At 42.0% G+C, this 116,990-nt stretch overlaps 1 protein-coding gene across 23 annotated transcripts; it reads right to left on the reverse strand.

Moving 5' to 3' along the window:
• Window positions 1-918: 918 nt before the first annotated feature.
• On the reverse strand, window positions 919-105,575 carry JAKMIP3 (Janus kinase and microtubule interacting protein 3). 23 transcript variants are annotated; one of them, XM_083505954.1, is made up of 25 exons: window positions 104,815-105,575; window positions 69,281-69,573; window positions 66,475-66,707; window positions 60,871-61,368; window positions 44,931-45,146; window positions 43,108-43,218; window positions 40,544-40,690; window positions 39,842-39,973; window positions 39,378-39,413; window positions 38,629-38,688; window positions 37,597-37,725; window positions 36,896-37,024; window positions 34,064-34,147; window positions 32,951-33,013; window positions 32,621-32,719; window positions 31,895-31,993; window positions 31,732-31,791; window positions 30,303-30,368; window positions 28,343-28,411; window positions 28,172-28,249; window positions 25,764-25,967; window positions 24,459-24,524; window positions 22,329-22,370; window positions 19,525-20,719; window positions 919-1,765 (listed from the first exon to the last, which is right to left on the reverse strand). In XM_083505954.1, exons 3-24 carry the CDS (start codon window positions 66,607-66,609, stop codon window positions 20,675-20,677), a joined length of 2,568 nt encoding a protein of 855 aa, XP_083362080.1. In that variant the 5' UTR covers window positions 66,610-66,707; window positions 69,281-69,573; window positions 104,815-105,575; the 3' UTR covers window positions 919-1,765; window positions 19,525-20,674. The 23 variants fall into 23 exon arrangements, with proteins under 23 accessions (XP_083362080.1, XP_083362079.1, XP_083362076.1 ...); XM_083505953.1 differs by having other exon boundaries at window positions 43,108-43,221; XM_083505950.1 differs by having other exon boundaries at window positions 43,108-43,227; window positions 105,267-105,573.
• Between the last annotated feature and the right edge of the window lie 11,415 nt (window positions 105,576-116,990).

Here is a 116,990-nt window from a genome sequence, read left to right on the forward strand (position 1 = left end):
TTACATGCTTCTCTGTCCTGTACAGATAAACTTGTGTTCATGAGGAAGAAGAAAGAGAGACTGAAAGTGGAAATTGGCAATTCTAGGGCCATGAAATGGATATATAAACATATACATATAATGCAGAAACACGGCTGAAAAAGAAATGTATTCCAGCCAGTTTCCAAACACACTTGTCTTTACATTCTCAAATCTTATCAAGTGCATCCTGTATATCCGGGCCACTAGCAGCATCTTAATCCCTAAGTACAGCCAGGCATTTAATTTAAGGCATTTTGAAAGATGCCTGCATTGTACATTCTGTGACACTTCCATGTGATTTGATCAATGCCCACTCTTGCCTCTAACCGAGATGGTAAAGAAGATGCATATGGGGCTGCCCCAGAAGCAGGGATCTCCCATTCATTTAAAGATAAGGAGAACACTCAGTTAAGGTAACACACATGAAGTTCCTTTGCCTTTGAAGAAAACAAAAACCCAAATGTGCACATGGAGCTGTGTGCATGCATTTGAAGCTCTTCCTTGTTGCAAGAGGGCAAATGCTTGTAATCCAGTAGAATGAATACTGCATGCACAAAGCAGTGCACATGGACTGGTTTAAATCCCCATTATTATATTTTTTTAAAGCACCTTATCTGAAGGTAGAAGTGTGGGCCCTGCTGGAATTAGCAGAAAAGTAGTTAGTTGTTATGGAGAAAAAACTGAGTGTAGCTCAGGGATAGCAGCAACCATGGGCATAACCCATGCCAATGTATTTTGATGGGAGAGTTAGGCATGTGCTTACCATATTGGCCTGAATAGAAGCCTCACTTTTCCCCCAAATTCTGACCATGAAAAGTTAAAGCGTGGCTTAAATTCATGACCTTACAAAAATTGGCTTTTACGATATCGCTGCTGAAGTAAAATGGAATGGGGCGTGAGTGCCTGCAGAATTTTAAGGGAGCAGCTTATATTCGGGTATTGTCTTTTTCTCTCTCCTCCCCTCCCCAAATTTTAAAGATGTGGCTTATATTCGGGTATGGCTTATATTTGGGCCAATACGGTAAATATCTCACTCAATGAAAAGAAATGGTTGTTAAGGCTGCAGGCCTACGCACACTTCCTACTAGAGCATACGTCCTACTAAGTTAAGCACTTACATCACTAGGCAGAAGTGTTTAACTCAATGGGACTTCACACTCTCCTAGGTGTGCTTAGGAGGACTGTAGCATTAAGTGTCATCTCTGAGTAAACATGCTTTGGCTCATGCTGCATAGGTGCTTAACTTCAGAAGGATCATGTGGTGTTCCGGAGCAAAAAGGTATTATGAGTATGAAAACACTAACTTCCTTTATATTTGTTTTCAACAAAATTTCCTGTTTGGGCACTGCTTTTTTCATAAAGATCTAGAGTATCTTCTAATGACCAGATGGTGGTACCAATATGTCCATTGAATAGGCTATATATTTCCCCCCAAATGTTTATTCTGTTTTTCTTCTGCCATTAATGCAATCATTTTCAGTGTAGTCTCCGAGATCAGTAGTGGATCACATACTGGATAAATGTCAATTTCTGGAGCAGTTGTTTTGAACAAAAACTGAAGCTAAATTTGATAACAGTAGCACACATTTTGGAAGTGTTCAGGGGCTACCAAAACTGGCAGCTTGTGGCCAGAATTTACTTTAAAAGGGGGGATCTTTAATTGGTGTTTCTGGGGGTTTTGCATACTATATTTGATGAATCTCACTTGGGACCATGTTTGGCAGCATCACATCCTGGTCTGAATCTGAAAGAAAGTTCACACACACACACACACACACCAGAAAGGAAAAGGGAAAAAGAAGAAGACAGTAACTACAAAATGCTCATAGTATAATTTCTTCCTGCATGAATTGTGATGCACCAAGCCAAGCACAGTCAGTCTGCCATTTATGGAAGCCTATCAAGGGCTTGATAAATGCCTGCTTTTTGCTATCTTTTGGGACTCAAAAAAGAGGAGGCTTGGCAGTCATAATATATGTCTGGTGAACTATGTTGGACTTAGTGGACACTGATGCTTTGTTATGAAATTAACAAAGAAAATGATGGAAACAAAGAGGAAATGCAACCATTGGCTAACATCTCTAATCTTACTACATCATAAAAGAAGTTCTACGGATGGACAAGTCAAAGGGTGAGCCACTATCCTTCATTGTACTAGTGCAATGTGAGAAACCATAATTGCTGATTGTCCATATGGCCTGATTAAACACAAATCATAAGCCTTCCCCTCGGGTATCTATGTTATGATGTAACTGAGTTTATGGACAAGGAGAGTGCAGGGAATGATGCAGTTTTATATTAACAAGGCTGCACCACAACTGAGAAGCCAATCTTTTTTGTATCCATTAATCAAAAGATTTATAAATCTGAGAGGAAACCACAGTATGTGTCAATCAAATGGGGAAGGAAAGATGTAAGGCAACATCAAAATAGTGTTAGGTTCAGAAGTGACCAACCATAGGATGGAACCAAAGGGATGTTTAACAAGCCCAAGACATTTTGGTTTGCACATATGGTACCCAATTTCCACATATTTTCCCCTCCAGCTGCAACACCTCCACCTCCACCACTTCCCATTCTGTTCCTAAGGGTCCCCAACCATCAGGAGCTGCTTTTGAAAAGCACAGTTGAGTGCAATGGAAAAGAGGGGATGGGGGACCTCTGTTCCACAAGGGAAAATCCACTTGAGGTGACATCATCTCACTTATGATCAGCACCCAACAAACATATAAAAACATGAGAAAAATAAAAGAAAAGTATCAGTAAAAGAAAATCAGATGGGCCCACTGCCCACCTTCAGTTTAGTTATCAACCCAGAGGTCATCCTGCATGAACAGTAGAGTAGTGGCGAATTCAGAAGTGCAGGGTCCCTTCATGATAGTCATAGCCATGCCCCATCTCTGCCACACACACCTCACAACCATGCCTCCTCACAGACACACTGCCTTCTAAGGTTCTACAATAATCCTATAATTATACAACAATAATAATTAGGGATGCATTGCAACAATCAATTGTTGCAAGAGTTGCCTTTCAGCTAAAACTACTATTTTCTGTGTGCATACATGGGCCAATGATTTGGAGTGCGCCGATACCTTCTTCTGGAGAGATTTAATGGTCCATCAGACTTCTTTGATGGTCCATTGTATGTAGAAGAACTTGCCCACCACCCTCTTGAAACTGAAGCACCATGTGTTTTTAGTGTTCCTAAATGCTTAGCTTTAGAGCATACAGAACAATGCCTCCTCAATCATCTTCTTATGCACCTTTTCCAGAGTGATACTATGAGCCAATCCTCAGTGACTGACTCATCTCTTGTCTCCAACCAGTGCAAAGGGTGAGAAGACTTCTCAGTAGCTAAAAAGCTAAAAAAGTAGCTAAAAATCTACTAAGAGATGGGGAGCCTTCTGCAGAAATAATAATAGGTTCTTTGACCTCCTATGATCCCAGACCACTACACCTTTGTGCATGAGTCTCACTGACTGCCTTTAACTGTGTTCCGGGGAGCCTTGGAACCTTGGAAAAGAGCTCTATAAAAGACATCAGGATTCTCAACATTTTACAGTAACTAGGATCCTTTGGGGAATAGTAAAACTGATATTAAACCATTGAACTAGTGGTGATATACCCTGACATTTCTCCCATTTTTGCCTTATCCCACGGAGAGGGAAATTGATGAATATTCTGCAGCTGGCTTGGGGATCCCTAATGCATGCAACTACAGACATTCCTCTTTCTCTCTAGGGACAATGGTCAACCAACTGCCTCCTTCCATGCTATCCTTGTTGGAAATAGCACAGAGCACATGGAAAAGCATAAAGAAAAGGAATCAACCCTCTCTTGCACACATAATTTAGAAACAGATTACAACAGAACACATTCCTTTTCTTATCTTAGGAACGGCAACACCCAGTACAAGGTGCAGAAATCACTTGGCAAATGATGTACCCAGAATTTATACACGTAGGCTTCTATATGTGGATTTCTGGCTACATCAAAGCTTCTGTCAGTGACAATCAGTGTGGCTGTAAGGATGGAAGAAACTTGTCATCTGACTACAGCCAGGCAGCACTACTGATGATAATATATATGTCACATTTCAAGTTGCAAGCTTGAGCTACTGGGGCTCACTTCCAAGGTTCTCAGAGATGCTGGTTTGAAGCAGTATCACTGAGGACATGAAGTTCCTATATAATCTTCTCCTTTCATTTACATGAAATGAATGGAAAATCCAGGCTTACACATATATGCCTCAACTTGCATGAGGACATAAATACTTTAGTTCTATCAATCAGCAGAGACCTTTTTTTGTATTTTAAAATACCCGACATTTTTTGCCCTCAGCCTTCCATAGTTTAAAATAAAAACTCTCTTTTTCAGAGTCAAACAAGCAGGAAAGTTTAAACTAAGAGCTGATTTATTTATTTTTTAAAGTAAGCACTGAAGTTAAAACTCAAATGGGTATGGAAAATGTAAGCTGGTAAGTAATGTTTTAAAGAGTTGGTGTGATTATTGACAGACAAGTTAATATTATAAAGATGAATGCTAAAATAAGCAGTCAAATCAATCTAAGATAGATAGATGATGATGATAGATAGATAGATAGATAGATAGATAGATAGATAGATAGATAGATATAGATAGATAGATATGATGACAGTTTGTTTAAACTCATCACTCTGATCTGAAAATCACAGGTCCCATGATCTCGCCTTTAGTAGGAGGGTATGAGGATAATCATGAATGGATAAAACGATTTCCCATTTGACACTCAGCAGATGGTCCATCTGTCCTTGCAGTCAATTCTCAACTGGGCATTAGATATATAAGCCACCATATGGCTAGGAAACACAGACACTATGAGCATCAGAAATGGGTTACTTTTATAAATATGTTTTGGAGGGGGCAAAGGAAGAGGATAACATTTACCTGTAAATGTGGAATAATTAACAATTTGTAATAGTTTACAATGTAATAATTGTCCCAAGTAGCGGACAACACAATATATGTGCAATCTTTCTTTTTAAAAGTTTTTAAATTTAAATCATTTCCCTCCAGTGATAGGAAGAAATGCATTTCCCCGTCACCATATTTATTTTGTAAGGATTTTTTCTAAACCTAGACAATAAGCATTATTGGGATTTCCCCATAAAAAAACAATTAGTTATGTAAACATTGGAACTGAGCAAAAATAGCAGCTTATTGCCAGAACACACACACACACACACCCCTTATATTTTTCTAAATGAAAGCTATAGGAAGATGTGGGAGACAATGCTAACATTCCCAGAGTGAAAAAAATACTGAAGGAAATCAAAATTACGTTAGAATTATTATTTGAAACATCAAAATAAGCAGTATACTGTATAGGAATAATCTGTCCTCAAATCTGTATAAGACAAAAAGGATAATGCTGAGCATAATGCCTGGAGACCAGTTCTCAGTTCTGGGGGAAACCTACTATTTTAATGTGTGTTTGGTTCAGAAGAGATTGTAAGATTATTAACTTGAATTAATATAATCATTAACTATTATTTAGATCACAAAAAACAGGAGACACCATTACAGGCTTGTCAAATGATGTGGAAATGACTTGAAATTGCCTAAGAGACAACCCATCATTCAATGACAGAAGGGGGATCTGCTATGAACAAAAAGTAGCAAAGGCAGCAGACCTAGGCACAGACCACAAACTATACAGGGGATATTATTGCAAGACTCAAATGCTACCAGAGTTTCAAGATCCTTGCCAGGACTTCTGTGTGGATGGAAATGCTTAATAATCTTACCCCAGAGGCTGCTCCTAGAGTGAGTGACACAGCTGGCTTTTAAGCCTCATCCTATTTCATTTCAGCCTCACCAAACTGAAGCACCACACATTTCTAGATTGAGTGTGCAGGACTAATCCTCAGGATGGTGATCCTGTTGAGGATAGATGCCTCCCTTAATCCAGAATCGGTAGCTAGACTGGTGACTGGGAGTGGCCGCCGAAACCATTTAACACTGGTCCTGAAAGACCTACATTGGCTCCCAGTATGTTTCTGAGCACAATTCAAAGTGTTGGTGCTGACATTTAAAGCTCTAAATGGCATCGGCCCAGTATACCTGAAGGAGCATCTCCACCCCATCATTCAGCCTGGACACTGAGATCCAGCGCCGAGGGCCTTCTGGCGGTTCTCACACTGCAAGAAGTGAAGCTATAGGGAACCAGGCAGTGGGTCTTCTCGGTCGTGGTGCCCACCCTGCGGAACGCCCTCCCATCAGATGTCAAGGAAATAAACAACTATCTGACTTTTAGAAGACATCTGAAGGCAGCCCTGTTTAGGGAAGTTTTTAATGTTTGATGTTTTATTGTGTTTTTAATATTCTGTTGGGAGCTGCCCAGAGTGGCTGGGGAAACTCAGCCAGATGGGTGAGGCATAAATAAATTATTATTATTATTATTATTATTATTATTATTATTATTATTATTCCTACGATTGTATCCATGGCCATTTCTTCTGCAATGGACAGGGTGAGGGCCACTATTTCTGAGAGGACACGCATGCCAGCACCCTATCCCAGTTGCTAGAGCTGTAGGGTCCCAAGAGTCTGCTTTTCAGATGCCCTGGAGACTTTCCACAGTATTTCATCTCTCAAGGCACACTTTGTAGATAGATAGATAGATAGATAGATAGATGATAGATAGATGATAGATAGATGATAGATAGATGATAGATAGATGATAGATAGATGATAGATAGATGATAGATAGATATAGATGATAGATATAAAGTTGTCTGTGGTTCCTTCAGTTTTCAGTACACTACTTAGAGAAACTTATAACATATTAAATAGTATAGAAATTAAATTAATAATAATAATAATAATAATAATAATAATAATAATAATAATAATAATAATAATAAACAACCCACTGCACCACAAATTTTGACAAAAGTCATGCCTATGCGATAAAAGTAGCCATTTCTTATAGACATTGAGATGCTGAACCAAATATGACAATATCGGCTACTGTTTCTTAGAGATCCACAATAGTTTATTATGTCCTCCAGCCCAAAGTGGAGGCCAGCCAATCAGCTCCCACAGGAGGGTAGACGTTGCTCCTGGACTTGGTGCGAGTCCAGAATGGAGCATCCATTTTAGCCGTAGCAAGGAAACTCAGATCAGGGAGCCACATAGAGCTCTCCATGCCTCTCTGCCAGCTCTCAGGACTCCCCCTCGGGCCACAACCCATCCTAAGCTTTCTAATGCCCTCTGCTAGTGCTTTTGCATGGCTGGAATGCGTCCTTCAACCATGATCATGGGAATACTATGTTTTAAAAATAGTGCAAAAGCATGAGAAGCACAGGGCATACATCTCTCAAATGAAACAAACATATACTGATATATTCTCTACTTGTGCTGGAGCAGTTCAACCAGTCAATGTTTGCTATGCAGGGGATATTAAGATTTATCACATCAGCTTTTCAAAAGTAGGAAACACTAGAACCAATGTGAAGTGGATGTTCTTGAATAAGGAGTTGTTGCTATTTTTTATGAGGCCATGATGTTGTAGGGCAGTAGGATTTTTACTTCAGATAAGGGCTCTTAGCTATCTGAAGTCCAATAGATGTCCCATCCAAGTGGATAGGGGTGTTTGAGAGCTCACTTAGTGTAGATGCTGCTGTGCATTATAGCTTCCAATCAGACCACTTCAGGATGTGCATGTATTCAATTGCGGTGCTCTTTGAAAGAGATGACTGAAGTGAGTGACAAAGGGCCGACCACATTTTTTTGCCATTGCCACTGTCATCTTTATGGGCTTGCACAGGAAATTAAGCCAGAGATAGATAAAGGCAACACACATTTCGAAATACAACTCCTTTGAGATTCCTAAATGAACAACAGACTAGTAAAAGTTCAGATGCAAAATGACGTGAGGGTCTGTAGCATCATTAAGCCTTAAGAAAATCAGATGCAGACAAGCTATAAAAGTATGGCTCATAAAAGAGCTGATGTACTGATGTCAGGAAGTAGTGAGTAAGGCTGCTGATTAAGCCTGCAAATGTATGAACTTAATCTCCTCTCTTTCCCTGCAATTCTAACAGTGAATGTATTTGGGAAGGATATGTTGACCCAAATGGGATATGGAATTATCTACTTCCTGGAAGATCAATTCCACGAGCAAATCTGAATTACATATTTAATATCTTATTGTCCTTAATCAGTTCCAGTCTGAATTCACCATTCCTAACCACTGGCAGGTCTATATAACAGGAGATGCTACACTAGGTAACCGGGGGAAGATTTGCTTGAATGCAAGTAGAATGCCCTATGAAATTGGGGGTCTTGCTTTATTGACCAATCCCATTTCAAAAGCAGGCCTGAACACAGACTGGAACTGGTCCAGATAATGATATGGATATGAAGTATATGCCAGATATATTATATGTGATGCACATGCAGGATATATCATAAACACCTACTTTTTTGTGAAGAGGGTTGTTTTAGGCTTTGAAAATCAAATGAGACCATCATTGCACTTAACGAAATATTTAAATCACTTTCCCCATATCCGCCTGTCTAAACATGTCCAAGGATAACTGCATTGTTACAAGCTCATGCTATGAACCAATGCAGCTCATACTGCTGGAAACAAATTGGATCCCTACCCCAGAACAGTCACTGAAGTGGTTATCGCATGACTGTCCCCTGGACTTAATGCATAACAAAGTACTAATTACCACACAGGGCAGTCAGTTTGCATGATAAGGTGGTCCACACAGCCTTTTGGCATCCTCTTAACTATAAATGCTTGTAAGATGAAAGGACAAACAGCTATTAGAGGAAAAGTTCCATAGATGAACATGGAATTGGAGAAGTGGATAGATACCAGGTAGGAAAATTAAGGGTCTGACTTCAAGCTATTCAAGCTACACACTTCAAGGTTATAGCAGGAAATTCAGGTCGACAGACACTCTTCCCACAATTCACACTTTTGAATATGGGGTGGGGGGAGGAATACCCCAGTGGCATGAGTTAAGGGCAGGATGTCAGCTCAGATTTTCTGTTCTAATCCCTTTCCTCCTCTTGGGTGAATAAATACGTTTAATGTGATTGAAACCCTGTTCTCTCTGTGAGCACCCTTTGATAGCAACTTTCAGCTGAAAACTGTTCAGCTTTTTCAATTCCCCCTTTATGTGGATTCAGAAAACAGAGTTATAAATTCACCATAGTCTAAATTTATCGTGCTGTCTAAGGCTCATTTTTGAACAGCTGACACAAGACAGAGGACTCTGCTTCTCAGAGCAATCAGCCCCTTTTATCAGCGCAGCCCACGACTTTGATACAAACCCAAATTGTTGAGCTTTTTGGTAGAAACATATGCCCAAAATAGAGATTTTAAGCTTTTTGAGCTGTTTTCACCTGCGTTTTCCATCACGTCTTACATCTGGGTTCCCCCTGACATTTTGCCAATTTGGCAAAAATCCCCCCCTGGCGTCATTTTGGACATGTCAGGAAAATTCCTGATATATGGCAGGCCTAGGAGAATGTGATGTCAAGTGTGGGGCAGTTGGCCATTGTTTAGGGAAAACCGACCTCGGAAGCCAAATTAAGATCCCTCCCAGGTGAAATGAGACCCACTAGATGGAGATTCCCCACTGCTGGTATTGAGGGCTATCAAAAAAAGGGTATAAATTTGGAATTATGGCAAGTGATTACAACCATTCCACTTCCCAGCCCTGTGAATGCTTCCTAGGATGGCCATATGCCCTACTCTGACATCTCTTTGGAGGGCTGTCAGAGACTAATCCTATGTTTGAAAGGCTGTCTGTTCCAAGTCTGGTTTTTAAAGATGAAGCACCCTATGAAGGGAGTTGAAGGTGTCCATCAACAGTAAGCATCTCAACAGCTGACTGAAAAAGCACCTGACCACTGTTTTCCCCGCTATGGGGAAATATATTGCATTTCTATTCAACTAGGGTAATTACTGCTAGCCTTGCCGCTATACATGTAATTTAGCATATGCAAATTTTAAACAAATATGTGTCTTTCCTTGTTCTTTTTGGTGGTGGTTTTCCCCTGCTCTCTTTTTGGTGATGTATAAGTGGCCAATTAAATTCCATCCAGTGAACTTTCGTGGCAGAGCAGATAAATCTTCTGCAGACGTATCAAGAGTTCCACCCACAACATTGCACACATATGAATCGGGGAAGTAGGTCACTGCAGCAGTGCAGCCTGCAGCAGTTCAAAAGCTACTTTATCATACACTGCGTTTAAGCCAAGCAAAGTTTTAGAGCACTGCTGGCCATTGCATATCAGCTGTACCTTTCATGTACACATTTCTACAACGTGGACATAAAAGAAACAAAGCATTCAAACAGAAAGGAAACTGGGATAGCCCAGGAAACAGATGGCTATGCAGGGAGCAAACCATGACCTCAGAAAATGTGGGTATCATTTTCATCACTTATTCTCCTAGGCTTGTGGCTAAGTAATTGGATTAGATCATTATAATCTGGATTTGAATGTACAAGCAGCACAAACACAATTTAGACAATTATGACTTAAGATGGCCTGACGAGAATTTCTGATGGGCACCTCATCAAATAACACTGTTGTTTGAACTTCATCTAGGACAATTTACACACTGCCTGGTCTTCATTGTTTATAATAAGGGCTCGCAAATGTATATCAGATGGATAATTTTTTTTATAAAAAAAACAAACCCTAAATCACACTGTTTGCATACCAGAACTAATCTCTAACATTTTTTGATTCCATAAAAAATAGAATGTGCCCCTTGGAAATTTAGTCTGGTTTTTTTTAAATAACCTCATTTGCTATGCACACTGATTAAATATTCATTAATAATAAATAGAATTAAAGAGGCTTGCTGACAAATTATATTTCTCCCTGACTAGAATACGCACACACAAAAGAGACAGAACTGATTGGATTTTAAATGGCTTTCTATATTTCTTTCATGTTTAAACTTCAATGTTTATCAGGGGAAATGAACATTTTGACTAATCGTTCATCTCCCCACCCCTTGCCTGACCCAAAATGGGTCTAACAACTAAATGTAAATAGTTTGTATGTATATAAAATGTTTGCACTTACAGGCCACTAATTAACATTCTTGAAATGATTTTCTGCCGTAGAGAGATTCAAATCCCCATTGTCTTTTGCAGATCAGGGGTTTTTATTTGTAAACACACACACACACACACACACACACACACACACACACACACACACCACCACCACCACCACCACAACCACCACCACCACCTTACCAGGGTCTATATTTGTAAAGGACGAAACTACACTAACATTCACCTAGCTGTGTTTATAATGACACAAAACCTGAAAATAAAAAGGAAATAAAGGTAGGGTAAATCAGTCTACAGTACTAAAGGATACAGAGTATGTGCTCCTCCCTTGGTGGAGAGGAGCTCTACAGACAGGGTGGCACTTGTGCCTTAAGGGGAACTGGTGATGTGTTGCTGGCAACAGCTCTCGAAAGGAGGGTGTGCTCAGGATGATTGTGGGAGGCCTTGGATATAAAAAACAACTTGCCCTTGAAAATGGCAAAGCCATGCCAGCCTTGAAGCACAGTGATTTTCCATGCCACTGATGTCAATCAAAGGGAAAACAGGGGGGAGGAGAAACAAAACAGAAACAAAAAATAAATACAAACATTCTGCAAGAACCTTCTGCCCTGGCTGGAGTGAGCTACCAGGATATAGGAAGCAGTAGTTCCTCCATCACAGGAATAAGCCCTTCTACCTTAGGATTGCTCAACAAGTCTTGGGGAGGGCGAGAATGCAATGTTATACATTCAGTCTGAGTTCAGACCTGGCTTCAGAACTGAATCAGCCTAGCAACTCAGTGGGGATGGGTATCAGAGGCACTGTATTATGGTGGCTCCATTCATATTTTCAGGGCCATGTTCTAAGAGTAGCACTGGGTGAGTGCTCCTTGGCTTCCAGGTGCTTGAGCTATGGGAATTCATAGGGATATCTGTAGGATAACTAGCCTCATATCACGAACAAGCTTAAATCTAAATAATGCATGAAGGGGTTAAAACCATAGAGAAAGCTGTCCTGCCAGACATAGCTCACCTTGGGAAGGACTAGGCAATCAAGCCTTTGTTCCCTTCTATCTGGAGAAGTTCAATGTGTGAGGACGTCTGAGCTGGTTACTCCAAGCTCAGATTGCATGGTTCTAACAAGCCACTCTTGAATTCATATACTAATAATTTAGGAACTTCTGCTACTTTGGAACTAAGCCAATTTTTACAGCCTGTGCAACTTTTCTGATTGATGTATGGAAAAGCACATGAACCTCACATTTAAAGAGTTTGTAAGTACTGTAAACTATTTTAAACTTGCTATATGTGTGGCCTTTTCCCTATGCTGGGGGAAGAGGGGAACTTTTTAAGGGGACACTTTTTGGAGCACAGAAGGGCACATGTTTTAAAGGTCTAACACACTTTACTTTGCTGCATATTTTGTGATTTTTTAACTTTGCTGGGGTTCTCTCAGCAAAGAAAACTTGCCCTAATCCTGGATCTTGTCATCCAGGGAATTATTCTTTTATACCTATTTTTTCCTTGCTACCAACACTTTTTTCTTCCCAGTGTTATGTAAAATCTTTATGAAGTCATTGGGAATGGTCATTAGGAGCTTTGGAACAAGGTGTCATCAGTATGCTGATGACACACAGCTCTACTTTCAGGGAAGGCTGTAAAGGCTTTAAGTCACTGCTGGGATACAGTGGTGGACTGGATGAGGGGCAATAAACTGCACCTGAATCCTAAGGAGACAGAGGCTTTTGGGGTGGTTTGTTCCCATGTCTGAGAAATAGGTAAATTACCTGTTCTGGATGTGATTGCACTCCCCCTGAAGGAGCAGGAGAGAAGCTTGTGGGTCCTCCTTGATACATCTTTGTCACTAGAGCCAGCAAATTCCACAAGAATAGCCATGCTAGCCTACAGAACAGGGATGGGGAACCTGTGGCCCACCAGCTATTGCTGGACTAAACATCCTAATCATTGGCTCTGCTGGCTGGAGCCGACGGGAGTTGGAGCCTAATAATATATTGAAGGGAATTAGTTCCCCATCCCTAATGTACAACTTGCTTAGTGCTGCAGACGAGCACAGCTTGTCTTTTGGATGCTACTGGCATTGTGAATGTGAGGGGGCAGAGTATGGAAGGCGAGGGAGCCAATGAAGATCACACAAGGGCTTCTTGGAAATAAATAAAGGTAAAGGGACCCCTGACCGTTAGGTCCAGTCATGACCGACTCTGGGGTAGCGGCGCTCATCTCGCTTTATTGGCCGAGGGAGATGGTGTACAGCTTCTGGGTCATGTGACCAGCATGACTAAACTGCTTCTGGCGAACCAGAGCAGTGCACGGAAACGCTGTTTACCTTCCCGCCGGAGCGGTACCTATTTATCTACTTGCACTTTGACATGCTTTCGAACTGCTAGGTTGGCAGGATGGAAATAATCTCTCATTAATAATGAGATTTGCTATTAATATTCTCAATTATTATTCATAAAGCTGTGTTTGCCAAGAGCCCTCTAAAGAAAGTTTTATATCCAGTAAGAATTGATGCAAAACTTTGGCAAATTAGCGAATAGTTACTTCATTTGCCCCACTTTCAAAACTCCAATGCAAACGTCTGATGTTGAAATCCACAGTATCACCAGCCAATTAAATCTTGACCTCAGGCTTCTCTCGAGCTTTCTTTGTTATATCGCCTCTCCACTCATGAACCAACTGTGTTCAAGGCCCTTCTCTTATTCCAGAGAGGTGCAGAGAATGGTGACCCAATAACTAGTCCTCTCAGGGCTCGCTGCCCAGTTGTGGAATGCTCTCCTCAGGGAAGCATCCCTGGCACCTTTGCTGTTTGCTTTTAGGCGGTTAATTCTCTGCCTATTTTTAGTGGGGTGGGGTTGAAGTAGATTTGCTTTTTTATGCATATTATTGAGAACAAGATCTTCCTGTTGTAGATCTTGTCACAGACAACAACCTTTCCTCATACAGGAGTACATTCTTGCACTATTATGAAAGATGGACAGAATCCAGTTGGTGCTTTTGCACTCCTGGAGGAATTTGTGGTACCTCGGGTTACATACGCTTCAGGTTAAAGACTCCGCTAACCCAGAAAGTCATGCTGGCCACATGACCCGGAAGCTGTACGCCGGCTCCCTCGGCCAATAAAGCGAGATGAGCCAGAGTCGGTCACGACTGGACCTAATGGTCAGGGGTCCCTTTACCTTTACCTAACCCAGAAATAGTACCTTGGGTTAAGAACTTTGCTTCAGGATGAGAACAGAAATCGTGCTCCAGCAGCGGGAGGCCCCATCAGCTAAAGTGGTGCTTTAGGTTAAGAACAGTTTCAGGCTAAGAACGGATCTCCAGAACGAATTAACACAAGGTACCACTGTAGAGGCATCTGCTAATGTAAGAGGTGAAAGAGGCAATTTTTGCTGACTGCTCTTTCCCAGTTACCTTCCACCCTGTACTGGAGAGTCCCTCAACTCCCCAGAGGCATTTTTCTTTTGGGGTGCATGTGGGGAACAACACGACTAATAAGCAAAGTTTGCCTGCCCTTCTCTCCTGTTAGCAGATGCTTCCGTTGACTCAAAAGACTCCTGTTAGTGTAAGAGCACTTCCTATGTTCCACCCGATGACTACAAAGTTATTTGACTGATAAACAGTGAATATGTGAATTACAAATCACCTAGTGTGCTAAAACAGCCTGTATAAGATAAATAATGCAAACGCTGCTTGTAGTATTAATTCCCCAAAGAGAGTAAAGTTCAGTAACAATTCAGTAGGACTATGTGGACTCTAAATGAAAGAGAATGGATGCCACATGCTCCTATCTGAAAAATACATCCACCTGATCTTAATTACACATCGCCCATTAAAAACATTATTCATGGAGAAGCTTGAGTCACTACAATGCTGATCAGCACCCTTTTCCCTTTTATTGTTCCCAGAAGCAACCGTGCTCCATCATTCTCTTAGCCCCTGCCATGTGCTTCTGTTTGAAAAACTGAACTTCCATCAAAGCAGGGTTTGTCTAATCAATGAACCTTGTCAAGAGTCGGGCAGGTTTATGTAGCAATCACAGGCTGGTCTTTTGGTACTTCTTGAAATGATAGGCTCTCTTGCCTGCAGACATTTCCCAAAGCCTTCCCAGCCTACAAACGAAAATGTGACCAACCGCTCTAAAACAATGGCCTCTTGTTTGCTGGCCCCTCCCAGTGAATCGCTGGCAGATGGGAGCAATCAATTCTTTACCAATAAACGCTATCACTGCCTCAAACGCAACAGCTGTGAAGAAGCTTAACAGATGTAAGGGCTTTTTAAAATGGTAATTAAAGTGGTTAACCCTTATAGTCTAGGAAGATGCCACTGACTAGAAGCAAAGGGGTCTCAGAAGAACTTTACGGGCTCAAAAAGCTCAGTAATAGTCACTGCTGAAAAGAGATGCATGTCATAGAATCATAGAACTGTAGAGTTAGAAGGGACCAGAAGGATCATCTAGTCCAACCCCCCTGCAATGCAGGAATATGCAGCTGTCCCGTAAGGGGATCAAACCTGCAACCTTGATGTTCTAACCAACTGAGTACCAAAAATATGGGTACATGTTTGTCCCAGGCAAATTTTGTGAACCACTGCATGGTCCTTTAAGTATGTTTGTTGCATAGGTATTTCTTGACTTTTTGGACATATACCAGTGAATGCTAACTGTCTCATTTAAGTGAGTGTCAACGTTCACATCTGTGAATTTTAAAGCTTTATTTTAAAAATGCATGTATACTATCCATACAGGCATATTGTGGGGTGAATAAACTTTGATATATTTTAATACGCACGCTTTCCTATTATACAATTTTATTCCATTGTTTTATTGTATATCAGACAACACCTGGATTTCTTTTTTTGTGTGAATGTTAAGCAGTATACAAAAATTTCTAAATAAATAAATATTTCCATATAGAGAAAATCTGGAATATGTACTGGCTCTGAAACAGAGCGTTATAGTTTTAATACTAAGTAACAGTTTTGTAATGAGTGAAACATTTCAACTTTCTGTAAAATTTGGTTTTCAGATTTATCTGCCTAAGGCCATTTATTTTTCCTTAACACAACTGGATGAGGTGCTTGCTGTTGACAACTTAACTGACCATTTTAATAAAGCAGAGGTTTTTGTTTTTTAAAAAAATTGCTTAGTAAAGCCCAGCAGGGAAATTTATCAAATTGTTTGCCAGTGGGAATAAGTGAAACAGTAATGAGAAACTCAAGCTTCGCTATAACCAACCCATTTCCCCAACTGTGCTACAAAAGCTACATTGGGCTCAAGTGGCAACCATGATGTCATTATTCCTGCCTCAGGAACTTCGTCTAATCTCATCATAGAAGGTTGTAAATTCAGTCTGGCAGTGTCAACTCCAAGCATTTCAGCTTCTGTAAAATGGCTGGAACACTGAAGCAGAAGTACCAAACACACCTTGCTTGTAAATGTTCAGGCTTTTTGTTGTTGTTGTTTGCTCAGGGTTAATCTCCACTGCCATATCCATTTATGCATAAATCTTCAAACACATTTTTTAAATGAAGAAGTCATTTGAAAAAGGTTAGAATATATCAGCTTCACAATCTATCCTGAGTGCTCACTGGAAGGACAGATTGTGAAGCTGAGGCTCCAGTACTTTGGCCACCTCATGAGAAGAGAAGACTCCCTGGTAAAGACCCTGATGTTGGGAAAGATGGAGGGCACAAGGAGAAGGGGACGACAGAGGACGAGATGGTTGGACAGTGTTGAAGCTACAAACATGAGTTTGACCAAACTGCGGGAGGCAGTGGAAGACAGGAGTGCCTGGAGTGCTCTGGTCCATGGGGTCACGAAGAGTCGGACACGACTAAACAACAAGAATATATCTTGCATTTCAGTCTGAAAACATATCCACTTTCCTCTCAGCGATTAGCAACACAGCTAAGAGAAGCCCAAAGTGCTCTGTTAATCACAACGACCACCTTTGCACATCACAGTAAGCTGCAAACCATTGTTTACTGGACATGAGGAGATTGCAGCCCCTTAACTCCTCCCTTCTTGTATTAGGAAGAAGCAAACCATGAAACATGAGATAGCATTGTGTCACTCCAAATAAACAATGGTGGTAAGTCAGCATTTGTTCTTGATTTAACAATCACGGTTTATCTGGAATGAAACAAATCACAACTCCTGGTTTGGATGTAATGCTAAGCCAGGGGTTGTGGTTTGGTCACATACTAGGAGTGAGGAGCAAGGCAGCCCAGACAGGCATTTTCACAGTAAACCAGGTGTGGGGAGCATTTGGATCTTCAGATGTTGCTGAACTACAATTCCCATCAGCCCCAACAAACACAATCATGGATGATGGGAATTGCAGTTCAATAATATCTGAAGGGCCAAAGGTCCCCCTCACCCACACCTGATGGTTAACTAGGTTTACTGTGGCAAACAAATAGAGCCCATGTGATGGTCAATGTATCTTTTAAATATAGGTTTTTCACAATGGGATTTCAAGCTGAATTAAGTTTGGTAAAGTAACAGAGATAATACCCTGTAGTTCAGGTTCCCCAGTTATTAATCATATAATATTACAAAAGATAATCTTTACTTTCAAGAAGTGTCTTTTGTCTACTAAACTGTAAACCTTGCCACATTTTATAACATGAAATTTGAAAAAAAAAAAGTCAAATTGTATCTATATTCTAGATGAATAGCATGTACATTTATTCAAAGTGTTGGTGCTGACCTTTAAAGCCCTAAACGGCCTCGGTCCAGTATACCTGAAGGAGCGTCTCCATCCCCATCGTTCAGCCCAGACACTGAGATCCAGCGCCGAGGGCCTTCTGGCGGTTCCCTCATTGCGAGAAGTAAGGTTACAGGGAACCAGGCAGAGGGCCTTCTCGGTAGTGGCGCCTGCCCTGTGGAACGCCCTCCCAGCAGATGTCAAAGCAATAAACAACTATTTTACTTTTAAAAGTCATCTGAAGGCTACCTCTTTAGGGAAGTTTTTAATATTTGATGCTGTACTGTTTTTAATATTCAGTTGGAAGCCGCCCAGAGTGGCTGGGGAAACCCAGCCAGATGGGTGGGGTATAAATAAATTATTATTATTATTATTATTATTATTATTATTATTATTATTATTATTATTATTATTAAATTGAGGCTGAAATATTGCACACACTTACTCAGAAGTATCATGGAACTTAGTGGGACTTACTGCTAAGTAATATTTGTATGGCATTGTGTTGTAAATTAAATTTGATGATTGCTTGACCTAAACTCCAGTGTCTCATCTACCAAAGTATAACCAATCACATGGATTAGTACAGTCTGATAAGGACTGAGCATGCTCAATAGCTACATAATATTAAATGCAAATGAAAAATAAAAAGAAATGGGGGGAGGGAATAGAAAAGGACTATTATGGAGGAGGGAATACTGACTGGCTAGAACCCTGAACAGATGCAGTCCTGGGAATGTTGCTACAACTTGGTGTGTAGTATCTACCAAACCCTTTAAATACGAGATAATGATATTTAACACTACACAACACATATTATTGGTTGGAGCTCCCTCAAGTGGATGACTGTAGAATGGGAAATAAATACATGTAACTCTAAAATGAAGCTGTTGCTTTTGGCATTACTTTCTTACACAGTAATCAAAAATGCTTGGGATCATCTCCTAAGTGGGAAAAACAGTTGCTCTGCTGGCATTCAAGCAACTTCAAGAAATGCTACTGGATTTGTAATTTTTGGTGGGAACAACTTAAACCAACATATTTGCCTTTGAGCTAGTTTAGCCCAATGGAAATTTAGTGGGATCTGCCACACAAGCCAAGCTGCATTTAGGCTGTGGTCCTATGCAATCTTATGTCGGAGTGGGACTTACATCTGAATAAACATGACTAGAATTGGGCTGCAATCCCGCAGTGCTTACTTCCTGAAGCAAGGAAGTAATAAGTGGAAGTTACTTTTAAGTCAATATCATTAGGAAAGATTGTGCTTAAGTGCGCTATCTTCTTAATCCGCTTTGACTCATTGCAGTTTGGGCTATCTCATTTGTTTCAGAACAGTTTTTTTGGCTGGAATCCAATACTTCACATCTCCAAAGAATAGCCTTGGGGTAGGTGGAGTTTGGTGATGCGTGGGTAGCAGGCAGCATTGGAAAGCAACACAAGCAGGGCCACGGTACCTAGGACTTAATATTTACATATATGTATCTAATTTCCTAAAGATTCAGAATTCAACTGGAGAAAAAATAGCCTCCACATTTACTGGAAGACAGTTAATGCATAAAATAAACCAACCAAACACAAATAGTTATGGGTTTCAGATAACCACTGAGCATTTAGCAACATTGGTTTGCATAAGGAATAGGCCATTAGAATGCTTGCTTGTAAGGTAGTGAATGAGTACATAAAATATCAGCTTCTCACCTTTGGGCAATTCCTTGAGCTTCAAATTTATTTCCAGGAAATTTGGTGTTTTGACTCTGTCCTCTTCTCTTCTCTCCTCTTCTTTTCTTCGTCTTAGAATATATCTGCATAGGCCTTTTGTATATCCAGTATTGGTTGCTTTTTCTCTTGGCAATTTTATGTGCATTGTTTTGCATCCTTGCGGTTTCTTCGCTTCTCAGGTGACACTTCCACCAACATTCAAGCCAAGAGATCTTGTGCTTTCTCATGATAGTAAGTTAACCTTCTCAGAGATTTTTCCATGACAGACCTTACAGATCCAAGCAACTTTTAATTTCTTATTTCAGTCCCACTTCAGTTTCCCTGTATGCTGATGTTGCTGGCTTCATTTCATCCAGGAATTCAAGTGCATTACACCTTAATCATGGTGCTATTTTTCTACTAGCACTGTAGTCAAACTTCAATGAAATTTTAGAACGAATTTCTCTCCCGCCCCCCATTTTAATGCCTGGGAATAGTTTCATATAAATGATTTCATGTGTAATGGATATGAAACATGTATTTCTTAAATGATCACCACCAAATACAATTGCATGTAGTTCCCCATTTCTATTGGTTAAAAAACACTTTGAAATACAGTATCGTTTTTGTTGTCATTCAGCCATTCATATTTTCGCCAGCCTGGAGTTCTTTGAGAATCTTCCTTCAAGACGTGTATTTAAGCAACTATGAATAACAGTACAAAGGACTGAAGTACAAAACAGGACATGTTCACTTCTTTACAGAAGCAGTTTACTGCCTGCTTAGCAGGGAACCAAAATATATCCACTTCATCTGAATGAGTTTACTGCTTTTCATGTAAAGCTGAAGTTGTTTTTGAGCAGCAAAGTCAAGGCTTCCCTTAGAGAGAAGCCAGTAGTTGTTCATCAATTGGGGGTCTGCTTGTTTTTTGGCTTTCTTCTTTGACAATTCTAATACTAGTTTGTAAAAAGTTACACAGTTACACTTATCAGAAGATCAGACTTCACTCCAAAATAAAATCCACACAAGTTTTTCTTTATAAAAATGGTCAAAAAGAGCAGATCTCCAGTCTTTAATGTCCAAATACAGTACACAGCCTAGTTTCTTGAAAGGGCAATGTCTCTTTCCTTTCCAGCACTGGCTACCATTGTTATAGTGTTCCACATGAGACAAATTTCCTAGATTTCTCTCTGGGCTGAAAGAAAAAATATATATACAATAGAAGCTAAAGTTACTTATAAAGGTAGTATGAAACAAAACCTCTGTGTGTCTCAAACACATATCCCACTCCTTTGGGTCACATTTCAGTTTACCTTCCTCTGCCTCAGATAAACTTACTGGGGGGGGGGAGACCCAATGTGTCCAAGTGATGGGGAAGATGAAAGGAGAAGGCAGCAATTTCACAGCTGAGGAGGACCCTATAGGAACAGGATGAGCAGCCAACTGCTTCTGCCCCAGGCTCAGCTGTGATGCCCCACTGCTGCCATCTGGGCACAGGCTGTACCACAGGGGTGAGCTAACCACTGATGAATTGGGCTTTAAAAAATAATATTTTAACAAAGCACTCAGTGAAAAGCAAGCTGGAGCATATTGGATCATACATGCATTGGTCATTTGATTTCTGAGTATGAATGCATATTTTTGTTAAAGTTATTTAAGACACTGATGGCACAATCCCGTGCATATATACCTAGAAGAAAATCTAATGGCGTCCAGTAAGGCTTACTCCCAGGTTCATAGGGCTATGGGAGGAATTCAGCACAGCACTATTACAATTTTTCCATCGGTAAGCATTTCTGATGAAACCATTCCCCCTCTCCTTTCCCAGATACTATTTTTGGGTTCTACTTATATCCCAGAGTTGATTTAGGGGAGGTGCATGGACATATGGTGGTGGGTGGGCAGGGAGGGAAGGAAGCCCCATTGCAATACAATTATTTAGCTGAATCCATCCCTTTGTTCAATGGGACTTGCTCCCAGATAATTGTTCCTTGGACTACAGCATAAATGAGCACACAGTCATTCTTTGAGCAGATAAGGTATTTCGTCTTCTTCACTTTTTCTAGGGAAGTCTTGAATTCAGTATTTAAGTACAATTTTTCTGCTCTGGAATTTCTAGTCTGAAAGCAAAGTCCACCAGGTCCTCTAGAAAGCACAGCATCACCTTGCCTTTCAGATTCTTTGGCAAGCCAACCGGGGTGAGTCCAGGCTATACAAGATCACATACAGCTTTACATAGCTGGCTGTCAAGCGTCACAGGATCGAGCCCCCCACGGTAGGTTGCCAGGAATGGATAAGACAAGGAAAGTTCTTACCAATGCTGTTTATTCAATATACACAGAGAGAGGCTTAGAAATGCAGACACTTGGGGTGATGGCATTGCTCTGAGTGAGTCGCCACTCCCACTTTCTTATTATGTGACATCACTATGGGTCCTGAAAATGTGCTTTCTGCCTCTGAGCTTTCTGCTCTCCTACTTTTACTGCCCGCTGAGTTCTGAGAGAGGGGGGTCTGGAATGCTTTCTAAAGATATTATGTCTGTCAGCTGTCTCCCCTCTGGTGCTTCTTCTTCCTCTCCCATTATTTCCCAGCTTTCCCCCTTATCTGCCTCTGAGCTGTGATCTCCCTCAAACCCCTCTTGTAATTCTGAACTGTCTTCTTCTTCTCTGGAAGGGTCAGGCTAGGGAGGCGGTCTCTACCATTCCTCCTCTGCCCAGTCTCTGACATTGGCTTTGTGAGATGACAGAACCAGAGTGTAGCAGGAAGCAGAGGAGAAAGAGAGAACTGGAAAACAAAAGACTTACCTCTTGCCGTTGTGCGGGCATACTATGACCAAAGAATGAAAGCTAAAGAGAAAAATAAAAACAAAAATAAAAACTAAAAAAGGGGGGAAAACAAGGGAAAGGAAAGAGAGAGAAAGAAAAAGAAATTACAGTAAGCCTAGTGAAACGAGCAACAACTCAAGATAAGAGCAAAGCACAACAGTCTGTGGAAAAAGAGATGAAATAAGCAGCAATAGGGCGTAGTTCCAATTTGATCAGCATTTCCATACATTCCATGTCCATGAACAGTGTAGAGCAGACATCCTCAACTTGGTGCCTTCCAGAAGTTTTCAACCACAGTTCTGATCATTCCTGTCTGACCACTGGCCACAAAGACTGGGGCTAATGGGACTGGATACCAAAACATCTGGAGGGCGTCAGATTGGGAAAGGCTGAGAGAAAGAGGCTTGAAACTGGAACCCAAGAGGTTCAGAAAATGATGGGAAAACAAGTTAAATGAATCTTTAGTTCTCCTTCCACATAATTTCCCATAATTTCTCTGGATTACTGCCTTTAGCTGCTGGTGTGTAACTTTTAATGTAAATGAGTTATATGTGAGATTATGGATTTTGTGTATTGCTTCTGCCCCTTGGTGCTATTGTAGTTGTACATGTTACTATTGTTATTTCTGTTGTCTGGTTTCTGACCATAATAAAGATTGTTTGATACTGTAACATGAAAAGGGAAGTTTATGGCTGCATTTCATCTTTTCATCAAAGTATACAGATGATGATGATGATGATGATGATGATGATGATTATTTATACCCCACCCATCTTGCTGCGTTTCCCTCGGCCATCTTCCTCAATTCAATGTCAAGTTAAAATTTCATGCTCTCTGTGATGCTAATCCCTTTAGCAGCAGGGAAAGTCTAGTATCTGGGTAGCACAGTTATATTTTTAACGATGCAGTCCTATAAATGTCTGTTCAGAAGTAAGCCCCACTGAATTTACTGGGGCCCCTTCTCACATGGGCATATTCCTTGCCCTTTTCATTGGTTCTTATTTCCCTCCAAATAAAATTCACTAACTCATGAATGTTGCATCATGACCAGAACGTGAGCCCCTTGGTGCTACTGCAAGTTGAATACAGAACTCCTTTAACTTTTGTTAATCCTCCACAGCAGGGGAAATGCCTGGCAGGCCAGAACCTTATCTCTTTTACTCCCTGTGGGCCAGATTTGGCAGGTGGGATGGATAAGGGCTGCTCTTATGTCCTCTTGCGCAGCCATGTTCCTCTGGCACCAAACACTTTGCCAGCGGAACAATAATACCACTAAATGGCTTCAATGTAGTGCTACATTGGCTATAGCCCATTGTCTCCAGGCTGTTGCCTTCCTACCTGTTCTTTCCCCGAGGCTGCATCCGCCCTACATATTTAAAGGAATTCTGGGAATTTCCTGCCTTTCCTCCAAGGAACTCAGTGTGGCATACAGAGTTCTTTCCACCACAACTAGCACCACCCCATTTTAGCTTGACAATAGTCCTAATCAACAGAGGTTGATTAGGCTGAGAGAGATTGACTGCCCCAAGGTCACCCAGGGAGCTCCATGCCTGAGTGGGGATTTAAACCATAGGACACAAGGAGAAGGGGACGACAGAGGACGAGATGGTTGGACAGTGTTCTTGAAGCTACCAGCATGAGTTTGACCAAACTGTGGGAGGCAGTGGAAGACAGGAGTGCCTGGCGTGTTCTGGTCCATGGGGTCACGAAGAGTCGGACATGACTAAACGACTAAACAACAACAAGAACAATCCCCAAGTCCTAGGCCGATACCATAACTACTACACCATGCTGGCTATAACATACATAAACTAAAATGAAATAAATTATATGAAAACATATTTATGCTTGAAGGATCATGATTTGACTTCCAGAAGCCAAAATGCCAATTGAGGAAGAAACCACCCCTTTTCTACAACCCCGTATGAATGTTCTTCATAACACTTGTGACTGAGCAGGTAATGATCAAGGCAATTCCTCCGTCTAACCAGATCATTTGGAAAATGACTAGCATTAAATGAGGCTGTTGCAAATAGTTATATACAAATCCTACTGCAATAGGCACACCTTATCATTCACATATTTCAGGGTTGTCATTACTATACATACCTTTTCTTCTAATTCCTTTATTTGTCTTATTTGAGCTTCAATTCTTTCTTCTAACTCTTTAATTCTCTGTGAAGAGTAAAATTCTGCGTGAATACTACCATTCTGGGGAGTAACATTTTACAGTGGTGCCCCGCAAGACGAACGCCTCTCAAGACGGAAAACCCGCTAGACGAAAGGGTTTTCCGTTTTGGAGGCGCTTCGCAAAATGAATTTCCCTATGGGCTTCCTTCGCAAGGCGAAAGCCCATAGGGAAATCTCCGGGACAGCGGGGAAGCGCAGCGCGTCTTCCCCACTGTCCTCGGACCTCCTCCGAAGGCTGGCGGTGGGGCGGAAAGCCCTTCTCCCCGCGCCAGCCTTTGGAAGGCTCCTCCGAAGGCTGGCGGTGGGGCGGAAAGCCCTTCTCCCCGCGCCAGCCTTCGGAAGGCTGCTCCGAAGGCTGGCGGTGGGGCGGAAAGCCCTTCTCCCCGCGCCAGCCTTCGGATGGCTGTCCTGAAGACTTGCGGTGGGAAGAGGGTTTTCCTTCCCACCGCCAACATTCAGAATGCTGTTCTGAATGTTGGCGGTGGAGAGGAAAAACCCTCCTCCCACCGCAAGCCCCGGGAACAGAGGAGAAGCGCTGCGCCCCTTCCCCTCTGTTACCGTACCTGTCCTGAAGGCTTGCGGTGGGGAGAAAAGCCCTTCTCCGCACCGTCAGCCTGGCAAGCGGTTTCCATAGGAACGCATTAATTGATTTTCAATGCATTCCTATGGGAAACCGTGCTTCGCAAGACGAAAAACTCGCAAGAAGAAAAAACTTGCGGAACAAATTAATTTCGTCTTGCGCGGCACCACTGTAACCTGAACAACTTTTCAAACACTTCAGGAAGGGGCTTAGCTAGGGGCTGTGATGCAGACATCTCTGATTCCTTGGATATGTACAAAATTCTGATAAATTTCACAATACCTCCAGAGCCTTGGTTCACATGAATGAACTTACAGGTCTGTGGCTGCAGACAGTCCTTCAAGTAACTTGGTCCTGAGTTGTTGCTATATAACAGGGCGGAAGAAACTCAGGTGCTATGAAAAGCCAGTGCACCTCTTTCACAGGTTTTCCTCTGCTTGAGGGAGCTTCTTCAACATAGGAACATAAGAAAAGTCCTGCTGGATCTGGCCAATGGGCCCATCTAGTCCAGCAACTTGTGGCCACCCAGATGCATGTGGGAAACCTGCAAACTGGACACAAGCGCAATGGCACTCTCCTCTCCTATGGTTTCCAGCCATACCCATTCAGAAGCATTGGACCATTTCCTCTTGCCCAAAGCCTACCTGTTGCGCATGCTGAATGTGCTCCATTCGTTCACGGAGGATCTGGGCGTCCCTTTCGCGGAGCTCGCTCATCACCTGACGCTTCCATTGTTCCACAGCATTCTTCAGCTTCTCTCTTTCGTCTTCCGAGAGGATTTCGGACATTTTGGCTCCCGCTTCCTGCTGCAGGGCATCGTAAAGCATGGCTTCCAATTCTAAAATGTGCTAAATGAAAGGGGGAAATGATTTGTTCACTGTGAGGCTTGTTATTTGCATTATGCTCTTGCAGTACTTGCTCTGTGGTGTTTTCCCTTTTGTTCCTTTGCTGTGGATGCTTATTGTGCTCATGAAAGCCAGTTTTTATTCACCTCGTACAATACCATCGGCACCCAAATATCAGACCCTGTTCATAACTAATTTAATCTGGTTTTGCCCTTTCTGCGGAAAATCTGCTAAGTTTTTTTTAAAAGAAAACCAGCTGCCAAAACCCTTTTCCTAATAACTGAAAGTCCTTTGTGCAATATTAAGCCCCCATTTGGAAGTACCCTGAGTCTAGCAAGAGAGTGGGTCTGAAATATCCATTGGGTAAGGTGTGGTGAAGAGGGAGATTTCAATAGCTAGTGCAAAACATGGTCGACAGATTGCTTGTGAAAGCAAACCAGCAGCAGCATATCACACCTTGCTTGAAGGAATTGCACTGGCTGCCAGTCTGATACCATGTCAAGTTCAAGGTGTTGGTACTGACATGGAAGACACAAACATATGCAGCTCAGCTCCAAGTTACTTGAGAAACCCCCTTACCCCTTTATACCCAGTAGGTTACTGTGGTTTGTCAGAGAGCTTCTTTTCAAGGTTCCAAAGAGATCAGAAGTCCACTCCACAGAAACTTGGGGCAGAGTTTTCAGTGTGGCTGCCCCTGTTCTGTGGAACAGCATCCCCAGGCACACACTGTTTGTGTTTTGTGGAAACAACATAGGCCATTTTTGTTTCAACAAGCTTTTCCAGCAGGGTGAAAAGGTCTCTGCCTTAAATGTTCACTTTCTATTGTTTTAAAACCTGTTTTTGGGGGCAGTTCTGTACTGTTTAAAAACTACTTCCACTGATGATTTATTTTATTTTATCACTGCAGATCACCTTGAGACATATTATGAAAAAGGAGATTCATAAATGAAATGACAACAACAGCAATAAATTCAATGGAATTAGGGGGGGGGAGCTCTGGAGACAACATAGTGTCTGAGTGCAAGAAGGAGACCTGTTTTGCACATCAAAGTCTTACTTTGCTGCTGATATAGTTGTGCAAGAGTGGTGGGTAGTTGGGTGCTGCCATGTCTGCCTAAATTGAGTACTTCCAGTTAAACTCCTAATCATTCTATTTTTATTTAAATGGACATGCATTGTTGAACAAGCAGCACTAGGTCCTAGAAAACAACAAACGCCTCCATGACTGCTTGTCACCAGCCACCAGCCACTAGATAGTTTCACTGGAATACGCATAGATAGCAGGGAGAACCTTTTATTTGTGAGGAATAAAAGTCCTCGGTGTATTCTGGATAAGCCTCTTCCTCTCACTTTTAAAGGTGTGGGTGGAATGTGTTTGATACGAAATGATTTCCATATTTCTGCCACATCTCCGACAATAATATAGAGAATGCTCTGTGGTGTTGCCCTGTCTAAGATAATGCAGAAATCCCTTCTGTGCGTTAGGCAAAGTCTGCAGGGAGCTTTCATTTCACACATCAGTTCATAATCCCTGATATATTGTTATGTGTGCATAATAATGTGGAAGCATGATAACCTGAGTCTCTGTGCTAGAAAGAGGGAGCACAGAGGGTTAATCAGCTATGTTATGTCCCTCAGATATGTCTATCAATGGACACTTCTCAGGCTTGCAGCGATAAACTCGTTGCCAACATTCTTACTGATCCAGCTTTTGTACCTTTGAAAGCAGAGTGGAAGAAATTAAGCATGGAAAACTTTCCCTTTCATTTTGTCTTAATGCCAGGGGGAAAAACCCCTTCCTGCTTTTTGTACCAAACCACCACTCATGATCTCTTTCACCATGTACTCAGAATCACTGTCTTTTCTTAACACGAATTTGCAAACTGCCTTAGTTCAAACTCCGGTATTTTTCTTAAGACAAATTGTAGCAGCAATGCAGTTCCTAAAACAAAGAGTAGTTTGTTAAAGGAGTATCCTGTATTCCCTAGTGCTGACTAAGTCGATCATAATCTTTCTTTGAAGATTCATGGCACAATCAGAGAGTAACTAGGACTTATTTTGGATGAAATACTCCATTAAGTCATGAAACCAAGTCTATAACATCTCTTCTTCATCTCAGTTTTAACTAAAAGGCTTCTATCAGCCGATGGAATATGGAATGGTCACTCTCATTCAGATTGCTTGAATATTCCAAGAATTCAACTTACCTTATGTGCTTGGTCTAAGGACTGCTTCCTGTAATCAAGTTCATCATCCAAATATCCTTTTTGTTTACTAAATAGTTCCTAAAGATGGAAAGAGATTTCGGTTATACTGGCTATTTTTCTATGTGCTATGTGGGATTCATTTTTAATTTTTTGTATAAGTTCTTGTATTACCTTTTCATTTTCTAGATCTATCATCTTCTGCTGTAGAGCTGATTCTGTTACTTCTATCTGCTGTAGCCACTACATAGACATGATGAGAAAAAAATCCAAGTCAGATATGCAGATTTGACAAATGAGTAGTTGTCAGAAGTTCTCTTTTATTATTGCTCTCATATTACTGATCAATTAGACACAAAACAAAGATGTTCCAGTATATTGCTAGCTTATAAACCACAAACAAAAGACAACAAAATGATCAACTAGTTCCTTGAGTATGGTAATGATTACCAAGAATGCAATGAGGATATTCTGAGTATTGCATTTGCTGTTGAACAGAAGTGTGGAACCTCAGACTGTCCGGGTGAGCATGTGGCCATTGTTCTGAAAAAAGATCCCTACCCCTTGTCTTGACAGTGCTTAAGACTGCTGCCCATAGGGTATTATGAACAGCAAAATGAAGTGCTGAGTTATGACAGCTGTGTAGTCAAAATGGGGCTACCAAGGACAAAAGAGAGCTATCAGCATGCTTTGGAGAACATGAAATCAACTCACAAGAACTGAGCATGCTCATGGCCAAAGAATGCTGAATATCTGTATAAGGTAGGGGAACAGAAATTGGAGGGGTGTGTGTGAATGCAATGGAGTGCCCAGAAAGCTGGCGCAATGAACAGGAGTACTCCACACTGTGCCCGTTCGTTACAGGTCCCACTTGTATAAATTCAACTGTCATAGACATTTCTAAGGAATAGCATTCAAATGGAAATGACCCTTTACAACGTTAACCAATTCATAAGGTATTCTTTAGCTTAAAAGGTAAAGGTAAAGTGACCCCTGACCATTAGGTCCAGTCTCGGACGACTCTGGGGTTGCAGCACTCATCTTGCTTTATTGGCCAAGGGAGCCAGTGTACAGCTTCTGGGTCATGTGGCCAGCATGACAAAGCCACTTCTGGCGAACCAGAGCAGCACACGGAAACGCTGTTTACCTTCCCACAGGAGCGGTACCTATTTATCTACTTGCACTTTGACGTGCTTTTGAATTGCTAGGTTGGAAGGAGCAGGGACCGAGCAACGGGAGCTCACCTTGTCGCAGGGATTTGAACCACCAACCTTCTGATCAGCAAGCCCTAGGCTCTGTGGTTTAACCCACAGCACCACCTGCGTCCCTTATTCTTTAGCTTACTGTTGCCTTAATCATGCAGGTGCCAATTGCAATGCCCGCCCTAGGGGCATCATCTCAGCACCATCTGCGTCTGACTGTGAACCAGAAGGTTGGTAATTTGGGCCCACCCCAGGACAGCTGTGGGCAAGATTTCTGGATTGCCAGGGGTTGGACCCTCAAGATCCCTTCCAACTCTACATGTCTATGATTCTCTGTAGCTCTTCTTCGAGAACAAGAGTGTCCCAATATATGTGCTACACATTGTAGTGCTAGTATAAAAATGCTTCACCTTGAGGGAAGAAATTGCCTTCTGATGCACTATTCTACATGTTCTGGTGTTGGCATGGGGAAGAGAAATGCATGGGGGCCATTTCAATCAGCATCTGCTAAGTAATGTGTAGTCCAGGGGTGCTTCCTTAATTTTCAAATGAATTGTTGACATACTGCATATTGGGCATTGGTACCAGGGCTGCTGTTGTTTGTTTTTGTTTTTTTACTTATTTGATTTTCCCCAGAAAGGGTAAATCTGAATTAAATGGTGGGGGGCACGAACAAAGCTAGCATTTTTAGGCCAATAACATTGTGGGTGCTGCAAAAAACCTGCATGTGTGAAAAGTACCATTTTCACAATAAACACCTGTATGGAAGCATTCCTCATCTTAGAAAAAGCTTTGAATGCTGGGTGGATGAGGAGTGGGAAAATACCAGTCCTACCACTATACTCCCACTGATCATGACTGTGCTATACCAGAGAAAACACTCACTGAATATCTCTCAGAATGGAGGGAGGGGGAAAAACCATGCTCATTACCTTTTCGGCCAGTGTCAAAACAGTCCGCGCTTGTATAACAACTACTTGCTCGTCATTGGTTAGGTTCTGCAGCAAGAACAAAACAGAATTGTCATCAGAGCACAGGCCTTTTCATCTTTTTGCCATAGCCAAATTATGTCAGGAGAGCAGAGCAGCTCTCGGCATAGTGGCATCACATCGCACGCTATGTTTTCCTAGATCAGGAAGGAGGAACCTATTGTCAGACTCAATTCCTACCAGCCCCAGCCAGGAAGGACAAGGCTCAGGGATGAGATGGGAGTTGTGTCCCATGACACCTGGAGGGCCACAGGTTCCCCCTCTCTAACCTAGATATTATGGAGCAAAAGGAAAAAGACTTATTGAGATACAGCAGCTCCATGCCTCACATGACCTAGCCCTGCTTCCCAAAGAGCACCTCTTTTTTGCACACAGGGAGGTTTTACATATAGCCAAAGTCTTCTACACAGCTCCTTTAGAGAAATCGTAAGCATACAGAAGAAAACTGCAACTCAGATCTACAAGCATGATACAGAAGAAGCCAGCAGTAGTGGGTGGTGTTGTGCCACTGCTCCCACTTTCAGGGATGGCACGAGGGCAGGGCAGAGTAGCAGAAGAGTTGGCGGCATGCAGTTGGGCTGGTGGAGCCAGTCCAGCATTTGCACTGGTGTGCCCACACAGCCCCAAGCTTCCACTGCCTTGCCCCCGCCCCCAGTAAGTAGCAGCAATGCTGCTGTAGGTGGAGGGGCCTTCCCCATGGCGCCAGCAACTCCTGAAATAGACAGCAAAATGACAAAGATGCAAATGCCAGCACACTTAAATCCCACTGATTTCAATGGGAGTGATGAAATCAGCCAGGCTCCATCTTTGTGTGCATCATCAAATAAACCAACAAGCAGTCCAGCAGAATTCACTTGTAACTTACACGGGGTCAGTAGTAAACTAAAGAGTTTGACCCAGGAAATAAGAATTTATGTAGCAAAATTTTGTACCATTTTTTAAAGAAATGATTTTAATTTAGTTCACCTTAGGCTCTATCTTGAATCTATTCTATTTGACAGAGCGAAATTCTCAAAATTATTAAAATACTTGGCAAAAGAAGCAAAAAACAAAGACTGGGAAAGCATTAGGGGGAAATAGAAAGAGCGTGCCCACTCATGAATTGATTTTGCTTTTTTTAAGAAAAGTAAGCGTAAAATTAAATAGCCAACATTAAGGTGGTGTGGAAAAAACCATAAAGGACCTTACTGGCATATAATAGCAAAGGGCATGCAAATATTGGCCTGTATTGACTTGTCCCAAACAAAATGTAAGAAAAGCATTTTTTAAAAATGGATGCTAATTAAAAGATGCTTGAGGTTATTTAATGCTATCTGGACAAAAGGACAAAACATAGTAGTAGGAACATGCACAATTTATTAAATGAACATACACTTACGGCGTTATCCCCTAAAATGTCCAATTTTTTCATCAACTCTGCTACTAGTATGTCCTAACAAGAGAGAGGTACACAAGGCACAGAATATCAGGAAAATGCACAATGCTATGTTGAGATGAAGCAGTAACACAGAAAAAAGAAAATAAGAATGGCTTACTGTTACTCCTTCTGCCTCACAGTAGACCTGGAGGGGGCTTTTCCCTTCAGTAAAAGGAATGTGATGGAAATTGATAGCTGGAGATCTTCTCTCTCGCTCCTGTAATCAAACCAAAACTGTGTTGCTTTCTCATCAGCTTAATTAAGAATGAGCTTTCACGAACTCTCACAAAGCTACAATTCTCAGCACCCTTAGAAAACTGTTGTTCCTATAATTATTTGGGGTGGGTGGGAAATGCTACGTTAATGTATATTGTGCACACAGCCTGGGGTTTTGATTAAAAGGATCATTGCAGTAGCATCATGTCACAACCAGGGGGTGTTCAGCCTGCATGTTGAGCAATATCATTCATGGTGCTGCATTACAGCAAGTCACTACTATTACATCTGCAGGTGTAGTAAAGGGTGGTGCAGGACCGACCAAGGGAGAGCATGATGGAAGTGATGCTTGGCATGCATTAGTTCCTTGTACATTATCTCCAAAGCTCTTCTGACACTGCGATGCTATCTGACTCAGCACAAAGGCAGATGTTCTGTAATATTTGCCACCAAGTTGTTAAAAGTGTGATTGCCGCTGACATGCAGCATAGAGCTGTCACTCTTGCTTCATGAAAGAACTCACTGTAGTTACACCGCTGTTGGTTGCCGATTGCTCCGTTTACAGCTATGCATACCCACCTCTCATTACGACAAAGCAAACTGGAAAGCCTCTGTGGCCCATACTCACTTCCAGTTCTAATATCCTAAATTCCAAGAGTTCGTTTTGATCTTTAGCATCCTGAACATCATGCTTTAACCGAGCCTCTTCTACCTCCATCTGTTTTATCTGGAAAAGCAAAGGGATTACTCTTTATGATATTACATACATAAAGTATTACGTACTTCATGAGAAAATACCATCTTTTCTTGTTCTAATGAAAACTAATACACACCTAGTCCATTAAACTCCCTTTTAGTTCACATATGATGCAAATGTTCTTTATTATTAATCTTTGATTACACTTTTGCATGTAAGTATTGGATTTTTATTCTCTGAATAGAATGTCCAAAAATGTACCTTTTCTACAAGCTCTTGATTTCTTCGGTATAATGCTTGCTTTTCTTCAATCCACTTCATATCCTGGGGGGGGGTGGGACACATTAATATTACTGAAAAAACACTGGCAACATTCAATTCCTAACACTGGTTTGGTTCATCCAATGGTTACCAAGATAGGAGAGGAGTAGCTCACAGCTGCTTTGCTTCGTCCCTGGGCCACTTAGCTCAGCATGGTGCAACAACTGAGCCAAAGTTTAGTTTACCATGTCATCTTAACACAACTAAATTATTTCCTCCTTAACCAGGAACTGAAGCCAAAAACAAATCTTGGAGGTGAGAACCTTGGCTTAGCTGCTGCACTAAGCTGAAAGGGCTGAAGAGGAGCAAAGTGGCTTCAGTGCTCTCCCCAGGAGCCAGCACATTCATGTATACATGCTTACATGTGAACACAGCCACGGGCAGAAATCAATAGAAGGCATATGGTTTCCCAGGAGAGAAGTGTGAGCAGGACATTGGCTTCCTGACTGTGTTGAGTCAAGACACATTTTAAATAGCATGTAGGCTGCCTCTCTTGAGAAGTGCAGAAGTGAAACCAACTATTTCTGGAGTGCTTTATCATTCTTGTTTTTGGAGCCCTCCCTTAGATTAATTATGTGCTCAACACATAGGGAGAGGATCAGAAGTGCCAAAAAGCCAGAATGAAGGATAGGGAAAGCCCCTGCAATGTATACTAGCACAGTTAAGTAATAAACCTGCCAAAACCAGAGAATTGTGGAGAGTCTGGTAGATTAGGACCTCAAACCTAGGTGCAAGAGATTAAATATTGAGCTGCCCTCAAAATATATAACCCAATCGAAGCCAGACTTGTAGAAGTAAATCTTGGAGTTAAGCTTATTCCAGTAAATCAGCCCAAGAAAGGACCTAGAAGGTGCCTGGGCTGTGGCTTGGAGGCCTTGAGAAAATCTGTCAGGACTGATTACAAGAACAATTTTCTCAAACTCTTAAAAGGAAAACGTTGAATGAAGAAGGCTGCAGGCCAAGGAATACATGAGGGTGGATGTATTTGCACATAGCTAAATAGGTACTGAATACTGGACTGCTATGATGCATTTGATACGATGCATTTATTACCTGTCCTTGCTCCGCAAGTGCCTTTTCTAGGTCATCTATCTGAGCCTGGGATCTGTGGATTTCTGCTTGAAGCTGCTCACGAGTCTGTAGGATGGGATTGAAGAAACGTCAAACTTTCTCTGATAGCTATCATGCCAAGGACAATGCAGTTCTACCCATCTGAATAGCCCAGGATGACACAATAACACCCAAATGCTGATCCATGAATTCGGACAATTTGAACTGCAATTTGCAGGTAGCTGGTTCACACATTATGAAAGCCAGTAATTTCCATCTTGGAACTGAGACTACAAGCTGACCTCAGGGCTGCAATAGCCTAATCTGGGTACTTTAGGGGTGTATTTCTTTCTAATTTCCCTTGTCTCAGCATCTCGTGCTGTGTGTACCATCTTGCCTGAAAAAGTTCTGGTGAACTGGAAAACTTGCCACATTTTTTCAACTTTTTGGTTTGTTCTAAAGGTCTTGCCCGACAGTGGACTTTAAATAAAAACATACTTTTGAGGTGGGGATACTGATTTAAGAAGTGGTCTTGTGTTGAGCATGAAGTATTGGATATCCATGGTCAATTTCCCCCCAGACTAAATCATATTACAACTTTCAAGCTGATTTTCAAACAGTGTATTTCAATCTCCTGTCTATGTTGTGTTCTATGCCTCCCGGGATGCAACTGGTTCTCAATAAAAAGAAGTCTGGGCTAGGATAGAAGGGAGCAACCCCACCCCCCAATTTTATAGTAATAGGTGAGAATGTATATTGCTGTAGACATATGTATAAGACAGAGATGCAAAACCCTTTGACTTTCCAGGTGCTGTTGGACTCCAACTCCCATCAGTGTCAGCCAATGGTCTAGGATGATGGCAGCTGGAGTCTACCAACATCTGGAGGATCACAAGTTTCCCATCTGTGGTATAATGTATTGTTACTTGCAAGGTGCGCTCAAAGAAGGCAAAACACAATTTAAATATTCAGACTCTTGTAAGGAAAGGCATTCAACAGCAATGTTTTTTCATATATCATTTTTTTTAAGCTGACGAGAAGCATGGAAATAAAAATGCACTAGATGTGGTTTCTCAGCAATCTGTTCCTTCAGCACAAGAGTGGACAATGTGACTGATTTGAGAGACCATAAAGTTGAGTTTTGTATTTGAGATGGTTTTATAGGCACATTATGAATTCACAGCAGATGGGAGTCACATTAAACAACTTTCTGGCCAGGAAAACCTCCCCCAAAATAATTTATCACTGATAACTAAAAGAAGGGAGTGGGGTAAAGTGGAAGAATGAAAATGAAGAGCACACAAACTCATTTTAAGCTGTTACTCAACTTTCTGCACTTTAGCTTTCTACCTAGACATCATTTCACCTTGTCACTATATGGCTTCTACCTTTAGTTTGGATGGTTGTCCCCATTAATATGGACACTTCTCCCTTGTAGTTCCCACATGTTCCTACTATGCTAGTTAAGACCACAAACCTGAAAACAGGGTCTGCCTTAAGTTTTTTAAGGTGCCAATTTATCTCAAGTTAATCAGGACTCACTCTCATGGAAAGAAATGCAACTTAACAGCACAATGAATCAGGCAAGTCCAACTGCATTTGGTGTTCTACATCATGAGGGGAACCTACCCAACTGCAGCAGGGTCCACACTGTAGATTGTCACCATCCTGTTCATGGAGGGTGCAAGAGGGTGGACCTATTGAACTCAGCTCTGCTCTCCCTTCTCACATATAGGCTCAACTCAGAAGAGGAACACCTGTATAAGGTTTAAGTCCCACTGAAAGTAGTAGATCGTTGCATTTAGTGCAGCTTATTTCTACGCAGATATGCATAGGGGCAACACAAGCACATTCATCCCTTCTCTCCCTGCTCACATGTTGATTTAATCCAGAAAAAGAGCATCTGAACATGACTATAGTCATGGCTGGTCTTGATGGATTGTAATTCTAGATCAGGGTGGTTGGACTGTAACTCCCATCATCCCTGAACACTGGCTATACTGACTGGGACTCGTGGGAGTTGGGGTCCACTACAGGTTCCCCTGCCCTGTTCTGGACAGTTTATGGATACCTAGTGAATAATAATAACCTACCACAAATAATACTTTATGAAGCTAAGGCTCCTGTCTGTTGCTACATTAGTGATATGGTTGCTGCTGTAGGGTATTTCCTCCCTGTGCTGTTCCAGTAATAGTCTGAAGTCTTGTAGGGCGAGTTGGCAACTGAATTCCTTCCCATAACAGCATCACCTTCTCATAAATTATCATTATTATTCTTCAGAAATTGATGGAATGCTGATATGCAGAGAGGAACAGCACCATGGACACCTCCCATATGACTTTGGACATTACTGGAGTGAAAGGAACTGCTCTGCAGTGGTCTCCACAGTGGTAAGCTAACATTAAAATATACATGTCATCTATACTTTTTTCAGAGTCTTTGCTCAGGTAAGCGATCATAAATTGTCTTAACCTAAAGCAGGGATGGTAAACCTGTGGGGCTGATGGCAGTTCAAGTCCAACAACTGTGTGGAGCAGTGGCGTAGCGTGGGGGGTGCAGGGGGGCCCGGCTGCACCGGGCGCAACATCTGGGGGTTAGGGTTAGGGGGCGCAAATCCACGGGTTAGGGGGCGCAAATTACTTGCCTTGCCCCGGGTCCTGACAACCCATGCTACGCCACTGGTGTGGAGGGATGCATTTCTCCACCTCTGAACTATAGGATATCCATTATTTCTCACCCAGAAATGATTGAGTACCTCTGTTATAAGGGTTAGACTAACAGGAAATATTATATAGTTACAAGCCTTTATTTTCATGTAATATAAGCCATTTAGACCTTAACTTCTCGTTCTGCATCCAACGTTCCTCCAACCTGCTCTTGCAGCAGAGCATATGCCCTCTGTAAGGCCTGGTATTCCATCGTCAGCTGCCGGAATCTCAGTTCTGTTTCTTCTTTGGCCATGCCCTAAAGCGCAACAACAATAATTAAAAAAAAGGAAATGCCAGATTGAACTATGAATATAATTCTCCTGAGAAAGAAAACCAATGGAATTCATAAACAGCCTTTATGGACAGTAAACTCTCCTCTAGGATAGAACATTTTGACAAGATTTACACAGAACTATTCTACATTTCTTATGGGCTTAACCATTTGAGTTTGTGCAATATCTATGCTACTATCAAATCCATGTGAACAAACCAAGGAAACATAACCAGAAGAAAGGGTCCTGTAGCATCTTAAAAGACTAACGAACTGATTATGGAATAACCATTTTTGAGCTAGCGTCCAGCACATCTGATGCAAATCAACCCTTTCACCAAATATAAGGGAATAAAAGATTCCGTTCTCGTTCCAGATTTCCCCCCAGGATAAAGAGGACCTCTATTAGTAGTAATAAGCTACAGTTTTGAGAAACATATTATTAGTGATTAACTTAGGTCCATCAACATCACTTGGTCTATTCTCTGAGTATAATATAGTTGGATACAAGCTAGTAGCAGTAGTACCCAAACCACTGGACAATGTGTGACAATTACCTCTTCCAAGTCATCATCCGGTGTGCAGGGTGTTTGATCTGTTCGGTCAGTTTGATACGAGATAGAAGAGCCATCAGACTCAAGGGAAGCTTCTTCATCATACCCGAAAAATGTCTCCACCACTGGCTTCTGACCAAATGACAATGTGTAAGTGCAGGCCACTGAACAATACAAACATATCTTTCCATATTAAAGCAAGCAGATCTTACAATACAAGATAACTAGACTTCCTTCCTATATGAATTCTGACGTGAAGACTTACTGTTAGAATAATATGAGCAAATATCATCTATTTTTCATTTTCTTGATATATAGTGATTTATGAGAAGCTCCTCCGGGAGAATGGTGCATCACAGTAAACACTTATTACCCATCAAGTAGCATCTATGGGCTGTATCCAATGAAGGCATCTCGTTAGCGTAAGGATGTCCTCCTGCATGATGGGAAGTCCTCTCCCTCTCCTCTCCTCTGCCTGCACCCCTCCACCTGCTCTGGAGAGTTGGCGAAACCCCCATAACAGATTTAGGGGGCCCCTGGGGCACAAGCAGGAATTGAAGAGGGAGAGAAAGCATTGTAGTGCAGCTGAAAGTCCTTGCACTAACAGGAAAATTTCACTGGATACAACCCCATAGTTAATTCCATTTCTTGATCATCAACAAAGGCTGTAAGAACCTTACATAAATTAAATACACCACCATAACTCATTGGAATAATCTTCATCTTTGATCTGTATAAGGGGGGGGGGGGCTGGCAATGTCTTATCAGCTATGGGCATTCTAACTGCAGAGAGGGGATAGGTCAGTCCTTTGTCCTAAGTGGCTGTGAGGGAAATGAGCCTATTTGAAAAAGGCAACGGGAAGGAAGCAGAGGGATGACAATGGGCAGAACAGCTAAAAGAAGAGGTCTGAATAGACAGTGAGCTAAAAGGGATTATAATAGCCGATGGTCACAGTTGGCTTACTCCATAAAGGCTCTTTAAATATCATTATATATGTATTGAAATAATACACGGTTTCCCACTTAGTCTCTTACCTTGGGAAATTTTGCGAATTTCTTCCTTTGTTTCCTATACCTTAGAAGCTTATCCCGCTCCTGCAAGCAGAAGCAAAATGCATGTGTTAGAGATCCACAAACTGGGATGGAATACAATTCATCTAAGAACTTGTCAGTCTCTTATACCGTTATATTTATGGAAAGTGTGAAATTGGAATAGAACAGGGCATTTAAATTGCACAGGTAATCTGTGAGGCAAATCAGAATACAAATCAAAGGACAGTGATAATAATAAAAATATGATTGGCGAACTTTAAGAAGCACAGCTTCACTTTCAAGCACCTGATCTGAGGACAAAATTATTTGACTGGTATCTGTGATGAAATAACCTTGCACTAAAACTAGTCCCTGAATATGTGTGTGTGTGTGTGTGTGTATTCTCAAGTGGTGATCATTTTAGGTGCATCCAATTGATGCTTGACTTCCAGAATGGGGGAGGAATGGGGGCAGGGAGAAAAGAGGGCAGGGAAGGGCAGGTGGAATGGGGCAGAACGGGGTGGGGTGTGCTTATATGCACCCAGTGGATATGCGTGGGGGCCAGGAACAAAACCCTCGTGCGAAATGGTCACCGCCTGTGTGTACACACACACACACACACACGACACTAACCAGAATCTCTTTTATATTAACGTATGAAGCCATTAAACATAACAACCTCACTGTACAATTCAATGGAGAGTTCACATAAGCACACATGAAATGCAAAATGAAACCCATATGCTACTTACTATTACGCTCTTCACGTAGCCAGCAGTTTCTAGTGTCTAGTTTAAAAGAATTAGGAAAACTTGTTATATGAAAGGACACTTGCCTCATTTTCTTTAGCAAAATATAACAATACTTTTTTTTTTAACTTGTGCATCCAGCTCTATATATTACATAATAATAAGTGTATGCTTATTATTCAAGCGTCATTATGAGGTACCGGTTAGACCCCTGGTCAACCCCTGGGAGACCAAGGCTCAATTCCTCACCCGGCCATGAAACTCACTGGGTGCCCTTGGGCCTGTCTCTGCCCAGAAACATCTGAGAGGTCACAGGTTTCACCCCTCACCCCTTTCATATTTCTAACTGATGACTTCTCGGTTCCCCACACAAGTCCCAGGGGTTGTCCCCAGAGAGTGAAGCTAGGTCCACGCAGTGCCAGGCCACATGGCAATTACAGAAGGATTGCAGTGAAGTCTTCCTTTACCTTTGAAAGTTCATCTATGATATTTTGCTGCTCTATGATTTGCAACCTCAGAAATTCGACTTCTCTTTCATCTTGACTCTGATCAAGGTCGTTTAAAGAGCTTGGTCTCCTTATTGTTCTCACCCTTTGTCTCTAAAGAAACAGAACAAACGTCGAGCAACTGATAAGAGTGGCTTTTCAACAAACATCATCAAATCCTTCCTCATTATGCAAGACACTGTCACAATGCAAGTTTTCCAAGAAAAAAACAACCCTATTTTTAAACAGTAATATATACCACTGGATCAACAACAATTTGTTTGAGTGTTTACATAAAATGGCACAACATATTCATTTTAAAATCACAATAAAAACATAATTTGGAAACAGTAAACATAATAAAATTATTATCCAACTATAGAGAAAGTCAAAAGATATAATCACATCCTTTCCCAGCATTTATTATATTTTTCAATATATCAGTGGGTGAATATGCAAAATGATGTGAGTCTTTGACATTTTGCATATATGCATGAAGTTGTGTGCATTTTTTTTCATTTTATATACCTCATTTATAAGCTGTCCATCATATTGCAATCCCAAGGTGGGTTCAATGAAATGTGTAAAACAGAATACAATAAGTACAAGAAAATGCTAATATAATAAAATTAAATACTGTAAAACATGGGATTCCTGGGAGAATACATGATGTAAATATCTCACCATTTCTAAATTTTCTTGTGTGACAAATTTTAGCTTATTTTCCATACGACGTAAGGCATGAGACAAATCCTCATTTTTCCTACTTAGGCGTTTATTTTTGTCTAGCAGTGGTTTATACTGGCTCTCAGCTTCTCTCAGACGCTTCAGCTGAAAAGCAGGGGGGAAATTATACAGGTGTCAGAAATCTGCACAATGTTGCTGGTATAAATATAAAAGAAATATGGTACACATTGGGTGGAATGCTCCACTTATTCAAAAATTCTAATCGGAAAGATTGGAACAAATATTGGTTTTCTTACATTTACTTTCTTCTATCACAGAACCTAAGGTAGCTTGCATGGCACCAAGGTGGTCATCTATCCAGGCACCGACCACATTCACACCTGTTTGGCTTCAGTTAGGCAGTGGCCTCACATGTGAACCTGAAAAGTCTTAGGCGTAGAAGTCCAATTTGATCCTATTAGAATTCCATATATGGAAGGAAGTGGCTCAGATTCAGGTAATGGTTTGTGGTACTGTCTATTGATGGAAGCAAAGTTTAATATTGTGTGGAAAGTCAAAGTGCCAAAAGGGCACAGGCAAAATTTAAAACAAAGACGTTTTGCACAAATACCAATATGTTTAAAAATAATATAGATATTTCTTATGTCTCCTGACTTGAAGAGCAGGGAGCAGGGCTCTTTCACAGTATACTTTGAGAAAGAATGACACATGTCCTCAGCTTTTGCTCTTAAGGGAAAGCCATGTGGAGTGGCAACCAATACCATCCCATTTGAAGATATGCTTGCATTGTTTTATGAATGAAACATATGATGGAGATTATATACTTGTGAGCCTGGGATACTATTAAGGAAATGGAAAAGAAGCCTCTAGTGCTAGTGCTTCTAGTGCTCACAACTGCCTCATCAAATATGCAAGCCCCAGTTGCGGCCCCAGATTATATTGCAGAACTGCTGCTCTAATGTCCTCTATAAATTTCATCTATATGGATTTTTCCAACATGCCATCATGCTTTATTGCAGCAGCTCGGTGAAATATAGGCTTTGCCACAGTAAATGTCATTAACTAGCCTTTAAATAGGATTGCATAGAGATGGGGTAGCACTCTGAAGAACTAAAAGCAGGAGGGGAAAATTCCAGAAGTTTAACTCTGTGGACTTCATCAGAATTATACTGAGAACTTGAGCCTACAGCAAAGTGAGGGCCATAGCTCAATGGTAGAGCACTCTTTTTGCATTCAAAAATTCCACATTCAGTCACTGGCAAGGATCAAGGAGCAGGTGATGGGATGGGTCTTGGTCTGAGTCCATGAAGAAGCACTTTCAGCAAGAGTAGACAATAATAGACTAGAATTCAGGCATTCCCAACCTCAGCCCTCCAGATGTTTTGGGACTACAACTCCCATCATCCCTAGCTAACAGGGCCAGTGGTCAGGGATGATGGGAATTGTAGTCCCAAAACATCTGGAGGGCCAAGTTTAGGGGTACCTAGACTAGATGGACAGTCTGACCTGATGCATGGGAACTTCATATGTTCCACTTTTCACTTCCAATTATACTGAAATGTATGGCAGGGATGGGGGACTCTCCAGATCTTGTTGGACTACAACTTCCGTCACCCTAGCCCATTGGCTGTGCTGGCTGGGAATGATGGGAGCTTGAAGCCTGACATCTGGTAGGCCCCAAGTTCCACACATTGTAATCTAAGTGCTTTATCTTTGACTGATGCCTAATTTTTTTTATTGAAAAGGTCAGTGCTCTAAATGCTTATAAAAGCTAAAGAAACTGAGAGGAAAGAAAAGAATGCTTCTTTGTGGCCATTTCAAGAAAGAGTGAAAATTCCTTCCTGTGGCAAAAAGAGAGAGGTTACCAATGGACCTTCAGCGACTTTGAAACTGCCATAGAAAACGGGCTTGTTCTAGCCATCTATCAAAAGTGTTCTGAGCTTTCTTTGGGTTAGCCTCAATGTATCTTATTCATTCAAACTTCAGCTTGTGGCATACTGTAGATAAATTCCTAATCCCACATGCAATTATGATGTTTCACGTTAGAAAAACATCTTCTTTGGAGAAAGGCAATTTTTGCTAAGATATGTGTCAGATTCTTGCCTCTTTCTATAGCTGAAGGGGACTGAATGGTTGCTTTCTGAAATGAGTTGAGTAAATCGATGAACTCACTGATGACTATAAAGTCATCAACATATATTTTCCAAGTTATGTCCATATATTATATTCTCTATATCTGAACGTATATCCTATTTCTTAAGTTGCTTCAACCTCTTGCTATCAATGTTCTCGCAAACAATAGTCAAGTCTCTTGAGTGAAACAGAAACTTAACCGACCTAGGTGTAAAGAGGTTGGATGGTAGGAGCAGGGTTGAATCCAGAATAAAATCTGACCGGCCTCATTTTATTGAAAAGAGTGCCACCCCTCTACCACCCCCAAAACACCAAACCCAGACCCAGGATCTTGTAGTGCTGAGTACAAGAGGCATATAGATGAAGTGGATCTGCCCTACATAATCCAGTCAGAAGTTATTTTATGGAAAATAAAAGTGATTTCTTACAAGCTCATTTCGTTCCTCTGACAGTAATGCATTCCGATCTTCCAGTTTCCTGATGATTGCACTTAATTCGGCTATTTTAAGTTGGAAGCGCCGGGCGTCCCTCTCATCCAACTGCTGTTCCTAAAACAAAAAACAACTGCAAATAACTGTTCATAGAGGAAATATATATATTTTAGAGCTCTTTACAGACCCCATCTTCTTCCCTTGTTGAATCCATCCATTCCTGACTAATTATATATAATCAATAGTGTAAGCTATGCCTTAATACTGAAAGATGAGACCAACAGATATTGAAGAAAGGATGTATGTGAGAGAGGAAGCAAATGCAAAAGAAAAAGAAAAAGGGATGCATATGTAGATAACAGGTCACACACATCATACTGGGAATTGTGAAAGAAAACATTGGGAATTATGACAATGTTTCCTGTATTTGCCACTGTTGAATTGAGTGCCTTAAAACAGCTGAGCCACCTAGAACTTATTTATGGTAATGTGAGGTATATACCGTAGATGCTGAAATATAAAATGTAGCAGGTACGTGCAATTCTACCATTGCATAATTCCTTTCCCATGGAGCGGTGAATCTAACTGAGCATCTAAATGGGTCACTTAAAAAAATCAGAGGATTGTGTTTTAAAATCAATGCACACGTGGAAATGTTTAACCCAAATAGAGAATGAATACAGATATAAAAATAGGCATCATTGCTTTTTTTAAAAAAGAGCGAAATAATTATCTCATTATATTAACATATCCTCTTCATTTGTTCTTGATTTATTTTTATTCATTTGGAACCACGTACGTAAAGAGCTTTGATTCAAGCAAACCAGTGGTTATATTTGGCCTGAATGACACTCAACAGTGCTAGGATTCTTCATTCAACAGGTGCAGGAGAGGCTTGGAACAAAGGACAGAAAAGATTTTGTGCTCATGTGTGTATATATATACATATATATACATTTCAAATTAAGCAGCACTACAAAAGAAATCTTGATGAGGATCAACAATGAAAAGAAGGTCAACAAATGTCACGGGGGGGGGGGAATCTCTATTAGCAAATTAATACAAAAGCTGGAGAAGTGGCAAAGTTACATAAGAAGCCAGCATAAAAATTTAATGGGTTTAGATATAATGGAAGAAGAGACTGCAAACAGCATGAAAGAAACAGCAAAAAGCATGTTTGTTGGTATCTCAGATCATCGGCTAAAGTTAAGAGCTTTGTGATGGTGAGCAACCTCAGTGATGTTAGTAATGAAGCCTAAGAATGATCTCTACAAATGGGCAGCTTACTTCTGTCTCCCCCCTGCTAGTCAATTCAGTTTTGTGGTTGTTTGCGACAAGGCTGGTAAGTAGCCCTCAAAATTAGCACACACCCATTAATCCGTTTAGTTATGCATTTGCATTGTAAGTCTCAGACAAAGCATTTCAAGCTGTCAAACTAAGGCAAAATGTCAAGGTAAGCTGTGTGCTGCTGTTGTTGTTGTTTTAATTCTTTTAACCTGCTGGCAAATTAAAACAAACAAAAAACCATGCTGTCACATGTCAAATTAAGGTTTGAAATCCTGCTGGCTCTCTCTCCCTAGAGCAGGAGTGGGGAACCGGTGTCCTTCCCGAGGCTGCTGAACTCACAGCACCCAGCATCCCCGACCATTGGGCATGCTGGCCGGGGCGGCTAGGAGTTGGAATCCAACAACATCTGGAGGGCTGCAGATTCCTCGCCACCACCCCAGAGGGGAAAAGACTTTGTTGCCAGAATGTGCACTCACTCATCAAGATTTTGGCATATTTGTTTGTTTCAGGCAAAACCACTAGAAAGTGCTTACAGGACTTCCTGAATGATCTGAAGTCTCTCCTGCACCACTTGCATGAGGAAGTTCCCGCTTGGGGCTGCTCAGATGCCGGTCAGCCTCTCTGAGCTGGGAAAGTTGTTCATCTAAAGCCTCCTTTTGGAGCTGAAGTCTCTGAGCATGCCCGGCTTGAACCCCTAACTCTCTTTCCAGCACGTAGACTGCTCTGTCTTTAAATTTGATCTCCTCCATCTACAAGGAGAACAAAATACAATCACATACGGGCATGCACGGTACAATTCTGGCGTTGCCATAGTAACTGGCAGCATCCCTGCTAGCGGAGCATTTTAGATGATACCCAGAGGTAAAAACGCATAAAATTCAATCCTGCAGATTTCACGCCCTTTAACGTTGAAAAGAAGCACTGGTTTTGGAAAGGGGGGGAAGCACCCCGAAAAATAGAGTATTTTGGCAGCAAAGATAATAATCATCTCACTTATTATCCCTTATAGTAAACCTCTTTGGAATTCTTTCAGCAAAAGAAAGACAATTTCAAAAAAGAAGAGAGAACTGGTTTGACTATTTCTTCATGTCTACACATTACACTGAAATCCTCACACCAGGTTTCCTACAAACAAGTAAGTTTTAGTAGCCTTTGAATCAGATTCAGAATTCAGGATTATTGTTAATTGTGCAGCACTGAAAGTGTGCCTCGTGCATGCATTAAAGTTCAAGGACCTGGATTTTGGAGTTCAGGCATGAAATGTTTCTCATTTGATTAGTAAAGAAGTAGGCTCCATTCCTGACCCACAATGATTGTTACACTGAGAGTTTAATCACAAAAGAAGAACAACACAGAATACTTTTTTGAACTTAGGTTTGGAATGAATAACTCCACAGAAATGTTATGACATTTTTTGCTCTTCATGTCAGCATTTAAATGATAATCCCTTGGTGGCCAATCCTATGCATGCTTACTCAAAAGCAAGGTCAGAACCCCAATGACACACATTAAAACCAACTATAATATAAATATAAAAAGTTTTGAAACAGCTTTATTAAGAGAAAAACAGAATAACCTAAATATTTCCCCAAAGGGGAGCAGAAATGGAAGAATTTAAATATATAAAGGGAATATTTTGGAGAAGCAAGCTACATTGCTGTGGCATCTCAAGAAAAAAAACACCTTGTTTAAAAGCTGAACATGCAGCTCAGAAATGTAGAGTCAATTTTTTTGGGGGGGGATAGGCTAATTTCAATGTATTTGGGTTTGGGGATGTATCCTTATTTAAATTTGAAGTCTTAGTGAGAATGGCCACATTCTCTAAAAATGTAACTGAATTATATTTGAGGGGAAATCCTCAAATTTCCAAGTATATACAAAGACATAGCAAACATAATCTCATTGAAATGTATTGTACTGATACAAGTGGTAAAAATATTCAAGCACTATTTGTTTATCTAGATTGCTGCATTCTGTAATTATAGTAGGAACCAAAGTACCTTGGGAGTAGTCTCATGGAAGGAAACAGTTCTGGGGAACACATTGCTAGAGGCTGCTCTCAGCTGCTTCTTGTAACTTGTATTCATTTACTGTGCAATAACCTGCCTTGTGCTGATTTGAGATCAAATGCCGCTTTGTCATTTTCCTTTAAATTACATCAGAAAAGCCTAATCACTTTCTACAGTATGTTACCAATGGGCTGTGTGCACTGTGTGGTACTATGCAGTATAATCATGCACATGCTTACCCAGAGTTAAGTGTCACTGTATTCAGTGCAGTTTACTTCCACATAAGTGTGCATAGGATTGCAGTCTGAAATATCGATGCGCATGAATTTATGCACACATGCATGCATCAGACAGAGATGAGATGTGCCCAGTTCCCTTTCAAAGGTTTGTGTTCTAGAGCTGAACCCTGAAAAATGACAACTCTATGAACAATATTTAAATAAGGTATCTTTTAAAAAGGCAAAATAGGGGCAAAGCAAGAATGGTGATTTACCAAACACGAGAAAACTAAGTCTACTCTGAATAAGCAGGGACGGCTGGGATGAATGTACCATATCTATATATAGACCCCAAAAGAGAGGGGACCGAGAGAGAGAGAGAGAGAGAGAGAGAGAGAGAGAGAGAGAGAGAGAAACTCTCTCCTAAGACTAACCAGGATGAGCTGAGTGCATTATCTCCCCCTGCTCAGGTTGACCAAGCAAAAAAAGGTGCTTCTGTAGTCAAGGCTAACCAAGACAGAAAAAATGCTGTTCATTTTCTAGGAGCCATGAGATGTCTGTGCTGTCTTGCTTGCTGTGCGCTGGGAGCAGAGTTTTGTTGCGATGGGACAGGCAGAGGTGAGCACTAATGGTGTGGCACAGCCTTCCTCAACGTGGTGATGTTTTGATGTTTTTGGAGTATAACTCCCATCAGCCCCAGCCAACACTGAGAGTCGCAGTCCAAAACATATAAATGGCACCAGGTTGCAGAACACTGTGCAGAGAAAGTGGGGCTCAAATTTAACTTGCAGTTAAATTGTAGCAAAAATGTACTTTGCTTCCCCGCCCCCCCAAAAAGTAGGGGAGCCTGATTCATAGTAGGGAGGCAGCATGCTGGGATGGGAGGCTTTGCTTTTTACTACCCGTCATGATTTTGGAACATTGTGATCAGGGGCTGAGGAAGGGGGGTGCAGTGGGTGTCACCACTGGGGGTGTGTGACAAAATGGCGGGCAGCACTCACCGCGGGGCCTGCAGTACACTTGAGCCACGCATCTCTCCTGGGAGTGACGCGGTGGCTTGGGTGCCTGCAAGCTCCACGCTGCCCCAAACATCCGCCTGCTGCCTTCCCCTCTGCTGTAGGGTGGCTGGGAGGGAGGAGGCAGGCAGACTCCTTGGAGGCCCCATGGAATGTCCTGTCCTGGCTGGCCCCATCCCCGTGGGCAGCTGGCCCTGCTCAGCTTGCTCCCGCCACTGATTGTGATATTGGAATGCCTTTAGGCTCCGGGATGTTTACAGCCACACCCACCTTAGTGTTGGAGTGGAAAGGGCTGGAAATACTCTCTCTCTCTCTCTCTCTCTCTCTCTCTCTCTCTCTCTCTGTGTGTGTGTGTGTGTGCCTGCATATCTGGAGCGTGAGGTGTGCATGACAAAGAGAGAAGGGGAAGCGCTGTGTGGCTGCATATCTGATGCATGTGTGTTTGTGACAAAAGGTGGTGGATAGACGCTTGCGGGCTTTTCCGTTCTGTTCTTCTTTTGCCTTGCCCACTTCATCCACCATTGGAAAGCAGACCCCAGTAAGTGGCCAAGTTGAAATATGGCCCTCGGTTGAAATAGGCTCCCCATCTCTAACCTAAGCCATTGATTAACATGTTGACAAATACAGGGGCCAAGATAGGGCCGTGCCGCACCCCACTCAAAACCTCCCTCCAGTTTGAAGTGGAACCATGGGTGAACACAGTCTGAGTGCAGACCTCCAAGCAGCTGACGGTATGATCACCCAGCCCGCATTTAACCAGTTTGCTTATGAAAAATATCACCTGTAAATGCTTTGCTGAAATCAAGATAAATCATGTCCACAGCATTCCTGCAATCCACTGATCCAGGGCCAGCCCAGGATGTTTGTCACTATAGGCAAAACAGAAAATGCCCCACTTCCTCCTCCTCTGCAGCCCACCCCCCTCCTCTGCTGCATGCCTGCTACTTGCCCACTGGGGGGGGGGGTAAAAGGAGACCAGAGAGTAGTGGCTGGCAGTGGGTGCAGAGTGGTGGGCAAGGGCACAGTGGTGGTGGAGGAGGCGGCAAAAAGCACAGCCACTCCCCTGTCTGTCCAGAGCCTGCCACCCTGAGGCAACTGTCTCATCTTGCCTCGTTGGCGTGCCAGCCCTGCACTAAGCTAGCAATCCAGTAATAAAAAAAGATATAAGATTAGTCTGGCATTAATTCTTGGCAAAGTCATGGTGGCTTCTACTAATCACTGTATTGTTAAGAAGATGCTTCTGGATTGATTGTGTTGTAATCTGTTCTACTGTCTTCCTTGATATCAAAGTGAAACTGACCAGCCTGCAGTTTTCAGGATTCTTTTACCTCTTTATTGGGGCTTTGGGACAACACACCTACTACTCCTTTGTGGTCATAAACTTGTTTATCAAGCAGCAGCAAAAGCAGCACTGTAATGGACCAAGACCCAAGCGGTTACTTGGTTTCTATCAGCAACTGGTGGGCAACATATTTCACCCCACATGTTCCTGGAGGAGTTGCAGTCCCTCTGAAGAAAAGGGTTCATAGTCCAGGGATATTTCTGGATTCCAGTCTGTCACTGGCACCACAAGTAGAGTCTGTAGCTAGAGGTGCATATGCCTTGCCTAGGCTGCTTCACCAGTTATGGCCTGTCCTTCAGCTCTCTACCATGGTTTCAGTTGTCCATGCTCTAGCAACCTTCCACCTGGGCTATGGCAATGCTCTCCATGAGGGGCTGCCCCCTTGAAGACAGTTTGGAAGCAGTGGCGTAGCGTGGGTTATCAGCACCCAGGGCAAGGCAAGTAATTTGCGCCCCCTAACCCGTGGATTTTAGCACTCGAGTCTCTTCCGTGCCCCCCCAGATGTTGCGCCAGGTGCGGCAGGCCCCCCCTGCACCCCCCACGCTACGCCACTGCTCCCACCACAAGTCTTCAGGACAGCCATCCGAAGGCTGGCGCGGGGAGAAGGTCTCTCCGCCCCACCACCAGGCTTCGGAGCAGCCTTCCGAAGGCTGGCGGTGGGGCAGAGAGACCTCCTCCCGCCGCCAGGCTTCGGAGCAGCCTTCCGAAGCCTAGCGGTGGGGCGGAGAGCCCTCCTCCCGCCGCCAGGCTTCGGAGCAGCCTTCCGAAGGCTGGCGGTGGGGCGGAGAGCAACTCCTCCCGCCGCCAGGCTTCGGAGCAGCCTTCCAAAGGCTGGCGGTGGGGCGGAGAGCCCTCCTCCCGCCGCCAGGCTTCGGAGCAGCCTTCCGAAGCCTGGCGGTGGGGCGGAGAGCCCTCCTCCCGCCGCCAGCCTTCGAAGCATCCTTCCGAAGCCTGGCGGCGGGAGGAGGTCTCTCTGCCCCACTGCCAGGCTTCAGAGGAGGTCCGAGGACAGTGGGGAAGACGCGCTGCGCTTCCCCCTGTCCCGGAGATTTCCCTATGGACTTTTGTCTTGCGAAGGGCCGGCCAAACGCGCGCCTCCCAATGTTGCGCCTGGTGCGGCCGGCACCCCTGGCACCCCCCACGCTACGCCACTGTTTGGAAGCTACAGCTGGTGCAGATAGTGGCCGCCATCTGACATTCTCCACCTTAGCAAGAACAAGGCATTCTCACTCTTCAAGAACCCGTTCTAGCTAGGGGTAGAAATACTCTGAGGAGACAGGGCTGGGTTGCAAGTAAACCAAATGTTACAAAAAATTCCATAATTCCATAATCTCCAGCACTCTTCGCTTAAGGGGAGGGGGAGCCCAAGTAGCACTTACTCCAGAACCTCTCCCCACAATTGAGGAGTGTATAACAATACTTACAGGAAGACTAGGAACCTTAAAACACTACTGATCTTAGTGAGAAGCCTCTGATAAACCTCTAATAAACACACATACTCTTCTGGAACAGAGTTTGATAACTCTTGTGTCAAATGTTTCTGCTGGAAAATTTAATAAACACATCATGACTGATGTTACCTTTCAGCCAATAGTACACTGCATCTTGCCACAGATGGATAAAGTTTTCTACCATCCCTTTCCCATTGCTGCCTCACATCCTTTATAGTTGACCTGGAGACCAAGTAGTTCTGAGGAATATTTTCTCCCTATAGAAGAGCCTTCTTTATTATTAAGCGCCTTGAATACATCATAGAAACCCCCTGGACTATACTGCCTTTCCCCCCTTTTTTTCTTTTTGCAGAGGACAAGTGGATTTGTTTGAACATACTCAAGAGAAAACATCAAACATCTTTAGACCCATGAATTCCAGAACTAACACACAAGAATGGAAGGGAAGAAATCTTATTTGACAGAGGCAATAACATTCATTTGTGTGCTGCACTTCTCTCACCATCATTAAAAAAACTAACAAAAAAAACCCCATGAAGAAATATATAATCTAATTTAAATGTACTGTTGTCTACCAAAGATTGTCATAAAACAAAGGACTGCTTATTATGCATCTCTCCATGGATGGTATAAACAAGCTGTAGGACAGAAATACTTATAAAGGTTTCTTTCCTTAAAAAAAAATCTGCATAGCTAATATCTATTGATCTGAACACAGATCTGTCAACAGGCAACATTTTAATTTAGAGAAAAACCGCACACCTACACACCCACAGAGAGAGAGAGAGAATAAAGGGTAATTCAAATAATATCAGGCATTGACTCTTGCTCATATATTCAGTCCTCAAAAAGAAACAACTGTGAAAAATTTGTACAATAAGGAAGCAACAACAACAAAAAGGGAAAGGGAAAATACTATTTAATATATTAAATTCACTGAAGTATAACAATAATAACATGATTTTAAAGAGAGTGAAACATTAAGCAATATGGAGAACAGTAGAGAAATTAATAAAAAGAGATACACTCATGGACATAGAGACACTCATTCACCCACCCACATTTACAGCCTTTTTAGCTCCATACTATCAACACAAAGAAGAGGTTAGTGCAGAAAAAGGAGTTGACTCACTGAGAGTATTGGGTTAGTATCCAGGTGTATATCTCAAAAAGACTAGCTCATGCGTTTGTTTCCTGACAGTAGGAAGCAATGCTCCCAACAGTCTCGCCTTCCTGATAATTTCACCCCAGTTACTTTCTCTAACAGAAGGCCTACTTGTGAAACAGTGCCTATGAATATACATGAGGAAGGCAACCAATGGTCTTTAAGAAAATGGCTTGCTTAACAGCATGGATGTTTCCACTTTATATTTAGCAGGTTGTCTCCACCAATAATGCATTTTAATTAATAAACAGCTTGCGAGCATCGCTGCTGCCAATTATGGAAAGCCAGGAAAGATGGGGGATTTCTCTTCCTCCCAGCCGTCCCTCGCCAGCATCTGCTATTAAAAATCAAAACACCGAATAATTTCTAATATCGTTTGTATCAAACCGGTTGTTATGGCTGTTATTTCTCAGACTCTATGGAAAAAACCCCACCAACATGTCATTTGCAATGCTGCGTAAGCTGCTTATAAGCTTGGGAGCTTCCATAAGCGTTTTTAATAGAGCACTGTAGCAGAAGGTGTGGAAGGGCAAGGCAACATTTCTAACTTGCAGCATCTGGGGCTGAAAAGAAAATGGGAAAGGGGGAAAAACCCACATACCATTCCCAGACAGAGGTTTTAATTGCAAATGAGAAAATCCATGCCAATCATTGGTTGCTCCATAGCTTGCCCATCTCCCTGCAGGCAAGCTGTCAAAGGAAGCAATTAGAATGTACCACAAGAAATATGTCTCTTGCAGGGCCAACCAGCACAGGTAAATAAGTTGTCAGTCATTTATTAGTAAAGAGGTAACTAAAGATCAAAGGGAGCAGGGAGATATCTGCAGTCAATATTATGCCATTAAGGGGAAACTTGGGCATACAGAAGAGGCGACTAGAGGGCTGATAATAGTGCTAAGGCAGGCCATTGGCTCACCTAGTCTGGGACAGTCTATTCTGATTGGGCACAGTTCTCTGGGGGTTCAGATTTTCCAGAGATTGATACGTGAGATCTTTTAAAAGTGGAAATCCTGGGGACGGAAGCTGGGGCTGCATTCATACTTCAGTTCATTCTGTTTTCCTGACACTTCCCTAACTGTTCATTGACACATTATATTTGAGCTTTCACATGACATAAAATTCCACTTCTGGAACTACTGTGGAATGTAGTGCAAGTTGGGTGCTCATTTCTGTGCAGGGGGGCCAACTTGAATAAAGTACTGGGGAGGCACATAAGTCCCACCCTGCATAATCGATCGCAAGATGTGGTGCACACCATTTGAGTGGCAATGCCCACCAATTTGGGGGCCGTGACCTCCTCAAATATTTTATTGTGGGGGCAAATGGAGCTCGGCTTCTAGGAGTTGGCTCCCATGTTTCCGTGTTATTTGCTTCCAGAAAACATCTATTTGCAAATAATATGGCAATGAGTGCTGAACTTGCACTATATGGCACAATATCCAACCATATTTCCAGAGCTGTCTTTTATGTTGTGTGAAAGCTCAAATATAATGTGGGGATTAGCGGATAGGGTGTGAATGCAGCCGAAGACCTTTGAAGTGCAAAGCCTCTGAGCTATAGCTCTTTTCCTTAATAAAACAAGCATGTAATCATATCAACTAATGTATGCATATACTTCAGTTCTCTTATCTATGTGGCTTTTGATTTTGTTTTTATCTTATTTAGGGGCATTTATTTCATTATTCATTTGTCAAACATTTTAGTCACTTTTTAAAACAACAACAACAAAACAAAAGTATATAGTATATTGTATTTTAAAATGGGGTTTCGGAGTTTTTAGGGGGTTTTGAATGTTTTATGTAGATTTTCAATTTCATTGTTCTGTATGGGACAATGACAATAAAGATATTGTATATCGTATACCATATCGTATCATATCGTATCGTATATTGTATACCGTAATTTTACAAAAATAAAACTATATGTACCTCTTTCACTGTCTATTTTCCAAACTAGCCATTGTCTTTTGCCAAGAAGAATAGGAGCACTGCAGCAGAAAATGCTGAGTGGAGTCCTCATGAAAATTTGTCTTAATATTCAAGTCTTTGTATGCAATTTTGCCTAATATACACATTTTTGCAAGAAATTCCCCCTAATACAGTGCATTTTTGTATGTTACTTTCACCAACATGAACATTTACATGCACACTTCACCCTAGAATATACTTTTTTGAACACATTGCTGGTGGGGAGTGGGGGGGGGGAAGAGAACTGAACTGCAAAATTCAGAGCAAAGTGAGTGTTTTGGTTTGTATAGTGGTACCTCTAGTTACGAACTTAATTCGTTCCAGAGGTCCGTTCTTAACCTGAAACCGTTCTTAACCTGAGGCATGCTTTCCCTAATGGGACCTCTTGCTGTTGCTGCACCGCCAGCACACAATTTCTGTTCTCATCCTGGGGCAAAGTTCTCAATTTGAGGTAACTCTTCCAGGTTAGCAGAGTTTGCCAGTTTGCTCAACCCAGGGTAAAAGCTGGCTGGTGTGTGTGTGTGTGTGTGTGTGTGTGTGTGTGTGTTTACCTTCACACCTCCAGCTTTCTGGCTTGTTCTTTCAAAACTATTTTCCCAAACATTGGCAGCAATGGGAGAACAAACCTCTATGGCAGATCCAGGCTGGTATGCATTGGAAGCCCAATACAGTATATAGGCATGTCGAGGACATGAAGGAGCTTTGTATCTAAAGGATCCAAGGCTTACAATGACATGTCTTAAAATGCCACCAGTGGCAAATCTGTGTCCATGGAAAGCTCTGGGAATGCTGGGACTCTCCAAGGGAGCAAACACAGCAAAATTATTTAAGGCTTTACACATTCTTATGCTGGTCAAAGAATCCAGCTTTTCTTGATACACCTTTTAATTTATTGTAATCTCCCCCCCCCCGCCCCCCGCACTCATCTCATAAAGAGCTGCTTGAGCTCATCTTAGTTAAACTTTTTTTAAAAGTATGGTTAGAGAGGCTGAGCACCCACTCAACCTGCCTCACTGATCGACTTCTGATTATAAGCAGAAGTCCAAACATTTGGGCAACCCTTAGTAGTCGCCCAACATCTGTAGCCACCATGACACTGCTCCTGTTGTAATTAATTAGAACAAGCATAGGCAAACTCGGCCCTCCAGATGTTTTGAGACTACAATTCCCATCATCCCTGACCACTGGTCCTGTTAGCTAGGGATGATGGGAGTTGTAGTCTCAAAACATCTGGAGGGCCGAGTTTGCCTATGCCTGAATTAGAACTTTATCTTTCTCTGCACCTCTGAAGGGGACGATATCCTGCTTCTCTTTACCAAATCCAAGCTTGCACCAAAGGGCAGGTACCATTCCCACTTGTGTGCTTGCTTCAGGAGGGCTTCTGAAGCCCATCACAACTGTGTTTCCTCTCCAGAGGTTGGGATTATTTGGCACGAAACTTCCAAGTCCCTCCAACAGCAAACTGTTCTTTCCAACCCTTTGGCTGGAAGCAGAGTGAGGCACTTTGTGGGTTTGTTCACACACACACACACACACACACACACACACACTCGAGTCCACTCTATGTAAACACTTGATGATGATGACACCCCACGTAGAATGAGCTGACATCATTAAAAAGCATTGTATTTGAGGTGAAAGTAATGTCCCAAAGCCTTCAGTCTGGTTGATTTTTATATATGGGATAGGGCAGGGGGGAATAGCATCTTGGCCTTTGCCTCAGGCAGCCAAAAGTCTTGGGCTGGCCTTGGCTTAGAAGGATCTTTCCCCCCTCTTTGATATGCTCCACACCTGTGTGTGAGAGAGAAGCAGAGAGATTGGGAATGTAGGGTATGCTTATTAAGTGGGGAGGAGAAGCCTTCAAAGTCATGAATTCTTTTGCTGTATTTCCCCTCCTCAAATGTGGTATTCATGCTTGCAACTTTTCTCCAAAGGATAGATACTAGAAAGGCTTGAAGAGCTCTGATGAATGCATTAGCACACATTTGACAACTGCAGAACCATAAGTGTGATCAAAGGTTACATATTCAATGCAAAGTAGGGGTTTAATGCAGCTGTTTTGAGTTCTGCTACACCCAGCAAAAGAGAGAAGGGTCCACTAATGATTTTTTGACAATACAATATATAAATTATTAGAAATCCAAAATGCAAATATCTTGTCGAATCATATTTTCTAACATTTTCAAAGTGAATAACAACTTTTAAGAATAAGATGCTGGTGATGCAACAAAGTTGGACTAATTATTCCCAATAATTTAAACAAGTAATTATTCCACAAATACTTGGGGGGTGGCACAGGGGCTTGTTGAAAACTTCAATTAAAAAAAATGATGCTCAAAATTTTGTTTTTCCAATCTTTTCTTTGCTGAGTTTTACACAAGATCTAAGCGAGATATCTTATAAACAGACAAACAAATGTATTGTGGCATGAATTTTCATAAGTATTGATTACCTTTGTCATCTGCATGAAATGGAAGTACCGTATTGGCCCGAATATAACCCACACCCAAATATAAGCTGCACCTTTAAAAGTTGGCGGCCTGGGGGAGGCTTGGGAACCACAGATGGGACGGGTGCCATTGCCCCACGCTCCTGGGCTGCTCTCTGGGGAGGGGGAGCCATGCCCCTTTGCCAGCAGCCTCGCCCCCTTCTTGGCGGTTCAGGGGAGGCTTGGGAGCAGCGGTTGGGGCGGGCGCCGTTGCCCTGTGTTCCCGACAGCCCTCGTAAGGAATTTGGAAAAATGTGTGGCTTATATTTGGGCCAATATGGTAGGTTCTTGCCCATGTAACCACATGCCACAGTCAAATCTGTTAGACATTAAGGTACCATGGATCACATGGCTGTTTCTGTTACTGCAGATCAACACAGCTATTGTTTCTGGAATCAGTACTTAGTCCACTTTAGTACTGATATCGAGTTCCTGCATCTTATCATGTGGTTGATGGGAAACATGCCCAGTTAATAAAACTAACAGATTTCTGGCTCCTGTTATTTTGTATCTATCTGCAAAATAGCATGTTATATTATAAGTATAAAGACATATGGCTTCATGATCTTGAAGCATAGTAAATACTCTGGCATTAAAGTGTTTGCTGTTGGGGATTAATTTGCCTCCTGTTGAGCAGAGCTCTGCTATTAATTTGTGGTAGTCTATGGCTGACATGAGGAAGAGAAAACATTACAATCACATGACTACAGCAAGCCAAATAGATCTTTGGGCAGAGTTTAACCTGTGATGTTGCTAAAATATATTAGAGCATTTTTTTGTCAGTCAAAACATTATTTTCTTTCCTATAACTCTCACGTACTGTTCAATGCAATGTTCAAAATGCGGGTCTCATCCAAGGCTTAGGATGTTAACATGAAAAAGTCACCTTGTTGCTTGATTAACAACCAGCTGTTCTGTCTAATAGGTTAATATTTCCCTTGGTGAACATTAGCTGTGGTGCTTTTCTCATGAGAACTCTTAGTTTTTATCATTTCTCTGGGTAAGCAAGATTTAAACCCACAGCCTGGTAGGAAAGTGCTACGGTTGAAATCAAGATATGAGCCAGTATGGGGCGGCATCAAACATCCAAAATCAAGTTATGTTATGTTTTGCTTGGAAATATTCATACTATACGAGGTTGGGAGGAGAAGGGTAGGGATGGTTATTTGGGAAAAGCTGCACGTATAGAGAAAGGCAGTAAGATATGAGAGGAAAGCTATATTTGGATTTAGCAAAAGATAACCACTGAGTCCCTTACTATAAACAGAATTTTGTGTTCCACCAATTGCTGTTCCCTACAAAAGACCCAAACATGAGTCCTACAGATGGCAAGAGCTGAAATGTTCACTTGAGTCAGATAGTTACTGTAAAAATGAAAAAGGCTAGCGGGGTTTTGCAGGAATCCTCCAATATCTTAATTTGGTCCATTCTAATTAGACTTGCTTACCCAGGACGTGGGTGGCGCTGTGGGTAAAACCTCAGTGCCTAGGACTTGCCGATCGCATGGTCGGCGGTTCGAATCCCCGCGGCGGGGTGAGCTCCCGTCTTTCGGTCCCAGCTCCTGCCCACCTAGCAGTTCGAAAGCACCCCTAAGTGCAAGTAGATAAATAGGTACCGCTTTATAGCGGGAAGGTAAACGGCATTTCCGTGTGCTGCGCTGGTGCTGGCTCACCAGAGCAGCTTCGTCACGCTGGCCACGTGACCCGGAAGTGCCTCCGGACAGCGCTGGCCCTCAGCCTCTTAAGTGAGATGGGCACACAACCCTAGAGTCGGACACGACTGGCCCGTATGGGCAGGGCTACCTTTACCTTTACCTTTACCTTAATTAGACTCTAAGAGCCAAGGCTAAAATGCACATTGCATGCAAACATGTAACAGTGTTGTCTGATGGAGGATAAGGCTATCCATGGCTACTAGCCATGATGGCTATGTCCTGCCTCCACTGTCGGAGACAATACAACTCTGAATACCAGTTGCCTGAAATTGCAAGTGGGGAGTGGGCTGCTTCACTCAGGTTCTGCTTACAGGCTTCCTGTGGACATCTGGTTGGCCATTGCGAGAACAGAACGTGAGACTAGATGGCTCTTTGGCACCATCCAGCAGGCTCTTCCCATGTTCATTTAAGCTTGAAAAATTACTTTGGGAAAAGGTGATCGAGCCTGGATTGGTGCCTGGGGAAGAATCATTTCCCCACTTGCTACCTCCCTCTCCAAATCACACCTTTCTCCCTCTAAACTGGTTTTGAATTTAAGTACGTGTTTGTGAAGGTCAGAGACACCGACAGGCTACACTTATATGTGTTTGCATGTAACATTTAATTGTGCCTCCCCAAATATCTTGGGACACTTCACTAAGACACCCATTTGTGTGATCAGTCTAATATAGCCAGAAGTAACTCACATCTTCTAGCAACTGCTGAATTCCTTAATATGCTGTAGGTTGGAGCATCAGCAATCACACTTGTTGTGACTGAGCTCTGTGAACTATCGGCTCACATATTGGACCATCCATTCACGTGGATATTTCCATTCATTTCAAAAGGTATTCAATTTTCATCTCTCTCTCTCTCTCTCTCTCTCTCTCTCTCTCTCTCTCGGTATTCGAGGGAGTTACCTTGTTTTACCTTCCCAGCAACCTTGTAAGGATGACTTAGGATGGGCGAATGAGACTTGCCCAAGGTCACCAAGCCATGAAGGCTAAAGGGAGGTCCATATCCAGGTATATTTAACCATTATACTACTCTGTCTCCCTAGTTACAATCTTACTAACTATACACTGCAGTAAAATAAAACTATATTTTGGTATTGAACAATTAAGCTGTTTCTTTGCATCCTTGAATGCTATAGATACTATTTCCACTTAGACTTTGTCCACATTATACTTTTAAAGTACATTCAAAGCACATTATTTCCCTCAAGGAATTATGGGCACTGTAGTTTACTTCTCAGAGAATTACAATCCCCTGAAACCTTTAACAAACTGCTGTGCGCAGGATTCTTTGAGGGAAAGATTAAGCTTGAATGTGCTTTCAATGAACAGTGTGCACGCAAGTTGCATGATATCTCCAAACAGAAAAAGAGCATTCAATGTATTTGACTATGAAGGAAAGATATGATACTGGTCACAGTTATCCCTTGGTATAGGATCCCAATGTTCCTGAACCCCACAAATTGGACAACATTGGATTTAACATGACTAGACTTAACTTATCGAGCTTACATTCTGTTACAAGTAAAGTTATGTATTTTACTTTGGAAAAGAAAGTATCCATTCTGGATACTGCACATTTCAGAATAGGTCCTATTACTGTGAAAAAGCAGATCATTTAATATGAAACTGAAGGTGCATTTGTCATTGTCATCCTTATCATGGAAAACAGCAAAAAGCTCCCTGAGCATAATAAATCAGCTGAAGTTATACATCAAGAATTGATCTACTATGAATAATTAGCTGCTGCAACTAGTCTCCCACTAATGGTGTTAGAAAGCATTAAGTGTAGCTTTCACTGTGATCACGGGAGTGTTAAACATAAATTCACACATAGTAACATGTAGATGTGGTGCTGGAGCAGGAAAAACATAAGACTACACAAAGGCCTTGCTCTCTGAATGCCTGGTAACCGCCTAACAACTTGGGGGGGGGAATCAAACAACTGTCGAAATAAAATAGAAAATTGAAAGCTATCATGCAAAGTCGGAGCTATCCAGTGAGAATTTAAACCATCTCTAGAGTGGCTTTATATGCAAAATACAGCCATTTATAATACAAATATGTTATCCTGGAAATGAAACTGTGTACGGGCCAACTTATATGTTGTGTATTTTCCTGCATGGAAAGCACTTTTGTCTGGGAAATACTGTGCAACTCAAATCGTATATGATGAGGCCAGATGGAAACATTTACGTATGAAAACAGGCTAAAAAACCATGACTAGATGCAGGCTAAAGATAATTGCTTTATATGTTTAAAAAAGCCCCAAAAACCTGCTGAAATGGCATAAATGTATATTCAGTGGTTTAAGTGGAAGAGGCTGCAATCCTATGCACACTTATCTAAGTTCAATTAGATTCAGTGCGAGTTACTTCCAAGCAGGCATGCCTAGAATTGTACTGTAAAGCAAGGGTTTAAATCATTGGCCTCCTACACATGGCATTGGGCTGTGATCACTTTGTCATATTTGAAGTTTTGCCTATACCCCTTTGCCTAGAGAAAGGTTGCTAGTAACAATTAGATCTCCTTATACTTCTCCAATCATCAGAAGTCTTTTATGTCTCAGTAACAATGCAGCATTATGAAAAGGTAGATAAGTAGAGATGCACAGCAATTTGCAAAGCTGGTTGTGACCTGGAAAAGAAACGTCATCTCCTTCCTCCTAATTTACCCTTTACCAGCAGAAAGACAAGGCGGTATTTGGATTCTAGCCCATAACTATTTTTCAAGCTTTAAAACTTTTTTTTAAAAAAGAACAACCCACTGCCCACTAACCAGTACTGATGTGAAGTTGATTCCTGGGGGAACTAAAATGGTCATTTAAACAGATGGCATGGCAAGAGACCAAGAGACAGCCTGGATCAAAACCTTGCACCCTGTTAACTGACAGCACAGCATATCTTTGAGAGACAACCTCCTCCTAGACATTTTCATTAGTGCTGGATAAACCTCAGAAGGATCAGAAAGTCTGTACGGATTAGTAGCCCCAATACAGGATGCTTCGTCACAGTGAATTTGAACTGTTTATTAGCGAAAACACAGAAAGAACATTCGTTCCCTTCCCCTTGTTGCTGAAAACTGCCAGAATGATTGAAATTTGCACATACCAATCTGCGAATTTCCCTCTCACACTCTCTCTTTATCCTGGTAATCTCTTCTTGGTGAAGGTGATACACACTCCGTATCTCTGCTGCTTTGATTTTGTCGGCTTGCACGACCACAGATAAAGCTTCTTCCACTTGTTTTTTAGCCCCCTTAAGCTCCAAAATTTCCTGTTGCATTTTGGTTTTCTCACCCTCAAATCCCTTCTTGGCCTCCTCCTTTGCTTCGCAGAAGAGCATCGTCTTAACCTTATCAGGCGTCCCATCCCGGACAACATTGAGTAAGGCCTGAAGTCTCTGAATTTCATTATCTTTGATTTTTATGACTCTAAGAAGCTCAGCTTCATGCTGTCTTAAAAGTCCCTCGCGAACAGCTTGGAGCTCCTTCATTTTTTCTTCATGAAGTTTAGCCTTGAGCTCCGTTACAGTCACTGTGTTTTTGTGCTGTTCGTGTTCTTTGATCAGCTTCACTTCCTGATTTTTCTCCCTCTCCAATTTGCTGACCTAGAAGAAAAAGAAAGTATCACACGGTATGTTTGAGATGGATTTTATAACCTAGCAATAAATGTTGGGGGACATATTTAAGACAGCTGTTGGGAAATCAGCAAGTGTTTTTTCCTTATCACAAATTAAGGGTTAAAAGGAGATGTAAGATTAAATGAGTGAGTTTGTCTGGGGGTTTTCCTCCCTATTAGCAACATCAGCTATGCAGGGTGGGGGGCACAAGCTAGATCAGAACCATGGTGCATGGGAAGGAGGGGTTAATCCTGTCCCCCATGTTAAAATCCCACCGAAAGTTAGAGTTGCTCATAGTCCTGACAATGCAGCATGTCAGGGGTGGATAAGGAAAGATGGAGTCCTCCCATTACAAGTTTCTCCACCCCTCTGAAAAACTCCATCTCCTACTGAATCCTGGGCTCATTTCCCATCAGACACCAGGCACACTGGGTGTACTGGGAAGATGTAGACAAAGGGAGGGAAGGAAAATACCTCCCTTTCTTTTCTACAGTGACTTACACATTAAAATTAGGGCCCATCCATACCTTGGCTTAATATGGATTCTTTGTGCCTTCTTTAATTTCCTCTCATCCATGTGGCATTCACCTCCAACTACTGCCCCCCTTCTAAAAATCTTGAGATCCCAGTATGCAATTAATGTAGCTCTCCTTTTCAGATTTCCAAGGCATAGAGAATCCCTGGATTTAGTGAGCAGACAGTGTGGGCCAACAGTAGTTGGAAGAGAACACTGCATGGACGAAGGGGAATTAAAGGGGGGCCTTTATTGCACTAATAAACTTTAATAAGGACAGGAATATTCACAATACCAAAGTTCCTCAACAGCCGTCTGCATGCTTCTCCTTGATGATACACAATTACCATGTCTAAAAGTTGGTTGCATGCATTGTATTTTTGCACTTTTTGGTAACGTGCTAATGCATACACAGGAGTGTCGACACAGATAGGCCTGACAATAATTCAAACCAGCCAACGCACACACCCATTTAAATTAGCTGACAAAAGCAGTTTTGGTATGGCTGGATTAGCTCTCCTTCTCAAAAGTTTTAAAATAATTCACTGATCTTCTTGCCTGCCTGCTACCCTTTATAGTGAAAGCAAAACAACTAGAGTCTCTCTGAACCAACCTCCTGCCAATTTCTAACGCAAAATTCAGAGACTCAGCTCATTTCAGGTTTCACGTAAGCACAAATTTTGCACTGGTCTTTTAACTTTTGCACTGAATGCTTTTTTTGAGTTCTTCAAGGCAACAATTCCAGCTAAAAGCATTGCCCGCGGGCAAAAGTAAGACACTTGTGAGTTTAGCAGAGTTTTGAAAAGCAAAGACTGTCAATGAGCTCGCCCCATTTTCCACTTCAGTGCCCCATTACTTAACAGTGGCCATGTTACTTGGCTCTTAGATACTCTGCTATTATTACACAACTGATCCAACAGACATTGTTCCAGTTACTTCCAGGGCTCCTTCATTCAGCATTCATCCTAACTGGGTTGCACAAAGCTTACTCGGTGGTTAGACTCTGTCCAGTTGCACTGAGCATTCATCCTGATTTGCTTACAGGGTTCTTACATGTCTTCCTGTTAATCATTCATTAATCCACATTATTCATTCATTCCACATTTTTCGGCATGTTTCTCCATCACTTTCCTAACTTCAAAAGGTTGGGGGGGTTGGTTTTTTTGTTATTAAACAAAAGAGTGGATTGATTGAACTAGGGCAACAAAGTGTTTTATTCCACTTTAATTGCACAAGCCTAAATCCCTCCCACAAAACAGGGGGAATCTGGAGACACCCCCAGTTACTAAGGGGGTTTTACTAAATGGGGACTTAATATTGTAAAGGGTCATTCAGGTATCACAATTGATAGCAGGTTTTCTTTTCTTTTTTACTGACTGAATCCTCTGTCCTCCCTGTTAAATCTGGATTAAGTGTGTGTAGGGGGGTATGGCCTGGCATTTTGATGCCAATGATGTTGTATGGATGATACAAAAAAAAAAAAAGCTGCATGTATAAGGAGCACCCATCCACAGGAAACACAACAGCAGCTTGCTGGGTGGGGTGCAGCAGCTAAACTAGCTTCCCAGAAGGTGGCTCACTGGGAGGGCAAGACGGCGGCAGGGAGCCTGGCATGGTGGAAACACACTTGCAGAGCCAATACAGTACTTCTGCTAGTACAATTGCACCACATTGACCTCCCCGCCCCTTTGATCCTCCTAGGAAGCTAGTGCCGTGGCTCCACCCCCCCCCCCCCAGCAAACTGCTTCTAAAGAGTCACCATCTGTAAATGACTTAATACCCACCAGGAAGCCCCTTAAAATTAACATGTTACAAATTTTCTTAGCTACCAAATTAAATTTAAAAACCCCCAAACCATTTTCAGAGTAGTGGCATAGCAATATAATCTTCCAACCCCTTTGCAAAGCTAAGCAGGATCCGGTATGATTTCAAGCTGGATGGGAGACTGTGTTTTGAGATTTCTGCATTGCACAGGGTTGGACCAGACTACCCTAAGTATTCCCTCTATGATTCTAAAACAGCTTTGTGCTTGCTCAGTGGTTTTTAAAATGTTAGTTATGCAGCGTTGGAAGTAAAGAACAAATAAAAATGTCCTGCCTGGACAGTACACAAACATACACTTTTGAACAATATACAAATGGCCTTCTTTTAATGATGTCTTCCCAGGAATGAAGCTGCTGCTGTGCAAGCGATTCAATAATGCAATGCTTCCGGGCTTGTTTTCCGATGTGTGATTTACACAAGGATTTTGGAGTAACACTAAATCTCCTAATTAGAAATGAATTACAAAGAGATGCCATCCATTCAGAACCCTTGGCTGTAATTGCTTGTCTGCAGCTGATATTAGCAACATGCTGGCCACGTCTAACATTAGCATACTGCTTATATTTCATTACCGACTGCTTAGTTTGCAGTGCTTAGTTTGCAGTGTTGCCTGGGATGGATTGGTAACATCAAATAAAATCAATACTAAAGTCTGGACTGGCTTGCATTTGTGGGTTATAACCATCATACCTGGAATGAAGCTTTTAAAAATGGTGTGGACTTACATAGAAGAAAGAAACAGTGGAAATATGTGTGTATGTGTGTACAGTATACACAAATCTATGATTCCATGAATGACCTGAGTGCCTAGATAGGATAATGTGGAAATACGTGGTCCTTAAGGCCTGTTAGCCAGTGCAGCTGGCTCAATATTGGTTCAATAGCTGGCATCCAGCTGTCTCAGGAGACAATGGAGGAGTGTCCCTCTGGAGTTGAAGTCAAACTGTTGGAGAGTTACAGCGACTGCTGTGGCTGTACAGACCAATACAGGAGAGACATGTTTTGTTGCAGCTGGCACAGATGAAGGCATCCATTTGTGCTACTGCAAATGTGCCATGGCTAAATATGGCCTCACTTATTCCAGCCAAAATTAAATACATAAATTTAAAGAAACCCAAGGGTTGTAGCCATCATTAGCCCTACTCTGAGTAGATCCTTTGAAATTAATGAACATGACTAGCTTGGGTTCATTCATATCAGTGGGAGACCCATATAGAAAAGTATTTATTTTGATATTACCTTATATAAAATGAGTCTTATTCAACACTTTTGTTCTGCTAGCGCAACCAGTTGCACCATGCAATTTCCCCCTCCATGCCTCTCCCATGAAGACCCCCTCATCATCAAAATCTGCTCCAGAGGATTGAGGGGCCCTTCAGAGAATATTTTTAGGGTGCACAGAGAAGAATTTGATGGTACACAAGGAGAGGACAGGGGTGGCCCATTCCACGAACAGAACTCCATGCCCAAACCTATCTATTTTTATATTACAGATAGGTAGCCGTGTTGGTCTGCCATAGTCAAAATAAAAAAATTCCTTCCAGTAGCACCTTAAAGACCAACTAAGTTAGTTCTTGGCATGAGCTTTCGTGTGCATGCACACTTCTTCAGATACACACTTCTTCAGATACACTTCTTCAGTGTTGCTAAGTGTGTATCTGAAGAAGTGTGCATGCACACGAAAGCTCATGCCAAGAACTAACTTAGTTGGTCTTTAAGGTGCTACTGGAAGGAATTTTTTTATTTTTATATTGTTTTATTTGGATTACGTTAGAATAACTTGAGATATTTACTTACAGCTACTAGTAAGCATAAACTTTCACAGCCATATATTTCTGTCTATTCTACATTTATAAATTAATTCAATTTATAATTTAACATTTAAATAATCAACGTATCTGAATTTAAGTACATTAAGAGCCATTTATGTAACATTGCCTGTGACATCTGTTCATCATCAGTACTGTTCTCCAGTAGTGTCAACATAAAATTCAGCAGGTTCACCCTGAGTAGTACTTAATTGCCTGCAACTCTGTTTCCAAGCAAAGCGAAGTGTAGACAAAATATAATTTGTCTTCAGATTTGGTAGATTACCCTAAAAGCCAATGCAGGCTCCAGCTGTCACCCACACGGTAACCAAAGATTAATTTAATTTTCGCATAAAAAAGCTAGATTGTGCTCAAAAGAAATTGCCAGATCAGCTTGTTTAATGTGTACTGCATATGGATTTATGCCATCGTCCCCCACCCCTTCTTGGCAGTTTTGCTTCTTAGTGTATGGTACATGCTGACAATACAGCTGCTTTTGCCTCCATAGGGGACCAATTAGAGAAGTCTCTAAATAATGCATCAAAACCCGCATTCGTATGAAGACAAGATCTAAAACAACCTTCAGGCTTCATTCCACAAGAGTATATTAAGAGGAGGACCCTTGTTTAATGTTTGCAGCATCTTCTTTTTTCATGATCAACTCCTCAATTTACAGATCCAAGGCTTATGTTCCATTGCAAAGAAGGACCTAATCTATTAATCCACATGCTATCTTTCAGAAGTGCATTTACTTATTAAAACACACATCTGTACTGTGATGAAGTGTCCCAAATTGCATGGTGTGGTGTGTTTTTTCCTGGCACAGGAAAAGAGCTATGGGATGGCTTTGCCTCCTGATTTGCCATCACATTGTAAGTGGGTGTGTTTAGGAAACAGGATGGCTTTTGTTTTGATTAGCAGTGGTGGGGGGGGAAAAAGGATGCACACCTTACTCTTTTCTTGCTGGAGTTCTATTTGAATATCTGTTAGTTTTGCCCTGAGCTCTTCATTAGCAGCTTGCAAAGCAGCTAAGGCATCCGGTCTTTCTCCTTTAGCTCGAAAGCTGGCACCCTTCTTTGACATTGTGAGACGGCGTGGCAAGAGGGGCAGAATCCCAAGCAGAGAGGACCTCCTGCTCTCGCCTATTCCTTGATTCTGCTCCACGACATTTTCTTATTCATCTGCAAAATAAGAGAAAGATCAACAGTTGGGAGTCCCATCATTAGTCTGCAGAAAATACAAGGTGTTTCAGCTGGAAAGGGACCAAAGCACATAAGAAAGGAGCCCCTTTTAAGTGATTGTGCATCTTCTATTTACTTCCTTATTGGTAGCAATACATCTTCTCCTAGAGCAGCCTTTCTCAACCTGTGGGTCCCCAGATGTTGTTGGACTACAACTCCCATCACCCCTAGCTAGCAAGGCCAGAGCTCAGGGATGATGGGAGTTGTAGTCCAACAACATCTGGGGACCCACAGGTTGAGAATTGCTGTCCTAGAGCAACTTTGCAGATTCTTCCTTAGCCACTCATCATCATTTCATCCTAGGGTGGAGCTACATCACCTAACATAAAATCTGACAAAATTCAAATACTAGTTCAATAAAAACACAGCATCAATTACATATCAAGTGGGTGATAAAATACATGCTGGTTCAAAACCTCAGCCCCTTCCCCAAAGACTGGGAGGAATAGCTTCAGCTGCCAATGAAAGGTCAGCAATTTCAGCTTTTGTGTGTTTTAGAAAACATGGTGGCACCACATAGAAGGTCCAACCATACATTAGACTTTTTGAAGTACCATATGAGATACTCTAAAGAGCCATTGCAGTTATTAGGTGAAGTGCAAGCTGCCCTCTTCATCCCTATTCTGGTATGTTTCTTAATTGGTGGAGTGGGAAAGCTTATCCGTCCATTTCCGAGCACAATTCAAAGTGTTGGTGCTGACCATTAAAGCCCTAAAAGCCCAGTATACCTGAAGGAACAACTCCACCCCCATCATTCAGCCCAGACACTGAGGTCCAGCGCCAAGGGCCTTCTGGCGGTTCCCTCATTGCGAGAAGTGAAGCTACAGGGAACTAGGCAGAGGGCCTTCTCCGTAGTGGCACCTACCCTGTAGAACACCCTCCCATCAGATGTCAAGGAAATAAACAACTATCTGTCTTTTAGAAGACCTCTGAAGGCAGCCCTGTTTAGGGAAGTTTTTAATGTTTGATGTTTTATCACTTTTTGTTATTATTAATTCTGTTGGGAGCCACCCAGAGTGGCTGGGGGAACCCAGCCAGATGGGTGGGATATATTATTATTATTATTATTATTATTATTATTATTATTATTATTCCTTTTAAAATATATTGTCATCATCAACCTTCCCTCCAAAGAGCTCAACACACTTATCTGCCTCTCCATTTGATTCTCACAACAATCCTGTGAGGTAATTTACTCTGAGAGATAGTGACTGGCCCAAGGTCACCCACTGGGCTTCATGGCTGAGTGGGAATTTGAATCCTGTTGTCCCAGGTCCTTGTCCAACACTAACTCGTATGGAAAATGAATAGAAAAATGAACTGCGGAATGAGTTTGGGGATGCAGCAGAATGTCTGTGCGAATGCTTCATGGCAACCCCAAATCATTATCCCCTTTCCCACCCCAGCAAGATGACATCTCATCACCTCACCACTGGCCAGCCATTCAAAGCCTCTGGGAGTGACTCCATAAAATATCTGACCACCTGGTCATAAAGAGTAGGAGATACAGGCTTGCTTCTCTGCACACCCGCATTCTCCCAAATCACATATCAAGCCATATGATAACGTACATGTTATGTGAATTACTGCAATATTGGTTGGTGCATTAGCTGTGATTTTTTTTCCAAAATACATGCACATTATTGATTTCTCATCAGCTTATGACAGGCTAGATTTAAACCATTGATTTAAATCAAGGCAATTTAAATCATTGATTAAAAGTATTTAATTCACCAGTGGGGAAAAGCTGTTTAAAATAACTAACTCAAATCAAGCCTATATTTATTGAACAAATGTGCATACTAATCAGTTGTGATAACAATTCAAACTGAGTTGTTTATAGGCGAAATTGTGCCTTTACAGTACTGTCTCTGATGATACAGCCCATAAGCCACTTTCACTACAACAGGCATACCCAAAGACAAAGGAGCATTTGTGAAACTAAGCATATCTGTTTGGCTCTCTCTGTGATACATATGCAGGACAGGGAGTATGAGTATTTATACTTTTCCAGAAGCAAGGACTGTTAGTTAGGACGCATCTGCACTATACATTTAAAGCAGTATCATACCACTTTAAACCGTCATGACATCTCCCCAAGAATCCTGGGAACTGTAGTTTGTTAAGGGTGCTGTGAGTTGTTAAAACAGAGCTACAATTCCTGGGTGGTTTAGTAGTCATTTCCTCTTCCCAGGGAATTCTGCCAAGGTGAATGTCTCCTTCACTTTTTGAAGGACAATCATCATGCCATTTTCAATTCTCAGGAACATCAAAACATCCATTACACTCATGTTTGCAATTGCTAGCTTTATCCAATAAAGTTTCATCAAGACCATTCTTGCAGAAGCACGGTAAGAAAGACACAAAGAACTGGAAAATGGTGGGATGACCTCCAGTGGTCTTCAGGTTTATGAGAATTTCAGGAATGAAAATAGAGTTTTTACTTTATGAGTTGCAATTCCACATGGACCACACTGAAAGGCTTTCTTCTTTCTAAGCAAGCTGCTATTTACCTTGCCTTCTGATGGGAAGAAAATCCCTCTGCTGCACAAGCTGTCAGCAAAACACCAGCATGTGACCGGATTCCTTTCTCATGGCCACTAATTACACTTCAGGGTTTTGTTTTTTTTTAATAGAGGGAACACTCTTCAATTCATAGCAACATAAAGGATGCCGGGAAAGGCCATTCAGAATGTCAGATTATATCCAGCCATGATGATCCATTAATAGGTCAGAGAGATGCGGCTTCCTTCTGTGCTGTTTAATTGCATGCCCCAGCTGAAATCTCTAGACTCCTGTGTTCTTCCTTGAAAAAGCAAAGCAAAAGAAAACAAAGCACATGTTACAAAATTTGCACAGAATAACTCAATTGCACTCAGTGTCTGCTTTCCTTGCACACATTTGAATGGTTGGAACATTCCCCTTTTCCTAAACCATGTTTGGTCCTGCTTATGGGCTTCCCAAAGGCACCTGGCTGGCTACTCTTGGAATCAGGATGCAGGATTAGATAGTCTGATCAAGCACCTTTGCTTCCCTCCTTTGTGGAGGAAAAAGAGGGGCAAGTGGTGGAGATTTATGATGTCACAATCTCTTAATGTACCACTGCTCAAGTAATGCAGGGATGATAGGGGCACAGAAACAAGCAAGTAGGCAGGCAGGCATTGCTTGTTAAAAAGCAGCATCAGTCTAACATCCTGAAATGCAAAACTAGCTCTTCAGTAGCCAAATCCACACGGTTACAACACTTCACCCACACACTGTCGCTCAGGCTGGAGAAATTGCTGACAGCCTCATCTGCCCTCAAAATGCATCCCAGGTGCTTGACAATTCGAATAGGATGAGGTCATCTGCTGCCCATCAACTGATATTCAGTGCCCATCACTGGGAAATACCAGGCTGTGACAAACTTTAGAGAGAAAGCATGACTCTCGGTGGTATTTAAAGGACAAGCTGCCCCTTGACTTGCTAAGCATGCTGACATTTTTATACATATGCTTCCTGTTACAATGGTACCTCTGGTTAAGAACTTAATTCATTCCGGAGGTCCGTTCTTAACCTGAAACTGTTCTTAACCTGAGGTACCACTTTAGCTAATGGGGCCTCCTGCTTCCACCACGGCGCCATTTCTGTTCTCATCTTGAAGCAAAGTTCTTAACCCAAGGTACTATTTCTGGGTTAGCAGAGTCTGTAACCTGAAGCATCAGTAACCTGAGGTACCACTGTATCTTGTTTCCTCCATAGAGATGATGCAATTAAACCAAAACAAAGGAGATTCTGACTAAACATTCAGAAAAAACTTTCTTTTTTCCCTTTATTCATTTTCCATTTTCCATATTACATCTATACAAGTCATACCTTAGTCTTACGCAGACTTCCCGACTTATCTTCCATTGACATTTTCTTAGTTTGCTACATCTCCTTATATCATTCGGAAAAACTTTCTGACAGTAAGAGCTGTTTGGCAGTGGAACGGACTCTTACGAGAGATGGTGGGCTCTCCTTCCTGGGAGGTTTTTAAGCAGAGGTTGGATGGCCATCTCTCACGTATGATCAAGTTGAAATTCCTGCACAGCAGGGAGTCGGGTCCCTTCCAACTTTAAGATTCTATGAGTCTATGATTCTGTATGAAAAACTGGGTTGCTCCCCAGAACCACAATGAGAAATTTGCTTTTCCAGGTTCATGGGAATATTAATTTTAGACTTGGAATAGAATGGATGATATTATAATGAGAAGGCCTGGGGCTCCTTGGAATAAGACAATGGATGTAAAATAAGCTTTGCAGGTGTAGAGTTTAATGTTCAGGTTCTTGTCTTCTCTACAACCATGAGCAGGGTCTTGTTTGTGCTGCTAGAATCCTCCTTGTCCTTTCAGTCTAGTGTTAAGTCCTGGGATAGACTGACCTGCTATTAAACCATGGCTTTCTGAAACACTGGCTTGGACCAATGAATGGATCCCTTACAAACATTACAGATGCTTTCCTCAAAAAGCCAGGCCCCGAATCTTCAACCTATGCAGGAAGGCTTAACCTCTGTTAAGAAACTGACCATAAGATATACAATGATGTGCATTCTAGGTGCATCCCGATGACCACAGAATGCAGGAAACTCAATTCCTAATAATCCCCCATTGTTTAATGCTTGAAAGCTTCTGGCCTGGAGAACATGTGAATGCGAATTTGTTATACTCAATAAAGATGAACGTAAAATGGATTTCTTTTCCTGCCTGTTCATACCGGCACACACAATTACAATGACAAGAAAGTCAATGTTAAGAGGGTATTATGAAGCTGAGAAACATGTTAACTGTATAATGAGATTTTCCACTAAGGAAATTGGCTTCTCCTATCATTCGCTAAGCAGCATGCCTGGTTGGTGAGTGGGTGGAGGGGTGGACTCCTACAAAAAGATTAATATGGAACTCTTTAATTAAGCCTTTTGCAAAGGAATGGAATATAATGAGAGAATACATGGATATCACCATGTACAATACCTGCTGATGTATAATAATTAATATAATATAATATAATATAATATAATATAATATAATATAATATAATATAATAATATAATATAATACAGTGATCTAAGACTGCATGCATTGGGCTTCCACAATTTTTCTTTTTCATAAAACACCCCCTCTGTTAATGAGAAGTAAACCCATAAAGCTACATTCTGCTGGTTCTCAAGAATCAAGATAAGAGATATAATATTCATTTACTTATTTATTACATCCACATCCCGTCGTTCTTCCAAGAAGCGCAACTCTGGGTGTTGACACAAGAAAAACTGCACCAAAACATGTTTCCAGATTTTGGCATGGGAATATTCAGCATTGTCAGCCACAGAAGATATGGAGAAAGAATTGTAGGAAAATGGGAAAGTATTCTGCAAGCATCTTTCTGATAGGGGACATGTAGTTTTATGCATACAGGGAAAAGCATTGTTGGAAGCTATGAAAGAGTTGGTGTTTTCTTGTCCCCCCCCCCCCCCCGCGCGTAACTTTGTTTTCTCTCCTTCAAGCCTCAGCTTTGTTATATATGAAGAATGAAAGTGCCGTTTGTTTGTTTGTGCATGTCTGCGCTCATAGATGATTAATCAAAGCCATCTGGACACTGGTGGACACATGCCAGTAATAAAAAAAATTTGCTCCCAGATGCCACATGCCAGAGACTTGCCATGACTAAACTCCAGAAATGTATAGCAAGACTTCTCTTGAGAAGTTTTCCGTTGACAAACCTAGCCTACATAGATCTGGACAATGAAGAGACCACCACAAGCAAACTATTAGTAGTCCAATTTCATTTCTCTGCTATCTCAATTTCCACTTATAATTCATTTTACAGAAATAAGAATGAGTCATGCAAGGGAGGGAGCCTAGCCAGCCATCAGTATTACCCCTTAGGACATTCAAACAAAACAGTACGTTTCTCAGCAATAGGGAAAATACATTATGTATATGATAATGCCTCTCACATTGTGTCAAAGATGGCGGCATGAATAATACATCACCCAGCACTGCCTTGAGTCAGATTCACTCTTTTTGCCACCTGCCTTTAAGTGGAGATCAATCCTTTCCTGCAAATCCATCAAGGCATTTCACAAGCCCACTTTGTGCAATAGCTTCACCAAATGACAAAGGTGTTATATCCTGTCTGCAGGTAATAAATGGAAAAAAGGAAGGGGGAGGAATAACCTTAATAGGAGGCAGACATAGCTATTATATTTGCTCTTCGTTTAAAGGCGTTGATCTTATATATATTTACTTGGTTCTCAGTTTCCACTGAACTAAAACTTTACAATCTGGTGCCTGAGTTTGCTTTCTCCCTTCCCTCCTATTTTCCCTGCTGTGTGTCTTCTACTGTAGATCATAAGCCTGCAGACAAGGGGCGTCTTTTTGCTCATCTTGTAAGCTACACCGGAAGCCTTTTTGACTAAAGAGCAGGGTGGAAATGTTTTAAATCAAACAAACAAACAAACACAAAGGAGGCTTACTTCTGAGTAAACATGCACATAGGATGGCATTGTAAAACAAGGCTAGGTGTGTGTTCTGCATCAAGAAAGGGAATTCCTCAACTTCCATGAATGAAATAAAAATTATGGAAGTTGGAGCAAAGTACAGAGGCTACATGCAGGAGGTGGGAAAAGGAAATCAACATTCAAGTGAAAGGCCTGAGTGCCAGATGCACAAATCTACACTCAAATATTTATTTGACTATTTATATCCCATCCCTAATTCAAAGACACTGGGGCAGGTAGCAACAAGTTGCAATAAAAGACTATCAGTACAACTAAATCCTGAAAAGTCACTCAAGGACACAATATATCAGGCAAGATTCTGCAGCAACTTCCAAAAAAAACCACACCCCATCTCTCAAATGGGTATCTAAATAGTGTCAGTGTGAGTGCCAGGGTAATTGGGTGGCATCTAACTGCAAAAAACCCAACTACCTCTCCCAGCAGCTTCATGTAAAGGTTGAATAGCTTGGCTTAGGGACAGAATACAACCCTAAGAGACCCATTGCGGACAGTTAAGGGTGAAGTTGTATGACTGTAAACAGTAAGTGAGATCAGGAAAGGGACAGTTTACAGGAGTGGGATATTTTGCAGGAGCTTTTAATGGGGAGCAATAGCAAATGATCATAGAACTATGTCTACTTGAAGAGTTTCTTTCATGGAAGGAAGAAAAGAACATTATGGTATAAGGGCAAATTGCCATTTCAGACATGCTGCTATGCTTGTGAATGCTGTGCAGAGCCATTGTGATGTTGCTTGCAGTGTGTTTGAGTCACACCAGAGAGAAGTGGCTGCAAATCTCCCATTCAGCTGAAAAGCTCATTGGATGGCTTTGAGCCAGTTCACCATCCCTTGACTTCATCTATATAAAATTGCATAACCCAACATATGTCAGCTTCGTAAAAGTTGGAAAACAAGCATGATGAATAAATAAATATCTCTCCTCGCTCCGCAGTTGTCTTTTACCTAGGATCTCCTTTGACAGGAATTTGTATAATATTCTAAGAAAATGACGTTTCCTCTCATAAGGCATCCAGAATGACATTCTGCCAAGAATGGAATATTGTCATGTCCACTGCATGGAATATAGTCCACTGCATGCTACCCATTTAAAAATTGCTCTTCAAGTCTGTCAGCATTTGAATTGTAAATTAGATTTATCTGGCTCCAACTGAGTGAAAAATCAATACCCATTTGATTAATGGATTTCACCATCAAGAAGATCCCCTGAAACAGCAGAGCTGATACCTGGTGGGGATTTGTGCAGAACACAAATGGGAGAAAGCAGCATTGTTCGATATAAGGTCTGAGTTAATGAGATGCCTACCATAACAACCACAACCAACCTGTGCTTGCTCACACGTATAAAAGGCATCACATGATATTGCAAGTTATCAAGCGGTGAACAAGACAACTCCTTAAAAGTTAGATAAGTGTATGTGCTTTTTACAATTTACAAAATATCATGTTTGTGCGCATTCCATGATAACATAGCAACTCAGCCAATAAAAAGGACTTTACCAACAGATTAATTAATAGCTAACATGTATTTTAAGGGACGAGGGTGGTGCTGTAGGTAAAACCTCAGCGCCTAGGACTTGCCGATGGCATGGTCGGCAGTTCGAATCCCCGCGGCGGGGTGCACTCCCATCGTTCGGTCCCTGCTCCTGCCAATCTAGCAGTTCGAAAGCACCCTCAGGTGCAAGTAGATAAATAGGGACCGCTTACCAGCGGGAAGGTAAACGGCATTCCGTGTGCTGCGCTGGCTCGCCAGATGCAGCTTGTCACGCTGGCCACGTGACCCGAAAGTGTCTGCGGACAGTGCTGGCTCCCAGCCTATAGAGTGAGATGAGTGCACAACCCTAGAGTCTGGCAAGACTGGCCCGTACGGGCAGGGGTACCTTTACCTTTACCTTTAACATGTATTTTACTTCAAGGATTGCCCCTCCCCCTTTTCTTTTCTTCAAAATAACAAAAAAAGCATTTTTACAAAAGGCAAATCTGTGTACTCTTTAATATCTGATAACTATAGCAGGCTTCCTAAAATGGCATTTCCCATCTGGGTATATGTGGAGTAGCAAGCAGGGGATATGTTTGAGAAAGAAATCAGGAATATATATTTGACTAAATATACCAATTGCTTTATTTCTGGAGCTGCCATTAGATGTCCCGAGTTCAAGTGAAACTTAACAGGCTGTGATGCTTACTAAAAGAAAGGACACATGTACCTACTATCCCTAATTTCTCTGCCCCTGATAAATCACTGCTTTGAAGGGAAGAATGTCTTGATGAATTTCTATTAGTGCAAGTTGCTAGACATAGTGTCCTTTTTTAGGATTTATCTCTCTCCCCAATGCATAGTCAAATCAATCCATCTTGCCTCTAGTATAGCTAAACATTTATGAATGACCACATTACAATGAATGGATGGCTACTCCGCACACTGCAGCCAGAGGGGATCCATTTTCTATTTTTGGCACTTGGTTTTCAGTTATACATTAATATTGTGCTTCTATTTTAATGCGTACTGTACATCCAATAACTTTGTGTAAAAGGGTTCTGAAAAGTGGTCTGCAAATACTTGAAATAAATAACCAAACAAGAATCGAAAGTATCATGGTCTAACTAGCTGCTAGAAATGCTTAACAAAACAATTGGGAATTCTGCTTTGGGAGTGCAGAAAAACTCACTGACTGTGCTGCCTCCCTTATCTAGGGCTTTCTTAAGATAACATAATTGACAATCAATCTGTCCTGGTGAAAGTCTAGTCAAAGTTATTCTTTGGGATTAGCACATGCCCACAGCAGATTGGGAAGACACGTGCTTGATCCTGAATGACCTGAATTTTCTACAAAAAAAATAAATAAATCCCCAGCTGTTCTTTTTCAAAATCTACTCAAATTTGCAGAACTGCAAATAGATTCCTCACCCTTCTGCAAAACATTTAAATGCAGCGGCGTAGCGTGAGTTGTCAGCACCCGGGGCAACGCAAGTAATTTGCGCCCCCTAACCCGGGGCAAGGCAAGTAATTTGCGCCCCCCCAACCCCTAACCTGCGAGTTGCCGCTGGCGCTGCCGCCCAAATGACGCCGCTTGCCTGGAGGAGGAGGGGGGCAGAGAGGCGAGGAAAATGCAATGGCCCAGCAGCTGCAGCAGCAGTGGCGGAGGCGGGGCTGTGAGGAAGGGCTGCCTGGCGCGTCCTCCGCAGCGAGCGCTGAGAGCCGCTGCCTACCGGGCGCCTTCAGCCCGGACGCGCGCACAGCTCGTCGGTTCCGCGAGACATGCAGCTCCGCTACAGCCTGCGCCCGAGGCTCTTCGGCGACTCCGGAGGCAGCGAGCGCGCCCCCCCAGATGTTGCGCCCGGTGCGGCCGGCACCCCTGGCACCCCCCAAGCTACGCCACTGCTTAAATGCAAAATAAATTGAAACAAAGCAAAAGAACTTATAGCCTTGCAAGTTCCTGTGTATCTGATGAGCAGAAATCAGGGCAGGGGACACTTATTGTGGCTTGCCTTGGTCTTTGATGGCACCAGTCTCCAGGGACTTATCCTTCCCACTTTAGTAGCTCTGCAGCAGCAGAACCCTGAGGCAATAAGTGTGTACTAAGTTTGTTTCTAGAGCCACAGATCCTCCCCCCCCCCATTGCTCAATCAGAATAGGTCTTCTGGAATGGCATCTTACATGTATGATTAACAGAGACAATGACAGTCTTGTAGCACCTCAAAGACAGGCAGATGTATTGAGACATAAGCTTTTGTGGGCTACAGCCCTCAGCTGGCAGATATTAACACATGAGCAGTTTCAAAAAAATGTAGGGCCATGAAATACAAGAGCTGCAAATTTCTAGTTACTTTTTGGTTGTTTGTGGTTTTGCACCAGAGAGGTTTCCAATGTTGCAAGAAAAAGTGATTGTTTTATAACTGATATTTTAAATCTCTGAGTAGTGGCAGATAAAGGATATGCATAATAATAGAAGAGATTCATTTCATTTTTGCTCACTAGTATGTTCCAGGAATGTTTTACATATGAGGCACCCTGTTAGGGCCTTCCCGTACTGGCATGCCGCAGTTTCCATGTATGGATTTGATCCCCCTATTGAAGTGAATGAAGGAGTAGACTGAACAGTCCCACTACGAGTGTGGAAGCATATGCAGAGCTGCTACACTAGTAGTCAAATTCTTGGGGAAAGTTAGGAGGGCCCATCAAAATATTCACAATGCACAATTTAAGCAAATTGGTTCTCCTCTGTAGCTAAGAATTTGGGAGGTGGGGCGCTGTCCTTTCCCTGTATTCTGAACACCGTGCAAAACTCCAGGTCTCTGTATTTCTTTGACTTATTAAAACAAAGGGTTAGCATCTAAGAATAAGAGGAATACTGTGGCTCATCTTACTTAGCACTTAGTTTCACATTTGCATAGGTTGCAGTTTTGTTAGGTTGTAGCACTTTGTCACTCATGATAGGTAATTATTGTCCCTTCCAGCAATGTATAATTACCAGGGAATGGTACATTTTCCATGTTTGCCCAGTACATTATGCACATTTACATAGTGCATATTATTAATCCTACTGGCAATTTAGAGAGAGAGTAGGTAGCGTGAATTACACTGAAAGGCCAATATTGTTTTAGTGTCTTCCCCCCCCCCCTTATTAAATAAATTGTAAACATGCAATTTCCTGAGTGAGATATCTTTAATTAGGCTGTTTCTTTTCTTGTAAAACAACAAGAAGTCTCAGCCCAAGGCTCAGTTGTTTCAGACAGGAAAATGAACAATATATCCATTTAGCGAATATATGTACATTTTTACAGTAATGCATTGCTCACCAGCAGTTTTCATTAAGCATATAATAAATATGAAATATGTACAGCTTTGTAAATTAGATGAGAATCATTTGTTTCTGTAGATGTGTGTGCGTTTGTGTGTTTGCATTAGGGCAAACCCATTGAAGCTAAAAAGCTAGCTGTGGAATTGATGTGGATGACAGCGGGCTATGGGGCTCCTGTGCTGCCAAGCATAGCTACTGCACAACACACAGTAGAGTGTGAGCACTTCAAAGGTGTGAGCTCCAGATGAATGGCTGTGCATCAGGGACAGCCAAGGTACCAACACCCTAAGAGCCACATGCAAGGATCCCCTATGACCATATGACCTGGAATAGAGCCACAGAACTTGCCAAATGGTGCTTCTCTATGCCAATCAGCCTCTCCAGTCCACATTGCCACAGATTCTTCCTTCCCCCTCATCTCTCACTTCTGTTTGTCTCTGCCTCTCTTCATATCGAAGAAATCATGGTGCCTTTCATCATAGTTATCTCACTCATAAGAAAAGCCTTGCTGGATCATGCCAAAGACCCACTTACTCCAGCCTCCTGTGGCCAAACAGATGCCAACGGAAAGCCTGGAAACAGGACTTGAGAGCAACAGAGTCCTAGCTGTTTGTGTTAAAACTCTCTTATTGGATTTAATAAAAAGAACAATTAGAACAATCTACAGTTGGAAATAGGAGCAATCTTGGCACCATGCTAAGTTACTATCACCATGCAGAATGTTCTTGTAGAACACATCTTTGCACTGTGAAAACCAAAGCATCCTTCCCTGGTGCCAGAATGCTGACAAGGGTGACACCAGGTAGACCTCCCTGCGAAGAGCATTCTCTAAACTAATGGTCCATTGCCATCATAATTATCATTGCATCCAGTCCTGGACCCTGCAGTTAAAGATAAATGTTGACAAATTGGAATGCGGTCAGAGAAGGGCACCAAAGATGACAAGAAAATCGGGGACTTGGTCCTATGAGGAAAGGTTGAAGGCACCAGGTATGCTTACCTTAGAGAAGAGATGATTAAAAGGTGATCGATTGCCACCTTCAGATATTTCAAGGGCTATCATGTAGAGGATGGAGCAAGATTTGATTTCTGTTACTCCAGAGCAGTCTTTCTCAATCTTTGATCCTCTAATGTTGTTGAAGGATGACTCTCATCATCCCTGAGTGCTGGTCCTGTTTGCTAGGGATGATGGGAGTTGTAGTCAGACAGCATCTGGGGATCCAAATTCAAGAAAGGCTGCTCTAGAGGGTAAGGCCCATGGGTTCAAATGAGCACTTGGGCCTATTGGAGAGGAAAGGTGGGACAAATAAACTGCATTACAGGGGATTGGACTAGATGTGCCTACCTGTTGGAGCCTCTGGAAAATATATAACAAAATCCATGCCAACCTGGAGGCCACTGAAAAAAATCTGAAAATCTGGAGTGGCTCCTACATTCACTAAAAATATTATCTGCTAATGGCTTAGTCTGCTTTTCGAGCAATGAAAAAACCAACAACATATAAAACAGCAGGCTTCTTTCACATAGCAAATCAATCAAAGTAGAAAACAAACAAAGCAATTAAAATTCCTTATCCCCCCCCCTCCCTGTTTCTTGATAAAAGAAATGATACCACTTGTCCAATATGCGGCCCTTAGGGCAGCCTGCATTTTACCATCGGCCCCTGAAAATATCCATAGCTCTCCCTCCCTTTTATCGGAATACATCAAATTACCCTTAAGATTCAGCCCTTTCATTTGAAATCAATGACTCAGTAATTAAATGTAATCAATATAAACAAAGATGACATTCTAAGACACTAATGATGTTCATAAATGTATTTTAAACAATTCAAGAATAAGCCTAAATTACTACTTAACTTTCCAACTCCATAATTTCTTTCCTGTTGAGAAACAAAACACAGCTGGGTGTCAGAAAGAAAAACAAGTCAACATCTAGCCAAACCAACATTGACAAGCTTTCAATAATTTGAATGAATTTCGTCTTTTCTTAAATGAATGGTTTTATAATACTAAATGGGGAACGGGAAACAAATTCTGGTCCAAACAGTGTCCTACAGCCTTTGAAAGCTCACAACAGAGAAAAGAAAATAGGCAGCTGGCGTTTCCCCAATGATCCAGGAATGTCGAACCAATGCCTTTACTGGACTTAACTGTCCAGGGGTCCTTAACCTTAACCTTTTACCTTCTAGATGTTTGGGACTACAACTCCAATCATGCCCAGCTTCATATGACTATCCTGACTGGGAGTCGCATTCCAAAACATCTTGTTGGTGAGGGCTGACTTAGCATAAAATGCGACAAAGAGAGACAACAAAGGAAGGGAAATGGAGGAGGGGAAAACATGCATTTAATTTAGCTAAGTTCCATTATTATTATTATTATTGACTGGGGATTTGAAGGGCGGGGGAGAGAGGGAATATACCACACAGGTTTGCTAGGAGGCAGTTCCAGGTGAGCACCAGTGAAAGAAAAAGGGCAGTCATTTGCCAGAGCAGGATATCTTCAAATGGCTGAGGGTGATGCAGCTGCAGGAGTGATGATCATGGGCAGGGATGTTTTGGGATGCAAGAGGAGAGAGATAAGGATGGAAAGCTCCTAGACTTCATAGTCAAGAACAAGGCATTTGCTGGCTGATCTGAGTGCAGCCAAGAAGCCAGCAAAGACATTTAAGGAGAGATGTCATTTGATTAGGGCCATGAGGGAGGTGAATATTTTTTGGGCAGTAGAATTCTGGACTGAGGTGAGAGCAATGATGACTGGTGCCCATTCGGTGTGGTAGAGCCAAAGGTAGGGGACCCAACAATAGGTAAAGCCAGAACCAACCAATTATACATTTGCCCCCATTCCTGCTCCCTGCTGAGATCTACAAAGGCAAAACTAGAATGAGGAGAAAGCAGACAAGCATGGCTGGAATGGTTGTAAACAAGAAGGCAGGTGGGCTTGGAGAACTTAAAACTGAGGCTGGTGGGGCAGCGCAGCTGTTTGCCCTGATGGACCAGCCTCCAGCAAATGGGAAAATGGGAGACTGGAGAGAACAAGGTTGCAGTAACCAAGACAACTAAATTCTTACTAACTCAGCAGCTACAGATGTGGCTGGGGAACTGAGGAGGGCTGTCTCTGGGCTCGTCCCACTTGTCCCATGCCTAGAGAGCATGAATCTGAGCGGTTCCCCCCTTGCCCTGCAAGTATAGGGACGTATATAAATTTTAGTAATAATGATAATGTGCTTTTTTGTTTTAATTTTTACATTTTCTTCTGCTCTGTGTACTTTTAATAAAAGAATGACAACTCTCATAGTGGTGATCTTGCTAATAAAAGACAGCAGAAAAAGAAAATGCTTGAAGCAAACTGTGGATCAGTTTGTAGGTAGGAAATCTGAAAACAGAAGAAATGCTTTGTGTCATCTGGTACAAAGACTTCCTCTGTCTACAGCATATAAGTGACATGTTGTTGAACAGAAATATATAGCTTGGTTACACTGTCACCAATGACCTTGTCAAGGTAATTTGAATACTAGCTGAATAAAAGCATGGAGAGTTATAAGGTCCATCATTTTAAAGCCATTGCATGATATTAAGAAACAAAATACAGTGGTACCTTGAGTTACAAACGCCTCAAGTTACAAATGCTTCAGGTTACAAACTCCGCTAACCTGGAAGAGTTACCTTGAGTTGAGAACTTTGCCCCAGGATGAGAACGGAAATCATGTGTCAGCGGGGCAGCGGCAGCAAGAGGCCCCATTAGCGAAAGCACACCTCTAGTTAAGAACAGTTTCAGGTTAAGAACGGACCTCATGAATGAATTAAGTCCGTAACTAGAGGTACCACTGTATCTCTGATCTGATTTTAGATGACTCATACGTTTTAGCCCAGGTCAACAAAGCATTTGCTGGTTGCCCTGGTGCAATTCCATGCATTATTTATTTACAATGTAAGCAAGTATGACAAACTCTCAGTAAAAAGTGCCACATGTTATAATGCCCATTTAAAAGAAAAGGGACAAAAGAGTCAAGCATCCTGCTTCTCACAGTAACCAATTGAATGCCTTTAGGAAGCCCACAAGCAAGGTATGAAGACACCAGCTGTAGCAGGCTCCTGGTGAGTCCTCAGCAACTGACACTCTATGACCAAGTGTACATGAATCTACAGGTTCTATCTAACCACAGCAAGTAATGATTGTCAAAAAATAATAATATTGTTTTATTTATTTTCAGTATTTATAGAGTACTTTACACCATAGAAGGTCACCAAGCAGTTTACAAAACAATCAATAAAACAATTCAGCAATCCAATAGCATGGTGTTCAAAACAATGAAAAATTTGGACACCGCCTGTTTAAGATCTGAAAGCTTACAAATCCCTCTTCTACTCTATAAAAGAGTGTGTTGGTCACACAATGTGCCTTTATACCAGAGGCCTTAACTTATTTAAGTTCCTTATTCAAAGGTTCAACTGTGAATGCACATGCAAGCCATCCATTTAACTGTAAAAATGCACTTGAGATCAAACGAATCCCAGAGCAATTTGCCATTTGCTGATTTATTGTCCTTCATTCAAAGGGTAAACAAACCCTTCCTTGTTGCTTACAAAAGTTGCCAAGGCTATCTATACTTGAGACCAAAAATGCATGAGCAATTGCATCAAAATTCACATCAAAGAGCCGAGCATTCAACAAGCACAGAATAGGTGAGGAAGAAGAAATGCCTGATCTTTTCAGTTCCAAGATCTCACTGATCAGTGCTGCAATATTAATCGAACAACCAACACTGCTTCCATCTTATCTCTTATTATCCATTAGCCAGATGACTGATTTGTACATGGGTTCCTAACTAAGTGGGAAGTAATGCATTAGGAAATCAGGAAGCAACATGCTCCAGGTCTAACAAAAACCAGATATGGCTGTCAACAATGTCAATAGCAGCCCAGGCCAAACTATCTCATTATCTCACCCCAAGCTCCTAATGTGCATAGCACTATAGAGGTTACTAAGAAAGGACCCCTCTGGAATCTCCATTGTAGCAGAGATCAAATTACCCACCACCATGTCCCATAATGAAAACATGTTACCGTCTCCAAAGAATCCCTTCAATTTAAGAATTTATGTTAAAAAAATTATGCAAGGGTACAAAATAGCACGGTCAATGACATAAATGCTTTATCATGGGGATAATTGCATTAATATCCCTGTGTGTGTCATCTTTGTCCAATCTGCATTTCCATGACGATACTGGAAAGACACTAAGAGATAAAGGCAGGCATCCATGTATGAGAAATTGCCAAAAAAAGTACCACAAGACCTTTTGCTGTTTTAATTAAGCTTGTTTCCTGATAAGTTTGTTTAAGAATGCAACAGAACTGGACCCTACATGGACAATCATGAATACAGTTTGTGGGCAATTAAGTTTTTCACACTGCTTGGATCCTGAATAGGGAAAGTATTCAAGTAACCCATCCCACCAGCACAAGTATTTCTACTTGTGCAATCTGAATTTTCTCTCCTCTCCCTATCCCATGCCCTCCCCAAATCTTCCCCAGAACAGATTTAAGGGAGACGGAGGAGGAGAGCGGAAGAACATTCTATTGCAGACGCAGAAATCCTTGCTGCACTCAGCATTGTTTTGGATTCCACTCTAGACTACTACAAAAGGAAGAACACCTCCTGTCCAGGGCTGGGACTGAGATCCAGAGGTTAGGACCAAAATGAATGGATTTAAATTACAAAAAAAGAGAGATTCCAACTAAACATTAGGAATAACCTTCTGAGCACAAGAACTGGTCAATTGTGGAATGGACTACCTCAGAAGGTGGTGGACTCTCCTTCATTGGAGGTTTTCAAGAAGAGGTGGGGTGGCCATCTGCCAGGGGTTCTTTAGCTGTGGTTCCAGTATTGCATGGGGTTGGCCTAGATCAGGCATAGGCAAATTCAGCCCTCCAGATGTTTTGGGACTACAACTCCCACCATCCCTGACCACTGGTCCTGTTAGCTAGGGATCATGGGAGTTGTAGTCCCAAAACATCTGGAGGGCCGAGTTTGCCTATGCCTGGCCTAGATGACTCTTGGGATCCTTTCCAAATCTCCAGTTCTGTGATAATGAGCGCAAGAGCACTCTCTCTACTTGTGCTCCCCAGCAACTGGTGTTCAGAAGCACGCTGCCTAACTATTGTGGAATACAGATATAAAATTCACAGCATGCAGTGGTTTAAGAGAAAACTATATGAAAATTTTATATAGATGGTATCTAACACCGAGTAAACTGGGGAAAATGTATAAATCATAATCAAATAAGTGTTGGAAATGCAAAGAGAAAGAAGGTACTTTCTGTCATATGTGGTGGTCTTGCAGTAAGGTTAAAGCTTACTGGGAAATGATATATAATGTATTGAAAAAGATGTTTAAACTTTTTTTAAAAAAAGAAGCTTTTCTTCTGGGAATTATAGGGGTAGAACAACCTAAACAGTATAGAAATTTATTCATGTATGCGACTACAGCAGCAAAAATGTTATTTGCCCCCCCCCAAAAAAAGGAAGAAGAAGTAGTCCTGACGAAAGAAGAATGGATACAAAAACTTACGGACAGAAATGGCGAAACGTAATGAAAAAATAAGAAATCAAGATAACAAACTTTTTATAAAAGAATGGAAATGGTTTATTGAATATTTATAAACAAATTGTAAACAGATAAGGACATTGGCAGGATTATTGTAATAACCTGTAGAGTATATAATTAAAGCAGATGAATAAAAGACTAAGTTAATTTAGAATATGCAGGAAAAGATAAAAATAAATTTAAGGAACCGCAGAAAAGGAAGGAGGAAGTCAAGTTTTGAAATGTTAAAATGATTGTAAAACTATTGAAATGTATATAACTGAAAATCTCACACACACACACACACACACACACACATATATATATATATATATATATATATATATATATATATATATATATATATATATATATGCATGCTGCCTGACAGTGGGTGACACACTCATCATGACTCTGAGCTGTTGATAGCTTTATCCTCCATGAATTTGTCCAATTAATTTGCCTGCCCTGACTTAATCCCAGCCAGTGCACTGAAAGGCATATACTGTACATGCACACCACTGTAGCATTTGTCCACTACAACCAGTGCACTGTAGCAAAATTGTTCCTAAATAATTAAAAGAAACAAAAATGCATTACTTCCCAGAATTCAGTCTCTTATGAAATAGAAAATTACAGTGCCTCAGAACCCATTTCTGTTTCTGTTTCCCTGTGGTCTAAACGCCTCTAACGGGGCCAAATCCAGCTGCTGCATAATCTAATTGAGAAATATCCTCTTGCAGAAGTTATTTTCTTGTTGTGATCAGGTCTACCAATCACAAAAAAGTTCCTTTATCTTGTTCAGTGCCAGATCTACGTATAAGCTAAGCAAGCTGTAGCTTAGTGCCCCACTCTCTTGGGGGTCCCGAAAAAAATTTAAAGGAAAAAAGAACTGGATGTACATTTCCAAAATATAAGATAAAAAAGAAATAAAATAAAACCTACAAACAGCAACAGTGTTTTGTATTGTGTAGGCTCCTTTTTGTTGTGTGCAAATGGCTTTAGGTTCATAAATAGGGACATGGGTGGCGCTGTGGTCTAAACCACTGAGCCTAGGGCTTGCTGATCAGAAGGTTGGCGGTTCGAATCCCTGCGATGGGGTAAGCTCCCATTGCTCGGACCCAGCCCCTGCCCACCTAATAGTTCGAAAGCACTTCAAGTGCAAGTAGATAAATAGGTACTGCTCTGGCAGAAAGATAAACGGCGTTTCTGTGCACTGCTCTGGTTCGCCAGAAGCGGTTTAGTCATGCTGGCCACATGACCTGGAAAAACTGTCTGCGGACAAACACTGGCTCCCTCAGCCAGTAAAGCGAGATGAGCGCCACAACCCCAGAGTCGTTCGCGACTGGACTTAACTGTCAGAGGTCCCTTTACCTTTAGGTTCATAAATACCATATAGCATGTATACAACACAAAAAACAGTGACAATTTGTTGTTGACAAAGGACAGCTGGACATATAAAGGGCCCCATTACATTCAGTAGCTTAGGGCCTCATCAGACCTAAATCTGGCCCTGATCTTGTTACTTTATTACCAAAACCAGCTTGCAACTGTAACTGCTTGGACTGTAGCAGGAGATCTAATTTGTTTCCATCTCTCTGCTTGTAGCCAAGATTATGAATCTTTCTAATAAGGTGAACAACCAGAAGTTGTTCAATAAGGGAGTGAAGATAACTGATCCTCTCATTAGTTTTCCCCAAACACTTGGAAGTAAATGGGAGCAGATGTGTGAAGAAGCACACTGAACAAGCAAGCCAAGTCCAAGACTACAGTCATGTATTGCAATATCAGCTTTTGGTGGGGTTGCGGGGGGAACTAGGCAAAGCAAGGCATTGCATCCTGTACGCAGATGGCATTGGCTTTGACAGCCCATGAATGCCCTATGGTTCAGGAGGATTATTTTGGAGGGCCAGCATTAAGGTGAATAAAATAATAGTAAGATTGGGGCACTGCAAAGCACTGATACCAATGTTATTCTTTTGATACTTGCTAAAAATGAATATATTATCTCAGGACTTTGCTGATTACTAATATTAGCTCATTGTAGCCATTGATTTTATTCCTGCCTTGGCTTTTTAGCTGCGATTTTACTACATCGTTAGCACATTTCATTTTTTGTATACCACCTTTGTAATTCATAAAAAGGAGGTGGTATAGAAATATTTGAAATCAATGAATAGCCAACCAGCTGTGGGGTGGCCACAGGAAAGTCCTGCCCCAGGAGTGCTTGAGAAATTTGATCATTGTGAATTCTCATATGAACTAACTTTAGCCACACCTCCTCAATTGACAGGTGGATTAGAACGGAGGCTGGGGGTTGGGAGCTTGCCCCACATCTCAGGAGAATTATTTAAACAAGATTAGCAATGCATCTTCTCTCCTAAATTACACATCCTATACATTTGCTTTGTAGGCAGATGTTCCTCTTAATAGACACTCCAACAGTTCTGAGCACAGCCATTCATTTGGATGGTAAATGCACCAATGGCAGAATTCTATGAATATATATTCACAAATAAGCCTCAATGAATACTCCCAGATAAGTGTGTATAGGCTCACAGTGTAATCCTATGCATGTCTGCTCAGAAGTAAAATCTACTGAATTCAGTGGGGATTACTCTCAGGTAAACTTGGTGAGGATTGCAGCCTAAAACACCCAGAGATGGACATGTTCATTCTGAGATGACAAGAGCATTTAGTGCACATTAAGTAATGCTGCAATCTTATACACAATAACATGAGAGTAAGCTTCATTGAACACAGTAGGACTTGCTTTCAAGCAATCATGCAGAGGACTGCACTGCAAGCATAGTAGCAGCAAAACGCCTGAAATATTCCTCTTTCAGGGCTATTATCTGCCTTCTTCCAAGCAGGAAATATTAGGGTTCAAGACACCAGGAAAATAAAGCTTTCCTTTAAAATTAAAACCATGCATTTCAATATAGATATCGTATATCGTATATATCGTATATCGTATATCTATCAAGTACCAACAGTAATGTGAGATTAGACAGACTGGATTAATATATGACACCAGTTTTAAAGACAGTCTAATTCTGGAAACACTCAGAGCCAGTGTGGTGTAGAGGTTAAGAGCGGTAGACTTGTAATCTGGGGAACCGGGTTTGCGTCTCCGCTCCTCCACATGCAGCTGCTGGATTACCTTGGGTTAGTCACACTTCTGTGAAGTCTCTCAGCCTCACTCACCTCACAGAGTGTTTGTTGTGGGGGAGGAAGGGAAAGGAGATTGTGAGCCACTTTGAGACTCCTTAGGGTAGTGATAAAGCAGGACATCAAATCCAAAATCCATCACAATAAATTCAGAATGTACCTTCCTCGCCTTTGCTTCTACTTAAGAAAAACAACCATTTCTTGGCTTCCTAAACTCCAGCTACAGCCGTTCAGCTCTGAAGAGTCTATGACTCAGCAAAGAGGTCTGCATTTATTATTTCAGATGGAATTTACCAACATGTTAGCACAGTATAGGGAAGCTTTGCTGCCACTATCCATTGCTAAACTGTCTGTCTGAGACAGCCTTGCTAGTCTCTTCCCCCATCTATGTTACTATATGAAAACTGGGGAAGATGGTATTTATTCAGCAAATATCAGGTAAAAACAGCTCAAAATAAAGACCAATTGAGGGAATAATATATCAGCATCACCTACTGTGGATTTGGAGATAAAGGAAACAAAGAGACAATTCAGGGGGAAGGAGGGATTTAAAGAATCTGTGCTAATTTGCTAACTGGCCAAAATCAACCAGAGAGAGATGGTGGTCCATTCCACCCTAAAATCAGGTCTGCATGTAATGCTAAATCATCATTTATCATGGCAAGGATGAGGTGCCACAGGGCTTCTATGATCCCTGCTCCTCCTATGGTGAAGTCACAAGGAGATGTTTTGAAGCTTTCACTTGTGTTTTAGCTTAACCACAGCTTACGTTCTTACATTGTCTGAAACTCAAAAACTGGAGTTAATTTTAACTACGGATGGACAAATCACTCTATTTCACATTTGTTCCTTTGTAAGTCAGTTCTGTCCTGCTGCCGCATTAATCTGAAATTGAGGGGGGTCTGCACAAAAATTCTTACTTATTTAAGACATTTGCATACCACTGAATCATTAGCATTTCCAAGCAGTGTACATAAAAATAAACTGCTCAGAGAATAAAACAAAAAGTCATCATAATATGCTATTTTACCACTTATTGCCACAAGATGTGAATTTAAATATGCATTTCATCTCAGCGTTCATCTTGATTTATTTTTATTTTTTATTTTTTAAAAAACACACACTATCTAACACATGTGGATGTGCTTTTGAGCAGAGAGCAGCAAATTTTGGAGAAGTGTGAAATCAAGTAGGAGGCAATTTTTCACACAAGGGGACTTCCTCTTCCAGCATCTCCTCAATTTCTGCTCCAGAAGGTCCTCCCATCTGCAGCAGATTTCAAGGGTGCCCAGGGGGCTGCAATGAAAAGGAGAGGAGGAGGAAGCTCTGTTGTGCAAGTGGAAGTCTGTTGTGCAAGCAAAATGGCAGCACTGGTCATGGCCCTTTGCAAGTAAAAGAACAGAAGGATGGAAACTTTTGATAAGAGCAGCATGAGGCTGTCATCCTCTGTAGCACTATTAAAATGGAAAGAGAAGAGACAGAAGGAACATTTTCCCCCTGTAGGTGGAAAAGCAGACTTGTGTCTAGCGTGTCCTTCAAATCCTCGCTGCCCTGAAACTATTTCCAGTTACTATGTAACATCTTGACAAGGATGAAAACTCAGGAATGAGGCAAAGGGTTTCTCTTCTTGTTTGCTCTGGACTACATACATGTAACTAAACTTCAGCCCAAAACACAACCTGTTTCAACACAATTCAACAGAAATGGTGTTAAAAGCAAGCCCATCAGGCCCAAAAAATGAAACTGAGGTCACACCCACACCAGACATTTAAAGTGCTCCTTTGTCACTTTAACACACAAACATCACACAGTCCCCAAGCAGGACAACACTTGAAATGAACAACATCATCCATCCCTTGCCACTTCCCCATTGGATACTTTCCACCTAAACCATGTATCTTCAACCTTTTCAGATCCAGGACCAACTTTTAATCGAAACATGCATTTGGGGACCCATTTCTTAACCCCTTGCCATATATTTGCATGGTGGTAGTGCTCTACCTTTGATCACCAGCAGAAGAACAGTGACCCAGACATAATTGGAGTAGTACGAGTACAGACCACAGGGAGAAGCTCCCACATTACTATGGCAATATATGAACTTGGCCAAAACCATAACTGCTTATAGTCCTGTTATGACGCCATCCTCTCACTTGAGAAACTCAAGTGGAACCAGTGTGGTGTAGTGGTTAAGAGCGGTAGACTCGTAATCTGGTGAACCGGGTTTGCGTCCCCACTCCTCCACATGCAGCTGCTGGGTGACCTTGGGCCAGTCACACTTCTGTGAAGTCTCTCAGCCCCACTCACCTCACAGAGTGTTTGTTGTGGGGGAAGAAGGGAAAGGAGAATGTTAGCCATTTTGAGTCTCCTTCGGATAGTGATAAAGCGGGATATCAAATCCAAACTCTTCTTCATGTGACCCTTTTGCATTCTGGGTAGTACTGCATATAAAATGCTACATTCCAGTGTCACACTACCAAAGTTAATTATTTCTTGATTGAACATTCAGGTGCATCCGTTTTTCTTTCTTTTTTTTCAATTCTACAAACAGGAAGTTGCTCTAATACTGAGGCAGATAACTTTTTCATGTAGCTCAGTACTGTACTGTCTACACTGATGGGTGGAGGTACTCAGGGCATATTCCCAGGTCTACCCAGAGATGTTAGGAATTGAACTTGAGACCTTTTGCAGGTAAAACATGTCTTCTACCACTGAACTATGACCCTTCCTAATACAAAAGCAAGCCATTGTTATACCATCAGCTAATCAAGCCATAGCCCTCATTTTATGATTGCATAAAAGTTGTCAAATGTGGCTCTGTAGAAGTCTAATTTTGGCGACATTTGAAAATCTTGCAGGTTTGTTACAGCTGAAGCCATGATTAAATTGGTGGCTGCCTTAATATGCCACAAGATTCTTGGCCATTCTTGATGTACAACACATACACATGGCTATCCCTCTGTGGGTAACTGCCATTTTGAATGTCTTTAATATTGAGGTAGGAACACCACCACAAATGTAAACTTCAATAAGACTCAGAGGCAGGGGGAATAAGACACCTGCAGCTCTCTTGCATGTGCAATCTGATTTAAGGATTTCTTCACATCTCCTCTTTCCCCGAGGCTGCCTGTCTCTCCCACTGCAAAGCATTAGCATTTCTCAAAATCAGCAGTTTGTCTTTACAATGACCCATGTCAGCGAGGACGAGCAGAGATGAAAGGTGTATGCTGCAGGGCATGAAAGGCAGGCCCAGGGCAGGGAAGAAAGTCCTTTGACTATATATGGAACAGTACAAACAGAACAGCTACTAGCCAGAGGCTTCTGAACATGATAGACTTCAGTGACGCCAAAGCACAGCCATCTACATCCTGTTGTGGAGGACAGATGCAGTTTTCTGTTTCTTCTGGTTGCATGAGAATGGCATGTATGTGTGTGCTTTTCTCCTTCAGTATTCCTGAAGAGCGTCTCTACACCCATCATTCTTCCTGGACACTGAGGTCCAGCGCCGAGGGCCTTCTGGCGGTTCCCTCACTGTGAGAAGTGAGGTTACAGGGAACCAGGCAGAGGTCCTTCTCGGAAGTGGTGCCCACCCTGTGGAATGCCCTTCCATCAGATGTCAAGGAAATAAACAACTACCAGACTTTTAGAAGACATCTGAAGGCAGCCCTGTTTAGAGAAGTATTTAATGACTGATGTTTTAGCGTGTTTCTAATATTCTGTTGGGAGCTGCCCAGAGTGGCTGGGGAAACCCAGTCAGATGGGTGGGGTATAAATAATAAATTTATTATCATTATTATTATTATTCTGTTGCATTACTGTTATCTGAGCAGGTAGGACTACTGTTATTAGAGGAGCACAGGAAGCTTCCTTATACCAAGTTAGGCAAATTGGTCCATTTATCTTAGTACCAAGGACAGTTACTAGTGGAATCTCTCCAGGGTTTCAGGCAACAGCATTTTCCAGCCCTACCTGGAGACACCAGAGACTAAACCTGGGACCTTTCGTGCAAAGTATGTGCTCTACAAATGAGCAATAGTCCTTCCCTGATCCTTCTTGTCTTTTAATAACATCCTTCATCCTGCTAATTAGAAGTGCTTGCAACGGGGCTAAGGGAAAATAAGACTCAGTTCTCTTACAGGATTGTTGTATATTTGAGGGATAAAGTATGTGTAACACTTTCAGCGTTAGCATACAAAGCTAAGTGTAAGTGTTACTATTGTCTCAGCTCACTAGACTGCAAAAGGATTCCCTTATTTGAGGTAGCACAGCTTCAAAGAGCAAGGCATCCCTCTCTCTTTCTCTCTCTCTCTGAATTCTGATACGCAGCCCTAATTTATCTTTTAATATGCTCCTAACAATCTCATGTGTATATTTTCGGGGTGGGATGATCTCATATGCAATATTTCTGCAGCAATATGGTCTCTCATCAGTTAAACCTTTCAGTTTACGCCACAATCCAGCACTGCTGTGCATTGCAATCCAATGCATGCTTACTATATGAGTTCAGCGGCACTTGCTCTCGAGTAAGTGTGGGTATGATTTCAGCTTTAAGTTTTCTGTAATCAATGGGCTTAAGCACTCTTAATACTCTGTCATGGAATGAATCAGTTGGAAGAGAACATATGCATAGTTAAAGCAATATCATTTGTCATAGCTGCATACATGAGATGCATTCAAAACTGTTTAGATGGCTACACCTCATATTTGTGACTAGGTTGAAAGAGGAGCAACACTTAATAAAAGCCTTGCTGGATCTGACTAAAGGCCTATCCAAGCAAACTGCATAGTTTTAGCTACGCACAGGGTGAAGAAGGGCTTCCTTGCCCATCCTTAACCTTCCAGCATTCAGTTTCATTACATGGCCCTAGGTTCCAATATTATGAGACAGGGAGAAAAATGTTGCCCTATCAACTTTCTTCACACCCCGCCTAATTTTACACAAATCTATTAGATCTCCCTTACTTGCACTTTCTCTAAGTTTGAAAAGCCCCCGGAATCATAACCTTTCCTCATAGGGGAATTACTCCATGATCATTGCGGTTAACCTTTTTTGCTCTTCAGCCCCCATATATTCTTTTTGAGATACAGCAATCTGAACTAGGTTGCAGGTTGATCCCCATAGGGGCATATTCCTGCATTGCCGAAATGGACTAGAAGACCACCAGTACCCCGTCCAACTCTCCAGTTCTATGATTCTATAACAAAATTGTAGGGTTGCCAAAGTCCGGGATTTCCTGGACATGAACTCTTTTGGGGGGGGGGCAGCACACCCATCCAGGCGGATTTTTTGCATTTTTCATAGATTGACTGGGTTTTTAAATTTTATTTTTATTTTTCTTTGTGGGGCATGCACATGCCCAGAAGGCGCTGTGCCCCAGAACACAAAACACTGCATCAGGTGGCCTTCCTGGGGCTGCGCTAGGCCCTGCACTGCTCCTGGTGGCTGGCAGGCCGGGTGCGGCCTTCATGAAGCTGAGCAAGGCCTCTTGCCAATTTTGGGCGGTCGCCAGACCTGGCATGACATTCCCAGGGCTGGGCAAAGGTAAGGAGGGGGCAAGCAGGCAAGGAAGGGGTTTTTGCCCTTCAGAATATGGCAACCCTGCAATATTGGCACTTCTGTTTTCAATCCATTTCATGGCTATATTCAATTTATTCATTCTTCCCACCCTTCCCCACCCCACCTAGTACCATTTAAGAACTGCATTCTTTTCTTTAAATCTGAGACCGGGAACAAAAGCTCGCAAAACAAATAGAGACCATTTTGCCTTTGCAGTGGCAGGAAAAATAACATCACTGAATATTTAAAGCCTTCCCCATCTGAATGGCTGCAGTTGCTAGGAAACATAACCATGTATGCGGAAGTATCCTGCTCCTGTGTGCGGCATTGTGCTTTTCAATGAGGATGCCTTTGCATATATTTTAGAGAATGGGCTGGATGGCAACTGTTCGGCTCAGAACATGCAGGAGTTTAAATTGCACAACGCACAAGATTGCACCAGGAAAACCTGAGATAAGGAACACTGTGCTTGGCAAAAGAGTCCCTTGGGTACAGTTCTATAACTATCTAATAAGAGCAATAAACATTGTGACTTTCTTTCTTTTTCAAACACTAGTCTGCACCATACCTAGAACTTTGGCCGCTAATAACATGACATATTTTATTTTATATAAAAAGTAGCAATTAAGGCTGCAGTTCTATACTCACCTGTGTAAGGATATGGCAAGTCCCCAACCGCTTGTCCAAGCACAAACAATACCTTTACCCAGAGAATATCAGCTCATTCCCTGGGATGCCCAAAGTGTAAAGTGGGGAATGTTTTTCCAACCGAGGTCCATATTTCCACCTGGGCAAGACTGCAGGGACCACATACCAGCGATGTGCAGGGCCAGAGACAAGAGTGGGCAGAACAAGAAATGCAAATGCTATCTTTGTACACTACTTTCTGCACGCACACACCCTTTCTATCCCCCATTCAGGCAACCAAAAGAGTCACAATCAGAGTTCAAAGACACATTCCAGCCAGGAAAAAACAAACTTGAGCTCAAGCCAGGGCTGGATTTAGGTCTGATGAGGCCCTAAGCTATATGTCCAGCTGTCCTTTGTCAACAACAAATTGTCACTGTTTTTTGTGTTGAATATATGCTATATGGTAATTTCTGGACCTAATAGGTATCTAAAGCCATGTGCACATAACACATAGGAGCCTACACAACACAAAACATAGTTGCTGTATGTAGGTTTTATTTTATTTTTTATCTTATATTTTGGAAATGTACATCCAGTTTTTTTTCCTTTAATTTTTTTTTGGGGGGGCCCAAGAGTGGGGCCCTAAGCTATAGCTTGTTTAGCTTATACATAAATCCGGCACTAGCTCAAGCCACACCATTCAGTACAACACAGCTCTGACGCTTTTAAGCTCCCAGTAACCCCCTCTTAGAGGGACGCGGGTGGCGCTGTGGTCTGAACCACTGAGCCTCTTGGACTTGCCGATCAGAAGGTTGGCGGTTCGAATCCCCATGATGGGGTGAGCTCCCATTGCTTGGCCCCATCTCCTGCCAACCTAGCAGTTCAAAAGCACACCAAAAAGTGCAAGTAGATAAATAGGTACCACTCGGGCGGGAAGGTAAACTGCGTTTTACCAGAGCAGGTTTCGGTGTTCTGTTGCACAAGAAGCAGCTTAGTCATGCTGGCCACACGACCTGGAAAAACTGTCTGTGGACAAACGCCGACTCCCTTGGCCTGTAAAACGAGATGAGCGCCAAACCCCAGAGTCGTCTGTGACTGGACTTAACTGTCAGGGATCCTTTACCTTTACCTTTTTAACTCCCTCTTATTATAACTACAAGCCAGTGGGTGGTATCTGCCATCATGAACACAAAAAAGTACAAAGGGCAGTTTCAGTCTTTTCAAATGTTTTTTTGTAGGGAGCCCAAACCCAGCAAACATCCCTAGCACATGTTCTTGAGCATACAGTAGTATATGAGCAAACATCCCTGGTGTCCCATAAAGGATGCAGGCAGTGTCTGGACCTCATACTTGTTTGCATCCCACACTAGGAGTGCAGAATGGATGCTGCTATGCATGGCATCCCCATAGCCATCCATTGTCAGCTGTCTTGTAGAAACCTGAGCCACTGTCAGTAGATGATTAAAAAGAGTTATTTCACAACTGAAATTCATTCCCAGAGATAGGGCAGCTTTTCCCCCCCAGGTGTAGTTAATTGCCAAAAAAATAACAAGATTCTGTCTGGGAACAGTAACTTATCGCAGAATGGCTCCAATTAGCTGATAACATCCAAGGTCATTATAACAAAGAAGGCCTGAAAAAGCCCATGGACCTGTGGAAAGTTTCCTGAGAGCAAACTTATCTAAAAAGTGATGAGCCCTTTTCTCCTAGATATAATTGGTTGGTTGCTCCTGCTGGGGACGAGGAAGGGCGTAAGGCAGTGTTTTTGAAGCAGTGGGCCAGGATTCACCTGGGCACTTTCAGGTGGGCTGTGGTGCCTCTTCACCTGTCTGCCCTGCTGCCTACATATGCCCATAACCTTTTGGTCAGACCAATGCTAGCACCAGCAACTCTTTGCACACTGAATGAAAGTGGCCAGGTGACAGATGTTCAAGGGGAAAGGGAGAGGAAGGAAAGTCTTCCTCCACTGGGGGAAAAGGACCAGAGGAGGTGTTGAGGGAGATGAAAAAGTGAGAGAAAATGTTAATGTTTATAACTAACAACGTGGGAATAGAAAAGAAGGGGCTAAGAAAAGAAAGGTGTTATAGGAGGGGAAAGTGAATGTAAAAGGACCAGGAGGGGAAAATGAGGTGAGGGTATGGATAAGGTTCAAGTTGAGTGTGAAAGTAGAATGGGAAATGAATGTACAGGGGAGCACTAAAAATGCTTTTGATGGATACATGGCAGCAGGAAGGAAGAAAAAGTCTTCTCCACTTAAAGCTTCTGGATCAGCAAATTCTGCTGAAAATGGGGAGGCTGTCAAAACACCTCTTTATTTAGCTCAGGGAAACCTGAGCAGTGGAACTTCTTGCCATGAGGAAAATGCTGCAGTCAAAAAATGGAATAACATCAAAAGATAGATTAGATTTCAGTTGAAAATGATGTATGTAATTGTCAGCTGATTGTGTCAAACTTGATCTCCATCCACCACCATTTTGTGAGTGCTGGGCCTCAGTAGTTTTCAGCTGCGTCAATTGGGCCTGCAGGTAGGAACTTTGAAACGATTGGTTTAAGGTATAGTGCTGCTAGCTACAGCTATAACAATGGATAACAATGTATGCGAAAGACACAGACACACCACGAGTCAAAAATACTTCCCTCATCCCTAAGACCCCTTCTTCACTTGACCAGTGGGTGAAAACCCTGAAAGGCTCACTAGCTGATAGCTTTGTAAAACTCTTTCACTAAATTAGCTTAATTTACTAAGCAGTACAAACTGTATTTATGTGGGTTAATTACCATTGGGCTCCTCCAGACATCCTTTTTTTAATTGAGCATTCATGATGGTTTGTGCACACGAAGCTATTTGAGCAGTCATATGCATTCTTGCTTTCAGTAGTTCATTGCACCTGCAAACGTTTTGAAGTAGTCACGCTGCTTCATTTCTAATCAATGCAAGTCCTGTAACGTTTTGCTGAAATCTAACAAAGTTTTGTACCACAAATCTTCTGGTTTCTTTTTGTCCTGGTTTTGTTGCACCACAGCTCCTCCAGACAACAACAATGGCCCCATTCACACCATATATTTAAAGCACTAGGATGCCATGTGAAACAGCCATGGTTTTCCCCAAAGAATTCCGGAAGCTGTAGTTTGTTAAGGGTACCAGGACTTAGAGCTACAATTCCCAGGGCTCCCTGGGAAGAGGGATTGGTTATTTAAACCACTCTGGGAATTGGTGCTCTTTGCTGGAAGTCTTCATATATGGGGTGATGGAGGTGTTTCAAAGACTAATCCTAGCCCCTTTTGCACAGCAGGTTCAGCTATACATCAAACAAGAATCCTGAGACAGGTTTATAGAACTATGTATAATTCACCAGTACCCTGGCAAAATAGTGTTGATTTAAGAATTCCACTGATCACTCTCCAGGGAGTTTGAATCACCACTCTCAGAATATCTGAATGGAAATGATAATGCCGCTAGAACTCTTACGGTTTGCAGTATCAGATACAGTGCACCAGAAATCAATCGCTCTCTGAAACTTTTGAGTTTTCTTTGCCTAGTGCAGATAATCAAATGGGTCACAGTTCATAGGGCCACTTTCTATATTATCAGGTTGTGCAGTTGTGGCTGAAAAGCTGAATGAATATTAGCAATGAAGGCTACCATTTTGATTCGGGTCGCTAATCACTGTGCCAGGAAACTACACATTACTGGCATGGTTTCCCTGGCGCGGTTACTATCAGCACAAATCACTTGGGCAGCCCTTTGCACAGACATAAGTGCCTAAGAAGAAGGGGCTGGTGCCACAGCTCTACACTCCCTGATGCTGTGGTGATCAGTGCTGCGTGGGCAGAAACAGCTGAAAAGAAAGAAGAGGAGTCCAGTGATATATATCTCAAGTTGATCCTTTTACAATGGCTTTGTATTCTTTGTGGCATTTTATGCATTGTGACTTGCCATTATTTTTACTGATTATAGTTTAATATGCTGGTTTTTTAACTGATTATAGTTTGGTAATTCTTTATTGTAATTAATGGGTGTGGACTGTTTGATTATTATTTGCTGATGTTCAATTTTGTTGTTTACTATAGGGCTGACATACGTCCAGACATAACCGGGATTTCAAAGGCAGAAGTGACGTCCGGGGGGTGGCACCCTGTTCTGGAACTTAGGCAAGTCAAAAAGCTCAACAACCTAACGACTTTTTGCAATATGGCAACCCTAGTTTACTATTGCACTTTTGTGGATTGTTCAGTGTAGCTTTGTTTGATATAGGTTGTCTATTTTAAAGTTATTGTAACTTTTTTGTATCAGATCAGATGGTTATTATTAATGTTTGGTGTTTTATGATGTTTTTATGTGTGTTGCAAGCCGCCCAGAGTGGCTGGGGCAACCCAGCCAGATGGGTGGGGTCTTCTTCTTCTTCTTCTTCACTGGTGTGTAAGTCCACACAGCCCTGACTTTGCTGGTTCCCTGCCCCACCCTGTCCATGTAATCAGCAGTGACACAATGTCAGGATGTCTGATCCAAGGGGCCGCCCCATTATGCCAACTGTTTCAGAACAGCCCTGCTGGATCAGACTAGAGGACTGTCTAGTCCAGAATCCTCTTTACTACATGGCCAATTAGGTACCTGTGGAAAGCTCACCAAGCCTGCTCAACATTTCATCTTGGGTGCCTATGCAATTTGGTTTCCAGGAGGCAGCCATGTGCCAGGATAATATATGAACTGAACCTTATTGAAACAGTAATCAAAGCAGAAATGCTCTGAGTCAGTGTTGCACGGAGGCTGTGTGCATGCAGTGTAAGGTGATTTCGCGATGGCAGCTGCAAATGGATAAAAAACAAAGGCCTCCATGCTCAATGTTACATTTGATCCCTGGGGGAGCCATTTGCACTCAGCTTGTCAGGCGAAAACTCATTCAGAGTACTCAGTGGCTGGACTCACTTGGGATTTATGTCCATTTCTCAGTTGTTTCCAACACTTTTAGTTCTCCCTGAAGAGTGCTCTGCATTTCAGGGTGGAAGAAACGTGGATTTTTGAATGTGATTAGATGTTTAGAAATTGGTCCAAACTATGTTTCCATTTCAAGGGAGTCTTTGGAAATTTGAGGGTTGGATTTGAAAATATCTTTATTTTAAGGAATGCTCAGAATTAAATTAGGCAGCCATAGAAATCCTGAATGCACATCAAAAGACTAAAAGAGCATCAGGGCTGCAAATCAGTGCAGTGCTATCCACCTAAACCCTATGTGAAATCAATTAAGTTTAAACATGCAAAACGGTACTGGGTTATGGTCTACTGAGTGCAATCCACCAGCAGTAGTGCTGTGTAAGCCCCAGCCAATGGACTGGGTTCAAACCAGTGTGCATTCTGTAGACATGAACTAAGACCATGGAAAAGAAATTGGTGCACTGCACTTTCATTTTCATAGATTGCACTGCAGAAGCAGAGCTTTATTTGTAATTCAAAAATTGGTTAATTATGGCATTGGGCTGGATCCAGACTAAATAAGCTGAACCGAGTGAAATCAGTGGGACTCAAGTGAAGTCAAGACTGGCAGTAGGAACTATTCAGAAGTAGGTCCTATTGAATTAAGTGGGGCTTAGTCCCAGGTAAGTGAGGATAGGCTTGCCGCCCAAGCAGTCCCGTTGATTTCAATCCACTGTAACCGGTAATTAATAATCTGAAAAATTGTGTCAAAGTTAGCTGAAACCCGCATTTAACAAATTAGGAAGACGGCCAATAGGCCTTGAGCTTATTGCTGTTGCTTTTACCCAGAGCTAAACAGAATGGTGCTGAGGAAGATTTGAATGTGGCAATGTGATCTGCCTCTTCCTTACTTTCAGCAGGCTACAGTTGTGACCTCAGAGCTGCCCATTTCAACCAACCTCTGAAAGGACGAGTGTGGACCATGGGTTGGGTGAAATTAATTGGCCATTGTCAATGGGACAAATTTATATGACATAGGTGGCCATTAATTTCAATAGGATGCATGTACAACTAGCAACACAATCCTATGCATGTTGGGAAATAAATGTTCTTCAAAGTGATGCTGCACACCACTGCTGGCTATAACTCTCTACAACTACAAGTTCAATAAACCCTAGATAATCGTAATAAAACAAAAAATGAGATTCTTTTAATGTGCTCTCAGCGTCTCATAAAGTTCTGTGCTAATGAAAAAGCATGACATACTTTGCATATTAATAAAAGTTGTAGGCTTGTGAATTGCTTATTTAATGAGTTCATTTTTTAAAAGAAAAGGTTGAGATTATTTTATAAGTGATAAAAATAAATAAATGAACAGAGCAGTAAACTGTCTGGTTTTACAAGAACCAAATTATATAGGGTTTTGCATATAACCATATTTAGCCTCTTAATATTGATCTTTTATTTTTGTAGCAGTGTTACACAGAAGAGGACTTCCATAATGGCCCAGACATATGAACCACTTTGCTCTGATGGCATTTGTTGTCCTTGGAAGCCACTGTGGCCTGAACAAAGCTCTGCAGGCCCTATCTGAAATGAAAATAAGGGAGGAGGAAAAATACATTTCTCTTGGGGAGAATGGGCAGGCTCCATGCACAAATAGTTCCAGTTTAGCTCAGCTGCAACAGCACTAGCCAGTGGTGTCATCAGAGTAGGACCTTGGAGCAGAAGAAGCAGGGCAGAATCAGGAAAAGGTCCCTAAATGTAACAGATCTGGCTTAGCATATTTTTTAAGTAAGTAAACTAATACACATCACATAGGAACATGGAAATCTGTCTTATATTGAATCAGACCGCTGGTCCATGGAGTTCAGTATTGTCTACAGTGGCTGGCAATAGCTCTCCAGGGTTTCAGACACGACCTAGGGATTGAGCCTGGGACCTTCTGCACACCATGCAAATTGCTCTGCCACTGAGCTACAGCTATTGCCATCTAAAGAAGGTATGCCTGGAAGCCCATTAAGTCTAGTATCTTAAGCTTTCCTATCTGCACCAAAGGTCATAGTCGTTATTTGCTCGCTCTCAGATTTAGTACCTAACCAAATGCCAAACCCACTAATGGAAATAATTCCTTTTGGATCTATTGGTCTGACTTCCAAGTATACCAGTCAGCTCGTCAACACAACTCAGCCTGGATCAAGCAGACCTGTGCTGCAACAGAATGGGCTAAGCACCGGGGAACCGAGGAAGCTGCTTTATACAAAGTCAGACCATTGAGCTCCTTCAGTCAGAACACTGATCCATCTACTTCAGTATTGTCCACAGGGCTTGCAATGGCTTCCCAAGTTTTTAGATGGGGGTCATCCCCAGCCCTACATGAAGAGGCTAGTGATGGAACCTAGGCGCTTTCCTATGCAAAACAGGTAATCTGCCTCTGAGCTATGGCCAAGTATTAGCTGGAGCACTTCCATCCATCTCAGCTGATCTGCTGAGAGCACAGTTCCCTGCTTTTTTGAACGGGCTGTGTTATTGGCCAAAGTAGGCTTAGATGGGAGGAAGAAGGCATGTATGGCCTCATCCACACATCATATCATTACAGCAAGAAAAAAAACACACACACACCTAATTCTGTAATTTAGGGTTGCCATATTTCAAAAAGTGAAAATCTGGACATGAAAATTTAAGTTTTAAACTTTTTTAAAAAGGGAAATCACCCCAAAAAATAACACTTGTGATATGGGCTGTCATACGCTGGGTTTCCCCGGACATTATAGCTGTTTCCTGAAAATTCTACCCGGATGCCATTTTTGACAGACGAAGCCTGTCTGGGAAATTCCAGACGTATGGCAGCTCTACTGTAATCATACGCACACTTACTTGGGAAATAAGCCCCATCGAGCTTAACTCAGTGTGGTTTAGGCCTGAGTAAATACTAAAGAATTTCACTATAATAGCCTGATCCTAAGCATATTTACTCTAACATAAATCCTACTGAGTTCAATGGAGCTTATTCCCTAGTAAATATGCATAGGATACTTAAATTTCATTTGGAACCATTCATTTAGCTCTTCCTGGGGGGAAAAAACATTGAATACAACTTAAACAAGTCCTAGTGAAATTTAAAAGGAAGCAGAGGAGACAAAAGAGGTAAATGGCACATCAAGTGGAATTTACACAGAAATACACAATGGGATGAGTCACATAAAGTCTGATCAGTATACAAAGCTTCTTTTTCTCACATTTTAAAGATGAACATTGACAAAATATGTGTATTTTGTCAGCAATATCAGAAGGAGCCTCAAGGATGTAGACTTTAAAAAAAATTAAAGGGCCCATGGATGATTAAGTCCAGTCAGAGGTGACTATGGGGTGCGGTGCTCATCTTGCTTCAGGCCAAGGGAGCCAGCGTTTGTCCACAGACAGCTTTCCAGGTCATGTGGCTAGCATGACTAAACCATTTCTGATGCAAGAGAACACTGTGACAGAAGCCAGAGTGCACAGAAATGTTGTTTACCTTCCCACCACAGCGATACCTATTTATCTACTTAGCTAATCTTATGTATATATCTTATACATATGTAGACAGAAGATATATGGATAACCTAAGTCTCAGCTATAGATGCAAATGCAGAATCTGAACTTTTGGCAATGGTTTTTGTGAGAATGGCAGAATTGGTGATTTACTTTTGATTTTATTTTTTTGCAAAGAATGTCTAATGTGCTGGTGAGTTTTTAATGAGAGTTGACCAAACATACCGGTACTCAAAGTTGAAAAGAAAAGAAAAATATTTTGGATATTTAGAAATTCAAATAAATGGGAGGGTTATCCTCTTTGAGATATGCACACACTGTTCATTTGGGTAATCTGGGGTACTGGACAACAGAGACTCAGTAAATGGTGCTATTTTATATAATCAATGGGAGTCTGTCTTGTGCTCCAGTTCCTTTTGGAATATGCTCCAGTACCTTTTATGTTAACACACAATCTAAGCTGCAACAGTTAATCACTCACCAATCTACATATCCTGTTATTGTAATAGACCATATATGTTGCAAGTTTTCTTGCAAGAGAAAACAACCCTTGTGGATTATAAATACCAAACTAATCAGCTATTAAAAAGTTGGTGGGCTCTACCCCACAATACAAAATTCAGTCTGTTTTTGGAATATGGGTGGTTTAAGAACCCATGGGAAGTTTGCTGTGCTCAATTAATGCTGTTACTGCTAAAAGACTGTTGAGTCTTTTCAGCTGTCATCTAAAGATCATTCTGGAGACTCATCTATTTGCCCCCCACCCAATGCTGAAATGAAATATTATGTATTAGTATACCCAAGAAGACAGAGCTTGAGAATTCCCCTGGATGGTAGCAAATATTTCTGAGGTTGCTTATACAGTTGTTAATCTACTGAAATAAAATGCTGAAATGTATACTGGTGATTAGATACACAGATAAAATGCTTGAAAAAAATGCAAGCCTAGGTTGTTATTGAAAATTATTGTCTTCATACAGCAGTCCACAATGAAAGCTTTCTTCGTCTGGCAGATTGAGGCCACCAAGAAAATCATCTAAAATGTTATTCACTTGCCATTTACATCTGTACTTCTGGGTCAATATTCTTGTGGGGATGGGGGAAGTTTTAACCTATCCATGTTTACCTGGATGTAAGTCCTGTGGACTTCAGTGGGGCTTTGTCCCAGGTAGGCAGTTATCAGATTGCAGCCCTAAACATTGCAGTGGCTCTGTTTCTCAAGTGCTCTTCTAACATTTTGTCTTGAGCAGTTCCTACTGTCATATGTGTTGTCCTTGGTTTCTTATGAGATGCCTGACAGTTCATTTCATATAAGTAGTGGAAACTAAACTTTGAAGCGACAGCTCCCTATTCCAAACCTTGCCTCCCTCCACCCTGGTCCTTCACATACACAGAGAGAACTCCCTACAAACCTATATTCAAAGCAAAGGATGACATTGCTGACAACACAGTACTTCAGGAAGGTAAAGGCCAACAGCAGCAAATCAGAATGGAAGGCAGAAAGAAACTGTTCAATTCTCCCAAGGGAACCATTGATGGAGGTGAATCCCATTGTACCAAGTCCCATCTTACCAGGATTGCTCAGAGGGGAGAAAGTAACAATCCAAAAAAAGAGGGGGGGAATTGCACCTGCTATCTTTGTACTCCCAACTCCACCTGCAATGTTGTATGCTGACTGCAGCTAGTGAGCTTTTATGAACTGGAAGGTCCAGCCACTTAATGGGCCAAACTGACATTTATCACCGACAAGGGAAACAGGGGTGATAAAATGGGAAATTCCCTTTTAACTGCAGATTAAACCCCAGAGGGCTCTATTGTTATAGAAGAGAATTAAAGAGGTGTCCACAGCACACAGGAGCTCAGTGCAATTTGCTAGACTCTCTCTCCTCACCCCCCCTACCCCCAAATAATAATGCTGATGCTCAATATGTGAAAGTGCAGGTGGGACCTTGTAACTAACAGCTCTACTCAGAATTCGTATCTGAAGTAACCAAATCAAAATGGGTGCAGCTCCCTACATTATGCAATAGAATAGAATGCCGTGGATCTGGCAAGGCCTTTTCTTTTCCATTAAAAATATTTTTCCCCCATAAAAGAAATAACACCACCAACCTATATTTATTACCCAGGCTACAGCCATCTGATACATCACACAAATCATGGCATAGCTTAGCATAGCATAGCATGCAAAAAAACACACACCCGAGAACCTGGCAATGGATTAATTCCAGAATGAACAAGCAGGCAGTTATATAACTGTGTGTGCAAAGACACCGATACCATTCGGGTGCAGAAAGAGGCAAAAATATGCAGAGAGACTGACCTTACAGGCAAGTTCCATCATGATGGGCACATTGCTGGTCTGCTTTACCTGAAGGAAGCACCATTCCGTGTATTGCAGTGCACTTCAGCCTAAAACCTGTAGGTTGCTCCTAGCAGGCAGGTTTAAAGCAGCATGGGGGTTTTTTTGCGCGGGGAGGGGCGTGGGAGGGGTTGCCATTCACCTTGCATTTTGCAAGAGGTTTAGCATTTTCTAACTGCAAAAATCAAGCAATCCAAAAGTCCGTTCTCTCCCTGCAGGTTATATACGCTGTTCTCCAAACGGCTTAGGACCAGATGTGATGCAAGCATGATTCGTCAAGTCTAGTCCAGCATTATTATTTTTTGGGGGGAGGGGGTGAAAGCAAGGGAGGGAGGGAGGGAGGGAAGAGGAGGAGGGGTGGAATCGACCATACAGGTTTTGTTTTTTAAAAAAGCTGCTCACCAGGTACACACCCTGAAAGTGGAGACTCAGGCCAGCCTAAGTGAGGCAAAGAGCTAGAGAGGGGTTTCACCAGCAGGTTGCAGTTGCCGGGCGATGCTCTGGATGCTCGCCTTCCTCCTGGGAAAAATGAGCTCACTGCGAGCATCCAACAGCCGCCCCTCAGCCATTGCAGTGACACTGCAGCTAACAGCCGACTCCAGGCACGTCATCGGAGGAGCTCACTTGGAGAAACGGAGGCCCTCCCATTCAGGAAGGGAAAGGCAAAGGCGCTCGATCCAGCAGCAAGGCCAGCCCTCAGCTGCAGCCACCTAATTCGCGGCTGGCTTTTCTCAAAGCGTAAAACAAATTCCTCTCCAGCATCCTAAGCAGGGTGGGGATTGTTGCTTCCACTCTCTGCGTTGCCAAGGTTACGGAGGCTTGCCTCTCTCTCCACCTCCCCTTCCTCTCCGCTGCCAAGTAAGGGATGTAGCAGGACCCAGCCGAGACTGACATTTAAAATCCCCGTGGCTCCTCTCTCTGGCATTTGCAAGCAGCCAGAGAGACGGTCCGAGTTCCTCCTGCAGGGGTCCTCCGCAGACGTGGCCCGTCCGGGGCCAGGTATTAATCGATCACCTCTTCATCTTCATCTTGAAATTCTTGTTTCTCTGCTCTGAAAGGATGCAGAAGGGGAAATTGCGCTGGGGTCTTTGCAAATGTCTTTAAAGTATCCGGGCATGGCAGATAAGAGGACTCATCATCAACCCCTTGTAGGAAGCCCAGAGCTAGAGAGAAGGTCCCAGGCTCCTTTCAGTTGTATTTATGTACTGCTTGCTTGTTAACTTTCCTTTTGGTCTGTGCTGACATGTTAGGTCTAAATTATTTATTTGCAACACTGAACGGTTGGACTTTGGCCTATTTGAACGTTCTGGTACCTTTTGTAAACTGCAGGTTTGCATATCTATAAGACAGGTGGTTTTTTGTAAGGCTTTTTGGGCACAGCTCACTGTGGAAAAAGTCCATCCTTGAGTCTCCAGATGTGGGTAGACTACAACTCCCATCATCCTTGGCTAGACTGGTGTGGATGATGGGAATTGTAGTCCACCCACATTGGGGAACCAAGGTTGAAGAACACAGCCCAAAGCTAAATAATGTCTGCAATGGGCTGTGACTTGTCCTACCAAGAAACAGATACAGTACTAAGTAAGGGAACTTGCAACAAAACATTGCGTCATGGAGAGCTCCTGTTCCAGATTCCACCCAAGCCCTTTTCAAGGATTCCCCATTCCATTGCCCTTCTCTTCCCCACCCCTATTTTCTCCCTCCCTTTCTGTCCCTCACTTGGCCACTGAACATACTCAGTTTTAGGGGGTCCCCCCTTAAGTTAACCAGCCAGCATACAACAAGAAACCTAAATGCCACATACCACGTTGAAAGAATTCTTAGGATTTTTGAACCTACTAAGAAATATCACAATGATACAAATACAGTGGTGTTTCTGTCAAATACAGGGGTACCACAGCTAATTGCTTTAAACACGAGTTCTCAAATATTCTGTAATTCTACTTTTAGTAGGCTTTGACATTTATAGTCGCTCCCTGAATTGTTTGGGGTTTTATAGCTCATTGCATCCATTAACAAAAGGCACCTTTGTGCATTGTCCAAACTGTTCGATTGTGAAGTGCTCTGAAGAGGAAAGATGCATATATGCCCCTGTGTATCTGATAAATATCTTTAATATATAACCACAGCTGTGCAAGCCTCATTGGACACTTATTCTGATAGTGTTTATTTAATTCACTGTTGCCTGGCAAAACTCTAAAGGTCCACAGATGGGGTAACAGGTGGTTGGTAGCTATCCCTTTCTGTTTATGATGAGACTCGGGGTATTTGATGCAATGCTATTAATTTATAATCACAGGCTTAATAGAAGCATCTACTTCTGCAAAAAAAAATTAAAAAATTGTTAGCAATTTGCCATAGATCTACTGCAAAATGATTTTACACCAGTGTGGTTTAGAACAGAAGAGGTGCTTTTTGAGAGTTGATGTAATTTAATGAAGTAGGTATGAACTGCAAAATACCAAAATCTCAGCTAGACTCATATGGGTGGCCTTTAGTATCATCTTGCAATGATGATTTGTTTTATGGGATTAATAATACAGGATTGCTTTATATTATTTGCTGCAAGGCTTCCTAAGGGCCAAATCAGACATGTGTGCCAGTTAGGCTATTACATGGAAAAGGGGTCTACTTTTTAATTACTAAAGAGAGTGTGGGGACAGCAGCAATATAAAGCTACCCAATCTGGCTTCTATTGCATTTATATTTAATGAAATTTATATGTTAGTTAGGTTTCTTTTTTAACAAACAAAAAAAAACAAAAAACCCCAATGTAAGTTTAATAAAATAATATTAACTAGTCATAAGAAAATACTGATAAAATCAACAGACTTTATTTTTTTAAAAAAACAGTTTTGAAAGCAAATATACATAATAAAATTGCATGTCTGGGTAGACATTTTTTAAATCTATCTACCACCTAAAGATGATCTCCAACTTTGCTAATATGAAAACTACCTAATTCCTATTTTCCATATTTCCAGAGGTGGGGAATCAATCATGATATGTTTCTCATTACCAGTAGAACTTGGTGCAACCTCTAACCTGTGTGACACTTAGAAGCAGTGGCATAGTGTGGGTTGCCAGCACCCAGTACAAGGCAAGTGTCCTCTAAACTGCCTGCTGATGGGCTGGAAAGAAGGGGCAAATCTCGGTGACCTACCCGAGTGGCAGCTGTGGTGCCCAATGAGTGTCAAGCACGTCAGAAAGCAGGATGGGGGACTGGTCAGAAGCGGGCATCTTTCTAAAGCCCATACAGAGGGCACCCTAGCAACTGGCTGTCACCCAAATCTGCTTCTCAGTCTGCCCACATGAACATTGGGAGATTTTTTTGGGGGGGGGGTATTTTTAAAGCTATTATTACTTCTCTCTCTCTCTCTCTCTCTCTCTCTCTCTCTCTCTCTGAAATGTTGTGCTCCTAATAATTTTTCATGCAGTTCTGCTGGTTTATATACTTCTACTGCTCTTTTATCTTTTTTTTGGGGGGGAGGTATTTGTTTTAGGTTGTTTTATCATTTGAATGTGTATTATAAATGGCCTTGGGGATTTTTTAACAGTGTAAAACTGAAGCAGGAAGCATTTGAATAAGTTACTTTTAGAAACACGTCAAGGAACAACACGTCATCTCTTGCAGTCCAGAAGAAAAGAAGGAGAGAAGCATTACACAACATGAGCCACAGAGTGAAATGCTGCCTTAAACAATAAGAGTACGTTTTGTGAATCTTTCAGCCGTGTGGTGAATCTGAGCATCTGCGCTAAATCTGAGTATTTTGAGACCAGATAGCACAAACTTCCATTTGGTCAACATCTGACCGCATGGAGAAAGTTATATGAATTAGGGCACACACCCTTTCTCTCTCTCTGCTGGAGAATGCCCTTTTCTTTCAGCATCCTCTTCTCACAGTAGCCGTACCAATACCTATGAGAAGCCCGCAAGCAGGACATGAGTGCAACAGCACCCTCCCCGCTTGCGATTCCCAACAACTGGTACATAAACACATGGGACGTGGGTGGCGCTGTGGTCTAAACCACTGAGCCTCATGGGCTTGCCAATCAAGGTGGGTGGTTCGAATCCCCGTGATGGGGAGAGCTCCCATTGCTCTGTCCCAGCTCCTGCCAATCTAGCAGTTTGAAAGCATGCCTGTGCAAGTAGATAAATAGGCATCGCTGCAGTGGGAAGGTAAACAGCATTTCTGTGCACTCTGGTTTCCGTCACTGTGTCCCGTTGTACCAGAAGTGGTTTAGTCCTGCTGGCCACATGACCCGGAAAGCTGTCTACGGACAAACGCCGGCTCCCTTGGCCTGAAAGAGAGATGAGCGTAGGGACCCCATAGTCGCCTTTACTGGACTTAACCATCCAGGGGTCTTTTACCTTTACCTTTTACATATTGTGGCTAGTAGCCATTGATAGCTTTCACCTCCAAAAATTTTATCTAACCACCTTTTAAAGTGGTGTGTGGTGTGAAGAAACATTTTCTTTTGCTTGTCCTGAATCTTCCAACATTCCGGTCCCTTGGATCACTCTCGTGTTATGAAAGAGGAGGGGAAACCACCTCTCTGTCCTCTTTTTCTGCATCATGTTTAATATTAGGTGCCTATGTGTGGGAGTCACTTCCTTTTAATGAGGTCTTCCACTGGTGAGACACGTGTGTGTGTGTGTGTGTGTGTGTGTGTGTGTGTGTGTGTGTGTGAATGAAGCAACCACATGGCTTGTGCAGGTCGTTCCCACCCAACTGACACCCCATTGAATGAAAGGACTCTGACTGGGTGGAAAAGACCCACAAACCCTGGCTCCGTCCCGCTTACTCGTTTGCTCCATTCACATACATGTACACACACACACAATCCAGCAGCATAAGGCTGCTTTGCATCACATGGAAGCGACTTCCATGTTCCTGGGTTCATGTGAGAAGGGGGTCGTGCGCCTCACTTCATATGCATTATACAAACTAATCAATGTAACATAAGTTGTGGTTGAATCCAGTCTCAGTGGAGATAATTTACATCCCATTTACAACTATCTGGGCGATCGAAACAATGGATAGGAAGTTGTTGTCAGCTTGGCTAAGTAAATAGGGTGGAAGTTGAATGGTTATCTTAATAAACTACCCCACAGGTTTCCTGGCTTCTGTGACATTAGCATTATATCTGACTACACTGAGGCAGAACTGTGACTTGCTGTTGTTTTTAATTTCAAAATCTCAATGAGGCAGATGATGCCTAAGCAGTAAAATATGTGGCTCTGATCAGCATAACACACAAGAGACTGGCCAGATAACGATAGTAGGGAGCTCAATAGAACACTGTGACTTCTAATAAGTGAAAAAGTGGCTATTGCAGGTAGAACAGGCTTAGATGCAGTTAATTATATCAGTGTGATTTATGTGTCTTGAAAGTGGAGGAGAAGAATGGCAGGGCTGACTTATGTTAGGAATGGAGGGGGAAAGCAGCAGCAGCAGCAGCAGCAAGACATCCTACAGACATCAGATGCATCCAGAGATTATTTGTATGCAGCTGCAAAAGCCTTGAGCTGCCCAATACAAAGATACTCCTGTGGGCCCAAGCTTCTGAAAGTCTGAGCAGTGCTTAATCAATGCTTGTTGACTAGAAGCAAAGCTGCAATTTGTGCACTTGTTCATAGATGCTGACATGTGCTGGAGTCCTACATTTTTTGTTTGCCATCTTTCTTTGTTTCTTGTCTCTGGTGAATTTTTCCTCTTACCATGTAGGGCAGATCCACACCATATACTTAAAGCACCTCCAGCATACAGAGCCCATGACACCCCCTATGGAATCCTGGGAATTGTAGTTTGTTAAAGGTAATGAGAATTGTAGCTCAGTGAGGGGGAAGCTACAGTTCCCATTATTCCTTAGAGGAAGTCATGTGCTTTAAATGGCAAGTGGCAGTGTACATACTTCTGTCACCCCTCCCAATTTGCTGCCTGAGGCATGATGCTCAATGTGCCTCCTGGCAGGGCCGGCACTGTGGCCATTCAATGATCAATCAAAATAACCATTAAGTAATTACTTTTGTCTTAACACCATAGGAAGTCATTGTGTTGATTTCAGCTGGTGATTTTCTTTTCTTATTACTGCTGCACTTGTACAAAGGTAGGTCAGTATCACACGGGATGCGGAATGAAGAAAATGTAGACCAAGTTGGTTCCCATAGAGATGCATTTGGAAGCAACTTTGCAGGCTCCCAGATCGATAGACCTTTACATTATTTATATCTGTTCAATCTACAGTTGCCAGATCCGGGGCATAGCTTTGATGTAGGCCGCTGTGGAAGGCAGGCTCACAACCCAATTAGCCTTTGACATGTATTTGACAGAACGCTTCAAGCCAAGTAGCACAATCCAGTGAGCAATATGGACATTTGAACCAGTGTGTGTTTTTTTTCAAATTTCACGTTCCTAAGGCACGTCAGTAAAATAAAGAAAAAAAATTCTTTCTTCAGGAATCACCTGATAGCCTTAGAGCTTAATACCAAATATGCGAATCCATATAATTTCTTCATATATAGTGGAGGTGGGAAACGTGGCTGCCCAGATGTTGTTGGACTACAACTCCCATCATCCCCTGACCACTAACCATACTTGGGCTGCAGCTGATGAGTGTTGCAAAGCCTCCAAGTGTCCCTATTTTCCAGGGACAGTCCCAGATTTACAGAAGCTGTCCCATTTTGTGATTTGATCCTGATATGTCCCACTTTTCCTTAGGACATCCCTATTTTCAATGGAGAAATGTTGGAGGGTATAAAGTTATGTGACCCTCAAGCCAAGGAGATAAGTAACTATACAACCTTTAGAAGACATCTGAAGGCAGCCCTATATAGGGGTTTTTACATATGCTGGAAGCTGCTCAGAGTGGGGCATCTCAGTCAGAGGAGTGGGGTATTATTATTATTATTGAATAGGACATCCTTATTGTCATCAGAGAAATGCTGGAGTGTACGGTGTTGAGACCAGCAACACACCAGTTTGCCATCCCTGATTAATTGTTTTGCTCACCCAGTCCCTAAGAAGCAGACAGTTGAATGCCGAATAGGAATCCACAAGCAAACCAGGCATCATTTCTCAGTCAAAATAAATATTATAAGAACTCCCCCCCCCACAAAATGTACCTGGCTGTCAGAAGGGTTGGATGTTCTGGTAAATGATTTGACCGTGTCCTATGTTTGCACCTAACACGCTCTCTGTCCAGATGATGTTTTGTTTTGGGCCGGCTAGGATGCTTACCTGGGTCATAGTTCATCTTCCGTGAAAGGTGTTCCTAACATGGGGTTGGAGGGGGGACCTCCAGCTCCCATTAGGTTTTCCAATGTCACACAGGTACACTAGCCTGATACCTGCGTGCCTGAAGGCCGAATCATACAATCCTATCCCCTCAAAAGGAAAAGATCACATGATCCAGCCCTCTGCACGTGCAGAATGTTTGTGCCACACATTATGAATGGGATGAAGGGCAGCATGCCTTCTTGTTTCTTTGCTCGGAAGACTTGAAGCCAGATGCAGCCTTCTAAGCTACTCTCTCCAGTCACTGCGATTCTCTCTAACCACACCCCCTCTCCCTAGGTCTTGGCCCTCACCAGCCCCGCTTTGCATCCTCCTCAAGTGTTTTCACCTGCCCTTTTCCTTCGCTGGCTGGTGGATAGGGGTGTGCATAGCAACCAGCACACTGTACAGAAATAATTACATGTGTTGCTCCACCCATTCCGCTCCCTCCTGCCCCGAACCTGCTCACTACTAGCATCTAGTTCCTTGGAAAGTTGCACAGAAATGTTGTACCTCCCATGGAAAAGTGACTCTGGAAAGCTCAGCAGTGCTACTCTTTCAGAGTTCACACAACAAGGTAAAGTACGTAGTTGGTTTGACCCATTGGAAACTTCCAAAATCCTTTCTAGGGCAACACTTTTACTAGGCCAAACAAAATATCACATTGTGCAAGCTTTCAAGCTGTCTAGAATTGAGGCTAGATAGTAAACACAGCAGGAGGGGAGGAAGACGGAGAATGGACAGTGATTTCCTTATTTTCTCACCCAGGTGCCAGTGTTGTTGTGAGACGGCAGAGGGCAACAGAGAGCTATTATGGAAGAATGCCAGTCTGTAACCTGCTATAAAATGAATGATCAGACATGGGTCAACTTGAGGAGTTTTGCATTTGTATGTGAGCACAGAATCAGAAGGATGTTTATCAAGTCCTGGGCAGACACATACAAGACTTGATACAATAAGCAGCTAGTACATGTTCACATTTCCAGAAAGGGATCCCAGAACTTACCGTATTTACTCGAATGTACTGTGAACCCTTTTTGGCCAAATTATGTCAAGAAAAGTAGGGTTTGCATTAGATTTGATGGCGCATTTACATTCACTAGCAAATACTGCTTTGGTTTCAAGGTTTTGAAAATTGAGGTGTGCATTAGATTCGATGGTGCATTAGATTCGCGTAAATACAGTATCATGTTTGTTGAAGCCTAGTAGCAGGGAAATATCAAAGTACTATTGGAAACGGATAGAGTTTGGGTGTGCATATGCATAGATTTTCTTTTCCTCCCATAAACCCCTCTCCCTCCAGAGTTCCCCTTCCCTGTGGTTTTTTTTGTTTTTTGTTTTTGCATCATCACCATCGTCATTTGACTTGTATGCTGTCTTTCCATAGTTAAAACCATGCCTTACAGCACAAAAGAGTTTATATAATTACAAACATAACAAAAGTAGTCATAAACCATTTATTTGTGGTTTGACAACCATCAACAAGTACACAACCATATCTGAACAATTTCCACATAAATCGCAAACAGATCTAAAAAGGAAGGTGTGAGAAAATTAATATCAGCAACAGCAACAAAAACCCCTAAACAATATCCCAGCCCAAGAGTCTGTTCTGCAGCCTCAGCTTTTGCAGCTGCAGTCAGTGAGGGTCCTGCTCTTCCCAACCAGGTTGGAAAAAAGGCTTAGCATACCTGGGAACAGGTCTTGCAGGACTCACAGCCAAGACGGTCTCACTTGCAGCAGGATCTCATAGGACTGAAAGGGGAGTTGAGGCAGATAACTGTCTGTTCCTACTTGATTGCATTTAACTAGATAATAAGTCTATAAAATCTTGGGTTTAGCTCCAATGACTAGCTATCTTCAGCCACAGAAATCACCTTTTTATCATTAAATGTGCTTCCCGGTTCTCAAAAGCAGCATTTTCTCTGGCTCCTATGCACCAAGTAGTGTTGTTAAATTAGCAATCACCTATTTTTAGAATGTGCTTATTTTCCAGAGATTATTACAGTCTCAGTCAATATTTAAGGAAGATAACACGGTTTGCATTTGTTGGAGCCTGGGATTCGTGGGTCATCACAGAGATTGTGGGGATTGATCTCAAGGCTACAGTTTGCTTCTTGCTATTGATATAGGCAAGATCATTGACAATCCAAGCAAATCTTCTCTCTCTCTCTCTCTCTCTCTCTCTCTCTCTCTCTCTCTCTCTCTCTCTGTGTGTGTGTGTGTGTCTATTATCGCACTGTGTTGGTTGAGTCATTCATAACAGCAATCAACAAATGCGAGTTTCTCCTTTTCAGATAGCCGTATTGCAACACCCAAGTCTTCCAGTCACTGAGACCAGCTGCTTTGGATGGGGGAAATGTAGATAATCAGATATAAGGATTAGTATGTCTGGAACGCGGTCTACATGCTGGGTCACTTAGAAGGATTTTAAAGTGCAGATAAAGGTAAAGGGACCCCTGACCATTAGGTCCAGTCGCAGATGACTCTGGGGTTGTGGCGCTCATCTCGCTTTACTGGCCAAGGGAGCCAGCGTACAGCTCAGGGTCATGTGGCCAGCATGACTAAGCCACTTCTGGTGAACCAGAGCAGAGTGTAAACTAAGGAGGCCCAGATCCACACCACATATTCAAAGCATGTATAACTTCTCCCAAAGAATCTTGGGAACTGTGGTATATTAAGGGTGCTTAGAATTGTGGCTCCGCGAGGGAGGAACTACAATTCCCAGGATGCTTTGGGGGAAATCATGTGCTCCCCATTGGCCTGAACCAGAGAGCACACACACAAATGAGGCACGCTTAATGGAGTCAGCCTAGAAAACACTTTATTACCACCCATTAGGGAAGTGCAATTCATTGCATGCTGATGCTGTTTCCCCCAAGAAGTAGGAACAAAGGAAGCTTGCCTTACGCTGAGTCAGGCAGTTGTGGTTGTTTGGGTTACTAGGGGTTATTCAAAGCCAGTGATGGGAAGCCTGTGGGGCTTTCTAGATGTTGATGGGCTACGCTAGTTATCTATTGTTGTTGCTGTTAAAAATACATTCATAAAAATAAAATAGTAATTTTTAAATATATATATTGCTTTATGGGGTGATCAAAGTTGAAGTCTAACACTATCTGGAGAGCCACAGGGTGCCCGTTCCTGTTCTCAGCATTATTATTAATATAATTAATAACTATTATAATTTATTTACAACCCACACTTCACCCTAAGATCTGGTGGCAGGTTACAGCATTAAAAAAATAGAAACAATTTAAAACAACTTGCAACCATCAAAATAAGATGGGTCCATGGAAAATTTTTCAGGGCTGTTCTACCCACATTTGACACTGACTTGGCTATTAATTATGCAGTTTTATTATTTTGTTATTATTAATTATATTGTTTTAAATGTGCAGTTTATATTTTACTTCCTTTAGGAGTGTTTTATTCTGAAATGTTTTAAGATTTCTTTTTGTTAACTTATTGCTATGTTAATGTGCATTCTGTAATTGACCTCCTTTGTAATGCATTATTTTGAAACCTTTAACATAATATTTTAGTTTCCTGTTAATTATATTGCTTTGAAAGTATACTTTATATTTGACTTTCTTCAGTCATGTTTTATTCTGGATTGTTTTGTTCAATTTTTTAATGTGTTGTGATTTTTTTCTCTTAAAAATCTAAAGCAGTATGAAATTAATCATCATCATCATTCCAGAGGAACCTTCAGAATGTCTGTTGGACTCAAAGGAGCATTGCACCACATGAAGGTTTCCCCCAGAACAAGCGTGGATTATTTGACTCTCCAGTTATTTTCAGTTCCTGAAGAGATGGGCCAACTTCCCTCCCTATTGCTTCTGTGGTTGGCTGCGAAGCCTATTGTGAAAACCTTCAAGGTTACTGAGTACAGTCTATGACTCACTCATCTGTGCTAAGGACCAAGTGAAAACCATCAACACTGCAGCTTGACAGGATTTCTATATTGAGCTCCCTGACCAGGCCGCTGAACTTTCAGAGGAATCTCTTTGGAGCAAAGTTATCAGTATCTACTGACTAGCATAAAGATGAAGGGATTACACCAACAGAGCAGAGTTTACCACAGGGCACCACCTGAGTTAAGGTATCTCAGTGTCTTTTTTGTTCTCAAGTTATACACTGCTAGATGAGATCTAGATGAGACTCCTGGATCTGGAAGTGGGAATGCCGGGTACAAACCCATGCTCACATTGATCCCTGCGCAAAGTTCTTGGACTCTCTGTCTCACCTCATAGCAGAAGTAGACAATCTTTGGGGCAGTTGAGGGACTGCATTCCTTCAGGAGAAAGTGGTTGAGAAACACATACCAGCAGTGGTGGGTGAGGTCAAAGTGGGTGGGGGGCAAAGCATCAGTGTCCCTATTTTCCAGGGACAGTCCCAGATTTACAGAAGCCATCCCAGTTTCTGATTTTATCTTGGAATGTCCCACTTTTCCTTAGGATGTCTCTATGTTCATCAGAGACACCTTGGAGGGTATGGAGTTATGTGGACCCAATTATGGATGTTTTGATCTGCGTCGAGGTGAAAACATACCTGCATGCTGGCTCAGCCTATTTTTGGAAATGGTTCTTAACGGAGAAATCTGAGGGCTCCCTTGGACAAAAAAACAAGGACACCAGCCAGGAGTACCAGGGCAAAACAGCAGCGAGTAGACTTGGTCTTTATTGAAGACTGTCGTGACAGGACTTCCACCTGCCACAAGGTGAAACAAGATGGAAGCCCCGAACAAAAGAGCACCCAAACTTTTATTAGTTGCTAATCCCCATGTTACATCCCCCCCAACTACATCACTAATACATCATGGTTACATCATGAAAGGGGAGGTCTGGTGGCAGTAATCTG

This window comes from Podarcis liolepis (genome assembly GCF_965112155.1).
Source record: "Podarcis liolepis genome assembly, chromosome: 5".
Taxonomy (NCBI): domain Eukaryota; kingdom Metazoa; phylum Chordata; class Lepidosauria; order Squamata; family Lacertidae; genus Podarcis; species Podarcis liolepis.

Coding starts and splice junctions, on each gene's coding strand:
- JAKMIP3 (XM_083505950.1), bottom strand. CDS start 66,609: ATGTCAAAGAAGGGTGCCAGCTTTCGAGCTAAAGGAGAAAGACCGGAT. Junction 37,726..38,628: donor AATTCGCAAAATTTCCCAAG/GTAAGAGACTAA, acceptor TCATTTGGTCAG/AAGCCAGTGGTGGAGACATT. Junction 32,720..32,950: donor ATCAAGAGCTTGTAGAAAAG/GTACATTTTTGG, acceptor TTGCTTTTCCAG/ATAAAACAGATGGAGGTAGA.